The following is a 142,295-nucleotide window of genomic DNA, read 5'->3' as shown; positions in this document are numbered from 1 at the left end:
GTCGAAAATAATGAGGACAATGTAGTGGTGTGGTACTTCAGCATGATATTCATGAGAGCTAGACAAAGAAATCCTTTTAGTTCTACATGTCTTACCTCTTACCACAGGGGGTCAGGCTACTGCTTGACTTATAATCGAAAGAGTGAAACTATTTCCATGCTACCAGATATCTGTGAAACACACATAGACCAATAGATGTACAGCTAAACACAAAATATAATTAGCCCTAAAGTATTTAGCTTCCATTTGTTTTCATTGTGTAGATGACTGAGTGGTTTGCTCTCAGTATTATAATTCTTTTTGTCCTGTATCAAAAGTGATCAGTTAGAATTAGGGTATGGCAGTAAAACACATGGTTGAAGTTACCTGGTTTAACAGGTGTTATCCACTGATCTATAATATAATCAAATCATGGATTAGTGTTGTTATCCATAAAGTGAACGTTATATAATATATCATCAGTGAAGGTGGTTACGTATATTACCAAAAACATTTCCATCACCTGACTAGCAGTCAGCTGCTTGACCAGTGGTCACATGGCCTGTAGGTTTCATTGCGTGTGAGTGGGTGTGTGACGGAGGTGGTGTGAGCGAATAAGGAAGTAAAGGATTGCTACCCTGTGCTCTTGACCCTATAAACTATGAGTTTACTTTAAACTTTCAGGCAACTTTTCAGGTAATGTACCCTCAACTGTGCTGTTTCATGCACTGTATTTGTGCTGTTTCCAGCATCTTTAAGTACACAGTGCACTTCTGTTTTGTTCTGCAGACATACTGCATTACTGAGCAAGAGGCATTGGGTTTCTCTAGGTTTAGACAGTGAGGCACACTTGGTGCTGGCTGGGGCCCTGGCTTCAGCTGACTGGTGTCAGGTTCTTATGCTCCTTCTCAGCCCGGGTACATCATAGGTGGAGAAAGGGAGAGGGACAGGGAGAAGAGGAGGGAGAGGAGGAAGAATGGGATGAATTTGGAGAAGGTGAAGGTACTGAGAGTGGTGAGTATGTCAACAGAATTAGTCTTGATGTTTTGCTGCCATTTTACCTGGCATATTTCACAGCACAGCTGATCCTTGCCCACATATGTTTACTGTCCCAGCATCCAGAAGCACCCCCAGACCCCAAGGTCATAGTGGTACGATCCACAATTGAGGAACACCTGTTGTGTGAGAAGGATTAATATTCTTTTTTTGTGGAGTTGGGGTGAGTTGGGGGTGGTAGAGGGCATTGACCCCTTTGGTATGTGTTCTAAAATAGCAATGAGTTTATGAGCAATGAAAAAAGGACAATGGCAACCAGATTGGCCCAGTTAAGTTTTATCAGGCTGAAGTCATAATCAGGGTGGGGAGCAATTTTATCTATCTATCTATCTATCTATCTATCTATCTATCTATCTAGATAGATAGATAGATAGATAGATAGATAGATAGATAGATAGATAGATAGATAGATAGATAGATAGATAGATAGATAGATAGATAGATATAAACATATTTTCTATAATACCTTACTATAACTATTTACTTTCACTATTTACTTTTTAATTACAAACAGGCATTAATGATGCTCGTTGTTTCCACAAGTTTTTAAATGTGACCCAGATCAAATGTCAGTATTTTCAACATTTGTTTCACTCAAACGTTCTTCACCGACTGGTACTACAAGCGCAGACTGCACACACCTCGCTCCTTCAGCCAATGGCGGTTAAGGTCATTGCGAATTCGTGTTTTAGTCTCTGCAAGAATCGACCTCGAACAGGACCTAAGCGTAACGGTGCTACATGCGCTCTTTGGTGTAGAACTGCATACCCTCACTTGTTGCGGAGCCCCTCAACGCCGCTGCCGTTCCAGCCAGACTAGGGTTATGTGTTCATAGAGGACACAACCGACCCATTTGCGGTCGATTTTGAAGAGCACTCAGATTACCTGGAACTTACTTTATTGTGAAGTTGTTCAATCTCCAGATAGTTTCGTCGGGAATAACTTTATCCTACGTGGACTGTGTGGGAAAGCAAGCCCAGAAAGTAACAAAATTTGAACTGAGACTCTTGACATTAAACCATGCCGGCTGGGTTTCAGCAGCTTGGAGGAGAGGTAACGTAAATATAACATTGTTAAATTAGAAAGTGGACGCTGTCTGTCAGCGTTTACGTTAACGACCATGAAGCGTGTTATTCCATCCATGAATCACTACAGAAAGTATTGAATATACTGAATATTGAATATTGAATATTGATAGAATATTGGTGTAGCGCATTATTGGCCTCTTCTAAATGGCTAATTGTAATTTGTCATATTGTTTGCAAGTTATTATTAATATTATTATTATTATTAACGGTTGTTCTTGTAGTGCATGAAACATACGAGTGTGTACTAACATACAACAAAAGCTCCGCAGACATCGGCTATATTGACTACATTTTAGAATTTGCTCATGTAGCCTCCCAAAAATGTTATTTGTTAAGTATACCGACACTGGAATCACAAATGTAGCTGTGCCTTTTATTGTACTTTAATTGTGTTTTCAAAAATAATGTAATTGATATTTAATGCCTTTTGTTCATATCACCATTTGGTTTGATACACGTCAGGCTCTTAGTTACACTAAGAACTGGCCTTCACAAGAGGAGAAGGACTGCCCTGAATTGAATCACATGATAACCATTAGACAATGTACGAAAGGCTGCAATATGCAAATAAAATGTTTCTGTTTTACTATTTTACTGTGAACATCATGACTAATTACAAAATGACCAATCATAGCTAAGCAGTGTGTAGGTGTTTTGTGGAATTATGGAATGGTCAAAATAATGAAGGCTGATCTTTAACCATGTTTCATCAAGGACTAACCGGTATAATATAATATATTGCAAGCCTTATTGCAATCACAGTGTTTATCAATGTTGTGCAGCTCTAGTTTGGATTACTGACCTGCATATTTCTCTCACATCTGCTACTTTGTGACACATTAGAGTGTAGCCAATTTACATGTGATTTTATATTATGATATTTAGATATTTTAGGACCGGATCTTTCAGTGGGCTTTGGCCTCAATAAACAATGGTGGTAAGCACTCGGATAAAAATCCTCCTAAATTTGGCATCACACTACAATTCACTACAAATATGCTGAGATCATTGTGAAACTTGAGATATCCTGGAATTCTTTTGAAATGATATGGCAGCCACTGGACATTAGAGGTAAATGAGTATTAATGATATCTGCTTGATAGACACATTAATGCAGTTAGTCACGGTGACTAAAGTGAAATGACTGAGGTATGTTTTATTATGTGTGACAGAAACCCAAACCCTTAAATCTATCAAATGTTTCTTCAATACTAGATCAAACTAATAATAATAATAATAATCCCACTAAACCTTTTAAATCTAAATGAAAAAAAAAAACCTGAGAAAGTAATTATTATTGATGGACAATTATGTATGATAACTGGTCAAGTAAGAGGACTTTTATTTTTGCTGCTATTTGATGTAAGGAAAAAATAAAACTAAAGAAATAATGGCTTGCAGACATGAACAATGCAGTTCAAACCCATATGCAGACTGAACCTTTGTTACTCATTGATTGAGTCAGTTTATCTTTAAATTGTCTCTCTAATACAATGTGTAAAAAATAATTAATAAACTTTTATTAATTAGACTTTATGACTTTTGTTTGCAAACAATGGTTAAGACATTGGCTGCAGATAAAGCATGTCATGCAAAGCACATTTAATACAACTGTGATTGACCAAAGTGCTGTACATAAATAATACTTAAACACAGCAAACAAGGCAATACAAATCAAAAGGAATAACAGCCTGAAACTGTGTCATGTAACAGGGAGCCAGTCAAGAGAAGCTAAACCTCAATTATTTAGCCTAGGAGCCACATTCTGGAGTAAGTAAAGGTCAGCTAATAATGACTTATTTAGCCCTGAATAAAAAGTTACAATAATCTAGAAGTACTGAAACAAATGCATGAATGACTGGTCATGAAATTGAGCAGAATGGTTCTTTCTGAGGTGGTAAAAGCTAGTCATGACAGCAGAGTTTATATCCAGGTCAAATCTGAGGTCAGGATCAGAAATGTCAGAGATTTTTCATAATCAGCTTTACATACTGTGCACCTTAGTGATTTAATAAGGTGGCAGAGGGATTGGGACATCAAAAAAAGGATATATAAATATTTTTAGGTGCTGCTAGATATCCTCCAGACACTTGTTAAAACACTTCAAACAGCAGATATTGTTGGGCTTCAGGGGGAGATATTGTTGCGTGTTGTCATAACAATTAAATTAGATTTTACATGAGTGTTAAAACAAAGAAAGTAATCCCACGTCATGCATTTACAGAACTTTTATGCGAGATAACTTTGAATATATTCATTCAGCTCCTTTCTTTCTGGTGCCATCAGGTAAAGTTTCTAACATGACAATGTTTTAAATACTATTTAAAAATACTATTAAATAACTAAAATGGCAAAACGAGTAGATATTTTTATTTGTTTGTTTTTTTCCCACAGTACTAACAATTTGGTCTGGCATGCAGGTCTCTGCCTTTTAAACTGAAACAGCTGGCAGTGCTTAGCGCGATAGTGAATCAAATGATCTCTGGTGGTTTTTATCATGTAGAAAGCACCAGTTAAGAAACAGGGACATATCAGAGGAAGAGCACTGAGTGACAACATTTTTTGCTTTGTGTGTGCTTGTGTGGGTTCTACAGAGATTTACTGGAACTCTTGTACTGTCAGTGTTCACAGCAGTTCTGGGCTCGCTTCAATTTGGATACAATATTGGAGTCATCAATGCCCCCCAAAAGGTAAATTTGTACTGGCACCACTGGTTTGCAGAAGTGTATAATAATTATGTTATGAACTGTTATCAGTCTTTTGTATTATCAGTGTTTTCTTAGAAATTATTTCAAGACAGAAGCATAGCGTATTCATAAAGAATATCAGTAAGTACTGTTCAGTACCTGTGGTTTCTTATCACATTTCATGAAAATTTTACGAATTTTATGAAAAATTCATAAAATTTTATGAAAGCTGTGATACAGATTTTCGAGAAAATAAACATTTTTTTACAAAAACAAAAATCAAGGGGATGAGAGCAGTCCAAAGCAAAGAAACAAAAAAGGAAATTGTTGGTAATGTCAGCTTTACAGATAGTGCTTGTGAGGGTGTCCATAATGATCGTGATGTGGACACGGGCACCAGAAATATCCCTCCAACAGCCTTAACTATCTACACCCACAGACACTAAGATACAGACACAGACACCCACAGGGACAGAACACCACACGCCTCAAGCTCAGGTGTCTGACATGCAGCCATAGTGTGTCATAGGAAAGAATTTCAAACTGAGCATAGGGGAGTTCACATAAGGTTGACATAGTAACAGAAAAGAAAAGCACGTGGAGTTTGTCACCACATTTGTATTGGAAAATGTAATTATATAAAGATATATAAATAGAGCGAGCTTCAATTTTAAGTACACTGATTTTATGCTTAATCCCAGTTAACATGTTTAATCCGTCAATTTACTGTAACTAGGGAGAAGAATTATATATTAGTTGATATCTCCATTACATAGATCATAAAGCACTTACATTGACCTTTTCTACTGCAGCAGGCAACTAGCAAATGCATGCCAATCTTCATGCAAATCCTGTATGCAAATTGTACAATGCAAACCCATTTTGCAGACTCAGAAACACTCTGAAAAAGACGCAAGCTGCTTTTGCCTTTTGTTCAATATCCTGTTCCTCTGCTCCTTTTCTTTTTTTGCTCTTTGTGCATACCCTCCAATTGGTCCATGCCAGATTATCGAGGCAGAGTATAACTCAACATGGACACACCGTTATTCGGAGCCCATTCCTGAGGCCACCCTCACCTCGCTCTGGTCTCTCTCAGTGGCCATCTTCTCTATCGGAGGCATGCTCTCATCCTTCTGTGTGGGCATCGTCTCAGAATGGCTCGGCAGGTGAGAGTATTCCATCATGCAGTCCCTACATCAGAATAAGGTTGTCTGCAACTTTAAGAAACTATTCTCCATGGAAATGCAGTGTGTATTTGATTTGGTCATTTGGCTAATATCATAATATCATGTATGGATCTAGGGCGATCTAGTAAAAAAATCAAAGGTACTACACAGGTACAGTGTGTCTGTATGTTTTTCATATATATGCCCTTCTTTACATGACATCTTCTCAAGACTATTAACTATTATCTTTTTAAATCTAAGTTAATCCTTAATCCTTTTGGGTTAATCCTTTTAGTCTGTGTGCGTCGGTACAACACAGGACAGCATTTTATGGACTTTTGTAGACTTTTTTTACATCACAAGAATTATGGCCAAAGAAGCAGGTGTTTGTAAAGAATAACAGTGAAAATCACATCCGAACACACAGATGCAGTTTTTCAATATTAATTTAGACCTCATTCATGTAAGCACATTGTTGTATCAGCAAACGTATTTAAAAAATCGAATTTTATCTGCTAACTTAATAAAAAAATAATTTAGTAATGACATCCAGGGGCATCAGACTTGAGCACTTCAACATGTCATCTGTATGTTGATAGGAGGAAAGCAATGCTCATCAATAATCTTCTGGCATTCATTGGTGGAGGCCTGATGGGAATGTCTAAAATCTGCCAATCATTTGAAATGTTGATTTTAGGACGCTTTACAGTCGGAGCATACTGTGGTAAGTGTTGCTTTTGAAAATGAAATTTTTATAATACCATAAACACTCAAATAAATTAACTAAAACATATTTATGATCATTTTGAATTGGCAACCTTCGGATCACTGGTTGAGTCCTTTAACCCCTGAGCTACCACTGCCCAGCTGGTATCATAGAGCCAAATGCCTGCCACTTAGAACAATGCAGTGGAATGGTTCAAAATGTTTGAGTGTTTGAGTTTTTGAGTGTTTGATACCATCATTTTCCTCCATTACTGCTGCTAGTGAGTCCTATGATGCAGCTGGTGTTCCTAACCATCTTATTAAGTGTTTGAACTCCCCTGCTGTGGAGTTAATTCCTGAGCACACTGCAGGATAAATGCTGAAACACTGACCACCACTGACTAATGGAATAATCCCAGCAGACCTAAGATTCTGCAGGAAAGCCCTTTTCTCTAACAGGGAATCAGTGTTGTCAATTCAGTTCAGTCTGTATGTTTTAGAAGACCTACAGGAATATATAGGACTAAACTGCTCACATCCTCCTCCTGGATGGTGCAGACCACCAAAAGCTCTGTGTGGTGGTGGAATGAGGTAGTGTGTTGATGGAAGTTGTACTAAGAGTAAATGTAACAAAGGCTGATGGCAACAACCATACATGGGTCTCAAACCCAGGTCCAATTAGTGCCAAGCATGTGCCCTAACCACGGAATATTAATACGGAAGTTTCTCAAACATAGTTAAGGTACAGCGACTGGGAGCATTGTTAGTAGATCATAGTGTGGTGTGAGGAGTGTTTTTTGTATATGTAACTCTCATTTCAGTGACACTTATGCTCTTAGAATCTGCAATGTTATATATTTAGAACTTAATATTTAATTAAATATTTCATGATAATATTGATTTTATGATAATATTCAATTTGCCACAGAGTTTAGACAAATTTATTGTCCCTCTCTTTACAATAATGCCTTTGCTTTAGTAATTAGTGCATATTTTCTTGGAGGACTACAATTTTCTTGGAGGGCTACAATTATTTGAGATTTATTTTCTTATCTTTGAACAAGATGGCACTACAGAATAGGATTACATTTCCGCTTGGTCTAATAATAATGGACGCAAAGCAGATATCAAGAGTGAAGCAGACAAAAGGATGCAGTAGGTTTGACCCCCCACAGTCAAAGGTTGTTGGTTCAAGTCCCAGCATTGCCAAGTTGCCGCGGTTGGGCCCCTGAGCAAGACCCTTAACCCTCCATTGCTCGCTATACTCAGTCATAATTGTAAGTCACTTTGGATAAAAGCGTCAGCTAAAATGCCGTTTATCCCAGGTGCAGTTTTTTAAAAGATCCGGTGCTAGTTTTTCTAAAACTTTATTTAAGTGCAGACTACAGTTATCCACAGTCATATGATGGATTTGTGTACGATTTCCAATTTCACTCCTTTCAAAATGATTCAACCATTGTCTTATATTAAGAAAGAATTAATTTAGTCTTCATTTTAAGCTTTAGATATTAGTCTTTAGATGTTCATTTTAGAAAATTAAAGGCTGTAGTCTTCAAGAGCTAAGATTTGAATTACATGTTTCATATAAACAAATCTCTTATCAGGGCTGGCATCAGGGTTGGTGCCCATGTATGTAGGAGAGATATCACCCACCAACCTGAGAGGAGCCCTCGGGACACTGCACCAACTAGCTATTGTCACTGGCATCCTCATTGCGCAGGTAAAATGCTATAACCTCCTTCCGACAATATTGATTTCATACTTTAATAGTAAACTTATTATCAGTGACAAACAGTCCCGCATCTCATAGACCTACAAGGGCTTTCATAGCTTATTATTCACGCACAAATGTGTTGATGATTTCTTTCTCTATAGATTTTAGGTCTTGAGTCTTTACTGGGCAGTGAAGAGCTGTGGCCTGTGCTATTGGGTGTTACAGTAATCCCTACAGTCCTACAGATGGCGCTGTTACCCTTCTGTCCAGAAAGCCCACGCTTCCTTTATATCATCCGCTGCCAAGAGCATCACGCCAAGAGTGGTGAGGTGACACACCAAATAAATCACACTGTGCTAAAAGGGACCCTGGAAGAAGGTGTGCCAAATAAAGCCTTCATGTTAAAAGTGTTCAAGCACACATCCATTTGCCAAAAATAAAGATTAAATTGGAAGAAAACATGAAAACGGTGCTGAACAACATTCAGCTGAAAACAAAATGAGTGCAAATAATCTTACGATTTCAGAACAATCACCAGGCTTGTTTTATAATCTTCACTCAAAACCCAAATACAAATAAAATTGTTCTTCCTCATGAGATTGAGATAAAAATAACAGACTCACATCATTTCAAAATTAAATTGTCAAACATAGTATCAACATATGTAATATATGAACATACTGACATTTTGCATGCACCAGTGGTATTTTAAACCTGCATCAGTACACCGTGAGCGCATGCTTACAGTACACCACCGTTCTTTATCCAGGCCTAAGGCGACTCACAGGCCGCATGGAGGTTAGCGAGGACTTGGCCGAAATGAAGGACGAGAAGAGGAGAATGGACATGGAGAAGAAGGTGTCCATCGTCGAGCTCTTCCGCTCTCCACTTTATAGGCAGCCGATCATGATAGCCATCCTACTGCAGCTCTCCCAACAGCTGTCAGGAATCAACGCTGTGAGTAATGAGAACAACTGCTATTGCTCGGTGACCGACAGGATCGACTAGAACAGTAAGACGAGATGATAAGTGGGGTAGAATGCTGATAAGTGCCATGAATAGGGTGGTCTGATGGACATCACGCTCAGACATCAGAGCCTGTCTCCACCCCCTGTGCAGCTCAGACAGCTTCCTACTGTCTTCATGTGCTATTTCTAAGATCATTTATGTGTAAGACAGAAGGGCTTGAAGAATATTATCGGAATATTATCTTCTGCAGAACTCGATCAACTCCAATAAGTATTACTTTGGTTCTTTTTTTATGAACTTGAGTGCTAAAAGGACTTCTGAAATGTTATTTTCCCCAGATTTTCTACTATTCTACCAGCATATTCCAGAAGGCTGGAGTGGAGAGTCCAGTGTACGCCACCATAGGTGCTGGAGTTGTCAACTGTGCTTTCACTGTGGTCTCGGTATGGCCAGGAAACCCATATCCCATTACTCTTTAACATTTTATCGAAGAACAAACAAGATAAGGAGGAAAAATAGCCACTGCTTTACTAGGTCATGGTATTTTAATGCCATTGGGTGTGGGATAAAACCTCTTCAGAACTAAGTTTGCAGAAGTATTCAGGTGATATAATGTCCAAGTATGTGAAATTACAAAATGAGGCATACAGGCTTTTTTTTTTTTACTTTTGATTTCCAAGAAAAGTATGAACTGAGGCAAACCAATTAATCAATTAATTAAAATAAATCAGTGAATAAGTAAGTATTTAGGCCACTGAACTCCATTATTTGATGAAAACATGTTTAGTAATAACTACAGCTTCTGTAACTTTTTCTGTTCCTCTAAACACATTTATTCCAACTCATAAGTTCCTTAGTGAACAGCAGGCACGTTGCCACCACCATGCATTACAGTAGGAAATCAAATAACTACAATTTTAAAGCATAGTTTTCCAAGTTAATTTAATGTGTTTTTCTAAATTTGGATGAAAAAAACGTGGCATGGCTTGAGAACTGAGAGACGCTCTGCATTGGATTTGCACCAACTATACCATTTGGCATGTAAACCAAAAAGCTCTAATTTTACCTCATCTGCTACATTATTTTGGATCACTTATGTGCAAGTAAGCTTTGGAATGCCAAAGTTTAAGTAAAGGCTTTCATCTTAGCACCCCACCACAGTTCTGGAATTACTGTTTAATGCATGTTTCTCTAGTCTCAGCCACTGTCTTGCAAAGCTATTGCTGGCCTCACACTGGCAAAGCTTACCAGTTTTCCCCTAGCTCTGCAGTTCAGAATTAGGGGGACAGACTGATGAAGGCACTGTTTGGACTGAATGATGGTTCTTCCATCCCCTGTTTATGGAGTAGACTGTACACATTCAGACACCTTTCTCCTGAGATGCCCGTTTGATTTTTAGTGAGTTTCTCTCAGACTAGCTTTAAATGCATGATATTCATAGTTGACTTTATTCACTGTGTAGAGGAGAATCTTCACAGGAAATACTAGTTTCTTATACTAAACCCTTGTGCAAATTCAGAGACCAATTAGATAATTTAGAAATACTTTAAACCTGAATTAATTAAAATTTGCCAAAGTAAAGGGCTTTTATGAAATCACATTTGAATTAAGTATTACTTAAAGAACGTTTGCCTCATTTAGTAATTTCATAAAATTTATGATATAATGCTGGTAGTAACTACCATATGTGTGATTTATTTAACACAAAGACAATGATTTCCCTTTAAAATAAATATGTTAATGGAGCTAGCTGTCTAGCTGATTAGTAGAAAAACTGCAAACGAAAGGTGGCTAAGTGTCTTCCAATGAAATTCAAACTCACGTCGTCAAACACCCTGTGTAACCCAACAGCTCTTTCTGGTGGAGAGGATGGGTCGTCGGACACTACACATGCTAGGACTGGCTGGAATGTGTGCATGTGCCATTGTCATGACAATTGCTCTCAATTTACTGGTTAGTCTCTCACAGTCAATACCATTTTTCTGTTTCCTCATCATGAAAAAAAAGACCCGTTTCTGTTTCCCCTGCATTTCTTCTCCATTTTCATTTGCTGTCTGTGGCTCTTCTCTGATACTCGTTTATTTCTGCTGTCTGTTAACCAGGAAACTGTGCCATGGATGAGCTACATAAGCATGCTGTCCATCTTTGGCTTCGTAGCGTTCTTTGAGGTGGGGCCGGGACCCATCCCCTGGTTCTTCGTGGCCGAGCTCTTTTCTCAGGGGCCAAGACCTGCAGCCATGGCAGTAGCTGGGTGCTCCAACTGGACTGCAAACTTCATCATCGGCATGGGATTCCAGTATGTTGCTGTAAGTAGGAGAAAAAAAAGTGACATTTTTACTTGATGGGTTACTAGACAAAAGAGTGGAGGTAATGAAGACGAATTGAAGGCACTTATTAGGTTGCTGTCCCAGCCGCTCTGCTAAATAAATTCTTCTCTCTCTCTCTCTACTTCAGAGCCTCTGTGGACCATATGTATTCCTCATCTTTGCTGTACTCCTCTTGTTCTTCTTGCTGTTCACGTTCTTCCGGGTACCTGAGACTCGAGGAAAGACCTTCGACCAGATTTCTGCTTCCTTCCACCACCATTCACAGTCCATGATGGGAATGGATCTGGATCTGGATCTAGGAAAGCCCGGTACAGAGCTGGAGTACCTAGGGGCAGATGGCACAGAACACTGAAGGCCCAGGAGGTGATGAACATGAGGACCTAGAGGGGTAGTGGGGTTACAGATTAGGTGGCCTTGAAAAGAGTTGCCCTTTAATGAGGCATAGGGTATTTCAAAGGGAACTGAAAGCATATCAGAAGGAAATAAAACTGTAAACATTTGAAGGTGTTACTTGAGGTGGAGCTGGATACAAATTTCTGTAAGAGAGTGTATAGGTGTTTCAGGGAAAGAACTTTGGAGACTTGGATTCCTGCACTTTATCTGCACAACTTTTGACAGTGTTGAGATGAAAAGCCAGTTATATTTGTATATTTATACTTATACTGACATGCTTATTGCTAGGGCAAATCCAAATTGCACATTTAGTGATACTTCAATCAGTTCAGAGATTTGCCAAGGAACACTTTTCAGAACATGGGGAATTCTTTATTTTAGCAGAATTGGTTGCTTTTCAAATAAAAGGTTTTGTTTAAATGTACTAACTACAGCTATTATTCAGGCAGATAGATTGTGATGGATGAATCCTGACAGGTTAAGCTGGAAACATTTACAGAGTTAGGTCATTGTCAGTGGAAATTCCCCCTCAAGGTTTCATTGGCAGGAAAATCCAGTTCTTCTGCCCCTTAGCTGTTAAAATACATATTGATTGTACAAACATCTTGTCTAGGCAGAGGAAAAACTGCTGATTCAGTGTGGAATTCTTTTGACTCACTTGTCCAATAAACATGTGTGTTCCTGACAAAACAGACAATAGACACCAGCCTTCCTATAATTGCACAGTAAATGTATTTGGTAATTTTGCATTACTGAAAGCCAAACCATTCTGTTGAGTGCCTAATGTGTATAGAGTGATTTCAATTTTAAAAAGTGATCATTTATTCAGTAGCATATAGTGCTTGCTGTCAATGTATTTTGTTAAGTCAGTCAACAAGATGATACAGCAAGAGACAGTGGACCTTTAATTGTGCCATTTAATGCCATGTTCTGTAATATATATGTAATGCTTGTCTTTAAAATGGATGGTAATATTAAGATGATGCCATTTGATATCACTTATAATGTATACAGTAGACAACCTGACAATAAAAGAACCATGTGCACAGGGGCTCCATGTTCTAGAATACTTATGACTTTTCCCTCCTTACAAAACCAAACTTGATGTTCCATTTCACCTTGGTGACTGGCCATGATTGCCCTGGGAACAAACAAGTGCATTTTTGCTTGTGCATCTGACTTCAATGTGTTTGACATCCAAAGGCTCCTTTGTACTTTTGGAAAACATAAAAGGCACCACGGTTCGTTTTGGTTGGTACAACAGTTTAGGTTTAGCGCCAACTTTCGAGACCAAGAAAGCACATCACTTTCACTAAACTGGGTTTAGTGCAAAGATAACAGCAACTTAACCTTGCATGAGGCAAACCTTTTTAAAACAGACCGTCGCTGTACTTGACAATGGGCATTACATCTATAGATTACAGATAGCGAGGCAGCAATTAAACAAAGGAACAAAAGGATTTCACACAAGAGAATCAATTTCATTGTTTTGCAAATACTTTATAGATATTTGACTTTACCTTCATTGCACATAGTCCCCTCCAAAAGAAAAAAAAAAAAAAGAAAAAAAACCCCAACAAAACAAGAATAGAAAAACAAAACCAACTTCAAACCAGTTCACAAACGGGCCTGTAGTAATTTCTCATTTACTCAATGGTAAGGGAAGTGGTGACCCTATACACACACCCACACACCACTCCCTCACAGTTTTTCCTCAAACTTAAAAGGGCCAGACTGGTTCTCATTTCCAACTACTCGCACCCAAACCAGAGAATTAAGGGGAAGACCATGCAAATATACTGGGCTTTTGGAGCAAGTTCCTTTTTTCTTCTTCACCTCTTACAAGATTTTAAAGTCCAAAATATAATCTTCACACCTTGTCCCTCCTACCGTCTCACTACTGTTCACTCTCGAGCAAATGAAGGGCGCAGGGAAGAAGTGAGGCAGGAGGGAAGAGTTGTGTGCACATCAGTTTTGTGTTTGAGACAGACGAGGTCCAACCACCCCAGCTAACCCACCTGGGGACCTACAGGGCAACACAAAAGCAAGCGCGACAGACTGGGGGGGGGGGGGGGGGAGAAAAAACTCCAAACACTCCAACACAGGGGTAGGATGACATCACAGGAACCAACAAAATTGACAGGCAAATTTAACATCAACTGAGAATGAAGGGTGTGACAAGCAAGACCCCTGGAAAGGTCGTCCAACATATCTGGATGAATGGATATTGGCCTTGAAAAATAAGATTACCTGCAACTAATTAAATCAGATTAAATTTCGCAGTTACTTAAAAAATAATCTAAAACAATTTCTTTCAGTCAGAAAAGTTAATACCTGATGCCCACTTTGGCAAAAATAATAGCTTTCCTTCTAACTGTCCTTTGCACTTAAGCAACCGTCCTCAGTTTAAAAGACATGCTGGAAATGTACAAATGTCATTTTCTGTCTGAATACATATTTTCTATAATTTTAGATTTGTACATATTGATGGGTTACCTTACTGCAATGTATGGGCTGAGGCTCAAATTTATAACTTCTCAGGGGTGCATTTACTTTGTCACACCACAATAAGGGTAGGAAAGCTTTAATAATTCAGCCACAAATTTCAGTGTGAGACATACTCATCACTTTTACAAATTTAGTGGCTTCAGAGTTTTAAATTTGGGTCGATTTTCTAATGTCAAATTCTTATATTTAAAAAGGAACGACTAATTAACTTCTGAAATCAGGCTCATCTGTTAAACAAATAGCTTTATTATATTAGTGAAGAAATTTGGAATTAATTTTAATGTTTGAGATCACACTTAAGGGGGGGGGTGGAATTAAAAAGAAAGAAAAAAAAAAAAAAAGATGATCAAGAGAACTGGACATGTACTCTTAAACCATCCAGTGCATTTTAGCTACAGCTGTACTGCCCTCCCTTGAAATAACATCCGTTTATCTCAAGGAGTCCCCACCTCTTGCCGGGGTAATTTGATTCCTTCCAGATCATGGCAGTCACTCCACAGATGTAGCAACAGTTGCTTCAGGGTCCTGTGGGGGGAGGGAGTGGGTTTGAGCACTGAAATGGTTACAGTTATGACAGCTACAAATCCCCAGGATGTTGTAAACACACACACACAAAAAAAAAAAAACCAAAAAAAAACCTTGTTAAAATGTGTAGGTACAAAAATGTTACACGAGACGGGTGTAAAAATGAAACAGCTCACATCAGGTGAAATCGTGGACGGGACTATTCTGAGCTCACGAAAACCCAAGTGACTCAAAGACATGACACGTGAAGAGGTTCTCAGGTCTACATTGTGTTAAATAAATAAATTTTCAAAATAAATCAAACAAATGAATAAAGTGATTGAACTCATATGTCCAGCTCAAATCTCAGTCATTTAAGCCTCACCTCCACTGTTTTGGGGGAGGCTTTCTGGGACTGTTGTTTCGGGGAGGACTTTGGGGAGGATTTGACATCAGTGGGCTTCGAAGACTGAGACGGGGAGGTAGCTTCTGCTTTGTCAGACTTTTCTGCATCATCCTGTGAAGAGAGAGCTGGTCATAGAGCTACACATCTCTAGACCGGCAAGAAGTGACAAACGATCTAGCTCATTTTAGTGCTCAAGACTGACCCAACAACCACTACTTAGCATAATCCATATGGGTAAGCTAACCTGCATGAGAAACTACAATTTCATTTCATAGGTCCTGAAACAAGTGCTTAACAATGCACAAAAAAAAAAGTCTGTCCTCTGTGAACATACTGTTCATCTCTGTAGCAAAAATCCTGTGTGTCAATGTGGTCATTACTGGCACTGGTACTCTACTTTAGAGGCAGTGGAGTCAGAGTTCCTTTGTCTGCGTCGGCTGAACTGTCGGCGGGGCTTCTGGGCCTGTGAATCACCCCGCTCTCCACCGTCCTGGACCTCTTTGAGAGCCTCCTTCTGGCCCTCTGCAGATGTTGCCACTGGCTGAACCTCTCCAGCTGGAGGACGAGGACGGAATGGCCTAAGGATCACCAGACACAATTAGATTCTGAATATGACACAGATCTAGTCATAGGCCTAATCCTGTTTCAACCCTTGCCCTACCCCCAAACATACTCTATCCCTAGCTGTGAACAAGCAAAGTGTCTCAAGTTTTATTGAGATAAACAGGTAGGACCACATGGCTCTCCAAATAGAGGATTTTCAGGGGTACATTCCAGATGGAGTGCTATGTGAAATTTCCCAGAATACCCTGTGAACCACCAGTGAGATGGCTCTGCAAGTGACCAAAGAAACCCACATACATACATGCCCTAAACATTTTCTCTGTTAATAAAGGTGCAAATGTTACAAGCATTGCACCATCTTAGTTTAAGTGTCATTTCTGCATAGCAAGTACACAAAAACCACTAGTAGTATGTCAATTCCTTGGTAGCAGACAACGTCGTGTGCCTCTCTCTTCCCCCCCGGAGCTATACAACACCTCTTTTACTGCTCCTCAAATATCAGTGCAGACTAGAGTTGCCTACAGAGCACTACTAGCCTGGTAATGAAGCAGTGGAGACCATTTGGAGACCGACGCATGAAATTAAAGTTGTGAATGACAACTGTAGACAGTCGCAAAAGGATACCAGTACCCCACACAAGAGAAATCACAAGACATTAAGCCATCAATGACGACATTTTCTTGAAGGGTTGTTGACAGGTTCTTGAAGGGTTGTCCTATTGTGCAGGGGATTTTAACCATTACCCTTTGTTACTCAGCTCAAAGAAGCAAGGGGACATGCAATTTTACCCCCATCCCTTGTTTTTAAGAAACAGGATTGGGCAACAGTCTGCACCATAGAGTATCGCAGGGAAGACCAAGACTCACCTTCGGTATCGCGGTCTGAACCTACGTGGTGGTGGTGGCCTCTGTTGAACACCATCCACCATTTCACTCTTCTGCTCACCCACTTGTCCCTAAACGACAGCAAACAGTAAACTGACTGTTTTTATCCCATATTAAACTGAGGAATAAAATTTGAGCACCTAGGCACTACAACTACATCACAGCATCTTTAGAAGCAGGTCGATTAAGTTTCTTAACGAAGAGATAAACGCAATATAAACCAACCATCGTGAAAAAGCTAGACTCTTCCTTACATAGCAAATAACAAAGCAACAAGCTAGCAAAGCACCATTAACCCAGATTGTACACAGCCACACCATCCCTGCACCTATCCCAGAGGAAGTGCACAGACCAGCGCACCACCGAGCACTCACCTCGCCTGGCTGCGCATCCATTGGCCTGCGCTGCCGACGGCGACGTGACCCTGGCTTGGGCACCCCATCTTCTCCAACCCCCTCCCCCTCAGAGGCAGGGCCAGTGGAAGCCTCCTCAGGCCTCCCTTCGGACGACAAGGGTCGGGCGCCGCGCGGGAAGAAACGCCTGCGGAACCTGCGCTTGTTGGGGGCATAGCGGCTCCCTTTGACTGGCACTCCACCTGGGCCCGTCACGTTGGCAGCTTCTGAGCCCTGGGTTTAAAAGGTGCCGTTTAGTAGCTTCACGCACCTATGTACTTGACACAGGAACGACGCAAGGTACGGTAGTTAGCAGACAAAGGCAACATGTGTAATGTCAGGTCGCTCACCTTGGCAGCCTCAACCACGTCAAACTCAACAATCTCCCCATCCCCCACACTCCTAAGGAATTTTCTAGGGTTATTCTTCTTAATAGCAGTCTAAAAATGGACAAAAATATGAAGAATGTTCTTCACCTCTAGAAAAAGACTATTCAGGATTGGTGACAATAAAACACCCAAGCCACTTCGATCATGTGTCAAGTGACAGTCTAGGTCTATTGACAGCACTTCTTACCTGGTGGACAAAAACATCCTCTTTGGTATCATTTCTGTGAGGCAAAGCAAACGATTCAGAAAGAACACTTAAATTCACTTTTATTTGTGTGTAGACCACATGCTTTTAAGAAAGAGCAGCAAAGGCCATCCAATTTCGTTTGTTTAAACAGGTTTTACAATTCTTCAAATTAACAGCAAACGAAATCAACATTTTCAAATCAAACTATAAACATATATTAAAAAAAAAATTTTGATTATATACACACACACAGAGAGAGAGAGAGAGAGAGAGAGAGAGAGAGAGAGAGAGAGAGAGAGAGATACACATACACTACCCACATACCTGTTGATAAAGCCATATCCATTTCGCACATTAAACCATTTCACGGTTCCTTGCACCAAAGTAGCTGCAATGTCAAATGTGAAGCTTTGCATAAATTAATTTTGAACTTTCTAGCGTACACCTCTATACATACACACACACTAAGGCGTGGTGAAAGAGCCAACGACGCTTTCAAACGTTTGAAGGCAAGTTATCAACCAAAGTGTAACCCATGGCCTCTCCAAAGAAAGAAGGCCTTGTATGTAAATAATTAACCATTAACTTTGAAACCGCTCTGTACGAAAGTCAAGTGGAATACGTTGCACATCGTAAATGCTAATTTGTAAGTTAACCTAATGCAGGAAAGCTTTTCCTCGACAATGGCCTACTCCAGGTCATTACAAACATTTCCTAAATCAGTAAAAACAAAGTGTGAACCTTTTTCTTACAGTACATTCAGATTTACACAAGAAAGTGCTTCCTAAACAATATTACATTGTACTTTGGGCTCTTAAAGTACGGATTCCAGGCAACCAAACACGGGCTTGACAAAGTTTTTTTTTAATCTTTTTTTTTTTTTTAATAGTCACGCAAGTGAAGTTAAACTACGGGTCTAAAGAAAATTCGGGTCACGTCAAAAACTAATACTTAGAAACAACTGCGAAAGGCATAAGATGCAGTCACCAAACTTGTCTGCGTTTACCTTAACACCTGCTCGAGTCATATTTTACCTGATTCACTGCGGTAATGGATCAGGTTTGAGAAACGCAGCTACAATAAGTCATTCCCGAACGAACACTAAAACTTCAGCGACACTGACAAATCAAACAAGAAAAAGAACAATATTTAAAAAAAAAAAAAAAAACACATTGTTTTATAGGTGCATGTGTGATAAACGAACTCAATTATTCACGGGTATGAGTAAAACGAGAAACACGTGGAAGTATTTGTGAAATGCGTGTCGCCGAGGTGGCACCCACTTCAAAATGAAACTTAGGCGACAACGCACGCAAGAACATACATTTACCAAGGCCGTTTAATTTCAGTATCAAGAAACTCCGTTTGTTGCCATTAATAAGGCGTCTAGCATTTCACTTCGCGTTATTGACGCTACATTTGGACAACTCCTACCAATCACTCTTCTCTCCGGCTGTGATTGCTCGGTCACCGGCGCTGACAGCGGAGCTCCTTGTACTTCTGCGTCGGTCATTTTCCCCCCCTTTACGGTAATCGTTATTATTTACACCCTCCCTCCGAGGCGCAAAACTTTGCTCAAACAACCCCCTCAAACTTTTTATCCCGATTCCGCGACGGGAATGCGCGTCGGAGCCTCGAGTTTATTGGTTGCCAGGCGACCAATCCGCGATTCCCGACTACTTTTCCACTTTGTCAATTGGGAGTCTGCGGAGAGTGGGATTGCCTCGCGCGAAACACGGTCTTTGGATGAAATTATGAACACTATGATAATGTTAAAAAAAAAAAGAAATCTGCTGACTTGAAACGCATTTAACTCTGCGGTATCCCCAAGCCGGTTCAAACTTCCACGCCGATCTATGCAAAGTATTGCAGAAGCCCACCAGGGTTTATTAAAAAACATCTTGAACGATGTTGCCCAATACTTCTTCTATTTGTGTTTGAAGACGTGGTTACACAGATTTCGTAGTGACATGGTCATTGCTATGCTCTCTACACATGGAGATTACACCTGTCTTCTGTTACGGATATCTAAACTCCTGCATTGATGATGATGATACTCAAAGATCGCTGGCCAAATCAGTGACGCATAGCTGGTCGACCATACTGGACTGGAGAAAGAAAGAAACTGGTTTCGTGCCGCTGTGTTGTTTGGCCTTACTGCCTCGCCCTAGTCTCCCTGCTCATAGGTCACCAGATTCAAGTTTCACCCGGCTATATTTATCCGAACAACTACACACTGGCTAGTTGGGACCGTCCGTGAATGCGTACTAAAACCATGCTTAATAGTCTACATTTATTCAACAATTGAGTATCTGAATCTGTCACTGAACCAGAAAAGTAGAAATTGTGTTGTCCTTCACAGAAATTAAAATAGTGCAAGGATTTTCTAAATGCAACACAACGTTTAATGTAAGAAGTGTAACATCCTGCTTTGACATGTCCAGTGTTTTACCCGTCGTATTATATCATGCAAACTAACTCTAAAGCCAAGTTGAGGCGTAATGCGAAGGTTTCCAGAGGAGGAAACGCAGCCTACGCCAACCTTTGATGAATTCCGTTTAGCCCCCAAAATAGTGGGACCACTGTGCAGAATTAATGGAAGAAATGAAAACGCCCTTTCTCAGACATAAGAAACCCGACACGTGTACCCTAAAAGTAACGTAAGGTGATTGTCAAATGCCCTACTGATGTATCAATGTATTATTTTGCACACAAAATAAACCCAAAACGGAGATGTCTGCCATCTAATACTATGGGTACTAGCTAACACGAGGCTCTGCGCGCTCCCGCGATCCCCCACCCGTCGTAGGACGTGAAGACCGAAGGTCGAGGGCGCATGCGCAGTGCGAAGGAAACCACTGAGGTTCATTTCATGGGTACGTGTGGCTGACTCGGCGCGGATGAGCGAGAGAGAGAGAGAGCGAGAGAGAGCGAGAGAGAGAGAGAGAGAGAGAGAGAGAGAGAGAGAGAGCGAGCGAGCGATCGGGGTTCCCACTTTTGCCGACCCGCGCGTGTGCCCTCGTGAAACGGGAAAAAAAACCGAGACGCCTGGAATGACGGTATCGTCCGGAGAGCTGATTTAAGCTGAATAGGCTACAGCAGGGGCGCCGCGCAGCCACCCCGCACGGAGAGGGAACGGACGCACCGAGACACCCAGTGGGACTCGCCCCGTCGTCGGATCGCCCCGAAGCGTCTAGCGTGGAGAAGGATCGCAAACCAGGCAAGTAGCCTGGCTAACGAAACCTTTCAAATAGCGGGCGTGATCGCGCGTTAAGAGTTGCCTCCTCCCTCCAAATGCACCTTCATCTTGCACATTTCTCTTTCATACCGAAAGGCAAATTTGCGTCGTTTATTTTTGCAACGGCGAAACGCTTAGCTAAACTTTGGACGAGGCACCTCTTTTTAAGTAATCCGCTAACTAGCGGCGTTTTGCGTTTATTCGTGGCACTGGAAATTTGGGATGACGACAACAAAATGTCCTTAGGCCTTGGATTTAACTTTACGCAACTGGTCAATAGAAGCGATGTCTCCGTCGATCTAGCCGAATTAAAACGTGATTTGTCTGGAAAGAGACCAAATGACTTGGATCATGACTCAAACCCCCGTAGCGTCCACGCAACATCTCCGGATTAGCGCAGTTCACCAACGTTAAACCCAAACCTCGTGGCGGCTGTAACACTTCCAGACTGAAGTTGCGTGTTCACACTTGTGGCGATGTCTGGTTCCCGTTATCGGTTTTTAACCGTGCCGGCGACGCGGTTGCACCTGCTTGGCGATGGTCGGCTCCCCCGCTCGCTGGGCCTCGGCGCGGCGCCGCTGTCACATCGAGCAGGCCGCACCATGTCAAACACGGGCGTCGTTGTGAAATACGGCCCAAGCGAGTTCAAAACGACGTTATTCATGATCCGTGACTAAATCAAATATGCGCCCATTCTAATGCCTTCTGACAGCCAACGCTCAAGTCTTACAGAAATGCTAATCTTAACATGCCAATGCCGGGTGCCTTATTGCCACAGTGTGCATATGGGAGATTGTAAAGTTGGCTGGATCTAGAGACGCAAAATGTCAAAGTTTGGGCTTTATCATGACAATCTGGAGTCTGAGAGAATTTAAATTAGCTAACGGGTTGTACAGACTTGCTACCACAAGGTGTGTGCTGGTTCAGATCGATTCTTTTGAGCCTGGCATTTCTTGCATGGAGACAGCGTGAGTTGACGTTAAGGCCTTTCCACGTGAACGCGTGCGCCCCAACCACGCACAGCAATACAACCGATATTGTTTATATTGCGTTAATTTACTTGCGATTCACGAATAACATTCCAAAGTGAGCCACTGTTAATACGTTTAAAGGTTTTTTTTATTTATTTATTTGTTTGTCAGAAGTATAAAGCAGCGTGGCAAACGGGTGCCATGTTCTCGTTACCAAATTTAGCCCACCCTTGCAAAATAGCAAGCGTGCATTTTTTTATTTCTAAAGAAAGAACAGTTTTATTTGAACAACAATACATTTAAAAGGTACTATTTATTTTTAAACGATAAATATCATGGATCCCTACCTCATCATACACAGCACTTTTCTGTATTTCGCAAACACCCCAATCAATAGTAATACATTAGTCAGCCACTGAAAACCTTGCAGTGCATTAGGTCTTATGCTCGTCACCTTTCAGGACAAATATGGCAGATGCAGATTTGGACTTCACGACAGGTGATGCCGGGGCGTCCGCCACTTACCCCATGCAATGTTCTGCTCTGCGCAAAAACGGCTTTGTGGTGCTGAAGAGCCGCCCATGCAAGATCGTGGAGATGTCCACCTCCAAGACCGGCAAGCATGGACACGCAAAGGTGAGCGTAGTTGAAGGTGATTAAGAGCACAAATAGGGCTGTCAATTCAGTATTGTTGTTCCACTAGTATGCACCCAAGTCTAAAATATTATGCTATACGAACAACGGTACTAGATACTACTGGTATTCAAAACAGAAAAAAAGAATTGGTTTCCAGAATATAAAACTAAATGAAGAGCGTCCGTTAATTGTACCATATGGGTCTCTGATTATTTAGCAGTTGATGTGGACACTATTCTGATGAATGTAACTCTTAAAAAAGAAAAAGAAAAAAACTGTAGGGTGAGTTCTAGACACACTCTAAGATGACTGTGAGGTTCATGATCTTTTAAATATACAGGAGCTTATAAACACTTTTACTTTTTTGGCTGAAAGGTCCACATGGTTGGAATTGACATCTTCACTGGCAAAAAGTATGAGGATATCTGTCCCTCTACTCATAATATGGATGTCCCTAACATCAAGAGAATGGATTATCAGGTACAAAAGTCTCCCAGTTCAACTAAAGTATGACCCCATTAGGAACCTGGTCACATGTTTACAGTATAATGTTCTACATTATATCTGATAATCCATTGACTCTGCAAGTTTCAAGATAGTGAGTGAAATTAATTATTCTTCATGTTGATGTAGTCTTATGAGCATCAAGTCCAGATCCAGAAACTCACATTTATTATTTAAATGTAAATGTGTGTAGAACCTTTTGACTTCTGAGAGAGAGGTTTTTCCAATTCAAATCTCCCTTCTCTGTTACACCTTGTTACTCTCTCAACCTACCCTCATCCACAGTTGATTGGCATCCAAGATGGCTACCTGTCTCTGCTTCAGGACAGTGGTGAAGTTAGAGAAGACTTGAAAATGCCTGAAGGAGAATTGGGAAAAGAGATTGAGGGCAAGTTTGATGCTGGAGAGGAGATCCTGGTAAATGCTCTTTACTGCCTTTTACTCTGCTCCGCAAAAGCCATACTGTGTCGGTGAGGTCCCTCGCCCGACTTGTGGTTCTAATTATTTCACTTTTGTTGTGTGGATTTCAGATCACTGTTCTGTCTGCGATGAATGAGGAGGCTGCAGTGGCCATCAAAGCCATGGCTAAATAAAACACAGCAGGTATACAGAGCTCTCACGTGTGTGTGCATGCTCACCTGCTAGCTGAGAGTGACCGTGCTACGCTAGTGTGCCAACAGCAAAGCACTATTTAAAGTGTTTACATTATATTCAGACATTAAAAAAAAAAAAAGAATGGGGTTTTCAATAAAATACTATGTTTAGATCTAAACTATTATAAAACCACTTTTTGACTCTCTCAAATCTAAGTGCAAAGCACATGTGTAATGTGTTAGTTATTTTAGCTTGCCCATGCTTATAACCCCTGATCAGATGCTGCTATGCTCTGTTATTAAAATGGAACTTTGTGAACTTGTGCTAGACTGTCATGGATCAAAGACAGAACTGAATCTCAAGGAACAGAAAACCTTATGTGATTTATACAAATAAAGTCACTTCAGACTGTCCAAATGTGTTTTTCATATTAATTCCATGCTATTTTCTGTTTATTAACTAATGTATTGATGATTGAAGGCAAGACTGGGACAGTTTGCTGTTTGCACACTGGCAACTGCACTACCACAGAAGTAATGGAGATAAAGCCTTTGTATTCATCTTGTTTTGTACATGACAAATGACTTCGTATATGAAGTGTACGTAGGGTTTCATGGTAAACTTTATACTGTATTTTGTACTACCTGTGTTGCATTTTGTCTTGTTAATAACTTTGGGCTAAATTGTAAAACAATAAAAGCACTTAAGTTAATACCTATTCCTAGAAGCTAATAATCCCCTAAATTGACATTGTGATTTTGCATTTAGCGTGCTAAAATTATATTCATGTAGGCACAAGATGTAGGAGTGTGTTTACTTACTTTTTTTGTTTTTTGATATAACCACTTGATGAATAAAAGCTTGCAGATGTGGGCCTTTTACAAAAACTATATTCCCAGGTAACTGCCCATTCAGCCATCCTAGGCTGTCGATTCTGTAGTGTATATATTTTATCGGCAGTTACTTCTCTATGTTTGCAAAAGGCCAAATATAAACCAGATGTTTTTTATTGGTATTGTTGAGACGATGTGACGGTTTCTGGCTGTTCTTTTCTAGCTACTTACTCTGTCCATCTCCTTTCTCCTATCTTTTTTTAAACACGCATTTGTCCCTTGCATCGAACTATACGTTTTCCCGCTTGTCTTTTGATCTTCAGTTGCATTCTGCCACTTTCCTTTCGCTCGTTCTCACTCCTGCGTATTCTTCCTCTTGCTTCTCCTTTCTCCCTTTCTATCAGGTATTGGCAAGATGCACTGGACCTGGAAAGAAGGAGAGAATTACACCTCAGCAATGCTATTCTCCCCTTTTTTTGTCTTTATTTTTCATTCTTTATTTCTTAACTCTCCCCCGCTCTCTTAATGTACTTTATAGCCCGTCTTTGGGTTGGAAAAATTAGAAAGGAAAAAAAAGAATAAATAATTGGAAATTGTCGCAAATGATCAAAATCTCTGTAAATACATTGAGTATACATTAATCAACACTATTTTGAATGTATATAATAGAGAAGAAAAACTGAATGACAAATGGGCTGATAGCCATAGGCACTGTAATGGTGGAGGGTTGTTTGCCCCCTCATACATAATTACACTAACATGAGTGTGTCACTTTTTGTCTAGTTTTTCCCTTTCCTTTTTTATTTAAAAATGACACATTTTCATCTGTTCCAATGACCACCCTTCATGCATTCTTTGCCAATTTAAATTGGGTTCGCATGTAAATAGCTACACATCTGTTGTGTGGCTACTTGTATTGCAGACAGACAGCAAGAGAGAGAAACGGGCCACGTATAACAGGATGTGAAGTCTTTCCCTTAGATGATCAGGCCATCAGTTTACCTACTTCCTTACCTCACAATTGCCAGAATAGGCTAGAGTGCTGTCCCCACAAAGCAGACATATGTATTCAGTCACATGTAAAGACTCATAAAATGTTCTGTTTTAAACATTTTCCAGTTTTCTTAAAGATTTTGATAGAATCATGGTTTTACAAAGTCTTCAGAACTGTACTTATTTAAATATTTCTTTCTTTCCCTAAAAGCTAGACAGGTGGGGACCTGGAGATTACTATGAAATGTCAGTAAGAAATATTCTACTATAAGAGCATATTAAGCCCTGATCCATTCTTAATATGTTCTCGCTATTTGATGCACATTATAAACTCATTGGCCATTTTATTATGCACACTTGCAGGTAAAATTTTTAAAGTGTTCAAATACCATCGGTTGATATGCATAATTTGTTAGCCAGCTTCTCCTTGTTCATCACTAGTCAGTTTCCGGACCACTGCTAACCAGAAATTATTTAAGCAGTGGACCATTAACAACGATGCAGTGGAATGGTTGCGAGTGTTCTACCGGTACAAATTTAATAAGCACAGTAGTGCAGCTGGAATTTTTTATTTTATTTTATTTTATTTTTTTACAAGTCACTGATGGGATGACAGAGGCTTGTCATAAAAAATATATCCAGCCAAAAGCGGTGCTGTGGTCAGAAAACGACCGTGAAGGAAAGGCCGGGACAGTGTGTCAACTCATTCTTCAGCAGGCAACCTATCTTTGCTCTATCCCATCTCTTAACACAACTGAACAGAGCCACTAATGGCACCAAATACCTGATAGTAGCATACTGGGAATCTTGATGAACCCCATTGACTAGATTGAGGAACACAGGACTCGAGGATGGCTAACAAAAACATGACAACAAACTGGTAATACACTCTTAACTGTATACCTAGAAGGTGTAGATAATAAAGTGGCTGGTAAGTGTACCATCATCTCGTCACATCATCATCAAACTTAGTAAGTAGGCTGTTCTCCAGATATGATTATATGGACAAAAAAAAACTTTAATTTGTTGAACCAGCCCTTAGGTGAACAGTTTACATAAAGTCACATCTGTACTTTGTGTCAAAACTCTTTCTCTTCCCTTTCATATTAAATGAGCAGAGCCTCTTTTTGTTCTATGACTGTGATAAACAATATGCATTAAAGCAAGAGGAGCCCTCATCCTCATGTTTAAAAAAGAAACCATAAACCTTGCTTTATTTTGCTCAGTGTCTGAAGGGCATTTTTCGCTAACAGATTGTCGTGTCTAGAATTATTGGTTGAAGAATATAAGCAGAAATGCCTACTGCTTATGCCCCTCCATTTTTCCTTCAAAAACATAGGTGTCAAATTTAAAGCAACACCAAAGAGATAAATAAAACCTTAGTTGAATCCTTTATGTGTAAGGAAATTTAAATATACTGTAGCCTTCTTCCAGTTTCTTTTGATGTAGGATTCACTACTGTGGCGAAAGACGTACATGTCAAGACACAGATGGACGCGAACATAGTAAAGACATGTAGAGAATACAAAATAATACAAACTGCTGTTATGATAGTCATGAACCCTTAATTTGGACAAATTCCAAATTTATCAGAAGAGGATGTTAAATGCTTTCCACACAGACCTACTAAAATGGCAAGGGCTGCGAAGAACGCTCACAATTCAAGAACTACAGCATTTAGTTACATCTTAGGCTGACAATGTCTAAAAATGAACCACTGATTACCACTTTCACAATAACTGGCTCTTTGGAGAGGTTGTTTAAAAAAGCCTCTCAAAACAACCAAGGACAACAAAGTTAGTGCTAGCGCAAGAGAACTCAAAATCAGACAGTTTCATCCATGTCTGTTATCTGAATGTTATAAAATATGTGTAAGATAAGAAACTCACATCATAACCCAACATCAAATATGTAATATGTGAATATATAGGTCAGTCATTGATGTTTTGGGGCAGCTTTGTTGGCAAAGGTCAAGATACAGATGTTTAGTGCAGTGGAATATTCTAGTCAATGTACTGGGACATTTTACATGGTCTCATTGCTTCTTCTAGTCTTAATCACAGGTTCACCTGTTAGAAGTACCATGAACCTAAAGGAAAGGTCTATGGGAGTGGGTATGGGGAAGTGTTGGCCTAGCCCTTAGTCTTACAACAGTTAGGCCTTCTGAGATGAGATTAGGGCAGGCAATAAGTGCAAGCCTAATTGATTTTGGTTCTGCATAGAGGAATGGACACCTCACAACTGGTAATCCAGTATTTCGTGCAGCTTTGCCTGCCAAGGGTAAAAGAATGGAACCTGTTTTTATAAGTATAAAACCCCAGCAAGACATTTATAAACTCAATAAATGTTACTGTAATTGGTTGAATCAAGTTGTTTAGTACCGGTTAGGCTGGGGACAAAACAAAAACAAAACACTTTACTTCTTTCCATCAAAGTTAATCTGGACCTGATTAAAGATCAAGCAAAGATGGGCAATTTACACTGAAAATGTCATTATGAAAATTAAAAAAAAAAACACACACACCACACCTTACCAATGTAACGCAAATCCAGCAACTGCCATCAAGCAATTCTGACTGTAAAATGTTTGTTTTTTTGTAACAAGTGTAAACAAAAATGAGGCCATGAACTTCCTTAAAAGGGCAATAAAGGTATATGTAAATGTAAAATTTTCTCTGGGTCCAGTCATGTCACCACTGCCTGCTTATAATACATGACGTAAAATGTAAACTGGTAAGAACTTTCCTTTAAAAGTCTTTTCTCTGAAGTTGTAACATTGTTCATAGGTTACACATCTTTTAAATGCCACAGGATGAAATTCTAATTTATAGCATGTTAGAGTATATCCAAATCCAAATGATGTTTTCCAGTACACTGCCCACTGGTTGAACGATGCATCACTGAAGTCGTAACCGTTCTTTGCTACAACACAGCCAAGTTGTTTGGGACTTTTGCAACATCCACAGCATCTTGATGGTGTCTTGGTTTTCAGGACCTTGATTACTTGCTATGGTGGTAGAATCTCTGTCCAGCTTGAGGGTGGGAAAGGTAGGTATGACGGGAAGCTGGCTGAGCAGAGCTCGGAAAGGGGGCCTGTCAAACACACATGAATACTGAACCTTAGCACCAACAGCAGTCCAACCCATTTGTCTGCGCAAGTAACCAAAAACCCATTTAAACTGCACACATACTAAAAATACAGAGAAACAATTTTTACATATTTAGATGAACAAGGAGAGTGAAGTGGAGTAAAACATGGAGAAACCCAAGAGAGGTAAATGTAGAAAAGGACCGATCACTTCAGATTGGTTGCATATGAAAGGACTTGGGTCAATAGTTTGAGAGCATAATGAGTGGTTTAAACAGTGGATTAATAATGCATTACAAGTGGTTATTACTCTTGTGTGTACAAGCAATAGTAAATGACCTCACCTTTGCTGTGGAAATCTGAACAGCCATTGAAGGTGTAGGCAGCAGTCCTGTGGCACTTACATGTAGAGCCTGAGCATGAATGGGCCTAAGAGCACCCTGTTGTGCACAAGAAGGGGTACCATTTCCAATAAATCCATATTCATTGTGTTTACAGTGGTTTTAAACAGGTTAAATGTAAAACAGGAACCAAATTAATTTCACACTGTAAGGTCATACAGACAGAAGGCAAATGTCTCTTGATATGATGGCATCAATGCAAAAGCACATAGCTGCCACAGAGCTCCCAAACACAAACTTTTCAGAGATTGTTCAGAATGATGCAGCACACAAGCTACCATATGCCTGTGCTCAGTGTTTGTAAGAGATGACCAAAAACAGCACAGCCAATTTGGGCAGCAAGTGTTAGAAATATAACCTATGCATATAAAAGCATTTTACATATTTAAAAGTATTTTCTCTGAAAAGTAGTTTCTCTCCAACTCTGGAGAGGTAACCCAAAGCCAGTCCTGAGTATGAAGGCCCTGCATGGAAACTAATTTCGAAACATTACAGACAGAAAATCTTTTAAGAAAGGATCACCAACAAATTAATTTGGTGTGTGGATTCTAGTCATTCAGATTAATTTGCTCAAGAAAGATTCTCTTTCCCTTTACAGTTTCTCTCCCAACAGCAGACACCACCTTAGATGAGAGCTGGAATATAGCAATCAAGACCCTCTATCAAATGCATTTACCGAGTCGGTGAAGCCAGACTGCTGATTGGCATGTTCTAGCTGCTTCTGAAGAGGGATACTGGCACTGGGGATGAAACCTGTGGTGATGAGCAGAACAGCAGTGAGAAGAACAGCGACAAAACGTACATCACTGCCAAATATGTGCTCGTAGCCAGAGAGAGACGAGATTTGAACAGACAAGTCAAGTGATACGCAGTATATCCAGAACACAGGGTAATATGGCCATCAGCAATAAAGGTCAGGAATGGCGTTGATTGCATGTGCACCCACCTGTCGGGGACGCGAAGTGGCCGTGGACAGCATAGCTTTGTGGTTGATGGGGCAGGTATGGCATTGTCTGGAAAGCTGAGGCACCTATGCAGAGGATGGTACAGTCAGATGTGTCTGTGGGAATTTCTCAATTTTCACAATGCTTTACAGGACTTAGGCTAATGCATGAATCTATGAGTTGAAATACCAGGGGGGGGGGGGGTTAGGATCACAACCTGAATTTTAAAATCAATATTCAACATTCTAGTGTACAGAAAATTAAACTGTAGGGAAGCAAACATGTGGTTCAGGCAAGCAAAAACATTTTATTAACAAGAATTAAAGAATGGGAATTTGCCCAATCTTTATAGGTACTGCCCAGTTAAACAGTACAGCTACCAAACACACTGAAAAGCCTTCCATTAAGAAACAAAAATTTAAATAATATATTTAAATTTAATGGTTTTAATTAGCTGTTTATGTTCAGGAATACTTTCAAACATCCAACAGCTCTTTAGCTATCAATTCTGAACAAAGTAAGAGGCTATAATTTGCTCCTTACTCAAACTTGTGTTGAACCTTAAAGGGTGCAGCAGCTGTCTTCTTATTTCCATTTTCCATTCCACCTTAGTCAAATTATTCAGTCCACCACATAAGGTGGCCCATAAAAATAAGAAGACAGCTTTTTCACGATTTAAGCTGCTCCTCATTAGGAGAAATGTACCTTTTTTTAGACAATTATCTAAATTGTAGAATTGTATACCACAATAAATTAAATTCAAGCATAACGTCAAAGCTGCTGAAATATTTGACTTGAAACACAGCGTTAGCTAAATACCAAATGACTTCAAATATCTTCTGAAAAACATAGATGCTCTCTTACTTCTGATTTGTCCATACAATTAAAATAACTCAAAAATGACAGTGTATAGCTGCTGTGTTGTGTTTGAATAAGGCGAGGGAGCAAGGATTCTTCTTGCTGGCAGCAGAATCTCCACACACAACTACCCAAAAGACAACCCCCCCCCCCCCAACCCCTTAAATAAAAAACACCACACTCTACATGATTCACATGAATGGACTATACATTCAAAACAGCACTGTTTTCATGCATGACAAATGACATCACAACAGTTTACCATTTATTGTCAACAGACCTCCAGCCATAGCATGACTCACCGGACTGCCCAAAAGGTTGGTACACAGCTGTTACCTCAATGTTCACAAAAGTACTGAAGATGAGGGAACGCATAATGCAAGTACCCAGGAAAAACCAGCAAAAGCTTTGCTTAGCAGGGCTGGCTTTTAAAAATGAAAATACGGGAAACACACCGGCTCTGGAAGCAACAAAGACAGATGGCCGATACAGCAAACAAGAAGGTACCTCTGATCTGGGAAGTGCCCGAGAAGCTGATGGGTACTGTTGCGGCCGGGCCGTAGCCGGAGGGATGCTGGGCATACGGCTCGTGCACCGCAGGGCTTCCCGAGAACTGCCCGTGTTCGGAGGAGCCTGGAGTGAAACCAGGCTGCCCAGAGAAGTGACGGCCCTAACGGACACAACCACTGGTCAGGTAGGGACACTGATTAATGCAGGCTGAGAGAGCTTGCGGAGCGGCAGGTTTTTACATAGTTCATCTTAAGCTTGAAACTCAATCACATGAATTTGTTTATTTTTAGAGTACGGCTTAAATGTTACATTTCAGAACCTCGTCAGTTAAAGTACTGAAAAGAAAGTTAAGTGTACATATGCTTTTACCATAAGCATATCAAATGCAAAAGGAAAAGCTTTAACTCACAGGGATGCCAGGTGTCTGAAACAACTGTTTACCACGCTCTGCCAACAGACCTCCAGGTCTGCCATGACTCACTGGACTGCCTAAAAGGTACACACACACACACACACACACACTACCTTAATGCTCACACTATTCTAGATGTGAAGATGAGGAAACTCAATGTCGGAACTCAGGTACAACATCCAGCAAAGCCGTTGCTTTATGAGGTTCACCTCAAAGTGGAATATTCCTTTACAGCAACTCTGTTTAAACAGACTTCTCATCACATGGTCTCCTTCTTATTTAAAGAGAGACAAGCTCACCTTGCAGACTGAGTAGGTGCTGCCCTGAGTGCAGGGGTATACTGGGCTGGTAACTGGCTGAGGTCAGTGTTGTAATGTCACTGCAGATAAAAGTGAATTAAGGAGCAGGGGGTCATCAAGCAGGAGGCAAAAACAGCTTGGGATCAGCAGTACGCAGGAAATCTACTACTGAAATACACCACCACAAGACCAAAACTGGGGTGCCATTAATCTACCAATTTAATGTGCACATCTTTGATTGCAAGACCTAACGCAAGAAGAGGCTTTTCCCGCTACCTCTGTTCTTTTCTTCGCCTCTTCTCCTCTTCATGGAGAACTTTTTTAAGTTGCAGGAAGAGTTGGTGTTTTTCCTCCTGCAAACCCTGCAATTTCTCCTCCATCTTCAGAACCTGTAAGGCAGTGCTAAAATGTCACAAAGTATATAGGCTTTATTCTACTACACAGAAATCTGTTCTCTACTCTAGTAATACCGTTTTGGACGCGTTTTCCCCCACTGATTTAGCTTAGACCCATTAGTGAAACATTTTCCTTTGAAATATCATTTTAAATGTAAACTCACTATTCCAAGTAATCAGGGTCATGGGTTCAAATCCCAGCAAGCTTCCATAAATATATGTCAACACACCAGGTGGTGAATGTCAAATTTGAATGAAATGCAAGCATGATGGTTGCAATTCATTGTAAACTAACCATGTATCTTGTTTTATCTGTTTAATCCAAACTATTGAAAATGTGATAAATTACAAGTCTATTAGTTACATAATAAAACTTTTAATAAATCTGATTAACACTTACGCGATGAAAACATTTATGGTTTAAATGTTTTTACAGACTACAAAGAATCATGCAGATATAAAAGGAGAGGTACATAAAACATCCAAACCCCCCCCCCTCCCCTCACCTGCTCTTTAGTTTCCTCCAGGGACATTCTTTCCTCCATCTCTTTGGTTCTTTTCCTCTCTTCTTCCTCCTTCATTTTCTGCTCCATCATTTTGTCCACTTCTTCCTCCTCTAAACACAAAACGACAAGGCTTTTAAAATCTGAGCAGTGGTTTGGTGTTTGATGACGGCGCAACCGGCCGACCGTTAGCGGGACGACTTCTTGCCTTGTCTTTTTCGCTCCCTCTCTCTCATGATGTGCTTGTGGAGAGCTCTGGCCATGGCGTTGGACAGCTTCGGTCTCTCCAGAAGAGCAGGCATGGTGACGGGTAGCGGGGGTGCCAGCTAGGGCCGAAATAACGTTTGTTATTTTTTTTTGCAGCAATCTTCAAGGCAAGAACAACACATTTATATATTTAGCTAGGGAAAATATCTAGCTTAGCTAGCTAAACATTACACAGCTAGCAAACGTTAGCTAGCTAGTTTAGCTAAATCAGGTTAGATTTTTCTCTTCGTACGTTAGACTCCTATTTCCTCCTATATAAAGTGAGTTAACACATAAACTCACTTTCAGCTTCTTATAAAATCCAGAAAGTAGACTACTTGCAAATGTCTTTTATCCCCTCGTCAAAAGCATACGACTGAATTACGTAGCTAGCTAGCGCTGCTTTAGCTTTGTCGATGCAATTTATGGTTCGTTTAAGTGTGCTCAATTGCTTCCCCTGTCGAATGAAAGCGCTTGTTCCGGTTCCGGTTTAATCTCGGCAAAATTAAAAAAAAAAAAATCTATACGAATGTCTTCCGTTTGAGCAAAATAAAAGTATCACGAGTACATTAATACGATGTTTGTACTCAGAAAAAAAAGGTGTATTAAGTATTATCTGTTCATAATGTGAAGAAGAACCAATGAATCACATCAATCAAGTTTTGAGAGACTTCAGTTTTGTAATGTAATTGAGGAAATAATTAGTTGTTAAAAGCTCATTAAAGTAAGCAACATTAAATTCAGAATTAGAAGAAACTATGTGGAAAACAGGTGCTCACATCCACTGTGACCTTCAAAACATGCAGACAACCTACATGCAGTAGAAATGCCTAATCTAAAAAGTAACCATAATGTAAATATAACAGCTTTTATCCAGGCTCAATGACTGCCCTACTAACACACTTTGTTTTCACTGTCAAAAGCAATTTGAAAAAAAGAACCAGACCTTATTGGCCAAATATGTTTGCACAATAAACAATACACTGTAACTGACAGTACAGCTTTCTCACTGTGCAGTAGCAGAAACCCACCTGATTAGCGCGAAATACACACACACACACACACACACACACACACACATACACACACACACACACATACACACACACCCATCTATTCCTGTACATATTCACACACATGCACAATCGGCAAATCAGCAAATCATTTAAAAGTATTTAAAGTGCAGGGTACAGCAGCTGTGTAGGAAGTAGCAATGCTGAATAGAATAGAATAGAATAGAATAGAATAGAATAGAATAGAATAGAATAGAATAGAATAGAATAGAATAGAGTATATTTGCTCTGTATAAGACAGTATGTGAGGCAGAACAGAGTGCTTATGTGCAGTAGTTGTTTGTGAGTGTGATGGCATGAGGAAGCTTTTCTGCAGTGTGGCTGTTTCAACCCTATATTATATTTAGAGGCAGAGTGACGATGACAGACTGCAGCTGATCTTCTTAAGCTGATGCAGGAAATACATCCTATGCTGGTCTTTCTTTGTGAAGAAGTTGATATTAATGTATGACTTCAACTCTCTCGTGTTTGTACTTCCCAGAAACCTGATGGACACCATATCCATCACATTCTTGACACAGATGACAGGAGCTGTCAGTGGTGGGGGGTTTTTTCTCCTTAAATTCACTATCATCTCCACTGTTTTGAGCATGTTCAGTTCCAAGTTGATGGACACCATATCCATCACATTCTTGACATAGATGACAGGAGCTGTCAGTGGTGGGGGGGTTTTTCTCCTTAAATTCACTATCATCTCCACTGTTTTGAGCATGTTCAGTTCCAAGTTGTTGTGACTGTTCCAGAAGACCAACTGTTCAACCACCCTTCTGTAGTTCAGTAAGCTTTAAAGTAAAGTATTGCCAAAATAAAATAAAATAAAATTAAATTAAAAAACAGATCCATCACTATCTTGAATGAGAACAATGTCAGTTGTGTCACTTGCAAACTTCAGACTTCAGGATTTTAACAGAGGGGTCCATTGAGGGGCAGTAATTAGTGTACTGTGAATAGAGCACTAGTGAAAGCACCCATCCTTGTGTGGGCAGCAATACTAATTGTTTGAGTATCTGAAGAGAATTTTCCCAGCCTCGCCTGCTGCTCTCTTCTTGTGAGGAAGCTGGTGGTCTATTGACACATGGAAGCAGGTGCGCTGAGTTGGGTGAGTTTATTGTGGAGCAGTTCTGGGATGATGGTATGAATGCAGAGCTGAAGCCCATAGGTCCCTGTTCACTGTATCGTCCACAGACCTGGTGGCCCAATGTGCAAGCTGCATATCTAGAGTACAGTATATTTGGGTTTGTCCGTGGATAAACTCATATTTACTGCAGCAGTTTATAAAAATTAGCTGAAATGATTGCATGCTACCAGCATTCACTTGAAATAGACATTTTACCAGAAAATGTAATGTGAAGGTAAATGACCTTTTTTTCTGAAACAAATTACCTGTATGACAATATATTTAAAATATAAGTATGACAATATATTTACATATGAAAACATTGACAAAAAACATCTCTTGCTTTCATAGATTTTTAAAAATTCCTTATACCACCTGTTGGAAAAAAGTTCCAATTCCAATTGTCAATGTGTACCAGAATGTACAGCACATTTCTGGTGTTTCTAAGTTCTGATCTGCACCAAAAGGAAAATGAAGATAAACATTTCTGGACATACGCATGGACACATATTTATCTGGAGATTGCCCTTGCAGGTGATGCAGATAAAGCTGACATTCTGGGTCTCAGGTTGCCTTGCTGACTGCTGCTCTCCTCAGGAGTGCGCTGCAGATAGACTCTGCACTGAGCCATATCCAGAAAGCCAAGATGCAGGTAACCTTTAGTCGAGGCCAAACCGCACCTCAGGAATGGAAAAGGTGTCACTGGTGTGAACAGCGGATGCACATAATTCTCTCTGCAGTGTCTCCCGGTTTGCCTCCAGGGTCTGTAGCCTATCTTTATAGTAAAGATAATGCACTGTATTAATGAACTGGCTATAACAAAAAAAAAAAATCATCTGTGATCACATGCATTTAAATCTATAGAGTTGTATTTATGGTAAAATGACAGCAAAGCACTATGAACTTTATCTTTCCCAAGTCTATCAGTACCTTACCATCTGTGCAGTAATTCACGGCTCCCGTCAGACCATTCCCACATCTGAGACACAGTGTCAAAGCCGGTGCTGACAATTATCTTTTACCAATACCTTAATCTCATTTTTGTCCCTGTTACATATCACATGGTCAAGTGTACATTTTTGCCAAGCTGCAGTTCAGTCATATTCTTGTAGCTGAAAGGTGATAAAAGAAGAAGAAGGAAAAAAGATGCATCTGATAGTAATAGAATGTTCTCTAACCTCAGCAAAATGTAATATGAACACATGCAGTATAATCAGTTATAATAGCCATTTAAACTTAATGACAGATAAGGAGCCAAAGAGACAAAGATCTGCGAATCTAGCTTGTACCTGAACACCTTATGAAATGGCATTCTCCAAACTTTCTGTGTGTTGTATGTTCCACATAGAGGTCTCTGCAGTAACTCTCTCTCACACAGTAAATTGATGAGATACTTGCAGTAAAATGTTCAATGAAAACACACTTCCAAAACAACTAAAGACTTCATTAAACAAAAAGTCACAAGGGTTTGAGCCAAACATGCATTTTACTGGTTGATGAGTATGAATTCACAATGTCCTTAACATACCAAAGGTGTGGAGAAAATCCAACTGAAATACTTGCCAAATATGAAGTATCTCATAGCACCTGTTGCTATTCTGTATTTAAACAAAGAACTTTCAGACTGTGCTACTTCAGGTTTGTTAGTTCTTCAAATATATTTAAATAAATAATGACCGCCAGCCATTACTCACACTTAGTGATGCCAAGACTCTAGTTCACGCCTTCATATTTTCTTGCACTGATTATTGTAAACCCTTTTTATTGGTCTGCTAAAACCAATAACAAACTTTAGTTCAAACAAACTCTGCACATAGAGTGATTACAACAACAAAATATGCTCACTTCATCCCTGTTCTTAGTGAGTTGTACTGTGTACCGGTTGCATAATGTATCTAACATAAAATACCCCTCACTATCTTCAGAGCTGGCCCCTGCTTACCATTTATGGACTTCTTCTAACAAGCTTCCTTGTCCCGGAATTCTCTACCCCTTTCTGTACAGAAAAGGGTATTTGTCCTTCCTTTTTCAACAGTATTTTTTTCTTAAATTGTTATTGCATTGTGAAGCAACCTTGGCTTTGTGAAAGGCACTGCTTTTAAACATTATTAAAAATATTTCACCCCAAATCGGAATTTATATTATTCCAAAACATTCAGAAACAGTCACATGCAATTTTTTTCTTTATATTTTCCAATCTTCTTAATCCTTGATCAATAGTGTAAATGTATTTTTAGTGTAAAACCATTTATCATGGTCAAGTGTGTTCTCTTGATTCACAAAGGTCAGCAACCTTTAAGTCTTACTTCACTTGTGTATTTTTTAAATACCCCATATTTTTATGTGGATCTTCATGGATGCCTTAGTGGTAGGGCTGTGACTCACCTCAGATTTATAATCCAGTGAAACAGAAAATCACAAGCATTTGTGTTTATAAAGACTCAAAACAGGAACATTGAATTATTTTTTTTTCACATGCATTTCCAAGGGTGAATAGTTTAGAGAAAAAGGTGTATAGAACGCATTCTATATTCATCAACTCTTGATTTATGTAATTTGCTGCAGCAATACCACAGGTCAAACTTAACATACACAAAATTATAGGTTGAGCTGTAACTAGATCTATAACTGAAGTACATTATAAATTCAAGACTACAAAACTATTTCTAATAATGCAGTCCTTATACACAATATTTGAAATAACCCCCCCCCCCCCCCCCCCCTTCTACAGCCTTCCTTAAGGCCGATGCAGTCTGCTAAATGACCAGACATCTTAAATGACTAACGTGATCACAAATGAAACAAAACAGTGTAGTTAAATTACAACAGGAAAGGATGATGGGGAAAATTCTATGGCTTTACATTAAATTGACTCGAGAAAAAGTATTTGCAATTGTATTTGAGCACATGAGCCAGATTAGTGTTGGATACAAGTGATATGCAAAAAGAAAGAGAAAGAAAAAAAGACGACAACAATCACTTAGGAACAGGAAATGCAGTGCACCAAGCTTTATTTGAATAAAACCCTTAAACTTCACAGGTTCAAAAACAAAATCTTGCAGATTAAAAATCACAAAGTACACTACAGTTCAAACCCAACCAAATAAAAATTGGCTTCTCTGAAGCCATGTTTTAAAAAAAATACCCCAGAAATGAGTAAATGCAAAGCCAAAAAACACAAGGTCATGAAACTACACCAATCTACACAAAAAACACATCCGAATCTTTCCAGAGTGTCCTGAGATGACCCACATATGTAATTCATGTAACGGGTCACACAGTTTTCTGTTGTCCCTTCTTCCCAATCAGAGATTTGTGAATGTGTGGAATGACACCTTGAAAAGGGGAAGTAAAAAAATGTAAGTACACAGCCACAGTAACACAGTTCATCTGGTTAACATTACTCTCACTTGAAGAGGGAGATCACAGTACAAGTTTTAGAGCGACACTATTTTTGGACTTCCTCTGCTCTAACAAAGTTCTCTAGATGGTAATCAATCCCTTCATGATGAGAATTGAACATGCCAGACAAGAGTAAACAGTAGCCATGTTATCACTTTCCAGGACATGAGCTAGAACCCATTATCAAAAAGATCCAAATTTCTTTCATGGGCAATGTTAAAGCATCACCAGTGACACACAAGCCTTTGAAATTCCATACAGCATCATTCCAGTTGATGCACGCTGCAAGTATAATGGATGACTTCCAATAAATGCAACAACAAACTGAAAAAGGTATTCATTAATACTTACGGAACAACAAATATATTGGAATTGATCATTAAGCCAAATATAAAATTACAATAGAAACCCTGAAAACTGTACGACTTACCACCACCAGCAATGGTTGCTTTAATGAGAGAGTCCAACTCCTCATCACCTCTGATGGCAAGCTGCAAATGGCGCGGAGTAATACGCTTCACCTTCAGATCTTTGGAAGCATTTCCTGCCAGCTCAAGGACCTTGTCACAAGGCAAGAATAAAACAGAAATAAAATAAAATAAAATTGAATTAAATTGAGGAAGCACAAAACTTGTAGTCATGACCCCCACACTACTGTTACACTTACTTGACTAACTCAACTGTACATTAAGTGCACATACACCCCCAAAACAACAAATGAAAGTCATTTTTGCGTCATTGTCGGTCTGCATACTCTAGAGGGAATCGACGATAGAATTCAAACAGCAGGAACCTGCTGAGAATACATGGTATAATTTTCATAGCATCTCTGGTTAACTTTTTTTTTTTTTTAATCCGACGTGTTCTTATCCACGTTTACGCCTCGAATCGTCAGCATCGACAGATTAAGTTCTAAATTTTCATAAACACAGCATCCGTATGAATTTAAATCCTAGCTAACCCACCTCAGCGGTCAAATACTCCAGAATTGCCGCGCTATAAACAGCTGCAGTGGCTCCTACGCGCCCATGACTTGTTGTTCTGGACTTCAAATGTCTGTGGATACGTCCAACGGGGAACTGCAATCCGAGGCAAACAGGAGAAAAATCAAACTTTAACCTTTAATCAAGCAATATGCGAATTATCTAGCTAGACAGCTAATTTCCGAGTTATTTCTTACTGAAGAGGGAAAATAATTTTAGCCAACTAGGTTAATCTAGCTAGGATATCTAACCATCCATCTTGCCTAAGAAAATAATTTCACTCTTACAGACCACTCAGGAGCTAAACCAAATGGATGGCATAGTTAGCCAACAATAAGGTTAACACTTCCAACAAAGCATTGGGCTGCCGCCGTAACACAAACCTGCAGTCCTGCCCTTTGTGAGCGCGAAACTGCCTTTGCTTTCGCCTTTCCCGAGTCCTTACCAGCTTTCCCTCCAGCCTAAGAAGAACAACGGGTTAAGTAAATGTAATATGCGACAGTCGTAATTCCAGTTTGAGAAAGCGCAATTGTGGGGAAACGGCATGACGAAGTCTCAGCAACCCGACATAGCTGGGTAGGTTTAGCTGCGTCCTTGGCTTGCCTCGCAGTTTACGAGAAAAAAAATGAGCTAACGTTAGCCAGCTAGCTAGCCTAGCAACCAAGGGGCTGAACATAGAGCACACGAGCTAGCTGGCTGCACGGCTAAAACAAGCCAGTGACACAATACTGGATAAAACTGAACGCAGATAATATAAAAATAAACGACGGCTTTTAAGACTAGGTTTAAAAATTCAACAAAGCAAAAAATAAACAAACAAACAAACAAACAAATAAATAAATATTTTTTTTTAACCTCGTACCATAGTTTAGGTACCAGTCCAATACAAAACCAAGTAAATTCCTGAAGGTCTTATTTGAAACTGAGTTACCCGCCTTCAGTTTAGAATATATATGGCAAGGCTTTACATCCGGGACCTTTCTTTCATAAACTAGCCAATTAGATTCATTTTGGTGGTGTAGAGCGCATAATACACCAATAACGTTAATCCTGAAGGAAAGTAGGTGTAATTTCTATGTAAACTGATGTTGGTAAACTGTACAATTAGGTCCAAATATATTGCAAGATGTTTTTCATTTAATAAATAACATACTTAAAATATGTACAGACAAATATTTTAATGGTTATTACAAGTGGAAAAAAAGACATACACTAAAGCTAAATATAGTTAGTGTGTAATTCCACTGAATACAGGGTGCATACAGTTGTACTACAATGTGTCAGACACCAAAAGGACCCAATTTATTGACATACAGTGATACCAAGGTCATTTCACACCCAACTGTATGCCCTTAAGATGCCTAATTGGCATATTCATGTTAAGCGATCCTGCTGCATAATAGAGGCATCAATCAACATTAATATAGTGTCTTTTTACAATCTTATACATAAACAGCCAGGAACTGTTAAATAATGCCTTCTAATAATTGAACTGCACATGATTTTGTCAGTTAGCAGTATATTTTACATTTGAATTTGCTTACTATGGCAGCTAAACTATCTCAACAAAACACATTAAATCCATGACATTTCAGACATGTTCTCTGTGTGTGTGTGTGTGTGTGTGAGAGAGAGAGAGAGAGAGAGAGAGAGAGAGAGTTAACTAAATGAATAATTAAAGCAAAAGAAAAAGTATGACAACTTTACAAAAGTCATACATGCAGAATCATTTTTACCTAACAGATGGGTCTGGGAGAATATTAGAGAACCCAAATAGAATGTGATGTTTAGTGGATATATATTAACTATAATTGACTGAACTGGCAATTATCTGTTAGAAAATGAGCGATTCAGTTTTGTTAATCGCTGCACTCTTATGTCCACAAGATGGCTGTATATACCCTTGCATGGAGGCTTCTGTTGGTGCAACTGTAAAGTTTTATTGGTTGAAACATCAGTTTGTAATAACTGATGAGTTTGGCTTGAGTGCGTAGTCTTTAGGAAGTAAGAGAATTATCATTTGGAATTTTATTATCATTTGGAATGATGTAAAGAGAAAGGTCATGTAGGGTTTAATTTATTAAATGCCCCAGTGCCTATTGTCTGGTGCATTGTGAAAGGTTGGGAAAGTGCAGCAGACCTCACCTTGGATGTGTATTGCTTAGGTTATAGTGTGATGTTATCACACATTATGGTTTGTAATGTATGATGACATCACACTGAGTGTTGAATTTTCCATGTAAAATATATTTCCATTGGAAAATTTTACAAGGCTATCTAGTCTCACTAGCTTCCATCCACTGTATGCTACATTGGACCAGACAATGGACAATTCCTACAGTAATACACAAGGTGAAATGGGTAATAATCTTGCAATGAAAAACCATAAATGTCCATTTAGTGTTTTTCACCATTTTACATAAAAAAATTATTTAAATGAATGAATGAAGTAAGTCTAAATGTAATGTAATGTAAATGTAATGGAAGGTTTGTACAAAATTAAAAAACTAAAATAACTGATTACTCAAAAACGAGAAACGGCTGATTGTCACGGTTGGCCGGTCCCCTAAAGGGGGGGGACACACCCCTGCCAGACCAGGACCGTGTCACTCACTTGCCCTGCTCACAATCACCTGTCTTCTGACAGGAGACACCTGCGTCTCATTTACCTGTATGTGTATTTGTACACCCACAGGGTCGGAGGGACGGTGCTGCACATTAGTAGTCAAACCACACGAGCCTACTGGCTCCTGAAAAGCCACTAGACTTGGTACCGCTGCTTTGAAAGCATGAATAATAAAGAACCTGTCAATGGAACTTCGTCTCTCGCTTCCTCTCTGCTGCCGACGTCACACTGATATGTTTTTTTTTTTTCAATTAATTCTATTTTGCTACTTATTTTAGTGGCTGGGTTAAATGTACATGCAGCACATCTAGAGGGCAGTAATACCAGAGTTATCATCCAAATGTTCATTTATCTCATTCTTGACAGCCTTGTCAAGAATGAGATGTTTTTGTCCCATATATTGTCACCCATTCCTCCTCATGTATTACTGCAGGAGTTCTCTTGCATGAAATACGATAGATGTAAATAGCTTTACTACAGTGGAGAAACCAAGAAAGGCCTTGCTGATTGTTTTGTGGTGCACCTTTGGACCATTTGAATTAAGGATTTGTTCCCAGTGGCAAGACATTTTAATGCTAATGGACATTGCATTAATGACATTTGTTAACATTGCCAGTTGTTGCTATAGTAGCAGTGACAGGAAACTGGCAGAAAATGAACTCATCTACACTCTTGCAACTTTCGATCCCCATGGAATGAAAGTTATGATTTAGACACCTTCTAACAAACTGTTTCCACCTCCTAAAACTTAAGCACTTTTCTTGCACAGCTCATCTAGGATCTCTGGCCAAAACATCCTGTTTCTTTGGAAGTCTTGTATACACTTCACAGCAATTTTGACTATACTGAATTTTTTTTAGACTGACTATATTGACACTATATTGAAATGTAATGTAAGTGGGAACGAAGCATTGATCACAGCAGGGACAAACATGTACAGTCTCTACCCAGTGCAATGACAGACTATAGACCAGTAGCGCACACCTCCATAGTGCTGAAATATTTTTGAGCATTTGATTAAAGGATATTTACATACATTAATTCTTAAGGATACTGACCCCTGCAAATTTGCATATAGAAGCATTCTGCCATGGATTCAGTAGCCTTAAACTATAATGCAGTAGCCTTAAACTATAACGACAACTCCAGAGTAACTGGTTTCGGCTTTACATTAGATGAAAACGAGTACAGACAGACAAGAAATAGAGAACTTGGCTGAATCGAGCAAAACAAATAATCTAGTTTTGAATGTTAACAAAACAAAGTAGATGGTTTTTGATTTGTAGTTCACATCTGAATCCTGTTAGAATAAACATTTGTTTTAGGTTTTTAGGAATTTAGATTTCATCTCACTGATTACAAAAAAAAATGTGTTGGTGTATTACAGAAAGTATCTTATCATATTCTATATTAGTCTGGTATAGGGATTTGAATGGTTCTGGTTGGAAAGCTCTAGGCAGAGTCGTGTGTGCAGCAGGGAGGATTATGAGTGTTGCCCTTCCCCATTTAGAATATTGTCCAATGACACAGTCACAGAACATCCTAGCAGATAGATACCATCCAGTTAACTTCGTTCTTCTACATTCTGGAAAACATATAGATTAAATCAAGAATAACAACTATAAAATAGCTCATTTTTATCCTAATGCTAGGCCTATATAAATTTTAAATCCCTTGAGATGATCAACACCTGTTGTGTGTGTGCATGTATTGTTATTTAATGCTTTTAAAAATTTGTTTTATTTTTCATTTCTGGGAGTTCTCCACATATTAATTCCAATGTATGTATTTTTAATACTTGGAAGTTATTTACAAAGCTGAATCTGAGCCAGAAATATCCAGAGGTTAAATCTGTTACTGGAAATTCACTGACATAAAATAACAAATATGACTGAAATATTGTGGCCCACACAGTGCTGCAATGCTACTGAAAGATATTTGGCTCTCTACTACTGATCCTGCTGAACAAAAAATGTGTCTCACTGACACATCCATCCATCCATCCATCCATCCATCCATCCATCCATCCATCCATCCATCCATCCATCCATCCATCCATCCATCCATCCATCCATCCATCCATCCATCCATCCATCCATCCATCCATCCATCCATCCATCCATCCATCCATCCATCCATCCATCCATCCATCCATCCATCCATCTATCTATCTATCTATCTATCTATCACCCCAGGTAGGGGGTCAGAGGAACCTCCATCTTACATTTCACACACATCTGCTTCTAATTCATGATGCCTCTCAAAATGTTTTGACCCAGTTCTAGTCTCAAATCAAAAACTAAATACATAGACTGATTAAATTATTAGACATAAATTCTTGAGCTGTAACACTAAACTGAAACCTCCACTTTTTAAAATTCAGAAGTTAGTGGGAAAGGCAAAGTCATACATGTCTGGTGAGTAGAGAAATGCCATAGAAAGCATTTTACTCAATTCTAGTGTTCGTAAAAAACATTTTTCTCAAATTTGTATTATTGTACAGTGGAGTGTATTGGCTCAATATTATCTAGGAATGTAGAAACCTTGTGAGGAGAAATTATTTGCGAATACTTTGGGAATGTAAATTGATTTTAGGCAAAAGCATTTTATGTTAAAATAATTTTTTAAAATACAGTGGAAGGAACATAGACTAATATAATGAATAAAAGTACATGTATTCGAGTATGAGTATAAAATCACAGGTTGTTTTTTTACAACGTTTAAAAATACAGTTTTTTCAAAAAGTTAGTTAAGTAAATGTAATGGAATTACTATCCATCTCTGATGGACTATGGGATTATGGATTGTCTGAGTGTAATGATTTTTAATTATTTGGCACACTTGTTTCAAATCTTCAATTAAGATTTTATATAAGGCATAAGATAAAGACAACTCAAGTAAAAATAAAATACAGATTTTAAAATGATCATTACAGTTTTCTATCATTGTTCTATCACAACTTCACTCCCACACACTGGCACACTGGATCTGTATGTTGCTTGTATATTGTGTATAATTCCCTATGACAACGTCACTCCCATACATAGTCACTATGTTAGGACTATCACACACTGCCACTTTATGTATATTGTATATTGTTAAATTGTACATAATCTGTATATTGTGTATTGTATGTATATTGTCTGTATTGCTTGAGAGTTAACAACAACCGAAACCAAGTTCCTTGTGTGTGTCAGCATACTTGACCAATAAACTGGATTCTGATACATTAAAATAAAAAAAAAGTTATATAACTCTAACTGGAAAAAGTGATTGCCCCCTTAGTTACTAAAGCAGCCAGTTCATAATTGGGATCATGTGACACACCTAAGCTTAATTACATCCAGCCTAGTTCAACCTAAATATCACTTAAATAAAAGCCAGCGTAAAGCAGGCTGAAAGGTCTCAACAAGCAGAACACTATTTCACAATGGAAATCATTTCTGAAACAGTATTGAAATATCTCAGCCTGAAAATAATTATAAAGCTAGTTATAAAGGTATTTCTAAGGCTCTGGGACTCCAGCAAACCACAGTGAACATTATTATCTCCAAACAGAAGACATTTGGTACAGAGGTGGACCTCCTTACAAGTGGTCAGCCTACATAGATTTCTCCAATACTGCAGTGTCATGGAACGCTTGCCTCCTGCGAGGCGCGTGGTTTGGCCAGCCGCGTGTAGTGGGAGGACTTTCATCTGTGGCCACGCCTGCACACACCTGCACTTTGTTTCGTCTCTGTGTATTTAAACTCACGTCAGGGTGTGCAGCGTTGTTGGTCATTGTTGATGTAACTTGTTAATGTTCTTTTCGTCAATTGCTAATTGTATTTGTGTGATAAACACGACTGTGTTTATTGTTAACTGTGTCCCGTCCGTGTTTATCGTGTGTAATGCGTGTGAGTGCCGAAGTCGTTACATGTAAATAAATGTTGGTCCACGTCACGGGAATCTGTGTGTCCTGCCCCTCGCCTTGTGGCACTCGGGCCACCATGTGTTACATGCACCCATTGGCCCATCTGGAAAGTGACAAACAAACAAACAAAGCAAATCAAATGAACACCTAAGGAGCAGATAAAGTCTGCAATCACGATAATAGCAGAGACTGGGCAAAAATAGTGTCCAGGGGAGTGTAGGAAGAGAAAAATCAAGATGAGTCAAAAGAAAAACTTTTTAGAAGGCTTTAACCCTATTAAGAGGCACCTGTTTCATCTGGTGTAAAGTTAATATAGCAGTCCACAGTAGGATCATAGCAACAGTCAAACATGATGGTGTTACTGTGATGGTGTGGGGATGCTTTGTTTCTTGATGGAACCATGAATTCTGCTCTCTACCAGAAGGTTCCTCAGGAGGAGATGTCCTGTCATCTGTCTGTGAGCTGAAGCAGAAGCATAATTGTGTTATGCAACATGACAATAAATCAAAACACAAAAACAAGTCTATGTATGAATAGCTGGCAAGAAAAAACAGTATGGCTTTGGAGTGACCTTGTCAAACTACGGAATTTAATCACATTAAGATGCTGTAGCAGATTCTTAAATGGGTAATTCACACTTGATTGCTCTCCCATTGGATTGAATTAAAGCAATTCTGCAAATAAGAGACAGTCAATTCTTCCACATCAGTGTGAAGTAACGGTCCTCAGTTATTGGAAGCATTTGGTTGCAGCTGCTTAATGTGGCACAGCCAGGTTTTTTTTTTTTTTCGGGGTGGGGGGTAGGGTGTGGGGGGATGGTATTACTTTGCAACACTGGTGATATATGTTAAAAAACTTTTTCCTTGAATAAATGGTAAAAAACTGTTGTGTTTCCTTGTGTTCTTGTCTTATATTTTCTATGAGTATTTGAAACAATATAGTGTGACAAATATTCAAAAATAGACAACAGATGGGGATGACTTTTTGATATGCACTAATACAAACAGTGCATGTGGTAAAACCTGGTTTGGTGTCCTTTGATTCTAAACCCCATTTTTAATTTTTATTTATTTATTTTTAAAGTAAACTTTATATTCTAGAACTGTCCATTATTTAGTCAGATTTATAAAAGGAGTCCTAGTTACCAATTATGCTATGACCTAAATGAATTATCTGGGCCCATAAATTAGCAATAGCTTGCCCTACTGCACAAAACGTTAACCTTCACTGGTTTAGTGTTCTATTTTCATTCTAGAAATATCTCCAAAATCCAAACATAGAGCTACTAAAGATGAAATGAAAATGAAATAAAAATGTATTTTTGTCCTCTTAAATTCAGAATATGCTGACAGTGAGTGACCTAATTGTTACCTGGAACAGGTTTTGCTTCCAAACAAAACATCATTCCAAACAGGAGGTCATAGGCAACTCTAGGAGAGATAAGGTTTTTATGGCTGTTGGGAGTTATGCAAAACATTAGCCAAAGTAATCCACAAATTAATATTCTAATGTCTACCTTGAGTCATAGTAACAGAAAACCTCAGAATACTCCTTGTATCAAGTTTGGGCTTCAAAAAATGCAGTTACAAAAGTGGTGCAAGAGATGTCAGGACAGAGAATAAAACCGGCAAAGTATATTAGAAGCGACTGTTTGATGAAAACCTGCAAAGAGATCATCACCCACTTAGGAAAAATGGACTTATATGGCAAACACTGCTTTCGACACCATAATACCCCATGACAGTGGGATTGGGATCTCGCTAAAGCCAACCTTAAACAGAACCCATAAGAAGTGGCATGACCTCAAGGCGCTGCTTCTGCACTGTAAATTAAAACATGGTTATTTAAGAGTGTTTTAATATTTTTAGGTGATTTTTTTTCACTGCATACCAAATGGCCTGGATTGTGGCCAGTTGAATTTGGGAACTGGTCCAATCGAGCCTGTTGGAAAAGATCAACAGAAGGCAGCAGAGTCCAGAAAGTGTGGTGCAGTGCCAAGAGCTCAGTACCTCACAGTGAAGGAAGATGAATAGGCCCATTCTGAGCATGACAGCATACAGAACACTATCCACTGAAAAGGTCAGGTGGCGTTTCCACACATCAAGAACTGCATGTACACACTGCATACAACACTAAATTGGTTGTTCTTGCTGTCTTGGAGATATTGCATAACATCACCTATTACTTATCTTGCATGCTAACTTGCAGATTCACCTAATTTGCATGTTAATGCAATGGTCACTTTATTAGATACTCCTGTGTATTTTACAGGTGTATAATACAGCCTTCAGTCCATGCTGTACCTCGTTCATTGTTGGTCAGATTCAGACCAGAGCTGACTGAATATTATTTGGGTGTTTGATCAATCTCAACACAGCACTAACACTGTCCTGTGCAGGCGTGCAAGAATTATTGGGGCTGAGGGTGCTGAAGCACCCCCCTATCTTCAGGTTTGTGTAACTTCAACTACTACAAATTATAATGAAGTATTTTGTGTATATGAAATTGTGTCTGTATTGGTTGAGGACTGGAGTTTGTATTTTTATTTTATGCCATTATAGGTGTAGGAGTCTCAGCTACCCCTGGCATCATGGACTACATATTATCACACTCCGGTTGGCACCCAGCCGAGATACCAATCACACTTCCACCAATCACCCTCCACAACCACTTCCCCGGTCCACAGGTACCATCCACCAGCAATTTGCAGTAGTCTCTATAGAGACTAAAGCCTTGCTGTCTTCTTGAACTCTGAACCTCTCAGCTTTATTTTGGTTAATAAACCTGCCTTCAAACCTGCACTCGCACCTCAGACCATTGTTGCAAAATGTCAATAAATATTTATTACATATAGATAATGTAATAAAACATGGACTGTTTATTATCTGGGCCATCCAAGTTAAATGGGTTCTTTCTTGAGTTTTGGTTCTCCCAAGCCTTTTTTCCTTAATTCCACCCAGGGGGTTTTCTATGGCATTTTCACATCTGGTTTGCCCATTAGGGATCTGGTCCCAAACATTTGTAAAGCTGCTTTGTGACAATGCTACATAAATAAATTTGACTTGACTTGAATTGATACAATTTCCAATATCTGTATTAGCCAATCAGGTTTTTAGAAATTCAACATTTTAGCAATTGCATCATCAATATTTTATGACATGATGTATAGTATCCCGTTCAGTTAAATGCAAAATCAACAATAAGACGTCACTGCATATGTCACGTGCACTGATGAAACATAAAATGCCTTTCCGTGTACCTGGTACTGTGGTCAGAAACTGTCCTCTGATGGAGGATTGGGAGACAGATGGCACAAACTGTGCATGGCTACAGATGGGTCATCATCTACAAATGTCCAACTAAAGGAGTTTTGTTTCTAATGAATAAATCTTTCTAACAAAATGCATATGTACAGTTGTCTAATATTGTTTAGCCAAAATTCAAAATTTGGTTAACTGAATTAAATTAAAATTTAATAAATATCTTTGCAAAGATCTCAGAGAATGGGAAAGTGTGATCAAAACAAACAAAAATAAGCAATTCTATATTGTCTTCAGTATTAAAGAGTAGATTCTGATTACGTTTGCCACAGAGTTTACATCAAAGCTCAGCCACAAAGCTTACGTTCATCACAAAGAACAGAGGTGTGGTTCATCAGCATAGACCTGTTCTCTATGTCTGAGCCTGTTTAGCGTAGCTTGTGCTTGTTCGTCATTTGTGTATAGGCAATTTCTGTATTCATTTTGAAGTTTAAATATTGTCTATAAGACAGGATGAAAATAAAGTTCTTACAGTGTCCACCAAGACCAAGCTCAAGATAGCAGATGAATTACTGAAATCCACTGGATGAAACAAAGTTGTAACAGGACTTTTACTTCATTAACATGAAATTTTCACCTGCCCAACTCAGGTGACATTGGATAGATAATCTGTGGATAAGATGAAAATGAAAGAACTGTCATTTCATGAAGGACTTCCACTGGGCACTAATAAAGCAGAATAAACAATGGCTTCCCAGACACATGGAGCATGTTGGAGTCAGAAGAGTTGATGAACATGCAAGAACAAAGCAGCCTGCTTGCATGGGGGAATATTGTGTTGAAGGTCATTTTTTCGGTTAGTTTAAATCAGCAGCATGGGGCAACGAGAAGAGTGGGAGCCTGTTTTGTACCGCTTCTGACGATGTTATATTCAGCGAGCAGTGGGTGGTACTCTAAATAAATGATGATCTTTTAGATTACCCTCTGTTATACACCTACAGAATGGAATTCATGCAGCTTTCAGCTCTACACGTAGCTTTTAGTGGGTGAGTGGAAGAGCAACAGTTGTGTAGGTCTGCCAGACACCATGCTAAAACAGCACGTCTTACAACAGCTGCAGAACACACACACCTTCACACAAATGCATTCGTGGTAAGGCCTAGGTACGTGTTCTGCAGTGTGCGTCTTAGCACATTCTGAATTTAAAGAATAGATTCTGAATAAGAATGAATTAATTACAGAATGCACAGGAAAGCTTAGTCACAAACTTTACTTTGATCACAAAGAACAGGGGTGGGAAGAATCAGCTTAGAACTGGCACCAATGGTAACAACTTAGAAAATTTGTCATGCCATTGTTAAATATTGGAACAAGGTGAAAACCATTCATGGCTTTTCATCTCGGCCAGTTGAGGGCTATGGAAGCCCAAAGACAACCCACAAATCCATCTGTAGGTGCTGTAGACCCGGGTTAGGCTATGTTCACATTACCAACCTGAAGTGACTCGCATCTGATTTCTTTTTGCCTTTATGTGACTCAAATCTGATTTTTTGAGGCTAGTGTGGACACACAAGTCGTAGTTCGAATTGGAATCCGATTTGTGGCCATGCGTTTTGAAAGAGATCAGATTTCGTGTGGCCATTTGTCTATATACATGCGCTTGGAGCTTTTGTCATCGATACAACAATGGAGGTCAGAGCAGCAGCAGTGGTGACAGTAGCTGAGAAAACACCTAAAGCTGCCTTTTTGACCTTCTTGACTTGATCCTGCGCAGCTGATGAACTGTCGGTCATCCTCCAGAGAAAACTACAGTGCAATACATAAGCTACCAACCTGTCCATACTGATGCAGGAGACGTGTGCAAAAAGGCATCAATGTGTGCACGCATTCAAATTCCAGACTTATACAGGTCACAATTATTAATGTAAAACGTCAAGATAGGCAAATCTGATCTGAGTAAAAAATGTGAATTGAACAATGCGGTTTTTAATGTGAGACCTTAGAGACCTCAAAATACATTTGAACACTTTTATATGCACTTAAGCACATCCATTCTCAGGGTAGACAATGGAGAGTTAACCATTCAACAATATTTTACTTCACCTGGCTGGTTTTCAACCCAGGCTGGAGTTCAAAAGGAATCAGAAGTTATGAAATCTCATGCACACACACACACAAACACACACCCTTGGGCTATATACTATATGATTACAAGACCAGTGTTAACTACATATTATTGGTGTGGCAGACCCCAATGGTAGGTGCACTGGGTATGGTGTTGAGCTGGTACAAATGTATTAGTCACAGTAGTGTTAGCGCTTTTGGTTTTATGTGCCATGGCTGGGTTGAGAGTGGTCTCTCACCCCAAAATAACTACTCATCATTGGACACTGATGAGGCATGACAACAGATGTAACCAGAAAGATGTTACTAATTGCTACAGAGTACATCCGTCTATAGAAACGAATGAGAAAATGTTCAAAGCATACTTATCTTACACAGTTCTACATTCAACAGACAAATCAAACAACTAATAATTAGCCACGTGTCACTCTCACATATCACGATCCACAGCTGAGTCAAAGGTCAGCTGAAGCCATCTAACTTCACTGCAACACATTTCTCAGTGACTGCCTAAAAGCGAGCAGGTCACACAGTGGTCATGAGGCAAGATGCCTCCGACAGCCTGGGGTTTTAAAGGCACCAAAGCAGAACGGCCAGCTCTTTCATGCTCTGGGGAAACGATTCAAGGGGATTGTGATGGAGACCGTCACTCAGGAAAGTAAAATGGGTACTCTGGCAGCTGTGCCAGAGAGCTGGCTCTTTGGGGTGGTGGTTGGGGACCATCTTTATTACCGGTAGGACCCAGAATTGCAACCCAGGTGTGGTTACTGCCTTCAGCCTTTGTCACACGTATGTGACAAATACCTGTCACTGCTATGGTCACTGCTGATACCATGGCAACATTGATTACTTTTTTTGCATGGGTAACACCAGAATTTAGTGACCATTATATATTTATAGCATGATAAATACTTCATAACATTCCAGTTAGGTTTGGGTCAGCAAGACAACTTTTTGCTTAGAATTTCCCTAGCGTGTTGCCAATTTATGCAGGAAAGCAGTACAATAGAGCTTTCAATAACATGATCCAAGACTGACATTCATCTTGTTTAATGATACTAAATGATATTAAATCTTTTCCCATTTTCTCAGCTGCCTAGGGCTTGAATACAGCTTCAGTAAGCATAAATTAATACATCTATGAAAGTAGGTTACAAAGGTTGTTACTTTTATTACTGCAAAAATGCTGACCTTTTTTGCCTATATATGGTCAGCGATAGCATAGCATCCTTCCTGACAGCAACAGAAATGTTTAAGATGGGCCTGTACATCACTCACTATCGTTTTAGCAATGAATAAAATAGCAATATTGCTATTGGTGGCATACATAACAGTAAACCTATGGAACATGGACCCATGCATCTATGTCCCAATTCATTGCAGCAATGTTTTGAAAGCTTGTTTTCACAACTTCATTAGCCATGCTCAGTCAAATCAAAACAAGGGATATATTTTGAAAATAGTTTATTGTCAAATAGACAACAGTTTCCACTTCCTGTAATAGGAAATTCGTAAAAAAATACATCCAGTTACTGGAACAGCACTGCAGCTAAAAGTGATCAAATAGAGAGAACGTGTTGGGAGTGGGAGGAGACTAGCCAAGCACTGAACAAGCACTTGACAAGGTAAGCTTACTAGAGAGACAAAACAATTTTTTGAACATTGAAAATTAGAAATCTTTTAACGTTTTTAAAGATTGGGTATCTTCAGCAGCATGTCAAGCACAGACATTATGACAAAAGGACAGTACATTCAGAAACATGTGCCTCACAACTGGTGGTGAAATGATTACTGCTACCCCTTAAAAAATACAAATAAATCTAAGGTGAAAAATGTTGGGCTGAATTGTGTGATGGGAAAGACACTGGGCAACCACAGTGTAAACAATGTAAGTGCTCCAAAAATTCTAGAAATATCCAATACACATTATCACTAAGATGGCACACAATTATGGGCACAGTCTCCTGAAAATCAGCCACACTAATCCTCTACAAACACAGTAAACCCCTTCACCAAATCAAATCTTATTGGTGCACCAATCTATGCACCTCAAGCTTAACATACAATGACGCAACTTAACTCATTTACAGTATAAAAAGAAAGTGCAAAAAAAACCACTGGAGCTGCTCCAAAGGGCAATCCCTTACATTCACATCTTGGTGTTGAAGTGCTTTTTAACCTTAACCAATCCCACCCCACAGCTCAGCACTCCTCGATCACGGTACCGGCCGCCGAAGAGTAGAGTTTCTTCTTAACCAGGCGGAACCCGGGGCGGAGCTTGAGCGCACGTCGGGAACCGGGTGGGAAGCAGGTGCCGATGCGCAGGAAGTCTCGTAGGCCCAGCCAGCCACCGCCGTCCTGCTTGAAGACCAGTGTGAGCTCGAAGGTGGGCACCACGCTGGCATCACATGCCAGGCGCTCAAGACGCTCGCAGCAGCAACCATGCACCTGCTGCCGCTCGTCCAGCTCCAAGCGTACGTCCAGCACGCAGCCACGCAGGCCACACGGCTCGCCCGCAGCAAGTCGCAGAACATCGCGTGCTACCCGCCGAGTCAGCATCTCTGGTACCAGCACCTGTGCGCACTGCAGCGTGCTGGCCTTGGCCCGTGCCAGGCAGCCCTCCAGCAGCCGTGCCAGCTCCTGGCAGGCTCTTTCCTCGCACGCCTCCGTGCCCAGGTAAGGCTCGGCCAGGCACCGCTCCCAGAAGTCCAGCTCTGAATAGAACGGTGAGGAAAACGAGATGAGATCCAGTCACCAGTAGAACCAATTGATTGTAAGGGTTCAACTAAAACTGTTTTTTGTCCAATCTGAAAACCTTGCCATAGAGTATATTTTAATGACGCAGACATTAAGATGGCCATACTACTACAAGCAGACTTGATATTACAGCCCCATTTTCCTTCAGGACACAACTGCTTCAGAATACTTGCACATAATCCACAATAAAAGTGTGGTGCATTTGAGGAGTGCACCACATCACATTTGCAATAAACAGCAAGAAGTTAAAATCGTTCTATGCATCTCAATTTAAGCACGTAGTAATGCTGATGCTGATGCCAGTCGATCTTCAAAATTATAGCGCTGACATTCTCTCTTTTTACCAAGCACGTATTCAGGTTGACAAAGGGAGCTTTGCTGGCTAACAGAATGACTTCATCTTTTTGCTGACATCACTGCCTCCATCCCTCCCCTTTCTGTCCTGCAGCTCTGCATCAACAACGCTGCAAAACAACCGTCAACGGCCCTGCACTGGCGAAAATACAGATCCACCGACATGACACCTAATTCATAACGACACTGCAAAAGATGCAAAGTTTATAATCTTACCGTTATCTATGCAAGACCGCTCGAACCCTCGGTCAATAAATTCTGAGATGCAATCCGAGTTCTTATTCTTCAGTGTGCTTGTTGCAACCATAGTGAATACTCCAAGTAAGCTTCGTTCTTGTTCTTAAAGTGCTGAAAACGAAAATGAAACATTTAAACGCTAGGTTAGCTAATCTTACTGACAAAGCTGTTGTCTGCATTCAATTAAAAAACAATTACGTTACATTTTCAACTAGGTACAAAATTAGAAGCCAAAATTAGCTCATTCTAAACACAAATAAACTATCTTAGCTACTATATTAGAATTACAGCAAGCAGGTCTCCAGATATCTCTTGAACAGATTTCTGATTTAACAGCAAACGGAGCAAAGTCTGTGGAAAAGTTTTACGTAGCTAGCTAATGATAACCTACCTAGCATTGACCGGCTAGAATGACGTTAGCATTGCTACTACCTTATTAAACATTGAGAGACCAAAATATAAACACAGATAAAAGTGCTTACCGTTATAAAATCTGATATTCTTTAAAATAAATTAGTTACAAAATGTTTCATATAAATATTACAAGCACGCATCCACACTACAAACTAGCACACTCACTCATACAATATGAAACGCTGAGCACTGATTCTGCTATTATTTATAGCCTTCTGCTGCCAGCTGCTCACACACCGACCAATCAACGCACGTCTACCGTTCTGGAAAGTGCTGGATTTTACCAGGCAACAGAGTTAGAGTCGAATGACTCGATTTGCTAATATGACCCCACAGCGCTGGCCAATTACCATGCAATATTTCTTTGTTGCTACCTTACTTCCCATCCACTTTAGAATAAATGCAGAACTAAAATGTTGTCATAACCACAATTAAGAAATTAATTGAAAAACTACAAAAATAATTGTACATCCAAAAAACAAAAACAAAAAAACAACCCTTTTAGTTATAGAGTCTATCAAATAATTTTACAGACATTAAAATGTTTTAAGGGACAAACTGTCCATCAATATGTATAACAAGATAATAATAAAAGGAATAAAAACATTTATTTCTCCTTATATCCACTAACCTTAGAGCTAAAATCAGGGAGGCATTGTTCAGGTGCAACTGCTAACCGAAACTTGGAGGTCATTTGGAGGGTTACCCAGGATCATTATTAATAGCTTAGAGACCACATGTGGGCTACAGTACAACTAGCACAAGGCTGCAAAACAAAGCCATTTGGCTACATTTAAGAATTTTAATAAACATTTTACCAACAATGAATTGTTGATTAATATCCAATTTATTTTCGAGTTTCAGCTATAAATTTGAAGAGATGACTTTTGCATTCATTTGGCAATTACATACCAAACAAATTTTGAACTGCATTGTACACTAGCAGTCAATGATACTATATAATCATACCTGTTTGTCTATTGAAAATTGATAGCCATAATGGATGGAGGCTACTGTGAATAGTATCTGTTTCAATCATATAAAATGTATTAAGCAGTCATCCACTACCTTTGAAAACAGAAAGGTCATCAAGCTTTAAATGTTAACCTGTCATTTTGTCATGTACAGCTTATTTAAGATAAATAACAAACTAAGGCAAAACTATCAACAGTGTATCCAAAGCTAATTGCATATCCTAAAGACTAGGATATAAAACATTTGAGATTTTGTTTTTTATTCTGACAAATACATTTCATCTGGATAAATACTTTAGTGTTTTAAATCTAACAAGTATATACAATGCAGAGGCATTTAATGGAGGTTCAAGTAAATTCATATCACCATGTGCGTGGACAAATTTGTGTGTGTGTGTGTGTGTTGGGGGGTGTTTTTTTCCTGATGTTTCACCGCTGCAGCATCCAGTAATGATGAGACTGAGTGCAGTGATGAAGAGAGGTACTGTGAGCATGGCTGGACTGAAGTGAGTGTGTTCGTTCTCTGGTCTATTTGGCCTCTCATCACTGTCTGTATAGAAGGAGGTGTTTGTTCTCTGTTTTTCATCCCCTAGTGAGTTATGACTCATATTCTCTCACCTCCCCCATGTTAACAGCCAAACAAGCACTTAGGTATCTTTAGCAAACAAGGATTCTCACAAAGAAATAGATTCAGATACATCCTACCTTGATAGTGCTAGTGACTTCTTTAAACCCTGTGTCAGACAGAAAGATTCAGTTAAAATGAACATAAGGTGAATGGTACAAATAGAAATGCTTTTATTGCCAAGGACCAATTCTCAGCCATGATCAAAGCAACATCATTTCCTAAGTACATACGAGATGCCATGTGGTATATCAGTGGTACATTATTTACAGTTTTTCTGACTTAAATATTTTTGTGTCATATACTAATGGAATAAGGTTTTAGCTGGGAATAAAAACTTTTTCTTCACAAACAGTGTATATTATGTTTTGTCAATCATTTGGCTTTTGACTAGATAAAACAAAATAACTATGCAAAAACTAATACACTTATTCCTCTTGACCCTGAGCTAGTACGATAATACACACTACACATTTGTACCTGCCTTCCTAGGAGGGGAGATATGAGTCTTTTTGGTAAGGTTAGACCACCACAGCTGTTGATAATATCAGTATCCTACAGAGCAGAACCTATTCCTAAATATACAGTTAACCTGATCTGTAGCTTTCAGTTCCGTAATAAAGCAGATATTGCCAAAACTGTTCTACCTTATGGGTTTTGCATCTCAGAGTGGGGTATCTCAGAGTATGGCAATGTGCATCATAGTAGATGTTTCAGATGGACAGTAGAGGGGAGCCCAGTTAGTTTGCCTGGAATTGAAGCAGTCTAGCTAAATGGATCCAAGGCTGAATTAATTACATTTTCCTTCATGTGTGGCATGTGCATGTGTGATCCAGATGGCTACATGAGACTACCTTGTGCAGAACCTTGTGATGGCTGCTGCAGAGTTTGAACATGTATATATGACAAAGTATATATTAAAGGCCTACCAGAGCTTGGCTGGAAAACTTAAATACATGTAAGGTAGGTAACACATCTTCAGGAATTTGTTCTCTAGTTCTCCATGTATACATTTGTCCAGGATGTGTGCTCTCTGGAAATTAAACTCATGACCACGGTGTGCTCTTTCAGGTGAGCTACAAGAGTGCTATACCATAAGCTATTTCCCACATCAGGCATTTCAAACTTCAGACCTACACTGTGTAAGAGTCAAATGCTTTTATGTGACAGTTGGAACATAATCCTTTGTTGACACTGTGCCCGTTGCACCGTCTCTTACCTGGCACAGTGCCTGTAACCAGAGCAGACTCAGCAGCAGCTGCATGCATGCACATCTGCCCACCATGTTCATTTCAGCTACCTGTCACGTAATACTCTTGTTTAGCCACAAGCATGTTGGAAAAACTGGTGTGAGCCTGCGGCTTCTGATTCGCTCATATTTTACTTTGAAACAAAGAAGCATAAGAAATTTCAGTGCTACTAATGTTGTTGTTGTTGTTGTCTTATTTATTTCATTTTGTATAGCTTTAGATAAAATGCAACAAAACGTCAGAATCTGTCAAAACATTTGTCAGAAGAACATGGTAATGGTAATGACTGGTAATAGGAGGGGAGCATGGAACCAAGTCTGTTGAAGCATGTTTGACTATGTGTGAAATAGTTCTATCCACTTCTGGCTACAACAAATTTTCTTTAACTATTTAAATTATATTAATTGTGGGGAAATGGTAAATATTAATAAATATTGTAGTTGTTGTCTGCTACATTTTCCAGTAGGATGTGATTAAGAATTAATCAAAAACGGAATATATACAAGGCAGTGGTAGCTCAGTGATTAAGGTACTGACTGCTGCCAAATTACCACTGTAGACCTCTTGAACAAGGAAGGCCCTTATCCCTGAATTGCTCAAACTGCACTCAGTCATGCGTTGGATAAAAGCATCATCTAAATAATGTAAATATATATTCAAGAATGTGTTTATATATATAGACTATCACAGGTAGAAAAAATGAACACCTGTGAAATGAGTGGACTGGATGATGCATTTCCATTAAGCAAAAACCCTATTAGTTATATACAGTAGCAGTCAAACATTTAGATGACCGTACTCTTTATTTTTACTATTTTCTTCACTTAGGAAAGCAGGGACTATTTTTTACACTTAAAAAAAACAAATACGTGATTATGCTGTGATGAACAAATACTCACTATCTTATGTTTTAGAGTCTTTGAAGTAACTTTACTTTGATGACAGCTTTGCATGCTCTTGGTGTTCTCTTCATGATGCAACCACCTTTGATGCTGTTCCATCAGTCTTTAAGACAGTCTTTAACATTTGTGGGGTAAGGAACTAAAGTTCTGAAAGAAAACTATTTGCTAAGAGTGCATGTTTTGAAAATTAATTCATAGATAGACTAACACATTTTCCTTAGAGAAAAACTTAATCAATTAGAACATAAATACATAATCCATTGATTAAAATGCCTTTATTAGTATTAAAACATACATGTCCAAACATTTTACCGATATGTGTGTGTGTGTGTGTGTGTGTGTGTGTGTGTATAAGCTAATAAGGCATTTTCACATTTTCACGTCATGGAAATGTATCACCTAGGCTGCTCTAACATTTCACTGTTACCCATTTGATCTGTTATGCTTTGGACAGATTTATTTAGATCTTCTCTAGATCTGTTTATGATTTATGTCAATATTGATATCCTGATGAATTGTAATAAAGTTTTTAAGTTAAAGCAAACACATAGCTAGCGATCAGTTATTTGTTATATTTGTTATGATCAAAAAGTCACTAACTCTATCTCTAATGCATATCTATGGCTGTAAAATATGTCTAGCTATGCTTTATGTTAAATCTACAACCATGCAGATTTTTCTGACAGTCTGAAATCTACAAAAGCTACAGACTATCTCTGCTTTCCATGAAGTAATGAAAATACATCGTTGCTGTGTATCAGACAATCTTAACACTTTCCAAAAAAGGGCAAACATTTAACGAACAGTTCAATGTTCAGAGGAGAATATCAAAAAATCTCTGTACATTCTCATGTATCAAACTATAATACAAAATATATTTCCAGCAAAAGACTGAATTATTTTTATAGTGTTGAGTTGAGCATACAAAATATAGACAGGTAGAAGGGCCAAGAATGAGAAAAACAAAATTTTAGTCAGGGCTTTTATAACGATACAGGAATCTTCTCCAGCATTTTTGCTCATAATAATTGCAAGTGCCAAGTCACTACTGCTTCATGTCTTTCCAGAAAGACGACACTGAAGCTTGTGATCTTCATCTTCCACTGTTCCTGTTTCAGCGCTTCTTTTCAGACTCTCGGTTCATCCTCCCTCTCATTTAGCTGCAGACAGATCAAGGCGTTAAAAGAACCACGCTGACTTTCACAAGCTGTTAGAAGATCATTTTTCTTCGCACACATGTTCTGTGTCTAGCCAGAAAGATTCACAGGAGCCAGAACAAAAAAAAAGAAGAAATGAATACTGAAATGAGTGCTGCCTCCACTAGGTGTCTCTATGGAACTTTTAAAGGGACAGAAAATTAGTCAGTCCACAGCAACCATCCAATAAAAGCCACATTACAGCACACACTGCTCATATAAGTACACCAGACAATGCTTATGTCTAGAAATAGCTTCTGAAACAAGATCAGAATAAAGGTTTGTCGTTTAGTAACATAACCACCATGTCATATTTAAGCGTTTCTAGTTACTAGTTAAATCAGATGAGTACAATAACTCATGAGCGTTATTGTGTAGCCGCGACTACATTTGAGATCTTTTGTGGTCCTGCTGAACGTCCTGACAGTGTTTGGATTGTTACAGTCAAGCAAATTGAAAAGCTGAGCATCCCATGTCATATACTGAAACAGGGACAGTGAAAGAACAGTAAAAAAGTCAATAGGAACGTAGATACAATGCTGTATTGACACTGTAACAACAATAGCTTTTTTAAAGTCACAGTACTGGCTCAAGGCTCTAAGCCCGAGGGGGCACATTCTCAAATGTTGACATCATTTCCTGTTCCAAAAACACCAATTAACAAATACAGCATCTTTTTTTTTTTCTTCTAATTGTAAATTAAATATGAAAAAAAGAAAGCTTTTTGTGTAGTAAGTATGATATGGAAATGCTGTAATGTCCCTCTCTGTTACTCCATTATAGGTTTTCAAAAGTGCAAAACACAAGTCTACACAATGGCATTTGATGGTGTTCACTGGCACACAATGTTGCTGCTCCAAAATAGGTAGTGTTAGGTTATGGAAGGGGCTATCTTTCATCCGTTAGTGGACTTTACAGGGTGGGAGAGGGAAGAGATGTAAGAGAATAAACAGCAGGAAACACCTTCTCTTGGTCAGCCAAGCCCAAATATTCCCTTCCCTGCCAGCAACAATGAGTTATTAAAAGCCTCCTGCTTCCTCTGAGCAAGTGCATGCAGAGATCAGATGCATTTGAGGGTGGGTTGTTGGCTGATGAGCAGGAGGGAAGGAATGGATTAGATGGGAACATGTGGACTCGCACTTTCTCCTCAGATAACTAATTGATTTCAGAGAAGGCCCTTGAAGGAAACAAGGAGATTAAGTTTGCAAAAGGTTGTCTTAGCTAAATTGTTTCAGTGTATAAACTGGCAGTGTCTGGATGAAGGTGGTCGTTATTTTAATGTTAGTTCCTGGCTTGAACAGCAGTAAAGCCCTAGGAATCCTGAGGAGGCCATGACACTGTTTAAAGGCCCTGCACAGTATTTTTCCTCTTTACTCAAAAATGGATGTATGTGATTATCCTCAAACTCTGGCTTCAGTCCAACATTACCAGGTACTGCAACCTCTACATTTTATACATTTTTGTATACTGCCCCATAACTACCATTTAGGAATTACACTTTATTTCGCGTTATCTTTGACATAATAGATAACAGTTGACTAGAGTGAATCATACCTTATATAAGATACCTTATATTGGGTATTCATGAGCTGGGAAATCAGCTGACCCTACTATACTCCACTCACTCTTATAAGACATGGCACGTGTATAATGCTCAGTTTCTGGATTCAAGTAGGAGAAATGTTAACCATTACTCATTACACCCCCCCCCCCCCCCTCCAGAAAACAAGACCAAATCAAAATGGCTCAGATTTCTTTCTGGGGTTGAAGTGACACCAAAAGCAAGAGTTTGTAGCAGGCAATTTCCTGCAAATAAATTTGAAATTTAGTCGCAATACAGCTCTGGATTTGCCACTTGACTAAAGCTTAAACCAACAGCTTTCCTGACACTGGATGCAACGTGTGTTAGTTGGTAAGTCTTTTATTTTTAATTACATTTTATTCAATCTAGCAAGCAATGACATTGCTAATGTTTCTTAATTTTATGCAATTTAGCTCAGCTACAAAGGTATTTTTATAACATTAAATGATTTGACATTGCCACTTTTGAAATTGCCAATATAGTTAAAGCCTGTTAGCTAGACCTATCTGACCAGGTGAATATAAGATAGCTAGCTAATGTTCCTTTTAATGTAAATGTGATCAAAATATCAGAAATGCAGATGATATCGCTTTAAATACTTTTTTAAAATATGAACCGTCCTCTAATTTAACCAGAGAATCTGATTAGCACAGTTCTGCTAATAATAATAGACTAATCAAATACATCAATAAACTGCATCCCATACCATTCTCCTCAGCACCTGATGTCTTCACTCCCAGGAGCATGACTCCATCTTTGTTACTCTCTGTTCTTTGGAACGACGCACTGGATTTTCATTAGCAACATGGAAACAATTAAAACAAGTCTTAATGACCATTTCTTAGTAATGTCATCAGTATGAAAGTACTGTATTTGTCTAGTAGATATTCTTCCCAGCAAGAAACCCCTACAACACTTCATAAGATCTTAGCCTCAATTTCTAGGTAATGAGAGTACAGAAACAGATATATAGTTATTTGTGTAGTTATATAGTTATTTTCTTTAAATGAACTAACCACAGAGGAGATGAATCAGAACTGATTTAATCGGTCATACACAACCAGTTAAACTAACTCCACAAAGTTTCACACTGACACATTGTATATTCCCAACATAATTGCATAGCTAATGGAATAAAACATTGAAACTAAGGGGCTCAAATACTTACTTCTCAGTTCCATTGTCTGTCATTTCTAGAAATGCCAACCAAAAGGGAAAAAAAGCTTAAATTGGTTTACTTTAAGAAGTATAAATATGTGCCCATATAGATCATTTTATTTTTAATAGTCAATTTACACAAGTTTTAATAAATACCTGGATGATGATGTATTTTCACCCCTTTAAACTTGCAGTATATTATTACAGCCACAATCACCACCAAAATCAACAACAGCCAAAGGTAGTTATAATCTGTAACATAACCATAACAATGTATCTGCTATTTGACACAAGATAATGAGTGTCTCTGATATTACAAAGAATATGATGTAATATCATGATCAATAAACAACATATAAAAACATACATAAAATACTCCATTAAAAACTCCTTAAAAGTAATGCTATCATATCAGATTTAGTACAATGATATATTAAGTGATCAGTATGGTTTAGTGTATGAATTTAGTGTATGAATATCAAAGCTGTTTCTGAGTTTGTAATGCATAATTAGCACTTGGCAAGGTATTCACATGAAAATCCCCAGCAGGGAACTGACATAAAGGCACAAATTTTTCCATGAATTTCTAGTGAGCTGAAATACAAAGAAACTTTGACTGATCAGATGATTTGAGCATTGAAGACACATGTCCTATAACAAAAAGTTAATGAAAGTTAAAAAAACTTCATATGACATATTTGTCATAATTTCGATAATTTCACCTTATTGTTTCTTCCTTTCTTCATACTGGGCTGACATTCACTTAATATATGCTCTTGTTCATTCCTATTGACCCTAAAGACAAATCTACGTACCAGAGTGCTGTCCTTTTCCTGAGCTGTTGTCCTTCTTTGGGTCATGGTTGGGTTCCTTTCCTTTGGGTTTACTTTCCTTATCTGAGTAAAAGTATAATTAATAATGAGTAATGTATTACTGTTTTCAAAGATGTACACAGTTAAACAAATATGTCAACATTTACACACATAAACTTATCTATTTACGTTAGTTAAATGTCACAATACAAGATATATCGCTGACAAAACCTTTCAAATTCCTGCATAGTGATACCGAGTAAATCGATGTGTATAGTCCTTTACTGTTGTAAGATATCAAAATACATTGTTTATAACACATTCAACACTTAAATTAGTATATCAGGATAATATTCTGGAAGGTTTAAGAAACTGCATGACATTAGCTTCCCATAAACATATGGGCCAGAGTCATGTGCAACACAAATGTGCAACACAGTATTTAATTCCTACTCATAAAACAATCCTGGCAATAATTAGCGCACCAAAATCAATTTACCGCTGCTCTAAACCCATCTGCGCCCATGTGAAAGCCAATTAAAACCGATATGTAAATTCGTCTGTACATACTAAAGGCCCACGGCATCCATATTTATGAATGAGGGAATGTGTTGCTGCAATGCTGGTGACTGATAACGTCACTTTAACTACAGTACACTACAGTTACTCAACAGGAATCAATCCTTTTTGGAGATATATATATATATATATATATAAAGAGCCATCATGCTTTCAAAATGCTACAAAGCACACCATGGGTGCAAAATAGTTGGACAATTTTAAGTCATCACAGTACTGATTTTCAACGCAGTCTGATGGAATGCTTGAGCATGCAGCAACTGCTCTGAGTTGCTTAAGCCTACTCTTTCTGAGTTCTGCCCAGAGACTAGAAGAAAATCAGGACCGAATACTTTATATATAGTATGCCTTAAATAACTTCACTGTTAACTCTCTTCAGTAGTTGGCAGTGTAGTTCTTTGACCTTCCCTGAAGTAGCAGAGGAAAACCTGAAAAAGCTTTGGCCAACTCACAGATATTGGCAACTACTAATTTGCTTGGTCGCTTCATTAAGCTTGAATAGATATTACACAATCCCGTACAATCTGAATGACCTTTGCAGGCATACACAGATACGCACCGTCAGCCTCACTACTGGTTGGGGGATTTCTGGTTGTTTCTATGTCATTTCTATTCTCAGGATCTGAAAAAATATACAGTTGTTTCCTTAAATATGTTGCCTTAGGCAACAGAATCTCAGTCACATAGTTACGTATACACAAGCACATATATACTCACATGTGTTATTTGCTTGTGTCAAGTTGCTTGTGTTATTCACTTGTGTCAAACTGTTTCCCACTTCCTTTTCATTAGGCTGCACTAAAAGAGTATACAGTTGTTCCTTTAGACATTTTGCATATTTGATGTACGACTTGTCCTGGTCCCGCAGGTGAAATTGTTGTTATAGTCACACCAAATGAACACTCAAAGAAGTAAGCTTTATTCTTCTTAAAATTGCTTTTATGGTGATGATCAAAGCAGTGTCTAAGCATCAGCACTGAGCAACGGTTAGAGTGAGACTAACCTGAGGATAACAGATTTGTTGTGGGACTGTGAAGAATCGTGGAAGTAGATTGTGTGCTCACTGCAGATGTGAAGTCTTGAAAGCCATAACAGATAAAAAATAAAAAATAATATTAACAAAGGAAACTGTTTGCTGTGAATACATCAGACTGAATCCTAGCAAAACCAAGAGAAACATTTCAATATGTCATTACAAGGCTAAGGCCTTAGCCTGGTGTGTGCTTAGACTAACCATTTTGGCATCTTGGATGGTAAAAGTACTCTCAATTAACATTATTAGTAACAACTGTTCACTGCATTTCACACTTCATTACACACGCTTTCCACATCTACAAAAGTTTGAAGAAACATTTGAGAGAAAAAGCCTGAGAAAGAGAAAGTAGTGCCTGCAGCAGTGAAACCCGTGCAGTTCAGAAAACAGGTCAGTTAGAGTGAGACTCATCTGGTGATAACTGTGTTTTTGTGGAATAGGAAGAAGATCTTTTTCATAAAGTAATGCCTGCTAAAGAGTAAGAACACTAACATTCCCTCACTTGAAAATTCTTTAGCATTGAGTCAGAGTAAACCAACTGGTACTAAAATGCAGAGAATCAAGTGCTTGCTAAACCGATACTTAAGTTATCAAATGTAGCACAAAGCAAAGGTGAAAGACAGTTAAAGACAAATGCAGACTCACTTCTAAAAAGTTAGAAAAGCATATTAGGAATATCCCTTTTCCTTTTGGCCACATTTTGTAAACGGGTGCCCCTTATACAAGCAAAGCATAGAACTGAACTAACTGCATGTAACACTTTGGATCTAGCTTTATATATTGAATCTAGCTTTATAGCTCTAATGCTTCCAACAGAGTCATGCTGACTCAGATTGATGGCTGAACATCATTCAACTAATGAAAAGGTGGTCATAACATGATAACAGTGTAGTCATGAGCTACCTAGATGAAGAGTTGGGGACTCACCCTGCATTTCATCACGCAGGGTGGCCCACCCAAGACTGATGTTCCCACATAAGCAAAACAAATGCAGAAGGCATGTAGACTGCACTTTCCAAGTTCAGTTATATGCTGTGGTACAATTTATGCCATTCTTAAGTTCTTATAATATTCCTTGGCCCCTCTATCTTAAAATCTTCTGTACCGCAGGTACAGCATAGACGATATCTACCTTTCCTAAACCCTGGTGTGTATGTATGTGTGTGTGTGTATGCATGTATGTGTGTGTATGTATGTATGGGGGCATGTTTGCTTAGAGGAACCTGTAAAAAAGTCTCCTTTTGGTTAATATTGTGCATATAGAGATGTTGAAACATTTTAGAAGATGAAAACATAAATCTTATACACCTTCCATTCAACAAATGAAAAGATGGTAATAACATGATAACACTGTAGTCCTGAACTACTGAGATGAAGAGCTGGGACTCACCCTGTGCTTTAGTATTTGTAGGTGCCACTGTTGTTGAAAGCACGGTATCTAAACAGAGAGGAGTCTGAAATTACCAACTGAGAGTTTGGATATACATTCACCAATTACTCGCAACTTTGTTATGTATGTCTATCATATCTAGGTGCATTGTTGTTTGATATGTTGTTGATTTACAATTCCCATATTTAGTATATTTGAGGTTTGATGCATAGGACAACTTTTAAAGCAGTTAGAAGATGAAAACTTCTTAAACCTTCCATTCAACTAATGAATGGTCATAACATGATAACATGATAACACTGTAGTCCTGAACTACTGAGATAAAGAGTTGGGACTTACCATTTTTGCTAACACTTGCTGGTGTCACTATTGTTGAAGATATGATACCTAAACAGACAGCAGTTTGAAATGGCTGATTCAGATGATGAACCACTACAAGCAGAGCATGGCATTGGACCAGTCACCCTGGATGTCTTGGAGCATATTTGGCCCAAAAGTATTAACAAACCGTCAGACAATACAGCCCAACATCTTTGCCTTGAACTGTTATCATACTGAACTTTGACTTTAGGAACTGAGGGTGAATAAATTATTATACTTTTTTTTTTTTGTTGCTGACGCATGTGGCCTGCTGGAAGCTCTCTTATCACATTGTGTCATACTGCATTTCAATGACCAAAAAGAACAGCATTCATTCCCTCTTCCATCAGTACAGACATCCATTCCACATATGAGCACAGCTGTGAAAATCTGCATCCTTTTGTCTTTCTCAGCTTCCTGTTATTTATGTCATGAATGTCATGACCTGAAACTGTCTGTCTTAACAGTATAAATTGGACTATTGGAACTGGCGATAAACTAACTGACTTGCCTGGTGACACAACTGCAGTTGAACCAGTTTACCCAACCATTCTGTTTTACACAACCATTCTGTTCAAGTACTGTTTATCAATAGGCTATAGACTAATCAATTGAATTATCAACAGGCTAATTCTGTTTATAATAGACCGCTTTCACAACAAACTAAAGCTAATTTACAGCTAAACTGACCACACCTTAGAGTTTGGATATACATTCACCAATTACTCGCAACTTTGTTATGTATGTCTATCATATCTAGGTGCATTGTTGTTTGATATGTTGTTGATTTACAATTCCCATATTTAGTATATTTGAGGTTTGATGCATAGGACAACTTTTAAAGCAGTTAGAAGATGAAAACTTCTTAAACCTTCCATTCAACTAATGAATGGTCATAACATGATAACATGATAACACTGTAGTCCTGAACTACTGAGATGAAGAGTTGGGACTTACCATTTTTGCTAACACTTGCTGGTGTCACTATTGTTGAAGATATGATACCTAAACAGACAGCAGTTTGAAATGGCTGATTCAGATGATGAACCACTACAAGCAGAGCATGGCACTGGTCTAGTCACACTGCATGCCTTGGTGCATATTTGGCCCAAGTGTATTAACAAACTTTCAGACAATACAGTTGAACATCTGTGCCTTGGAATGCAGTTATTATACTGAGCTTTGCCTTTAGGAACTGAGGGTGACTATTTGTGCTTTATCCATTTTTTGGTGCTGACCAGTGTGGCTCGCTGAAGCTCTCAAATTGTGCTGTATTGCATTCGAATAACAAAAATAACAGCATTTGTCTGCTCTTCTCCCAATACAGAGATCCATTCCACATAGAAACTCAACTGTGAAAAGGGGTTTTTCTGTCTGTCTCTCTAGACTAACTGCCAGGTGGCACAACTGTAGAAGAGTTAGTTTACCCGACTATTCTTTAAGCCAACCATTCTGTTTAACTACTATTTATCAATAGATTATAAGGAGTACAACCAACGGTCACTGCTTTCACAACTAAAGCAAAATTACATGGCCTAAACTGATCACACCTTTGACTGTTTATATACATTCACCACTTGCAACTTTGTTGTTACGTAGACCTATCATATCTAGGTGCATTTTCTACATGTACAATTATGGACTGCAGCTAATGCACAAATTGTCAGCCACCCTCTTCACCTTTCATCACAAGCCCACTGTTGACCGGATATCATTTGGGTGTTAGACCATTAAAAATGACATAGTTGTGAATGCTGAGCTGCTGTAAGTTCATTAGGAACAGCAGTGTTGCTGGGGACTTCCCAATGTATCTGTGTCCCTGCGGGACTGAGACTGGTCCATCACAGTCAGCACGAGATACTGATAAAGGGTTGGAAATGGCTGCCTGTTTCTAATGACATGGCTGGTGGAGTGTAAACAGTAAGACAGAATAAATAATTTGTTTATAAAAAATGGTTACGGAGACAGAGGAACAATAAAAAACCCAACTTCATAGTGCTTCCAGTCTCATAAATCTTTGAGTATTGTTCAACTTGCTCGATATGTTGTTGATTTACAATTTACACTGAGCACTTTTGAGGTCTGACATGTAGGACTTCACTGTTCCCTGCTGTGAGGAGCAGTTAACCTAAACTAGTGCAACGACATGAGCATAACAGACATCCTCAGGTCTTGTGCAGACTTCACTTTCCTTGACCATATCCACAGAAAACATTTTCACATAGGAGAAAAGTGTCTGTGAATGGGGAGATGCCTCTATAGTAGTGAAAGCCTGTGGCAATGCACAGCTCAGTAAGAGTGAGAGTCACCATCTAATGATGTTGATGCTTGTGGATCAGTCTTTTTTAGTAACTGGGAAGCATGCTTGTTTGCTAAACCATGTAAAGTCTAACATTATTACTATAAAATAATACTATACAATACTATACGTGAAATAATTTGCATATAGTACCAACTGAGTGAAACAACTGCAAGTGGGAAGAATCGTCACAACACAGCCTCCTCCTCCTAGACACCTGCTTGTGTGTGTGTGTGTGTGTGTGTGTGTGAGTGTGTGTGTGTGTGTGTGTGTGTGTGTGTGTGTGTTCGTATGCATGGCCACATCCATCTCGTGTATCACACCTGTTCCTTGTTTTACGATGTTACCCTGTGCATATATAAAGTCCTGTTTAGTCGTTGGTCTTTGTCGGTGTTTGACTCCAAGTAAGCTGGGTACTTCGTGGGCTATTGCATACGAAGTAGTGTTCGTGTTTGGTTTAATTTTTGTTACGTGCGCTAATAAACGTCTGTGTGTGCGACACGGCCTGTCTGTGCATCCTGCCTCGCCTCCCACATCCCAGAAACACCGACCGCTAAGGGATGCATGAGCCAAGGGCAAGGGGAAGATGAAGAAGCAGCAGTATAGTCGCCCCAAACCAACTGTGTAGGGGAATCCTCCATACTGGTGGGAACACTCCCTGCCATCAAAGCAGGGGAAAGTGTCCCTGGAGGATTTTGGGGGGGCCCTGATCGTGGTCCAGGGTCAGACTCTTTAGAGTCCTATCTAGCTTCACTGGACTACTGGGACCAGGATGACTACGACGACCAGTATCCATGGTCGGGCTCTGCAGGGTCTTACGTGCCCTCTATGGACTACCGGAAAGGCTATGGTGATTACGGCAAAGGTGAGGAGTATGACGACGTCAGCCTCAAGTCGTACACGGAACCTGACCGCTCTGGGAATCCGTCAGTGGAGGTGGAGGAGGACTCTGAGAACCACGAGCCTCTGGAGCCTAAGGCACCGCTCAAAGCACGCTTCTCTAGAGCCTGCAAGCCACTCAGTGTCACCTTTAAAGAGGCATTGTCATCAGAGGACACTCCCTCACCCATGGCACACAGCCTTAGAGCTTGCGTGCCTACTTGTGCGCCTCGACGAGGCTAAAAAGAAGCATCACTAGTGCCCGCTCTAGAGACAGGCAAATCATCTCGTGCACTTCCTGGCTCGTCCACCCCAAAACCGGAGACGTCGTCACCACGCAAGTCGGCGGCCCATCTGACGACAGGGGGACTGGTTGGGGTTCCTGCCAGCATTCCCAGACTCTTTCCCAATCCTTTGTGTGGTTTCGTTCATATACCAGTTCCGGTTACCCTACCCATCCCCATCAAGATTACTGTGCCAGTCCCTTTGTCTTCCTTAGTGCCTGTTCCTGTTCCTGTTCCTGTTTTTGTGTTTGTCATCGTCATGGTCCCTGTCTTCCTCCCCTTTTCTTGTTCGTACTGGCCTGTGTCGGTTCGCTCAGTCCTACAGCCTCAGCATTTGGCATTGGTCTGGGGGCCATGGAACGATAGGCTGGCGCACCGGGAGTCGCACCATTGGTGGAGGAGGGGGGGGTTCTGTCCCGGCCCGGCCCCCTCCTCCTAGATGCCTCTGTGTGTGTTCATATGCATAGCCACACCCCTCCCGTGTATCACACCTGTTCATCGTTTTACGTTGTTTCTGTGTGTATATATAAAATATATATTGTTTCTGTTTAGCCATTGGTCTTTGTCAGTGTTGGATCCCAAGTAAGCAGTGTGCTTCGTTGTGCTATTGTGCTTCTTCTATTGTTAATTTATAACATGCAAATTGAGGTCTGACTCAATATTTTTTGTTCCCTGTGAGAAAGAGGGGTGGCTATTGCTTATCTCCACAGCCAATGGCCCACCCTAGAATGATGTTCCCACAAAGCAAAACAAACACAGAAGGCATGTAGGCTGTACTTTCCAAGGGCACTTATATGCTGTGGTACATTTCATCACATCCTTAAGTTATAATTTTCCTTGCATTCTGCAACTTCAAATCTTCCTAACTTACCTCAGACACAGTATAAAATAAATCTATTTATTAAGCACTGGTGTGTGTGTGTGTGTGGGGGGCATGTTTCCTTATAGGAACCTGTAAAAAAAACTCCCATTATGGTTAATAAGGGGAGGTAGAGATAGGTAGAGATGTCAAGACATTTTAGAAGGAGACAACACAAACCATTTACACCTTCCATTCAACAAATGAGATGATAATAATATGATAACACTGTAGTCCTGAACTACTGAGATGAAGAGCTGGGACTCACCCTGTGCTTTAGTATTTGTAGGTGCCACTGTTGTTGAAAGCACGGTATCTAAACAGAGAGGAGTCTGAAATTACCAACTGAGATGACTTAGAGCCACTACAAGCAGAGCATGGCATTGGACCAGTCACCCTGGATGTCTTGGAGCATATTTGGCCTAAAAGTATTAACAAACTGTCAGACAATACAACCCAACATCTTTGCCTTGAACTGTTATCATACTGAACTTTGACTTTAGGAACTGAGGGTGAAGGGTTTTTCTTTTTTGCTGCTGACCCATGTGGCTTGTTGGAAGCTCTTATCACATTGTGTCATATATAATTTCAATGACCAAAAGAACAGCATTCATTCCTTCTTCCATCAGTACAGACATCCACTCCACACATGAGCACAGCTGTGAAAAGCTCCCTCCTTCTCCTCCTCTCACACTCACACACACACACACACACACCTACACACACAAAAGTGGAGCTACCTATCCAAGTTTCCTGTCCAAGGTGGGAAATGTCTCCTCGCTGTCTGGCACAATGTGAATTATAGTTACATTTGATTTATGTCATTAAGCAGGAAAAGGCCTGAACCTGATTGTCTTGGCCAGTATAAACCGGACTAAACTGGCACTAAACTAATCAAGCTCCCAGATGACACGACTGCTGTTGAGCCAGTTTATCCAACCATTCTATTTTACCCAACCATCATGTTCAACTCCTGTTCATCAATAGACTATAAGAAACAACAATCAGTTATCATACTTTTCACAACCAACTAAAGCCAAACTGACCACACATTTCACCAGTCACTTTTAACACACATACACATTCCAAAGATGAAAGGCATTAACCCCCACTGACATCAGTATTAATGCACTGAATATTAATACACGTTTTACAAAGCAACCGGTATAGCCACACTGATACCAGGCCTTTCATTCTTCACTTCACAAAATGTCATTGTACGCCACCATATAAAGATTGTGTCTGCCATATTATTTGCTTAAACATACATTTTCACCAGATAAAAAAAAAAAAAACCATCCCACAAACGGACTCCTAACAGAGTAATAAAGGAACAGTTTTACTTACTTAGAAACAGAACACAAAAGAGGACGAGGACATTGATGCCAGCGGCCATGACGGTCCTCTTTTGCATACGATGTCACGCTGCGTCTTCGGAGAGGTGCGCTAGGGCCAGCGGTCAAAAGGAGACGTGCTCACATACAGCTCACGTTGCTTATTCTGCCACTTCCTGTAGTTAAGTGGAGGAAATACACCAGCCTTGATTTGGGTGGAGGGTTTAGTGGCCTGCACAGGGGGTGGAGTTATTGGGGAGTGGTTCAGCCAGGGAGAGAATTCCCAGCTCTGCTGACAGGAATGGTGTCAAAGTCGGTGTGCGTACTCCTTTGCGAGCCTTATTCTGTCATTCTGATCCTGGCAAACAGGTGCTCGTGGCACACCTGACAGACTTGGATCGCCGCAGCTATACGGCCCCCCATGGGGCAGCTCTGGAGAAGTGTGTAGCCATGTTTTCTCTACACATGGGTTATGGGTTATTCTTAGCCTCGAACGGCCATCTCATACCTTTCAGTGGCGTTACACCTACACGCGACGTTGCTTTGCTGTGAGGAGCTATGCTGTTACGACACTGGAAAGAGAAGCGTTAAAGTTTGTCTCCGAGAGTCTACCGGAGAGTTTCCATCATATTTAGCGCTGTGCCAAGGGACAACTGTTGCTTTGTAAAGTGGCCGTTGTAGAGAGTGTCTTATTGCAGCCGCGCAGAGCGCACACGGAGCAGTGCTTTATGTAAGGGTGCTAAACCCACCTCACCTAACGTCACGTCACCTGCTGTAAGACTGAGTTGTGTTGTGACATTTAAGGCCCATTCTGGTGGTGAAGGTGTTGTACAAGATCAAGAACTAAATTTAATTTGTATAAATCCTTTTCTGTGTTCTCAAGTGTGCGCGCATGTCATGTATAAATACTTTTCTCTGTGTCTTTGCATGTGTGTTTGGTTAATACTAAGCCCTACGCAGCCCAAAACAGGATGCAAGAAATCGGTTTCCTTCCTACATCTATTGTGTCTCCCATTATGTACTTAAAAAAAAGGGCCAAAGGAAATGGGGCCACACAATCTATATTAGAATAGACTGCTTTCGCAAAGACGCCTAACTCATGGGAGGATGCTGGATGTGCCAAAAGATGATAATCTTCCAAACATGTCCGTACACAGACAAATAAACTATATAACAATATTGTTTTCCAAGTCATATAACTAAGATTTCCTCTCCCCAAATGTATTTTTTGCCAAATTAATTTGGAAACTTTAATTAATCAAGGATCTAGTCAAAGAGATGCCACTGGAATGTAAGTGTAATCTTCTCAAGCTTTTATGTGTAATCATAGACCAGCCCATAAATCCAAAACCTGCAGATTACATTCCCCAGGTTTTACTCATAGCACTAATCTGCTTCCTGTAGACATTGTAATGGAAGATACGAGTGGACAATATGTTCCACATCTGCTTGGAAGCTTAGATACCAGTGGAAGGTTAAAGTCGAGAAAAAAGAATCTACCAGTAGTAAGGATTATGTCCATGGATATGTGCCTCTTCCTGGCAGAGGACCTTCTCCACTGGAAAGACCGATTTTTGTCCATATTGAAATGCAATGGAAATGCACTTCTCATGCCATTTTGGAATTCAGTCTGGACCTCTGAATGAAAACCAAGCAGTAACTGCATTTCACAAATATGAGTAACAAATGAGGGATATAATGTACACAGTTCTACAGTTAACAACTACCCCAGGCAGTGGTAGCTCAGTGGTTAAGGTACCTAATTAGTAAGCAGAAGGTTAGCAGTTCAAGCCCCACCACTACCAAGTTTCTGCTGTTGGGACACTAAGCAAAGTCCTGAATACTCGATTTGGGTTCAGTCAACCATATTAAGATGCTTTTGTTAAAGGTGTTAGCCAGATGCCATAAATGTAATGTACTTTGAAAAAGCATATAATCAATGATATATTACATAGTAGCAAGGTTCTTCATTATGGTTCAGACTATGTAACATTTATACCTTATTTGACAGTAGGTAAGGCCATACATATAGCCTCTCCCTCCTCTCTCACACATTACACTTAATAGCCCACCAATTTAGACCAAGATTAGGCTTAATCTATTTCTGGGAAACCAGTCCTTAAAGTCAAGGAAGCTTAAACAGCTTCCAAGACTAAACAACCTAGATCACGCCAACTAGCAGGCAAAGCTATCTATCTATCTCTAGCCATCTATCTAAACCGAGCACAGACTCCAGTGCTGATTTTCATCTTCGGTTCGTTTGTACATTTGGGGTCTTATAATTCTGATTCTCCCCACTTATGCCATTGTGTTTAGCTCTATTTGAGTGGCATAACTGTTTGGGAGTCTTGGATAGAGAGATGTCAAGTGACAGCCCTCTAATAGGTCTCATCAGTGAATTAAATTATTTTTTTTTTGGTGTTAAATTTTTTACATAGGTTTTTTTGTTTTTGTTCAAACTTTTTTGGGGATGTTATTTTAAACACTCAAGTTTGGTATCAGGCAAACTTTATCTATGGGATGTTCTTTCAGATACAAGGAAATGAGGAAGACAACTAGTCTGTACTGTGTGACCAATATAGATGTTTAGGATCAGTTAAAACAACTGATTTTTACACCACACTGGGATACCACGGTTCATTTTCCATGATCTGTACTTGCAGAGTTGAAGCAGACACTGGGACGACCAGGGCTTGGTCTGAGTAATTCTCGGCCCTCTAGGATAAAGGATCACCAGAGAAATAAGCACTGCATGCAACATTTCCTCCTAGTGACCGAATTCCTGCTTCAGTGCCTTTAAGCCCCCCTCTCTCTGTGCTTGACAGGACCCATTCCCGCACACATGGACAGAAGAGGGCCGTTTTCATGCACATCTTTATTGAACAGTAATATAAAATACTCTGTGATAATTGTGAGTGCATGCTTCATCTGCCAACAGTTTGGAAGTTAAATTACAAAAGCAAGGCTTAACATTGTGTAGTGAAATACTAGGGCACTTAAGCAGTTGTTTAAAAAAATTGATGGAGAATTTTGTTTCCTTAAAGTATTGAGCAGTAACAAACTGGTAACTGATATACAAAGCAATATTCCTAATAATAATAATAATAATAATAATAATAATCATCATCAAATTACACTTTTTCTGTGGCACGTTTACAAAACAGAACAAAAAAGTCTAAATGTCTTGTATGACATTAACAACTATCATGCATTTTAAGTTCCACATGTAACCACAGACTTGTGTCACGAGAACAGCTAAACATGCTAAATTGGACTACATGTGTACTTACAAGCATAAAAACCATGATTCCTCATCCAATATTAAATAGTTCGATGCTTTCATTACAAAATAAGTTGAAGGCCTGAAGCTTTGTCCTGGCGTATACATTTCCAGTATATATCGACTAAGCACACTACAGATCAAAACTGGCCTCAATGGCCAAGGTAATTCATTCATATTTCCTTTGATAAATCTTATAAAACATGCATAGGCAGATGCTTTTAGTTTTTTTGTCTTTTTGTACAGAATATAGGTGCTTATATATATATATATATATATATATATATATATATATATATATATATATATATAGTTTGTTCGCAATACTTAAAAAGAAAAACGAACACTTACAAAAATTCCAGCAAGCCACAATAAATCTACCCCCCCCCCCATCTTTAATAAAACAAAACGTATTTCGCAAATGACAGGTGTAATTTCCAGTTTTAAACTCCAAGAAAATGGGTAGTTGCCATAAAGCAAATTAGCCATTATACAGAAAATAGAATCAAAGCACACACACCAAAGAAACCTGAGGTAAGCATAATCTGTACAAAAAACCATAAAATATTTCATTTTTGGCATTTCAACAATGTTGCAACATTCTTTTAAGACTGCCTAATTTACTTTAGAGCTAGTTTATAAGAGTAGCAAAAAAGGTATCAATAAATAGTCCTTATTTAGTTTGTACACCCTTTTTATGTTAAAAACATTTTATGTTCCGTCCATTTTTAGTGCTGTATTTTTGTAAACGTACAATAATTAGTAAGAAGACACACACACACACACACACACACACACACACACACACACACACACACACACACACACACACACACACAAATCTTTTCTCCAGTAATGAGTAAAGGCGTTTTCACATAAGATCTCTCAGGCCACACCCACAAGCACCCTCCCACACTTACTCATTCAGAAAAAGAGTGAATCAGCAAGCACTTTTCATGGTTTCTACAAGCAAAATAATTTTTTTTTTTTCCTTTTTTTTTTTAAAGGCATATCCAAAGACAAGAGTGTCGCTCTGAATCGTATTTGAAAACTCTGCTCTCCCCTTCACACCCCCTTCTCTCCTCACCCTCTTCCCTTCTGTCGCGCAGGGCCCCGATTGCTGCACTCCTTTGTCTGGCATTCGGAGCGTGGAGAAAGAGAGGGGGAGGAGTCTCGTTGCCGCGGTGGCACGGGCGGGGCGGGTGGCGCCGCTGCGTCACTGGATGTTGCCGCTGCCGGCCTTTCCCTCGGTGCCGTTGGCCTCGGAGCACAGTGCCTTGTTGAGCGAGTTGAGGCTGGCGTCGCACTGCAGGGTGTCGCGACGGGGCGGCATCCGTTCGTTGATGCGGTCCAGGCCCTTCGCCTCCTCAAAGCTAGTGATCTTATGCTGGGGCGAGAAGCCTTTGATGGCTGGGGTGGGGATCAGGGAGGAGGTGCAATGTTAAAATTGGAACATTCTTACATTTGTTTGTGGCAGCCCCTCTCCCCATGTTTATTGTTTTTATCTTGTTGGTCAATTGCTAGCATCTGTGCTAATCTAGAGTAAAAAAACAAACCAAAACAAAACAAAAACAAAACTTTAGCAGCTAGTTTAGCATTCAAAACATACATTTGTTTCTTTATAAAAAACTTGGTAAGAAACTTTTGTGTTTCATTTTCCTGAAATACCTCACGAAACTCCAAATGGAAAACAAAACCTTTAAGAGAATACAGTCTTCCTGGGCACAAACTCCACACTAGTCATCATTTTTTTGGGTTGTGAAATGTCACTGTGGTGCTGCTGGGCAGGCCCGGTTCTGGAGGGCCGTGATGTGGTTTCCACAGGATTCCCCTCCCTTTTGCCCAATCAGAGGCTTGCCGTATTTCTCGATGCCCCGTGGAAACCAGCAAACCAAGCCACCAAGAACGGAGCCGCCCACCACACTCGAAAACAAACATTACAGAGGCTTGGGGTGGGGGGGCGGGCGTGGGAATTAGGAGGTATAAGAACAAGGGAAAGCAGAAAGGTAGCCTAAATACTTCCACCAACAGAAGGAATGAAGTGGAGCTGAAAAAGAAACGTATGCATAAAAGAAAGGTAGTCTCACACAGGGAACTTTGGCCAATAAAAACAAACAACCAACAACAACAACAACAACAAAAAGAAAAAAAAAACACGGAATAAGTTGCTTGCTAACCACGTTATGCCTGATTGAAGCATGCAGCAAACTGGGGCGAAATGGAAGAGACTGCTCAGACTACGTGACCACAGTGTCCCTGGCTCGCTAGGCCTGTTTTGTTCTTAGGTGGGGTTGGGGGTTGTTGGGCCGTGTTTTAAGATGGACACGTTTTGCGTTGCTGCATAGCACAGGGCAGACACAGGTTATTAGCAGCGGAGGAGGAAACCACGGCGACATGGCACAGTCACAGACTATCCACATGGAAGAAGAAGCAAAATGATCAAAGTAAACTGGAGGGGGGCGAAAAAATGGAATAGTAATAATAATACATTTTTAAAAAAAGGGGAAAAAAAATCACTACTGACACAGCGCGCGGCTCTTTGTCTGAGAAAAACACTTTACAGGAACTTGGTAAATAGCAGCCAAAGCTGCTATTTAAAGTGCAGTTGAGGTCGTTATTGCGATGGCAACTTTGAGATGGCTAACACGGAACATTTAGCCAAAACCAAAGCCCAACTGCATCGGCGCCTTTGTTTTAAAGGGGATGGTCCTGCAGAACCGCTGCCTGCTAATAACGGTACAATCGAGGAGATCACACTCCAGAATGGGAATTCTCTGGCAGCCACAAACGGTTTCAATTTGCTTGTACATAACATGCTTCTTTTGGATGGTGTACAGAATTTGTAGTGAGTACAAGCCGAGTTACATTGCAGTTACACACGTGAAGATCTCCAAGCCTAAGCAGCAAAATAATGCCTTCATGTTCAGAAATAAGCTTTAAAGTTCCCCTTTAAAGCAAGCGTGGCTCGTTTGAGTACTTGTTTGTCTTAATTCTGCTTTTGCTGAACACTGCAGCACAGCTGGTTTGCCCCGAACACCCGGCACACTCTACACAAGCTACAGTGAAATGGATGGACCCATTGGAAGCCCTTTGCCTGTTGCGAGGAGGCAGCAGAAAGGGGAAGGCGTGGTGGTGGGAGAAGGGGGCGGGGCATTGGCCTATTTACCTTCATCGGCCTCTATAGCCTCAATAGTAGCTGAAGAGAGAAGGGGGAGGGGGTTGCAAAATGAGTGACAGAGGTGAGCAGAGCAGGTTACATTTGTCCAGGAACAAGTCAACGAGCAGCAATATGAGCCCAAATTGGACACATGACCGCACCTGACCCCGGCGGCGCCCCCCCCCCCCCCCCGCTGGGGGCTTGGTGGACCTGGGGCGCAGCCGGAGAACGGGGGCAGCTGACACACGCACGCACGCACGCACGCACGCACGCACGCACGCGCACAGTGATGGGAGTTTAGGGTGGGGAGGCCAAGTAGGGTGGGGTGATCAGGTGTGACTCACAAAGATGTAGGGCTAATTCAGAACATCACACAGAAAGAAAGAAAGAACGGGATTAGCTGCTGTTGCTCCGATTTTTAGGCTTTCTAGGTCACCAAGAGACGTTCAGAGCAACAATAAATTTGACGGATTAGCATGAACTGGTGCTGGAAATAGACGAGTTACTCAGATAATTACTGAATAATATTTCAAATAAATAGATATTAATAAATATATTAACAGATGGAATTTGTTATGCCTTGCCACATACTTTTACAATCTCCAGCGAGAGGCCTGTCAGCAAGGGCCTTCAAAGGACACATCCATCCTTGGTGTCAGACGCTGTTATTGCCACTTACCGTGCAGTGTTTTAGTTCACTTAATTTCTCTTTGATGAGAAGGAATCACCAATAAACAAAGACGGAACAACACTACGCACCACAGAGAAGACACACACAGGAACATGTGTGGCAGAAACGTGTGCGACATCCTGAGGAAAGCTAGCAGGCACCTAGAGGAGGGGTGGGAGGGGTGCCGCACCGCACACTCGTAAAAGAGGGGAGCACGCGCAGGGTGCTGCTGGAGGAGGCGGAGCAGCCCGGGGCATGGGTGTGTCACACGGCGGTCATGTTGGTGTCAAGGCAGGGACACACCCTGACTTCACTCTCTCTCTCCGACATGGCTCGACTACGGCCCATCAATTGTGTGTGTGTGTGCGCGTGTGCACGCGTGATTTAAATCCCTGCTACTGACCACTAAGCACCGTCTTGGACATATAACAGCCTCTGTTGTGAGTAAGAATGTTGAGCCATGCCAGTAAGAGAGTGAAGCTATTTTAATTTTTGCCTTTGGTTTGTGAATGATGAGGCAGATATTAGTAATCCTGTTTAAGTGTGACAGATCCAGTTCCTATTAAAGTTAAATCAATGATTCTCACAGCAAGAGGCATTGTGGATGGATATGTTAATAACACCACTGGCCTCCTGGGAAATTCTACTCATGTATCTTGTTTCAATAATTCAAAGTACTTTCAGGGCATTAAACAACAACAACAACAACAACAACAGCAACAGCAGCAACAACAACAGCAACAGCAACTCTCGATAGGTGTGATGCATTCAGCATCATGACCTCTGGAAACAGCAAACGTGTGGAAACTTTAGTTTGCAAAGGGGGCAGACTGAAGTTCAAAAGTCTCGTTCCACTGCGCTGGATCTTCGCCAGGGTTTCTGTGCCTTGACGGCATCGAGCACGCCTCTTACCACCCGCTTGCACCGACTGCAGACTCCCGAGCAAATGCAGCACCCTGTAAACCCCAGTGTTGACTCTTTAACACAGCTTCTAGCACGGGCTGTACTAGGGATGGTGGCGCTCGCTTGTGTAGGGTTCGATAAGGCAGGGGGAAATTCTTTTTTTCTCACATATAAACACATTTGACAGATACACCTGCGCAAGAGATTATACCTGCAGTTTCTAGGAAGAGAAAGAGAAAAGACAAGACAATGTTTGAGGTACTACGAGATTAAAGAAAGACAGAGAGAGAGAGGGGGAGAGAGAGAGAGAGAGAGAGGAAACTCAAAGAAAAGGAAAAACAGGAGATAAACCTGTTTATTCTACACAGCACCAGTAGAGGGTGCATATTGCATGTCCAAATATTAAAACCAAAACAGTAAAAGGTGACGCAGGAACTTTTTTACTTACTGGTCCCCTCCCTGACATAGATCTGTATGTCACTTTGTGTCTCTTGCATGGATTTTTAAAAAACATTTTTTATATTCTTATACACTTTTTTTATTTATCTATTTATTTTTAAATCAGCTAAAAAGCAAAATGCTACCTGCACAGAAGCACCCAGCGCTTTCCCTCTCTTACAACAAACCTCTTTCCTGCTCTCTGGGCACTTCCTTTCACACTCAAAAACCCTCTCAACTCTCCACGGACCAGCGTGCGTTCTAAGTGTTATTACGACGGCCAAGCGTGATGCAGACGCCCCTAATACAGAGGTGTGTGTGAGGGGGCGCGTGAGTCATACCATTCTGGAGTTTCTCTCTGCCGCCTGAGAGCACGCCGCTTGGCAGCATACCGGTGGGGGTGAGCCCCTTCAGAGTAAGCACACTCTCACTCTCCTCTCTGGAACACACAAACACCAAGTTAAACTCATGCACAGAGACGTGCACACACTGCGAGGAACGCACGCACACGCATGCACACACACTGCAGAACATATTCATGTACATCATGTACACACACACACACACACACACACACACACACACACACACACAATATGGAGCGCGCTCACACACAATCAACACACTCATGTACACACAATATGGGGAACTCTTGCGCACTCTCAAACCACCCAACACAGCATACTCTCACAGGCACGGTACTGCAAAGTGTTGTTTTACCGTAGGACTGAGAACACTCTGGCCATCTTCCCGATGGCGCGGATCTTATTCCGAATCACCTCTTTGCGGGCGGAAGCCGTGGCACCTAGACCGCCCCCCACAACACAAACACATTAGTTCAGCATGAGTCAAAACCCTCGTCCACCCCCTTCTGCTTCTCCTGAGTACAAAGCATGGAATGGTTTCAAATATTTCATATGCTCAGTCCTAGCCTATTGCCAAAAAATGAGACAAACAGCTGCATTAACCTAACAGTGCCCTGACAAATAATTACCCAAGCCATCAGAACTGATGAACCTTAGTTCGGGGGAGGGGGACGGGTGTTGGTTGGGGTGGGGGGGGGGTGTTTATTTGCAGCCTCAGCAAAGTAAAGTCAGATCAATAAAGTAGTTCCTTACGGCAGATTACACCTCCAGCCTTCAGAAGTGAAATGCATGCTAAGCATTCAGTTAGCCTGCTATCGATTCCTGCAGCCAGCGAGAGTCCACACAGCACGGCGCTCCACCCACCCGCAAAATGAATAACACTGTTGGCTCTAATTAAGATGCCTGCTCTGGGGAGACTCCCAAGGGGGCGGGTAGAGGGATTGCCCTGCAAAACCGGAGCGCTTTGGACTGTTTCATCGAGGTGGGAGGACTCAAGTAATGCACCTGTTGGGTGATTTGGCTGTTGCATAGTCAGGCCTACGCTCAGAAGACTCTTACGTAAACAGAAGCAGCTTTGGAGAAGGTCTGACCTTTAACAGACCGTTCCTAAAAAAAATTAAAACATTTTTTAAAAAAAGGCTCAAGGCTGGAAAGGACAGGCAGGAGCACTCGGTATGGTTGCAGTGCAGTTCAGCAGAGATGGGGAGAAATGATACGGTATGAAGATTCATATTGAGTTCGGGAGAGACACACTTCATGACATACCTCGTAACACGGATAACTTGATTCCAATGAAGCAAAGATGATACCAGCTTTCACCACACACGGATGTGGATTTATTTATTTGAGTGACTACTGATGAAAACACCGATAGCAAAATCGACCACGCTAGGTCGTGTTTCCGCCTGAAATTATGCTGTCTCATACGTTTCAGTCCATGCTACAAAGATGATCATTCCAGTCATACAGTTGCTGATTTTGTTGGCAATGCAGGCAGTCCACACACACTCCTTAAACACCTTTACCGTGAGATTACTGTAAAGTGCTAGCTAACTACTTTAGGTGGACAAAACGTGAGGAGCGTTAGTACCGACCCTTATATATGAAGGCACGGGCCGGATGGTGGTGTTAATCGACCCGTTAGGAGGAGGCAGCAGGAGGAAGCAGAGGGCAGTGCACACAGGCTATTGGTATGTGGGAGGATGTACCTTTCTTGGGGGCATAAATTAGCTGTCCTTCTCAAGTACACCCCCAGAAGAGAACAGAAAAGAACAGTAGAGTGGTCAGTGGATGGCTGAGGAATGGGAGAGAGAGAGAGAGAGAGAGAGAGAGAGAGAGAGAGAACCACCCATGGAGCAAAAAGAAAGGAAATGCCTGACACAACAACTGTGTGGGGGGGGGGGGAAGGAAAGAAAAGAGATTGATTAGATAAAGCAACATAGAAAGAGAAGTGACAGAATGACGAGAAGCAGAACTGGAAAGAACGAGAAAACAAAATAAATAATAAAAAGAGCTTGACACAGAAATGTTAAAATCAGAACAATGGCTATGAAACCAAATCGGTCAGAGAAGGGAAGTTATAACATGGGAATCCAATGAAATGCTAGCGTTAGGAGCAGGAATTAGCCTTCTGTTTAGCTTGCCAGCCTGGAAGCTAAGCAGGTGGTGTCTGACATTAAAATCCAAGGCAAGTCATCTTAAAGCTGTGCGCTACTGTCCCGCTTCTGAGTTCCTATATACTGGGGTTGCACTGGATTTTACAGTTTTCATATGAAATGTGACAAACGGAGTGAAACGCTGTTCCTGAGATACAGAGGAAATAACAGGGAGGGGGAAATCATCCCACAAAGCCCAGGAAACATGCCTGTATGTCATTTCCTGTTGACGCATGAACAGGGGGCAGTTTGCCCCATGGGTGGCTAGCGGGGCTCCTCCAACCATGTAAAATGCACACGTAAAACAATGTGGAAAAAGACAAGCAAACAGCTATAGCAGCCTGGCATCTGCTATAGGCTCACGCTTCTTCAGAGGAACTCCACGGAAAATACGCTGGTGGAGAAAGTGCTACTTTTCACAGGTTCCTTCTGGTTCTAATGCCTGAACTCTAAAGGGAGACACGTGTGCAGCTACAAACCTTGGCTTCAAAGAGCTGGCTGAGCTTAAGGTTTTATGCACACATTCAGGCTCCAAGTCCACGTTCAGATTGGTTCGGAGGGTACGCTTCCTCAGCTTAGTAGATGTACAGTAACTTTGTGAAGTCTAAAACTACTAAAAGTCTAAAACTTTGTTGCGTAATCAAGGTGAATTTTCATAGGTCCTGTCACCATAGAGAGCCTCTCGCCTCTTTAGAGGTGTGGTCCAGCATAGAGACTGTGGCTCAGACGTGCTGCGACACAGATTAACTGCCGGTAAGACGAACACTCTTGCCTGAAGTGCCACGTGGTGCGTGTGTGGTAGTGATGTCACAGGATTGGGGCTTAATGCCATCTGAGAACAGGGTTAATTCAAAATTATTTTATGACACAGCTGCATTAAGATGGAGAGAGTCTGCCTGTGTGTGTGAGCACGCATGTGCGCACTTCCACCTTCTTACCATCAATCTCCTCGTCGGTGGTCAATTCATCATTGGAGCAGATGCTCAATACATTTACCAGCATCTCAGTGACTGTGGACGACAGGATAGAGACAGGGGACATACCATAGCAGTTTTCCAGAAATTTCTACTATACTGTGGACTGTACTACACTACCAAATGCAAAGCCCTACACTAGCGTTTGTGTGTACCGGGACTGACCTTTCTCTCCAACAAATGGCAGTGACCAGGTAAAAACATCCATGAAGTTAGGAAGCCAGTAAGGATGGGGGGAGCAGTTGAACTGCCGAATGTTCATGACGTTATTCTCGTATTTCAGCACAGCAGCTGCAAGCACGGAGAGGAAGAAAAGTGAAGAGAAGAAAATCACTGCTCGCTGTGCGTCTGTGTTCGAAAGGCCCCCGCTTTAGCAGCCACGCACGCGCACGCACACACACACACACACACACACACACACACACACACACACACACACACACACACACACACACCCCTCAAATCAAAAACAGTGTGCTACGGACTACTGGAGGGTGGGAGGTTTGGTAAAATCATGCCCATTTACTCCCTGCATCCTTCTGCTTACTCGGAGAACGCCGAGAGCTTCAGTAATCCCCACAGCTGGCCCCTGACCAAATGCCTCTGTCTACTTTGGGAAGTAACTTTTCTGCAGACCGTTCAGCTCACAAATCACAGGCATGCTCGCAAAAGCCTGTCTGAAGGAGTTAAGGTCACCGCAGTCCTGTGCATATGCGCAGCCTGCCCTGGGCAGATGCCTCCTGCGGGCTCGATGCACTGAAAGCGGACGCCGCGCTCTCAAGATCATCTGGAGGGACTTTCCCTACCGTTGAGGCTCGCTCTTGATTCAGAATAGCAGCTCGTCATGTGGTGCGGAGCCGGGCCAGCTGTCAAACGCCAGCCAGACGGAAAGGCCTGAGGGCATGCGCCCGCGAAACCTCAAACTTCAGTCGGGTAACGCTGCCAAATGTGACGCTATAAATGGTAGAGCATCTAAAAAGTGGGATATTGATTATTAACGGTGAGGATTAGATCATCTATGACGCTATGCCCCAGGTTAGAGAAAATCTGTTAAAAAAAAAAAGAAAAAAAAAAGTTTGTAGTTGCAAGGATGCAGTTCTGAATACAACCACATGGTGGCTCCTGTGCTCACTCAAACAGCTGAAGTGGGGGGAAAAAATAAAAAATTAAAAAACGAGCTTAATCTCACAGACAATACATTAGATATTAGTTGAATTTGCATAATTATTATTACCCTTATTTACACATGGTCAGAGAATATCACACTTATCTCCAACAATTAAATTAATGACATTTTATTCTACATTAATTAAACATTATAAAGTCATGTTAAAAAAAGCTCACAAGCACCACGATTAGAAAATTAAAGTGTTATCTAACTTGTTCCAGGAGACCCAGAGTAAAATCTAACATATGCATTTACATATGCAAGATTCATAATTTATAATGTATATCTAACTAAATTCTAAAGTCACAGCGAGAGCATAGGTACCCATCAGTGAAGACTTAGGTGACATGAGTCTGTGTCTGAAGAGGTTATCTGCTCTACCATTCTGAGCAGGGAGTCAACCAGTGTGTGGAGGTAATGCAGATTGACCCTGTGACCCCAGCCTGTAGAGCACCCTCCCCCCACCCCGCTTCACTCTGGGTCGCCACGGGAACACGCCTTGTGCCGAGGCAAGGAATCACACGCGTCACCAACGAGACGTCGACAGCTTTGCTGGCGAACGCCGCCGCGCCCGCTCGGGCTGACTGTTCAGGAATCATCGACTCCTATCGCGGGCACTGGCGCAGCGTCGGAGGCGGGAGCTGATCCTGAGTCAGCATGCGAGGCGCCTCTTCTCTGGAATCTCCCACTGCTGCGTCGCTGACAGATGGAGGAGCCCTCCGTGCTTTAATCAGTGCCTGGCAGGGCCTCGGCGTGCTGGCAGAGACGTCGGCCATTCCCCCTGCTGATTCCTGCTACGCTGCTCTGCTCCGAGACCGAAACATGGGCGTTCATTAGCTCCGGGCGGGCCAGCTACTGCCACGCCTCTTTCTGCCTGCTCTGTTGCAGGATCCGTCCCCTGCTGTTTGTTGTTGGTGGTGGTGGTGGTGCGGGTGGGGGAGGGGCAGCGTCTCCAGGAGGCGGCTGATGGAGAGGGACGGGTGGAAGCCCCGGAGGGTGATGGATGGTGCGGCTGACTGTTGGATTAACCGCAGCGGTCGATGGGCCATCAATCTGGACGCGTGCCGCTGACTTCACTGGGAGGAGAGGGGACCAAGTCCCCCACGCCCGAGCGGCTGGCCTGGCCTTAAATGTGTGCGTGGGCGCGGTGCGGCGCTGTTGGGCTGAGGTGGGGGTGTCGGGGGTGGTGTTTTTGTTGCGGAGGCGGTTCCAGTGGGGCCGCTGGCGCAGTGCCGGAACGCCGCAGGTGCCGCTCGGAGCTGGCAAGCGGCGAATAGTGAGAGAGCGGGGAGGTCTGCCGTCGGCCGCATACCAACCCCGCAGCACGAATGCGAGCGAGTTGCTGCACGCGAGCGCTGCAGCAGAACGCAGGGGCGACAAACCCCAAACCCCAACAAAAACAGCGTCGCCACAGTGCACTCAAGCTCACAGTGACACGAATGTATTCCCACACCATCCACTAACGCTGTGGCCAGTAATTGCAAGGCAAAGCTCTCTTAATCTCATTACCTTCGCCTTAGCAAAGATCAGAATTTGCAGCTGGAGAAAGATTACACAACAGCAAAGGAAAACGTCTATTAAATAAGTGAAGAATAAGCAGCCATGTTGAAACAAGAACCGTTTCCTTGCGACACGGCCTTTCCTTGGCCGAAAGACTCGCTGCTACCGTGTGCTTTTCTCTCCGATAGCTTAGCTTTTACACTTTTTAGTATGACATTTCTTAAAGTATTTAGACATTTCGAAGGAGTTAGTGCCGCAGTGTGTCATGACGAGGCCTGGAATTTTAAAATCCGTCCGTCTTTTTCTGTCTCTTTGTCTGAAAGTGCTGACCAACTAAGCATGGGTCTGTCCATCTTGCAGCTCTGCGGGACCACCACATGCCAACTCTGGACTACCGCCCACCCCCCCCCCCCCCCCCCCCACACACACACACACACACGGACAATCTAGCCCATGCTGACACCTGTACACATACATATGTGTCTGTGTGCGCGCAGCAGACACGTGCGCTCCTTACCTTTATTATTGTAGACATCTAAGTAGTTAGGGGCTGAGAAGATAGTGATGAGGGAGGGGAAGCCTGTAGTCTGGCTCTTCCTGTACATCCGATACCTGGCCAAAACAACAGCTCCATGGTCACTCCCGCCAGCCAGTCACACCCCTGCAACCCGCCCCCTCTCCCTCCTGCGTTACGGACTGTCCCGCACGTCTCTGCTCGTTTGCCTGCTGTGGCGTCTCCACTTAGGGCTCGGCCCCCCGCGGCTGTAATCCATCAGACCAGGAGACCCAGGGGGAGGCCAGGCGGTTCAAACAATGACTTGGCAATAATCAATGGAGCTCTGGCTAGGCAAAGCGCTCCAATGAAGGGAGCAGGAGCAGGGCAATTCCGTTTAGGCCCGGGGGGAGAAAGCCAAAGCTTCAAACCCGAGATGACCTCTGCCTACAAAAGCTCGGTGGAACGAGACAGTAGTTATTCATGCTTGTTCAGGTGGGAGCTTAGCACAGGAGTCACAGCAAACCCCCTCTTTCGGCATGGAAAAGGTGTTTCAAATGTGAGTATTTTTGAAATATTTGAGTTGAGACATTTGTGTTTTAGATGAAAAAAAGACTTGCAGCCAAATTGAATATCCATTTTTCCTAGATCACACTGCAATAACAATATGCAAACAAGCACAAAAACTTCAGTGAAGATGAAGAATATTTTAGCGTGAAAGCAGATGTTTAGCTTTAGATAAAACACAATTACCCAGCGTCCTGTGCTTCGTGGGCCCGGATGACAGATAATAAGTTGTTGTGTTGTAGGAAGTCGCACACGGCAGGATAACTAGGGAAGAAAAAACAAAACAAAACAAAAAAAACACGACACTTGGTTGGCTGGGACTGGAGCAGTCATATTTGATTTAGCTTGAATGATGCAAAACGTTCCAACAGTGCCATATACTACATATTGACCTTCAGGGAAGGAACTTTTGCTTGAAAAATATTTTGTGTTTATGCTGACAGTGTGTGTGCTCACTGTGTGTGTGCTTGCAGTGTGAGTGTGTGTGTGATTTTGAGGGGAATGTCAGTGAGAGAAGGCAGAAGCCAAAGCAAGCAATGTCAGCCATCCTGAAAGGCTAGAAGTAAGTTTCCGGAGTTTTCCGTGCCACGGCCCTCTCCCCTAGCTGGCACGGTGTGCAATGGAACTTTCCCGTGTTTATGGCCGGCTCGAGTCTCTTCCGCGCCTCCCTCTGACAGCCGAATAAGCCGACGAGACCAAAACAACATCTTAAACAAGCAGCCAGTGGAGGCCGGGGCCTAGACAAACACTCGGTGAAGGCCAGCCTCCAGAGGAAGGACTTCCCCAGCCTGGATAGCTGAAGGAGGTTAGGTGAACCAAGAACTCAACACAGTATGGTGGCTGTGAGACTCAAATTCAAACATCAAAAAGGCAGCACTGCATAAATGTTCTGTGCTGCAGTTAATCACCCAAAAAAAAAAAAAAAAAAAAAAAAAAAAAAAAAAGACCTTTTGTACATTCTGTGAATAAATGCTTTTGGGTACATGTGTGATTAAGTGTGATTTGCTGTAAAACACTCAGTTCTGTACAAAAAGACTAAACTCAAATACCTTCTGGGGAACAGTGATGATTAAACCATGTTCATGTAGCAATAGAACTTAGAAAAATCTAAAATAATTCAAGGCAAAGATAATTTTTCAGCAGGCACTAAACTGAAGTGCCTCGGCGTCTGTACACCAAAGGGTTCAGCGAGGAGAAAAGGGTCCGAAATCGGCCAAAGATGAAAAGCATCTTCCCGAACTGCTGCTCCCACCCCTCCCGTCTCTGTGGTCGGAAAAGTTTGTCCTGTCCGTTTCTCGCTACAAGCGTAAAGTCTCTCCCAGCGCGCAACAACAAAGGGGCAGCCCCGAAAACATGTTGTGTGCAAATCTGAATCGTGTGCAATTACACGGCTGGCTATGTTTGTAAAAGTGTTACGAGGGATCTCGGGGAGATGAGACGAGACGTTTGTTGCCGGGTATTTGGGGGAAAGAGGCATGGACTGGTCTGCTGTGTGGTGCCTGCCATCACCCAGACAGACTCATAAAACCAGCTAGACAGTAGGTTTCCAATTATACCCTACTGACTGGGTAGAAACGGAGAGACAGACAGAGAGAGACTGGCTACTGCCTAGAACTATAGCCGTTATAGTTATAACACCACTGCCTAGAAATATAGACATTAAATGCAGCGACTCCGCCTCTTCCACTTCTGCCCCTGGCGTTCCCCGTTCTGTTTGGGATAGAGCTGCATTGTTTAGGATGGCGCTATATCGATGAGACCTCTATGCACATCGGATAGGGTTCTGAAGCAACTTCAAAGTCTTGCCTCATTTCAGCATGGGCTCGGTGTTATGGAGCAATTATTATAGTAAGGTCGTATTAGGGGTGTGCTCCTGCTAGCATGCTAGATCAATTAGGATGGATCAGCTAGCAAACTTAGTCCGTATTGATTCCCCAGTGTCGGATATGGGTCGGTACTTCGGCAGACAAGTACACCTGTACCCGTCGCTGTCGTTGAACCGTGGCTACCTGTAACCAGACCACACCACACTGGGACGAAAGGAAAGCCACTTCATTTTTATTCGTTTCAATTTCAGAAGGAATGCCGGAACATTCTCATTTATTGATGCTAAGAAAGCGCCAACATAAAGCAACCAGCAAACACGACTGTCGGGGTGAAGACTGTGCTAATCGATTCACTCTGGGAGCAGTGTGTTCTGTGCTATCCCACATCAACAAATATTTTAGATAAATGAGAGATCAGAGCGTGCCTTTTGATTCTGTGCTTACAGTTTCAGCTCTGGACTGGGATTACTGTGGGGATCCGACGCTAGCGGCACAGGACATGTGGTGTGTAAAACCTCCCACTCTTCACAATTTCATTGCTGTTATAAGCTCCCAGATTTTCTAAAGAAATCTGGAGGCAGTTTGGGGGTATTAAACTAGAACTTTGCGGCACGGAGCGGAGTGCGAAGCTTCTGGCAGCGCAGGGATTTGCGGACGGAAGAAGGTGGGGCACAGGGACGAGAAAGGCATGTGTGTTTGCCGGGCGTTTCCGCGTGCGGCGGAGTACCTGTAGAAGTAGGAGCAGCCCCGCACCGTGTTGTGCGTGAAGTGTTCCTGGCTCTTCTCGTTGCCAAAGTCCTCCAACGGGTCTGACCACAGCAGATCGCACATCGGTCCGTAGGCTGGGGGCTCCTTGAATCTGTCTAACTGAAGGCGGGCGACACACATGCTCAGCTTGTGGTGCCATCATGTCACAGGGCATTATGACATTCTCAGACCCTTAATGCCCAGCCATTACCGACCCCGAATGCTGTGGTCAGGCAAGCTGTTTCCCATTAGCAGTGCCTGAGACGAGGGGGCCTGGATGAAGCCCAGATATCACAAGACCTGAAATGAGCTCTGGATTCTGCTCAATTTCACAGAGCTACAGGACAAAGTAAAGCTAAATGATGGCACACGGCAGAAGAGTCTCTGTGCTTATTGGATTCACTAGCCGAAAATGACGGCCTTGTACCTTTTTAGAATTCCATTTCTATTAACTGCTTTTAATCAAAAGCATGATTATTCTGTAGAATATCGATATACAAACGGAGTGGGTAAAAGAACTCGGTCTTATTCCACAATCACCTTGATTGTGGTCATGGCTATGTTTGGTCCAAACCTCCTCATCTTTTCAGAATTCTCCCTGTTAATGAGTTTGTACATTCTGTAGTAGGGGGGCGTGCGTGTGTGTGGCAATGTTAGAAGGGAGATGAAAAACAGTTCAACCCTGGCATGAGCCTTCTAAAGTAAAACATAAGACAGTGGTGTTTGACAAAAGTTGTATCCTGGCACAGGGAGAAGACTGAAATTGTAGAACATGGGCACCTTTTATTAAAAGGGTTTATTATTGCAGAAGGTGATTTGTACATCTTAAATTGGGTCACTGGCTCCGTGTTCACACTGGGTCCTGTCCCCAGACTGGAGGAGAAGAACAGGCCATCCAGACTTAATGACGGTGGTTGTTTGCAAAGTCCCTGCGTGTCAATGCGCTGAGGCATAAATAAAAATGGACTAATGTGGGAAGCACCCTGAATACACTCAGACCCTCGTGTGTGTACGAGTTCACGGTTTCAACAGAGAGCATCTTTTGCAATGGGACTGAGCATGGGTGCGGTGACCCTTCTGAGCGCTGTTGTGCTTGGACTGTCCATAAATGCTAAAGCTCATTTTCAAATGAGAGCGCTGGAGCTCACACAAGTGAAGCAGTACAAGTGATTCATTCTTGTTTTTCCTAGAAGTACCACACGGTTTAGGTTTTAATAGCTATATCCGAATGGGCGTACGCAAAGGCTTCATAACATATTCATTAATTATATTAAACACAGCAATCTAAATTAACATAAATTAATATTCATGTCTTGCAAACAAACAAACAAAAAAACAATAGACTACATTTTGTATTTATTATAATACTGCTATGTAGGACGTTTGAACCAGATGTTTCTTCATTATTGCATTTACTGAGGCTCACATGAAGCCCTAACTACTAAACTGAATTGCATTGATAAGCTTGAAAGCATCTAGATGGGACTGAGGGCATTCACACATACTTTCCTAATGTCGTCGAGGTTTGTGATTTCCGGGGAGAGTCCTCCGTGCACGCACAGGAACTGCTGGTTCATGAGCGCGGCCAGGGGCAGGCAGTCGAAGGCATCCATGCACGCGTCGTACACCCGCTCTGAGTACTTAATCCGACCTGGAGGAGGCAGAAGCGAACGCCGAGTCACAGCTGCAGGGAGTAGAGGGGGTGTGGCCAGCCAGAACAAATGTCAGCACACTGACACACTGCCCAGTGTCAGACGGAGAGGGTGGGGCTTTAATGGCCCAATGCTTCCGTCAGACACGGAATAGAACCGGCTTCAGTCTGGCAGGTCCCTCATTGGACCATCGGGTCTGGCCGAGCGCAAACATCAAAGTTAGCTACTAAAGAATGTGACCTCATAAGCCTAACAGGAAACATTTAAGGGCCTCTCTGGAGACTTTAAGGAAGGAGGTGGTGATGTGAAAAGGGAACTGTGACCAGTATAAACATTGTGTGTTTTAGTTTTCCAAATGACAGTTTATGTTGTGTGGTACACATGGTAAAGCAGAATACTGGATCTGCTGTACTTACATTCCTGTTTAAAGGTGAAATATTCTGTTAAATGTCTACATTCGTGGTTCCCACGCAGCAAGAACAGTGTTTTGGGGTAAAGGATTTTTAAGGCCCATAAGTACAGCACACACTGAAAGAAGAGAGAGAGAATACAGAGAAATAAAATGACACTGCTAAGAGATCCTTTAATGGAATAGTTTTTTTTTTTTTTTTTTTTTTTTTTTTAGCATGGGAAAAAAAAAATCTCATGAGCAAAGATGACTTTGAAAATTAAAAACAAACAAAATGTTGAGCTCGCCAAAACATTTTTGAAGCAAGTAATTAAAACTGATCTGAAAACAGCCATTCTCTAATGTTTGAGAGAGAGCAATTTGTTGGCAACAATGTGAACCTGCAGTGTTTGCAAATGCATATATTGAATTACAATTGATTTATTCATTCTTTTCTATCTAACCTGTAACAGAAATTCAGAACAACACTTCATACGTCAGACCCTGTTGCTACATAACCGTGAGTTAAATGCAGCCTGAAACGTACCTCAATACTGAAATATCCTCTGTCCACATAATCGCCCAGGAAAAGGTAGCGCGTGTTGGCTGGCGACCCTCCCACCTCAAACAGCTTCATCAAATCGAAGAACTGCCCATGGATGTCCCCACAAACTGCAAAAGAGCAAACACGTGTGACAAGGTGCACTTGCCTCTGAAATCACTGTTTCATCGAAGACATCCCTTTTTGGCATTTAGCTGATGCTTTTATCCACTGCCACTTACAATTCTGTCTGAGTACAACTCAGCAATAGAGAGTTAAGGGCCTTGCTCAGGGGCCCAACAGTGGCAACTTGAACCAGCAACCTTCCGATTACAAGGTAAGTACCCAACACTGCCGCCTCCATCCACACGGTCGTCACCCTCCCCCACTATCTCGTCGACAGGGCTCGGCTGAGGTTCCGTTTACGCATCGCTCGACGCCCGTCTCTGCACAGGGCCCGGGCCGGGCTTTTGAAGCGGCACGGTCATGGGACGCTTTCCTTCCACCCTGTCGCCAGGTGACGGCGCTTGAGGCCCTTTCGTATAAAGCGTGTCACCTGGCCTCTTGTTTAATGAATAATAAATGCATCGCCAATGCAGGATTAAAATGCGCCTTTGTGCCATAAACAATGCTCGCCAGACAAAGGCTCGTTTTCATGGAGTGTGGCAGGGAGGCACAGAGTTATGGGGGATGGCTGCTGCCTTGGTGGGTTTGCGGTTCTAATAAACAGCGCACACACTGCCTGAAGGGGGCCGGGGTCTGGCTCGACTTCTGTTTCTGCCCGCCACCCTTATATCCGCGGTCGTTAAAACCAAACCGTGTGATGACCCACCGGCATTAATAAATAAATAAGTAAATCAATTCAGTGGCGTTTTTGGCCCATTTTCACGATTTGGCGGTATTGTGTAACGGTGCAGGTCTGTGTTTGAGACCAAGCAGACTTCTGAAGCTTGCGTGCTTGTATCAGTCGCTACCTCCCCGGAGAGCAGAACTGAGTGGACCGGATGTGGTGGGAAAAAAAATCTGAAGGACAGGCCTGCAGAAGATTGAAATCACTTCACTGAAAGTGCTTGCACATTTGGGGAGTGCTGTGACCCTCCAACCCACAAGCACTAAATTTTCTTGAGGGAAGGTGGGGGGGGGGGGGGGATTTGGTCATCCGGTCTCCGTGGCTACAGTGCTGTAATGCATTGGTGACTGGGCCATTCTAAATTGTTTCTGGCCATAATTCTAAACACCTGAGCAATGGCAGATGATGGTCAGAGGACTCGGCTATGTCATTACTGAAACATTTAGTGCCGAAGGTTTCAAATGTGTGCACTTGTAATGCTAAGCGGTGGGAGGGACTTTGAAACCGTCGCATGTTCACAATGGCAGGGCTCAGAAGGCTAACGACCCTGCTCCGAAATACTCATAAGCACGGTTGTTCCCGTCTCAAACTTACAGATTATACTTTAAATGTCTCTAATGGAAAAAGCAGTTAGGCTAGAGAAACTGCAATGCAATGACATTTAACACAGGCACAGTCAGCTCCTGGGCAATCATCTTTCTTTTACACCTTTTAAAAGGTTACAATTTCGAGGCCGTTTGGATGGCTCGTTGACCTTATTCCGTCACATGGCGCCTGTCCCGAGACGAAGGCCACATCCCTCTCTGGAAATGACATTAATGAACCACCAGGATAATAACGTGGGATGCAAACAATGCGTGCAAAAGCCACGAGACCTACCCCGGGGGGGGGAATAAACTGCACGCAGGTCGAAAATGCCTCTAAAGTGCTTTCGTCAGATCGACGATTTAGAAATGGCAAGCTGAAGCCTGTGTTTGGATACCTGTGGCCAAAGAGGACGTTCATCTGTAACTGCCAATCTTGCACAAGAGAGCACCTCGTAATTTCAGACTGTGCTCTAGATCTCGGCGCCAGCTGCACATGTCTGGCAGTAAGAGGGACAGAGGAGTGATCGTGGAACAAACAAACAAATAAATAAATAACAACAAATACATTTCAGAAACAGCCAAAATATTAGGCTACAGTCCCTGGTTATAAAAAACAAAAACAAAACAAAAAAAACAAACAAAAAAAAAACAAAAAAACCCCACAATTGTGAAGGAAGGCTCTGGTTAGCTAAATAGTTCTCTTATATCCTGAAAGCTCAGATGCTGAGTAAAGAACAATTTATTTCGAAATGACAGTCAAACTCAATAACGTAGTTAATAACGTCAATAACGTTTCAGTGAGACGACAGAATCTCACCTGGGACGGAACACGAGTGAAACCTTACAGGTTTTGTATCGCATCATTGCGACTTACTTGACCTGTGGCATAGTTGCGGCTCCCTTTGCATGTGCTTGTGAGAACAGACTTGTGTTTTTAACTAGATAAGCCATTCGGAGGCCACTGTGTTTATATTCACTGCAAGCAGGTGACCTTCATAACCTGGGCTTAATATGGTTTCAACACACGCCGACATGTCGGAGTCATCGGTAAGCATGGACTTATCGACGCTGACCGCCTTCTGACCAAGTGAGCGTGTCTTACACTGAAAGCAAGGGCCACACAATAAGACGACTGTCATAGCGCTCTCGTTGGTGCGTGAGGAGACTTGCATTTCCATGGTTACGGTGAATTGCGGGCTGAGTTACAGTGTCAATTTGAAATGCAAATGGTAGCTGGAGAAGGGCCCTGCCCATCTCTGCAGCCCATCAATATTTTCAGCCTTCCTGTCATGAGCGTCTGCAATAAATCACCCAGTCTCCACTCGGTAGCACAGGGCTCCATAACACGCGCAGCCAGTCTCTCCTCCTTTCGCCGGTGTCCGTGGTTACGGCCTTTGTTTATCTGTCAATCTCTCAGCCGCATTAGTCATTTCCCCTTTATTTCTTATTCATGGAATCAGAATGAATTTTATAAAGAGAACTTCCTCTATTATGGTTAGAGTGCTGTTCGCTCAGACTTATTAAGTCATAATTCATCCTCGGGGCTTCTCGCATTTAAACCGTGTGACACCAGTCCGCTGCTGCTGAACGCTGCAGTCTTGGCTGTTCATAATAATTAGAAGACCATTTCACATGCCAGAATCATTATGGATGAGCAATGTCCTTTATTGTGATTTTCTTTGTGCTTTTTTGTGTTTTTCTTAAGCACCAGGCAGCGTGAGGCATCGATCTCCAGGTCATTCATCCTGGTTCTGAATTCAGTGCTTCCTGTGGTAGTTCCTGCCCCCCCCACCCCCCACTGTGGTACAGCTTCTCTTGGGTGCAAGGCTGAGCTGTTTAGGACCTGAACAGTCAAGAGTCCTGCCTAGCTCAACACCACCCCGTGCCCAAGCAATCCATTAGCTAAATTATCAGGTACGTGAATGGGTAAGATTAGATGTGTTAGAACAGGACAAAGAACTTATCTCACCTGGATGGAGACACTAAATACTGTAGCACACTAGCAATTAGAGAGCCATCATACCGTGAAGTATCATATTATTCTTTTTCTTTTCAAAGTGATGTTTTTGATAAGAAAGGATTGCTAGAAGCAGTGAAATCCATATACTCTTAAAAATCATTGAAAGCACTGAACAGTTAGAAGATTTCCAGACTAATTAGAAGCAAATATCTTGAAAATACTGTTTTTTTCTCTCCAATTTTCCAGAAAAAAATGACTCCATATGCCATCTTCTGTACATTTATGCACAAAGAAGGAGAAAGAGAGGAGGGTAGCGAGAGAAGAAGGGAAAGAATGAGAGACTAAAAGAGAGGAGGGGGGCGTCTGGGTGACTTCTGCCTCTCAGGATGACGTAAGCTGTCATTTGGACAAAAATCTGCATTCTGGCCATGATTTACAAATGCCGATCTGCAGCTGCGTTTATCTGCAGGTGTGCTTGTGTGCGCGCGCGCGCCACAGAACTACGCCATCACAATGTCTTTTGGAATCGTCCGATTAGCATCGGAGGGACTCTAACGGGAAGCAATTAGGCTGAGACTCCGAGGACGAAGAGAAAGAGACAGAAAGCTAGAGAGAAAGAGCAGTGAAACCGATTCCTGCTGATGAGCTTTGCGGTGGTTTCACTTCAGGAAAAGGCTCTTTGGAGAGTATGAGCTTTTGTGAACAGCAGAACTGCACACACTCCTGGACCTGTGCATCGCCCGGGTACGGGAGTACAGCTCAGCGCAGTGGTGCGCTGCTGTGGCTGCCTCACTCTTTCCGATCGAGCATAAAGCTTCTGGGGACATGTGAAAAAAGCAAAAGACTTCTTCCACCTCCCCTCTGGTTAACACTGCAGCCTGCTCCGAAAATGTCTAATGTCTTGCGTGTTGACAGAACCTGCGATGTCTGCCCAAATAAAGGCCTGACTATCCACCGACACTAGCTGCCCTTAGACGATAAATTTGAATTCTTCGGTCCAATTGGCCTGATGGTATAAATACGGCCCCGGAATGCTCCTACGACCAAACACCTTTCAAACTAAAGAGGTCAGAATGTGTTTAACGTGTTTTAATGCGTCGAACGCTTTACATCATCGTGGTCACCTGCCTCATCGCTTAGCCCGCAGTGGTACCAGTGTCTACCATCACTATGGAAACCTCACTGATCGGCATGGAAACAACACGGCGACGGCGAGTTCCCCACTCGCAGTAGAGTAACTCCACCAAGTTCACCGAGTTGGATTTGTAAGGGGCCTGAATGCTTTGTGGTAGCACATTTAATTCGTACTGGACAGAGCGTAATAAAATGCAGAAGCTTGCTTTTGCACACAAACCTACACACCCACATGCAAACTGAGCACAGACAGACCGAGAGGGTCTGGGGGTGCATGTGTTTGCATGTCCTATAGACTGCAATCTGCCTGCCTTCAACACTGTGGCCCGTGCGGGGCGGACGGGTCCGAAAGGGCGGGCGAGCGGCAGGACCGCCGGGAGGGCAGGTGACGGGGCGGAAGAGCGAGAGGGTGAGCGATGGGGCAAGCGGGAGGATGGGTGGCACGGCGGAACAGTGAGAGGGACCGTGCCAACTCTGTGTGTGAGCGTTGAAGAGCTCCATGCAGGCAAAGAACGTGATGGCAACACTGTAGTCAACACTGTGGTCAAATGAGGATCACATGAGCTTTGTTTTGCCTGCAGTAGATTTACAAAGTTCTGGGAAGCACAATTAAAAATAAACTGAAATGAGACATAGAGACTTAATATGGCATTCTGAAATAAGCCTAAATTTCACCTAGTGTCAATAATTATGTGCGGTAAGTGCAGTAGTACATAAATTCACTCTGATTACTGCAAGCATACAACCCCCCCCCCCCCCCCCCCAAAAAAAAAAAAAAAACCATCTTGGAAACCATTATGTTTGAGGCAGTGGAAAGGCACATTACCTATATAAGCCACATTCAAGTACATACAAATCAGAAAAGCAAGTGTCAAGTACAATGCATTCAGTGTCATTCTCTCGCTCGGTCTTTCACACACACACACACACACGCATGCACGCAGGCACTGAGGGAGTCACGATGAGTGAAGGGTGTGGGAGGACGCTGTGTGGAGTGTAAGGGGGGCGCAGACCGGCCGCTGTGCGGTGCAGTGGAGTGGTCTTTGCTGCCACGCACCCATCAGCAGCTGCAGCGTGGGAGAAGCATGTTACACAACTCCCCTCGTGGGCCCACGCGGCGAAGCGGGAGGGGCCGAGCTCGCAAGCACGCACAGGGGCAAAATATGCATGAAACACATGGAAACGTTATGCCTTGATCCACTGCACATACATGCCAAATCCCTCTTGTTCCCTCTCCTTTCCTCTCACACACACACACACACACACACACACACACACACACACACACACACACACACACCTAGCACACCTAGCTCTCGGGCCCATGCCAGGCTTGTGTGTTCCCCAGCGAGGCCTGCCGCCCTTCTGCAGCTGAGAAGCATCTGAGCCGCTCCCCTCGGCCAGAGAGAAGAAACGCAGCGACCGGGCGGAGAAGAGGAGAGGCTCCCAGATGCTCCCAGTCTGAGCAGGGACTGCAGAGCTATGTGACCGAGGCTCAGCCTTTCAGGGACGATACGTGTGGGCAGCCAGAAACTGCCATAAATGACCGGTGTGGTTGAATATTTGCACGCACAGAAGTCATGAGGTCTGGGCTCAGGGGCCGGGCCATGTGTGGCGCTGTGAAGGGAGTTGATCGTGGATGGGTGTTACTAAAGTATCTCACACACACACACACACACACACACACACACACACACACACACACACACACACACAGCGTGCGGTGTTGGAGAAGGATGTAAGTCCAGATTTCTCCTCCCTGCCGCTGACCACGCCACAGACCACGAGGACTTTCTGCATAACAGGATCATGGGCCGGACCAGGCCGTTTCCCTATAAAATGGTTAGGGCAGTCGAGACTTCTGGGCAGAGCTCTCCCAGAGACGGGAGAGACGGGAAGAGGAGCGGGCTGCTGCCGAGGGAGTTGGACCTGGGTGGGTGGTCAGTCGGGTGGTCCGGGCTGCCGGCCCACCGTGCGGGGATGTGCTGGGGCTGGCATGGGCTAGGCCGGGCACTGCTGTGAGTGTTAGCACGGCGGGAAGTGGGGGTGTTGGGTGGAGGTGCCATTTGTTGCTTACAGTGTTGACTGTATGGCAGTCAGAAAATAGGGAGACTACAAACAGATGTGCACACACAAACTACCCATAATGTACTGTTAGTCAGTTTCATAATGACTAAAGTTATTTACTGCTGATGGAGGCATGTAATTGTGATTCCGACTGTGTTTTTTGGGTGTGTGTGTGTGTGTGTGTGTGTGTGTGTGTGCTTGTGTCTGTCTGTCTGTCCATTCAACACTGCTTTCTGTTATGGCTTGATTACACAGACAGAGAGGAAGAGAGAAACTAAGACAGAGATGAAAGTGTGTGTGTGTGTGTGTGTGTGTGGGAGTGATGAATGGCTGTGTTCCAACAAATGTGTGTGCCTCCCAACCTCTTGATGTGAGAGAGAGAGAGAGAGAGAGAGAGAGAGAGAGAGAGAGTGTGTGTGTGTGTGTGTGTGTGTGTGTGTGTGTGTGGGAGTGATGAATGGCTGTGTTCCAACAAATGTGTGTGCCTCCCAACCTCTTGATGTGAGAGAGAGAGAGAGAGAGAGAGAGAGAGAGAGAGAGAGTGTGTGTGTGTGTGTGTGTGTGTGTGTGTGTGTGTGTGTGTGTGAGAGTGTGTGTGTGTGTGTGTGTGTGTGTGTGTGTGTGTGTGTGAGAGAGACTGAGAGTGTGTGTGTGTGAGAGAGAGAGAGAGAGAGAGAGAGACTGAGATAGAGTGTGTGTGTGTGTGTGTGTGTGTGTGTGTGTGTGTGTGAGAGAGAGAGAGAGTGTGTGAGTGAATGAGCTGCAGTCCCCCCCCCTTCCTCTGCAGACCCCTAGGCCAGCATGCTGGTGAACAAATAAACCAGGCCAGACTCATACAGACGCAGAGCACCCGGTGTAAACACTCGCCGGCGCGGAGTACACCTAGCCCGTGGGCCCATGCCAGGCTCGTGTGTTCGCCAGCGAGGCCTGCTGCCCTTCTGCAGCTGAGAAGCATCTGAGCCGCTCCCCTCGGCCAGAGAGAAGAAACGCAGCGACCGGGCGGAGAAGAGGAGAGGCTCCCAGATGCTCCCAGTCTGAGCAGGGACTGCAGAGCTATGTGACCGAGGCTCAGCCTTTCAGAGACGATACGTCTGGGCAGCCAGAAACTGCCGCAAATGACCGGTGTGGTTGAATATTTGCATGCACAGAAGTCATGAGGTCTGGGATCAGGGGCCGGGCCATGTGTGGTGCTGTGAAGGGAGTCGATCGTGGATGGGTGTTATTAAAGTATCTCACACACAGGAAAGTGGTGTTGCTTTGGATCTGTCTTTATTATCACGTGGATATGTCTCATGAGACATACAATGACAAAACCAAATTATTTCCTACACACATGAGCAAATAAGCAAACAAGCCATGCAAAACAGCTTTCCACTCCCACACGCTGCTTGTTTTGAGTGCAGAACCCTTAAAACGCATGGTGCATTTACGGACGAAATCCCAAGAAGTACAGCCTTGAAAGGACAAAGCTTTTAATGCATGAAATGCCTGAATGCTTGAAACAACTTGAAGCGGGGTTTAATTGGCTCATGAATGGTGAGTGGGCGGGACTATGGGAGAGCAGCACTCGCCAGAGGAGAGGGTGGGGGGGAAGAAACGAAAGGCACGATAGGACGGCAATAACCAAAGCCAAGCTCGTGCTTTTAACGACAGCTGTGCAAAAAAGAAACCCCCAAGGCCATAGAGGATGTGACATAATGAGAGGCAGACGAGGCGTTTGTGTTACCCAACCACATCCCCCTCCCTGTCTCAAATAATAACAAACGAATCTTCTTAATATTCCTGGAAGTTGCTTTTGTGGCCAGACGCTCAGGTTTATGAATATGATTGTTGCATAGGGGTCGTCAACCTGCTCTGTGTTAATGGAGTCATCAAAGAGCCTCAGAAAGCCTAATGAAGCAGCGTAATAGCAGCCTCGGAGGCCGTGCGGTGGGGGGAGTCGGCGTGTGGGCTCATGGTGTTTTACCACTGAAAAGCCTTGGTGAAGATGAATAGTAAAAAAACAAAAACAACCCAAAAAAAAAAAACCCCAAACAAAACAAACAAAACAAAAAAAAACAAAAAAACCCACGTGTGATGAGCTTGAGTCTCAGTTTACTAGGTAATCAGTAGAGGGCCAGGATGCAGGCAGTTATGTGGAGACTACAGGCAGCGGCGTGTGCGACTCAGTAACGTGCCTGGGGCCACGCTTGCCCTTTTTTATTTCCCAGGAGGGATTTTCTGTCCGTTCCAAGCACCCACAAGCTCTTCTCCGCCAAATGGGCAGTGTGGGGAAGGGGAGAAAGCAGCAGTAAAAGAGAACAACGGTGACACGACCTGACATTTCCTCCCATCAACGCCTCGCCCCTCCGCTGTTGCTCCGTGCTGGAGGAGCTCCAGACGGGTCGGGTAGAGACGGAGATGGTCATCTCCTGCTGCGGGGGTGGGGCTAGGCCGGTGAGCCATCGGGGCCTGGGAGGGAAAGACCATCTGGGTTGGGAGGTGGGTGGTTGGGGGGTGTTCGGGGCTGACCTGTGACGGGAGCCTCGATGTCCAGGAGGTTCTTCTCAGAGCGGAGGATGGCGGCGCCTTCGCTGATGAGCCGCAAGGCGACGCTCTCCTCCACGCGGCCCTCCTTGGTCAGGTGGCCCTTCAGCACGTCCACCTTGGGCTTGCCATCGCTGTCAAACACCTCCTTTACGGTCAGCCTGTGGCTGGGGGGGAACGGGACAGCTGGGGGAGAGAGAGAGAGAGAGAGAGAGAATTAGACATTTACACATTAGACAGACATTATACACATGTACACATTATAGACAGAATGCACAAACTGTCAACTAAAGAGGTGAAGCATCTTCTGGTTCTCCAAAACATCATTTGGGCTTTAAATCGGACAAATTAACAAAGCCAAAAAGTAAATTGCCTCTGTCTGTCTCCTTCACATGGTTTCATCGCTTTAGCTAATGGCTCCGTGGATATAGGACTTGAAGCTGCCCAACCTCCAGTAAAGGGTCATAGTGGTCAAAATGGTTAAAATTCTAATACTTGCAGGCACTTTAAACATAATGTTGATGAGAGGATGTGATGGCGCTGTGATGGCTCTCTCGCCATGTTTGATTACTAAATGTGTAAGGAGATGAGTCCAAGTTTCGGTGTGAAGCATGACAGCCAGGGAAACCTACAAAGCCAGGCGAGGCGGGGAACTCTGCCTTTATGCCTTACTCACACGCTGGCACAGTGCCCACTGCCAACGGACACGGCTATGGTGACTTGTGCCTGTGTGACTAGAGCGAACGTGTCTGCAGAGACCCGGTGTCGAGACTTCACTGGCGCACACGGCTAATGCCGTTCCAGCTCGACGATGTGTGTAGTGCAGGGTGGTAAAGAGGCCGGCCCCGCTCCCTAAACCTCCGCTAGACTTCAATCCGCAGCCAAGCTGTGATTTATACCTGCTTCCGCAGCGCGAGAACACGCCGGCGCTGGGTTTAACTCGAAGCCAGACTCATTACCTACAGACCTTAGACAAAATCTCAACCTTTGGCAAGTTGGTACGCACACCTAACCCTTTACTATTGAAGCAAAGATATACTGTTCTAAATAATGCTTAAAGTATTTTTCATCTGTGAAATTAACCACATTCTGCTGTCTCTTTCCTAAAAAGTCAGTGCTGTTATTCTGAGAGGGATCACACATGTCTCCAGCAACACTAACATAACCACACTTTCCCTAATACCAACACGACTAACCACTTTTCCCTCAAAACGCCACCACCGCTAACATCACCTTCTTCTGACACAATTCCCACCAGCAACACTTTTCTCTAGCATCACTACCGCACGCTGCACCTTTCTCTGGTGGTACTATCGCTAGCCAAATCGCGACCCATCACAGCAGCCACGGAAATCCCTCCCTCAGCCCGCAAACGCAATCAGCAAACCTCCCCCTCGGTCTCCATGACACCGAGAGGGGACGTCCTGAAGCAGCGGCGTCCATTACGCCAATGTGCGGCTGATGGGTGGTCTCGTTAGGAGGGTTGAGCATGAGCAAATTCCCCAAGTAACCAGATGGGGGACCCTGACATGATCACTGGCCGTATGGGGGACGAAGGTGCGTGAAACGGAGTTGGATGGTATGTGGAAGAGCCGTGGTGACTAAGATTTTATGCTTGGCGACCAAGGGGAAAAAAATGAAACCAAAACAAAAACAAAAAAAGGTTTTTTTTTAAAATCTGAACAAGCAAACCTCAATGCAAACACACATGCATGGCCTTTAGCGCCGTCCCGGACAAACTCTTCCACCCCGCTGACGGGTTGAGCCCAGCCCTACCTTCCTGTGCTTCCACGCGGCCAGAAGAGGATGTGGAAAAAGCAACTGCGCTTTCCTGAGAATTTAAAGAATAATGTAGGAGGGGAAAGATTTTTTTGGTACAATAACGCACACTTTGCGAAAATTTCAGAGGCCATTTCACACTGTAGTCTATAGAAATCCGAGAAACCATTTTTTTCAAGAATGGCATTTGTGCCGATTTCCTACAAATGCACTACAGAGCAGAAACTAAACGCTACAGAATGCCATTAACAAAGCGCTTCGGTAATCTCCATCATATCCAGCCCACGGTTGACCTTGGGCTTCCTGTGCCTCAGTAGGTGTGGAGCGTTTTGCCAAGACGACAAAATCTAGGTAGCCCCAGGCTACAACGGAAGCCAGCGGTAGCAATTATCCACGTTTGAAATACATGTACTCAAATTTCCATTTCACAGCCATCGTACGTGCCTTGAAATGGTGCACTTCTGAAATAATGGTTTACTGAGGTTGTTGCACAACAAAATCACACTCCAACTGAGCTGGTCTTGAGCAGCACTGAAAGAAGTGTTTCTCTTTAGCACTTCCCTGCAACACTCGGTTCCCACACATGGGTGCCATCTTAAACCATTATAAAAACATACATTAACACTGCGTTGCTGAACAGAGCTTCGGATGTCTTGGATAAACCGCTTTGTCAAATAAAACGTGAAAATGTAGGGTGGAAAAAAAAATATCGCTTGGAATCACCAGCACCAAAGGATGAAAGAGATCTTTTAAAGCCGCTCGTAAATGTTGACGTTTGTAGCCATGTCAAATAACTGCCATGGAACAGAACACCAGTTATGTCAAATAAACGCCACAGGCCAGTTTGAGTGCACTGCAGTGTACATTGCAGTGTGCAAAGCAAGACTTTGACATGATTAATGATTAGAGTCAACTTTCCATGTCAGTTTAGGATACAACGTTGTGAAGAAAGTGATCAAAACAAGAGAGATGGATTCACGTCCTCGAGAGTCAATAAAGCCACGGTGAGACGGCGCAGTAAGTGTGCTCAGAAGCGATATGAATCTGCAATGAGAACAGTGAGATTTTAGTGCATCAGTAAGCCTCTTGGTCTCTGTGGGTTCAGGAAGAATGGCTTTGGACTCTGCTGCAGTATTGCTGTGGCATCACTGGTCTCTTAGTCTGCTTCCATCACTGCTGGGTCTACTGGGCATACGTGTGCCTTCAGATGGAGCTGACCCTTGTCAGAAACTGGGTTTCGTTATTTCTTGGGCTTTGCGGTCTTAATGCATTACACATTTTGATATTAGCTGGCCTGGGTGGCACTGTGATTTAAACTGAACTATTGTCATGATTATTCTTGCTAAATTATTGCTTATAAATGATTTATAAATCATTCTAAAATGACAAGCAAACTTCAGACTTGGAGAATTAGAGGACACAAACACATGATGGGATGGACTTCCCTCCCAATGGTCTCTCCATGCTGTTGTCTTAGAATACAATTTAAGGAATATAAGCTGGCAATAAAAGCTCTGATATCTTAGTAATAATGGTGGAAAGCTCAAAGGTCTGACCGTCCTGCAGCGCAGACCTTGCTCGACAAACTGACACAAACCATCTGACGAAGGGTCAAAAAAGTTTCTCTTTCAAGGATCATGGTTGCGAACGTATTCCACGGCGGTGAGAGAAAAGCGTTTGATGCGGGTTCATCGTCAAGACGCGGGAAGGCAGTGCGTTTCGACATTCAGCGAAACGTTTCCAGATGCGTTTGGATAATGAAGTGAGCTGAACTTTTTAAAGAAAGGAGAAAAATGTACATACGTAGAATTCAACAACCACTCATATAGTCTTAGCCTGCTAAATGGGTACCTCATCACTTTAACATCTGCATACAAATGAGGAACTGTGTGACATTACTAATGAAAAGGAAAAAATTAACTATGAAGTCAGTTTCCACATAAAGGACAAAGAAAGAAAAGAAGAACAGACCCAGAATGGCAGGAGTAAGAACATCTGCAATAACAGAGAGCGATCTGAATAGAGCAAACCCTGCCCTGCCTTTCCTCCAGATCAGCCCATTTTCATGCATAATGCAAACGGATCATCTTGCTCTTAGCATGGCAGCGCAATCAGAGCCTCATGCATAATTCCATAATTCCATAATTCCCCTGGGACCGGGACTAATTTCTGCAACAGATAAGGAATCTGACACAATGACCTGAATACGACCAACAACACAGACCATGGCTCGGGTCAGCACTTCCAGTAGAGATGTTTTATAATCGTTCTGGCACTTTCCGTCAGGCACACACACACACACACACACACAGACACACACACACAAAAAAAAAAAGAAGTGTGTTGCCACGATGCCTGTTGCTGAGGCACTTTACCAAAGCTGAACAGTGTCCAGCACCATTTTTAAGTAAATAAAGCTACAAACTTTGCTGATTTCTAAACATTTATGTGCGCTGAAACTCCCTAAAACATTCAAAATGACTCGTGATGATGAGATGATTATGAGCTCTCTAAAATAAATCTTTCTTTGAGTCTCATACTTCCTCACCAAACAGACCATCAGAATGAACTCTTGGCAGGAGCAGCACCACCACAACAGTCAAATGCATTATGATGAACGGCCACGTCATTAAACATTTCCTCTGCTTCCTTTAAATTGGAGAGGGGGATGGGCAAAATGTCACCAAGGCAATGGGGCTCGGACCTGGAGTGACCATGCTCGCGTTTGCAGGCGCTGGTTTACAGGCGCTTCTCGAAGCTCGACGGCTGAATTGCTGCAGACATACAGACATCCCTTTTTTAATGTCTGTGGAGAGGCAGCAGGCCTCTCGAGACCTTTAGTTCGTCTGGAGGGTCCATTAGCTGCAGCGCGAGTGTGCCGAGCGTGCCCGCTCCCCTTCAGAGAACCCGCAGAGCTCACGTGGGCGAAGCACAAAGCGCTGAACCTCGGCACGTGAACGAAACGAGGTGGGCGAGGATCACTGATTTTCATAATGAAATGGATGTCAACTTTGTGAGGTTTCCAGATTTGATCTCAAAATCATCCATTAATGAAGTCAAAAAAGGTGACAGCTTAATTTTTTTTGTTAACAAAACACAAGCTAAGGAGTACCAGTCCTTTCAATACAGCATTTCTAGAATGCTTGATAATGATAGTAAGAATAAGAACTGAAAGCCTTTAGGTCAGTGTCATTAGTGCAACATCCCTTCATCCTGTTCCGACCACAAGGGAGCCACAGACCTCAGATCAGCTCAAGACCGGCCGGGATGAGAGGCCCTCTCACCGCGAGCCAGCCGTCAGGCGGCCAGACGGCCAGGCGTACACCCCCTGCCGGCACCACTGTGTTTTAGTCAGCATCTGTCTTACAAACCTGCACACCTGCTCTCCGGAGGCTTGACAGACGCTCGCTTGAATTGGAACCCAAGAGAAGCTCGCTCTTTCTCTCTCTCTCTCCCTCTCTATCTCTCTCCCCTCCTAAACCCCCTAACCCCCTACCTGAGTCACCTCATTCGTCAAAAGCACTGGAGAGAGAGGTTTCTGCGCTCTGCCTTAAGCCAACATTTGTTTTGGGAAGACAGTATTGTATGCGCAGTGTCTTTACTGTATTTGCTTTACTTTTAAATAGCATGTCACCACAGCTGTGACATGCTTCCGATGCTGACTGATCATTCCGAAGCTTACAGCGGTTTGCCATCAGCCTCTGTAATTAATCTAAGATAGTCAACACTGACGGGCTGAATGTGCTGTTGTGAGACAGTGATTATATTAAACGTCAAGGTATGGCTTAACAATGTTTTAAACTGCCATCGTTTAGGACTTAAAGGTACCGGCAAAGGGAGTTTTATCCACCGCTAACAAGGGAATAAAAACTGTCATGTAAAATCAGCCGTTTGAAGCGCGCCAAGCTGTCAATTTAGAAAGGCTTTTTTTTTTTTTTCCCTTTTTTGAGGAGAGACTGTGAAGCAGTGGTTTAACCTTTGGGATTTTTCTCTGGCAGTCCGTCTGCCAGCCCTGCGCTCCAGAGTTAGTATCCCCCTGGGTCATTAGACGTGCTGCTCACAGTCGTTTTAATGGCACCGAACGTGACCGCTCAGCACTGTCAGGGTCGGTCTTCACAGAGGCAAACGCAGCGAGCAGGCATGCAGTAGAGCAGTAAAAAGAGCACCGCGTCTGTGGTGTGTGTGTGTGTGTGTGTGTGTGTGTGTGTGTGTGTGAGAGACTGCCTGTGGCCTAATATGTATGAGCATGGCTGTGCACAGCAGCTTCTGGCACTGCTGAAAGTGCGGAGGTGGCACGAGCCGTCCGGAGTCTGCCTGGGGGCGGGGCCTGAGCGGGCGAGGGCGCCGGCCTGGCCGCATGCCGCCTCCCGCCGGAGCCTTCACCCTGCTGCCCCCTCACTCACAGGAGGGCAGACAGCCGGGCAAGCGTGAAACGGCATCAGAGAGAGAGAGAGAGAGAACAAACAAACAAAAAAAAGAGTGAGAGAGTGAGGGAGAGAGAAAGAGAGCGAAACAGGGATAAAGAGGGAGAGGGAAGAAGGAGACGGGGGGGGGGGGGAGAGATTGGGGTGAGTTGGCGAAAAACGTGCTTAGGCAAGAGGGGAAGACCGATCCCTGATCCAGCCAAGATTAGAACGAGTGGTGCAGCCACTTGTCAACAGCTGCCCACAAAACTCCTGCAATTTGGTTCCAGGCAAACTTTAGTGAGCCTGGAGGGGGGAGAGAGTGAATGCCACAGAGAGAGAGAGAGAGAGAGAGAGGCAGAGCCACTAACCCACTCAGCGTAAAGCACTGTGCAGCTGTAAATGACTAACCAGTCAACAGTTATCTTGGGAAAGGCCCGCTTCTTTAAAGAGCACACCCTGCTTAAAAGAAATCACTACCCTGCAGCTCAAATGCGACAGCAGACTAAACTGGGGAGGCCCCTGTACCTGAGTTTCAAATATAAATGACGTTGGCGAATAGGTTCCTTCTTCATAAATGTTTAACAGCTATCTAGAGAAGCTGAAATATCAGCACCACCCTCCGGTTAGTGCAACCCCATTACCAGGGCAGTGGTCTCTTCAAAGCATGACCCTGTTGGAGTGGTGTTGCTCATAGACACTGCACTCGTTATCTAGATTTGACAGGGGTTCGATGCTTTCAGCTTTGCTTCACACGCTGTCGCCGGCAGTCTGGTAATCACCAGGAGTGGCAGGGGAAGGTAATTTTGTGAATTTGGGGCCCGGGTTTTGAAGTGTTGCTACTGTTGATGACTAGCATCTGCCTGAGAGGAGTCCATTATTAGTTTGTGTTAGTGGCAGAGGCAAATGAGAAGCTTACTGGGCAGAAACTTCCCATAATCTGAGCCCTCACTCAGGCTAGACACATGCACTTTGGTAAAACAAGTGTTTTGAAAGGGAAACATTGAATGATGTGCACAATGTGAGCTCTCAGCAAAACGTTATTACATTCTCAACTGGAACCAACTGGCTTTCATTGAAAAAGGTGCCAGTATTTAACTGAATTGGTTGGAGTTGAAGAGAATGGGACACCAAGTACCAACTTGGGGCCATTTCCATCATGTAAAACAAACAAACAAACAAACAAAAAACAAAAGCCGTTAAAGTACTTTAAACAGGCATGGGTCTCACTGTGACAAACTAGATTTAAGCATTCTAACTCAGCATAAACCAAATACTACAGCACTAAACAATGAAATCCTGGGTAAAAAGAGAATCATGGCTGCAGATTATAACATCGGTTACAGGTGTCTCAACTGGGATAAAAAAATTTTTTTTAAAAAGACTGTTGACTGTTTATTTTGGTGGAACTGCTCTCATCTTGAAACTAAGCAGCCAATGCGTTTCGACTGGTCGGTTATCTAACACTGTTCCGCCACCTTTCAGATAGATGTCCAATCAAATTCAACCAGGGACAGGCCTCGTTTCCTTAAGACTCGCCCCTCATTCCTCCTAAGAGGTCTTTGAAACTGCATGTGGCATGAATAATATGTAGCGGGGATTAACGGAACACTTAAGGCCATGATTGCGGCTGCCAGTTTTCATTTAACCGCAGTTCAAAAGAAAGAAAAGCCAAAAGAACAAATGAGCTGTAATCCCTTCAAATCCCAGTCTAGCAATAAACACCAGCTAGCTCCTCTTAATTTACCAGTTAAATTACTTCTCAGTTAAATATCTGGTTTTACTTTGCTTCTGCCCCCCACCCCCACCCATTGCTCTGCAGGGCAGAAAACTAAAAATCCTGGCAGAATACTGGATCTTGGACTAGCATAGTCTCTTTTGAACTCTTTTTATGACTCCAGAAGATGTCGGTTATCGACAACATGCCTTCAAATACCTGTAGATTGTGTTATTAAGTTTAATCCCTTCCAAATGGAAAACAGAGGGGAAAAAACACAGTGGTTAAGTAAGCTGGAATCAGGAGACTGTGTGAGTAATGAAAGAAAAGCTCGAAAAGATATGGCCATCGCATGACCCTCCTGCATGTCTGGAAATGCTTAACGTTAATCTGCATAAGTACAGATGAAAAATGCTCCCCGCACATGGCGTACCATGCGCCCACGCTAGTGCGCGCGCACGCACAAATTTTCAGGCCGACTCGCAAGCGGACGCACACTCAAAACGAATCAAAAAGACGATCAGCGCCGTGACATGGAAAACCGCTTTGTGCAAACCCCAAAGATACAGGAGGTCACATCATTCTTTGCCTGTAGCACCATTTGGTTTTTGAAAGCACCAGCCAGCAACACGCGGCCAGGCTAGCTTTGAGGACCTCAGGGAGGATTTCCGAGGGACGAGGGTATGGCACTGCGACAAGCGAAATGAAAACCATAACATGTCTAGCTAGCTAATGAAGATGACCAATTTGATTTAGAAATCTGTAATGTAAATGAATGTTTTACTGACCAAACTCTGCATCTACTTACAGTATTTAAACGTGTATTCATCTTTACCCTGCGAAAGGAAAGGACATGCTGACTACTGAGAATTAAAGTCCCGTTTTTATTTTCGGTATTTTCACACCGTTGCAGTTTAGAGTACAGACTTCCTGCGGTTAGCTGCTAGGTGAGACACGAGGCGATCTGTTAAACCAATAATATACAAGGTATCTGCTTTGATACGTATATAATCCAGTGACATGCAAAGATATTATTATCAGTGGGTAGAACAGCAGTTCACTCCCGGATGGTGACAAACGGCTGTCAGTCCACACATTCAGCAGGACGGTGGACTAGTAGCTGAAAACCCAAATTGTCCAGCCCAAAACTGGACGTCTGGCCACCCTATTCGAGAGGGTCACTGTAGGGTCATTAGCTAGCACTGATGGGGCGGTAGGGACATTGGAAAAGGGGCCGAACTGTATAGTGGATGAGAAGCTTTCGCGCCAGGCTAATGTTCAAACTGATCACGCTGCAATGGAGGGATGGAAACAAGCTGGGGGGAGGGAGGGGGATAAGAGTGCGAGAGAGAGAGAGAGAGAGAGAGAGCGAGAGAGAGAGAGAGCGCAAGCGCGAGGACGCGGGACTGTGTGCAAGCTGGCAAGCTTGGAGGCACTGGGACGGAAGCTGAGACAGAGCCAGGCGACGCCCACACGCATGGCGGTAGGTGCCCCTGGCACACTCGGGTTAGAAGGAAGCAGAGAATTCCAACGGAAGGAGGGAGAAAGCAAGAGAATGGGAAGTGTCCAGCTGGACTGCAGCTCAAAACCCTGCTATATGAGTATATGCTATATGAGATATATATATATAAAAATTCAATTACTGCCAATCAGGTTTTCTGCATAAAGACTAATTTTGGGGTTCTTTTCAGGGCAGATCAAATAAAAAGGCTTAGTATTTTGGCCACTTTGTGATTTCAAACTACATTCTGTCATGCCTTGAGAACGCGAATCACTTTTCTTTGCAGTCATACCTTTTTGCATTCGCTGTGCGCATATGCCTTTAGAGTTGTAGGCCATGGTAACAGGAAAATTAAATGCCTGCAAACGAGTGTCGCGTTTCACAGGAGGCGCTCTCGGCCCGGTGAGGAGCTCGGTAACCTTGCGCAGTGCTCTCGTCTGCGCGTGCGTTCAGTTGTCCTCGCCCGGAACCCGAGGATGAGCAGCCGTCTCGCTCCGCGCGCCCTACGTAGCGTTTTGCGGCCCGCTCCAGAAAAGGCCAGGGTCAAACATCACGCACGAGTGATGAATTAAGAAGGCCAACGCGTGCCGAACACACTGCCGAGATCCAGCTGGTGTCTGCAGGGCTCTGCGCGACGTCAAACGATCGGCGAGGAGCTTGCAAGCTTAAGCAGAGTAAAGGCTTGGTTGCGCCGGCTGCTCCCGGGGCGGTCAGAGAGCTCCAGCTCACGAGCTGAGTGTGCCTCTTGTCCGTCTCCTCTGTACGACTACACTGCGTTATTACTGGTCTTTCATTTTCTGTGACTAGGTTTTCCCCCTCTGCCCACTCATTTCACAAACTGGATAATGGCTCGATTGGCTTTTATTAATTGCAAGTCACACCATTAACAATATATGATTGGAATCTAATCACACACAGCACTGGCATATATGAGGAAACAAACAAACAAACAAACAAAACCCCCCAACAAATTGCCTCACTGGCCCCTGTGACATCTTACAATAAATGGGTAAACAAACAGAACGGTAGAAATATTTGCCCCACTGCTGTACTGTGGCGTAGGGAGAATGCAACCGAAATGGTTGCCAGGGAAACTGAATGGTGCCAAACCACAGTGATACAATCTGATCAAACAATTGTTATAGTAATAAATAAATAAAATAACATGGAGCAAAGGTTTCGGCAACATTGTAGCACAGTGAGACGGCATATTCTTCGGAGGATCGTGAGTGTTTTTCTACTGTATGGCTACCAGCTGCAAAGGGAATGAATGACAGAAGCTGAGATGTCACGACATCTTTTGCCAACACTGAAGGCATGACTCTTGTCTGCCATGTATCTGCCAGATTGAATGAATGAATGAATGAATGAACGTGAAGGAGTGAAAAGTAATATCTGAGTAAACGGATTAATGGATAAATGAACCTTTTGGTTTCAGCAATTCTTCTCGTGACATTGGCTTGACACTTGGTTTTGCCAATGGTTATATTTGATTGACTCTCTCTGTTAGAATTGCAACGTTCTATAGCCAGTTGTAAAGTGTGATTCACAGAGCTGAGACACACTTGTGCGCGCACACACACACACACACACACACACACACACACACACACACACACACACACACACACACACACACAGAAGAGTAGAACATCCTCTGTAACGAGTACTGAAACAACCTGACAACCCACTCCCCGTGTCTCCCAGACACCATGTGCTCCGGGTCATACAAGACACTAATAAGCACTGCCATGTCTCCTGCTGGGTGTCTGGGTGTCTGTGTGTCTCATCTGTAGTAAAAACCACATGTTTGCCCAGCAAGCAATGTTTGAGAAAAGAAAGTGAGGGTGCTTTTGAACTTGCAACCCAGAAAATATGAATGCTAAAAAAGCCCATATATGTTTGTGTGTGTGTCTGCGTGTTGCACTGTGCTGATGGGTCAGTGACGAGCGTGACTTCATGATAAGTACAAAGAATTTCCAGTCTTCCCCTTTTGACGGGCTCCCTGCGGCAGTATGACAAGACTGGGAGTCATTAGGAGAGAAAGCTTTAATCTTTACTGTAGATCCAGCTTCAATAATGTGCATCCGGGGACAGTTTGATTTTCAGGAGGGCAAACGCAACCTGAAATCTGAATAGAAGTGAAATGAGACAAAGTGACCAGTTAACCAATGGAGTACCAATGGACTGAAACAGTGCATAATAACCAAATTACAGTGACATGTTATCAGGACACAGCTCGCTAGCTGGGAGCTTGCATTTAGTCATGACCTACAGCCTGTCATTATGCATTTAACTACATTTGCCTTTGTGTGCAATAGCTGCAGGACATGCTGTGAACAGCAGAAACGTTCTGGCTTCATATCCAGGTAACAGGTAAACCGAAATGCCCTTGTGATGGAGATGGGTCTCTGGCTGCTGTGCTAGAGAGACGGCTCGTTGGTCTGGTGGTCGGGGTCAGGGCATGCATTTACCAGCTTTTGGGTATGATGTGTGGTTGCTGTCTTCAACCTTTGTCACAAATGGTATCAGAAGTGGGACAGTACGGTGAACGGGCATACCCTTAGTTAATGAACCCCCCCCCGAAGGTGACGGCAGTGGATCTTTGGCCTGGTGGTTGGGGCATGCATTAACCACGTGCAGGACTGGTTATAGTTACTGCCCTCAGCCTTCATCGCAGCCCTTGATAGCTGTCGTCAGATCAAGGTACAGTGGCAATGTAACGGGGCCCAAGCACTTTAGGCTGTCCTGGGTCACAGTGGCACAAGACACTGAATGAAGCAAGATGAATAACAGCAGTGACAGGCCTGTGCTAAAGTTTTCATGTGGTTTGACTCTGGAAGGCGAAGTCTCTGGAAGCTTCTATATCAGTGCTTCCTAAAAAAGTGTTCTGATCCTCAGTCTGGTCACAATCAGTAGAACTGTATTTAACAAGCAACATTTTACAGAGCTTTATTTGTTGTTTTGACATTAAAAATGCTGAGAAATACTGATAGTCCCAAAATTAATGCAGCTATACATTTTTATCGAATTAAATCTAAACTGTGTAAAGAATATACACAAACTGCACATGTACAGTGCCAATAGAAGAAGTGTGTGTGTGTGTGTGTGTACACATGGCACTTTCTCTTTCCTTACAATCCAGACAGTCCTCTTGACTTTCAACAAGGTCGTCTGTGAAAGAACCTTGGTGAGAATTTTTGGCTGTCTGACGGAGAGTTGCATCTGGCCCGTGTGCTCAAACACGCATAGATACACGTTCATTATATATGCGCACATATGCTCACTTTCTCACACACATGTGCCAGATCCAGCTCACTGTCAGTCATTAACGCAGGAAAGTCAGGCATCCGCCTCCCCACGGGCACACAGAGGCAAGGCAGTCAGGCAAGGCCTCCTCCGAGGGTGCACGGTTGAGGTGGGCAGGTGGCTGACACAAGAGGCCCCCGCTACTCTGCCTTCCGGACCTGCTGGTGGGCGTGGCTTCATCAAGCGTGCTCTCGGGGACGCCCGTTAAGTGTGCGCACCAGTACCGGGGGGCCGCACGACGGAGCCGACGATGCCTGCAGCGGCCACTACCGCCACACGGCGCAGGCTACTGCCAGCACCTGCTGGGTGTCAGCAGGTCGGCTCGACTGTATACCTCAGCTCGGAGACAGAACAGCTGCTGTTTTACAGGCTGTAGCGCTCGCGGCGTGCTAAGAAGACACAATGTTAAACAGTCGAGGGACTTGACAGACAAGGAGCATATACTAAACAAGAATGAACAAAAAAACCCTGCCAAAAAGCAGAGCCTAGTCAGAGTCTAGTGACATAAATACCACATGTGTAGCATTCTCACACTAGTTTTCCCTGTCAGTGACAGCTTGGTGCTGAGCAGATCCTACTGAGGGCGTTCAGAGAAAGAAAGGGAGACAGAGAGAGACAAGGAGAGACCGAGACAGAGACAGGGAGGGGGGGAGAGAGAGAGAGAGAGAGCATGCACGAGAAAGCTCCTAAGGAGTGGGGGAAGGGGGGAGGCCTATCTCCTGCCTGCTGCCTCCTGTGGCATGTGTGAAATGCAGTGACTCGGCGGATAGCACGGGGATGAAGCCACTCTTTTAGCCCCGCCCACTTAGCGCCTGCCGCGGAGCCCCGCTGAGCACATGACCCACATTAGGCGGAGGCTGGAGTAATTACAGCTCACGCTCCCCCCACCATGGCAAGCTCCCGGAGGGGCAAGCGTGCAGAGCGTGGCCGCTAGCTGCTGCAAAATCGCTCCATTGCCTGGGTCACCCAGGTGCGAGTGTGTGTAAGCTTTTGTGTGTGCAAGACAGGATGTTTGTTTTCGAAAGGTTGCGCTCTGGTGCAAAGCATTACAAGGACACTATTAAACTGAGAGGAGTCTTGGAGTCTTTTTTTTTTTTTTTTGCTGAACAAATCTCAGGGACACACTCGGTCCATGCTGCAAGGCCAACGTTTCTGCCATGAATCCATAGAGAGGAGATCAACAGACATGCGGCTATTACCAAGTAAGGAGAAGAGTGAACACAGAAGACAGTGAGAGAGAGCGAGAGGGTGACGGGAGACAGTAGGCTATAAGGAGGGGATGTTCCATGGCCGGGAACGTGTTGGGATATGGCAGACGGATTTAGTTGTGGGTTCCTGACAAGCCTCAGGAGGTAGGGGCCATCATTGTGTAGCCTTTCACCTAAAACCCAGCACTACAAATGTGTTTACAATGTCTGACAGCCTTCACCCATATTAATAGACATTACTCAAGCACCCATGAATGTTCTCGAGATCAACAGGCATAGGACACACACACACGCACACACACACGCACACACACACGCACACACACACGCACACACACACACGCACACACACACGCACACACACACACGCACACACACACACGCACACACACACACACGCACACACACACACACGCACACACACACACACACACACAGAGAGAGAGAGCTTATTCCTCCAAGGCAATTCCTTTGGGTCACATGCATTTCACTCACTTGATGACTCTATGACTGCTGGCACATATTACTTCAGGATGGTTACCAAGGATTTATGGCAACATTTATGGAGTTACCGTTTAAGGACCAGGCAGGCTGTGACTGGCTCATATAAAGAACAATTGCAACGTAGGAAGGCTGGGAAAATTTGATTGGTTGAAACTAAGGGCTGGTTTCCCAGACCAAGATTAGTTCTTGACCTGGACTAATAAGAATTTTCAAGGTTAAATCACAACTGACAATAAAATGTAGTCCACAAATTTAGGCTTATTCCGTCTCCGTTGAAATTGATTCCTAAGAGTTACTGTAGTTTCTGCTTTGTAAAGACAAGATGGCTGACCAGGGACAGAAGCAGAGACTGGTGAAGATGTGGCAGAGAGTTTCCAAGGAGCAGGTCTCAGTCAACACTCTGGCCTGCATGACTGTAGTTCACCTTTGTGCTCACTCCCCCCCCCACCCCGCCCCAAGTCGCTTGGGCAGGGTTTCTTCGGTGTGACTCTAGCGTGACTTGCGGAGGCAGACGCAAGTACCCAAGAACTACACCGCTGACGCAGCACTCCAGCCGGACCTTCCCTGCAACCTTCCCACCCACAGCACTGTGCCCTATAAATATGCAGTTGCAGGGGGGTGTCCTCTGATCAGCACTGCGTGTGTCTGCGCGCGAGTTTATGTGTGTGTGTGTGTGTGTGTGTGTTGTCCAAGTGCAGTCTTACACGTACTTGAGCAGAGTGCAGAGTGGGGACATTCAATCGGCCGTTGCGGAGGCCAGCGTGGAGCTGGATTTGGCTGTCCCGTCAGCCCTACACATTCCAGCTCGGGTTTCCAGATATACCGGGCAATAACAGAACAGACAGCTGTAGCGGGCAGCGGGGTTACCAGAGGACCAGAGCTTTAAGAAGGTTACCAGCTGCTATGAGGTCTGGCAAGGGTGCCGTTTATACCTGGCAGCAGGGTTACCGCACAAATCGGACCCTGCAGGGGTCCGCGAGGTGTTGTGAAGCAGCCGAGAGATTACCTAAGCTACAGTCGACCCCAAACCTGTCAGAACTCCCATGCCTCCAAGAGAAGTTATCAACAGAAATGGGAAACAGCAGTGTTGACTCCAAAGGCTGGGTCCCTAGCTTCATCAGAAAAGCCGCAAACTGCCTGAATGACTACGGCCAAATTTAAGAAAAGTGAAAATACCTCTGATAGTGCTAGCAAACTGGTCATAGGCAATTACAGGCTTTCTTTCAGCGAAGGAAAGCAATGGCACTGCTTTACATTATGCATAATCCAAGTAAAGGAGCAAGAAATTCACAGTGGCACTCTCAGCTGTCGTACATGAAGGCAACAGGAATGACATGTTTCGGAATGACATGGATTATAGCCTGTGGCTATAAAGGTGTGCACAGGCCCATGGGTGGGGAGCAGGGTGGGCATCACCCCGTTCCACCTTCCCACAAACCCTGCCGACGAGCAGTGCACAGCAGCTGCAGCGGGCCAAAGGCGTCCAGAGAGGAATCTTGGAAGGACAGTAGGACTTAGCTGGAGTCACTAATGTATGCTGAAGCAAAGCTGCTCACTAATACACAGCGGATAGGACAGAAATTAATTTAAGTAATTTAAATCTCAGTAGCAGACTAATAGATGCCCAGTGACAGATATTTGAACTACAGGGGGAAATTTACTAATGCAAAGTATTGGCTTCAACTTTTAAAACACACTTTGTAATTCTGTCGCTAGCATTTCTCTTCTTGTGCAAGTCCTCTAGAGGGTAGTGCCATTGCCAATACTAAATACTTTAACACCCCAATCCTTTTTTCTTAATGATTCCTTATAGAGAGCCTTATACCTTACAGCCCATGCTGATTGCTTGCTCATTATGTAAGACTCTTAATTGGAACAGAGGCTGGGGGGGGGGGGGGGGGATTCAATCATGGCGATTGAACAAAACGCCTCTCTTTTGCAACTTGGGATAGGAACTGGTTTGTACCGAAACTGCACTAACTAGTCCCAAGGCTCCAACTCCTAGCTTCTTTCTGGTCACTTTGAGATGGGGTTCTGGCTGGTTGGTTCCCCACCACCGAGCAGACTCGGTCCGGGCTCCTCAGACCGTCACATGCGGTTGTGATAAAGCACCCGACCCCCACTCATGTGTGCCCTCCCATCCACGGGGAAAGATTGCACACGTTTGTTTTTGCCTCACCCAGGCCGTGTTCAAATATGTCCCTCCCATCCGTTTAACCCCCTTCTTGCTTTATCCTCTCTCTCACAATCTATTCCAAAGATCAACAAGCATTTTCACTGTAGGAACTCAAACACAGCACAGATGAACTTTATGGAAATGGTTTGTATCCTTTGGATGATTTATTTGGAGCATTCTGGGGAAACCATGCTTTCGGGGAAAACACTTCTTTTTGTTCTTGTGTTTTTGGAAAATAAGTACTTCGCACATCTTTGTAACACTAAACAGTAAGATAAGTTGCTCCTGAGGTGTGCCACCATGTTACCAAATATTTCTCAGAAGGCTCCCACCACACTCATCTGCTGCATCTCTAAAGCCCCGGCGATTCTAAAAGAGCTTCGGAAAGGTATAGTGAAGCATGTCTTACACAGGAGGCTTTTCGCCCTGGAGCTACATAGAAGCTGAAAACCTCTACTAGTAGCAATGCAAATTCCCTAGAAGAAAATCTGAGAGAGGCGTGTACTGTTAGGTGAAATCGTTCCAACAGGAAGCCACTGGCCTTGGATTTCACATACTTGTATATGTCTGAAAGGAGACACTACCACAGTAAACCTACACAGCAAACTCCTTCCTAATAGAACTGTCCCGCCAGTGCAAAGTTCCCGCCCACACAATGGGCCTAGTCTGACAAGTTTTACTATTGGACTGTGCTGGTTGCAGCGCCATGGGTGGGGGGTGGGGTGGGTGGGGTGGGGGGTTTCTTCTGTGTCCCTGGCAATAAACTGCAATATATTCTGGACTGGATTACCATGCATGTGGCCTGTGCGGTTCTTTGCTCTTCTGAGTTTAGGCATAACAAACCTAAATGCAGGGCAATCGCTTAGGGGTTGGCCCAGGTCATAGGCAGGTCATTGCGTGTCTAAGCTACTGAGTCATAGGCATCCCTGCATTGTGACCACTGCCATGCTAGACGTTTGAGTTTTATAGGCCCCAGCGGACCCGTCTTTGCACTACTAAACTTTTGTGGTAACCAAAACAAACAAACAAAAAAACCATCACCGAAACTTACTGTTCAGCAGTAATTTCATTGAACATGACCTTAACAATCTAATTGGGTTTGCCCTGCTTTCACCTCTATGCCATCTTAGAACTGAGCATGCACACAAGCTGAAGTTATTAGCATTGCCAAATAAAACTGCTGTTCGAGTAACCAAAGCGTTCCATTAAAAATGAAAGGCATAAAATAGTATAGAGTCACAATTAAATATGGAAGCTTTGGCGGAAGAGCAAAGTCTGTTCGGGACGTCTGAAGCGATCTGCACAAGACTGGTTAATTCGCCGCACCATGCCCGTTCCTGTCAGCTGAATCCCTTTTTTCATTATTCACTGTCGGCTCAACTCAGACATCTCAAAAGGCCCTTTTGGGACTGGTTTAAAGCAGATTGAAAACACAAATGAGGGTTTATCACAGAGGTTTGAAGCACCGGAACCCAATACAAGTCAAGAAAAGTAGCCGTTTAGTTACAGTTCTGTGTGGTCAGGTCAGGTTTTCCCCCTTGAGCGCTGCTTGTTAGGGTCATTGGTGATTGTGAGATTCATAAAGTGGAGGTGAGGCAGGGGATAAGTGATACTCAGAGTAGGTTGAAAGAAAGAACTTGAACTAAAGCGTATTAAAGGAAATAGGACATATCTTCCTCCATTTAAGAGGAGGCTGGGAAACTGGCATCCCATGGTACCCACATAACTAATTAATTAAGAGAAAGATAAACGAATAGCTAGACAGAAAGGAAAAAACTCAGAGACATTTGCAGCTTGTGAGTCACGCAACATGTGCAATGACCAAGCTAAATCCTCTCCGTAATGGGCGGCTGGGCAGGGTGAGAACGTTTTCGTGGCGCTGTGATAGTCACATTTGAATAGCTCACTGTTAATAAGGGGCGTCTCGGAGGAATTAGGAGGCGGCACCGTGATACTCAAACAAAGCACAGAGGAAGAACACAAGCCATCAGTGTCTACATTGGTACTACACATACAGAAGTATACTCCCAGGCCCAAACATATAGGTATTGTGTATAAGCATAGGAGACGCTTCACAAAACCTTCCTAAGTGAGTCGGAGAGTGTTAAGATCCCGTACTCAGCAATAAGATCTGGGTAAAGCACCTATTTCAAGAGGGTAAAGAAAATCTTGCGCAATCCAGCCGGGCCCATTATTAACTCAGGATGAACCCCCAATATATTCAGTGTGCAGTAACCATACCGTAGACATTCCACCACCCCCTCCCCTCCTTTCTCTTTCTTTCTCCCTCTCCCTTGCTCCCACTGCATTCCAAAGACATACTGTCATGGCTGTGCACCATAACAAGCAACCCCCTCATCCTCTACACCCACCGCCACTGACATATTATCTATACCCCTCCCTTCAGGGCTTTCCCTCTGCCCACTAATCCAGAGTTTACTGAGCACAACTCAGCTTTTCATATCTTGCTCTCTACTGAACAGAGCTGTTGGTCATGCCCAAGTTTGGGTTCCAAGGGGAACAGAGGACAGGTCTGTGCTCGCTCGCACCCTGCCCCGTTCAGCCCTCGCGGTGAACTCCAGCCAGCCACCTAAAAGCACTCGTGACTCACTCATACAGAGAGAAATAAGCTCAGTGCAAGCCCTTGTAGGTGGAAAAATTTGCAATCCTGCAAGCCTGGAACGGAACCCTGCCATTAGGGATCACCCACAATGCCACCGACGCTGACATCAAAGAGGCAGGCTGCGTTTGGAGATCTCGGCGCGAGAAAAGAAACGATTTCCAGGGAAGTCCTGGAGAGCATGAGAAGGCATGACGGCACCCCAGGTATTCGTTTATGCGCTCGGTATGAGGCAGAGGGGAGGGCTGTTGCATCAGCCCCCCTTTAGAGGGGGCTTTTGCACGGACTGCTGGCCAAGCTTGCCCGAGAGCGGGCACATGTTCATGTTCCTGTACAACCTTAAGAGCGCAAAATGCGAGCACGGCGGCCAAACGCGCCGAAGGGCGAGACTCCACTGGCGTACCTCAGAACGCCAGTGAGCGAGAGCCCAAGGCATAGCATGCTGTTTTCTTTTGCTTTTGAGCCACTGATATTTTTTTTTTTTTTTTTTTTGAGGTTATTGACTCTGGCCAGAGCCTGTGTGCTCATTTGGCAGACAAAAGACTTCCATTTTCAAGCGTCAAACACCCGCCTCACTTTAGGCGTTAAAAGCCCGCATGATCGTGATTCACTACACAGGCTTCCTGTCACACCTCAAGGATGTCCAGGAGCATTTATGCTAAGCTGGGTGCTGATTGATAGTGCAGTGTTGATGCTACCAGTTCCTAGAGGATGGTCGAATGCCACAATCTCGCCCACGCTGCAATAGGCTCAAGCTATCCACTAAGGACATGGGCGCTGAACACCAATCCATAAAATAGGGGGAATACATACAAAAACCTTAGTGATGTCCTCATAGCTAAAATTCAAAAGGCTGCAAAACTGTATTTAAGTCACTTCTGAGAAGTCTTTTCCCATAACATGGCCTTTCATAACTTCCTGCTGCCCATATAATTCATACACATATATTGATTTATGAAGACATGATTCCATGAACAGCAATCTGTCCGAGCCCATTTTCTGTACGTCTCTATGAAACTCTCCCCTTTGCAGACCAACTTGCATGGTTACATTCATGCTGGTGCCTGCCCCGATCAGCCGTGATTTGTCGAAAAACAACATCCTGGGCTTATACTAAAACTTCAAGAAAGGATATTGGCCGAATACACGTACTTGTCACGCATGCCGGCACAGTTGCATGCATAACTTCTAGATTCGTAAAGGCAAAGCGAGGAAGGAGGGGAAAAAAAAAAAAAAAAAAGCCAAACTGAGCAACTTGTTGAGTTGAGTTCCTTTAAGATGCACCTGGTCACTTGCGGAGTAAGCAACGTTGCTCACAAACAGGGAAACGCCATGGAGTCAGGGCAGGCGGGAGGGCACCAGCAGCGGACGGCTGGTGGCGAGCCGAGCTCGAGCGTGTAGGGGAATACGGGTGCAGGCTGGCTGAGCCAAGGACGGGAATTCCCTGTGCTCCTCCTGACTAATAGCAATGCCGTAGAGGGGCATGGGTCTATTAAACACCACCAGCCAGTGGCGCACGGGTCAACGGATAGTCATTTCATTTCCTTCCCTCCCAAGTTGCTTCGACAGGGAGCACGCCAGCACAGACAGGGACGGGAGGGGAAGGGCGTCCAGCATTTCGCTCCTGCTTTTAAACCCCCCCCCCCCCCCCAACACACGCGTGCGCCTATTTGCAGCGGTGAATACGCGAGGGGGGCGTGTCTGACATCGTCTCAGGCAGCCTGAGGGATACATGAAACCTGTGAATACGTGTGCATTAGGCCTTTGAGACTGAATACGGCACGGTCGCTGAAGCCACGAACGCGTAATAAAAGTGTCTCACCTCTCTGGTACCGTTTGTTACACATTTCATTAAAAAAGGGACCACGTGAAGTGGCAGTCTTGACTGTAAGACAGACAGTAACCTGTCAACAAATCTCTGAGAAAGAGTGGCTTGTCGAACATGGTCTTACAGCACTGAAGCTCTTCTCGGTATATACAAGAGAATTACCACTCACGTTTCTAAGTTGAATGTAATATTTAACTAAAAAAAAAAAAAAAAAAGCAATAGACCTCTGCCTCTAAAAGTACTAAATACCCACATAAATACAGCAGTGGGAAACAGGCCGTTTCTAAAAGTAGCACAAACAGCTTTTATCTACAAATCATGCTGCTGGCTTATATCTGTAGCCCTTTTCCTTTCCAACAAAGTCTGAATAAGGACCGGCACTGAATGCAATTTGTGTGCAGCCTAAGCAAAGCAGACGTGATGAGCTCATGTGCGTTCCTCTTCCTTGGCGTCTTGCAAAAGCCAAGGTGCAAGGTGCAACTGCAATTTGCAACCAGCAATAATGGCTCGGTAAATCTGGATACAAGAGTAACTTGAACAAACAGTGGTAATGCAGCACGCTGGTGGCATGGCAACGAAAAAAAAAAAGGGTTGGGGGGGGGGCTGGGGGGCTCTGATAGGGGCCTGAACCGGCACAAAGGCAAGAGTCCATTTACCCGCCGATGGGGGCGTATGTCACCCAGTTTGTATTGAGCCTGGCTTCCTTCACAATCATTTGCATGAGACTGATCTTGTGCGCGTCGTTAAAAGCGGCCAGTCTCGGGCCGGCCAGCCACGCAGGGGCCGACTTCCTCTCGAGGCATTTGCATGCAGCGCTGTTCCACCCGAGATTGGCATCTTGCGCTGTAGGCTAGCGTGCTGGCGCAGGGCTGAGAGGCAGATTCATTACACTCCCTTAAGCCAAGCTCCTCTGATCCGTTTATACGGGGCACAAGCTGAGCAGGGTAGCCACTTTTCTTTGGCCGGGATCTGCAACCTGCGCTAAGTTAATGCTGCGGTAATCTAGTAAGCGCTCACGGAGTGTGCGGCATCACCGGCTAATGCAGCGATATAGTATTAGCAAGTGTGAGAGGTGTGTAAGGTGTACATTTGTTAGCAATGGGGGGGGGGGGGGGCTCGTGTGGGTCATGAGCTTTGCAATACAACAGCAACTGATCCCAACGCAGAGGTGGGATCACATGCACTATAGTTCGTTCCTGCGGAGCCCAAACTGCAACACGTACACTGGTGCTCGCTGTACACACACCCACAGTGCTCTTCTCCTGCACACATCCTTGCCCTTACATGGCTAACCACACTAATGTTATGACGCCAGCTTAAGGTATGCATGCGAGTAAATCTGCAGTAAATCTACTGTCGGCCCACGCCTATGAAATAAGTTAGCAAAAGCGTTTTAAAAAAGCAATGTACCCTGTGAACTGGATTATAGGCCTGTTGACATACACTGGTCCTGAGCATTGCATGACTGTTTGTTTTGAGAGCAGCTGTTGGACCGTTTATGCCTCACTAACTGACTCACGCACGCACGCACTCACTCGCAGAAAAGGTTGTGCCTGAAATGTTAACCCTTCTCATGTAACTCAAAGCCGGGCCTTCTTTAGCGGTCTCTGGCTGTCATCAATTAGTTGGCCCTTTAGGGCCCTCAGGGGTCTGCTGAGCCCTTTCATATTCTGGTAACTGCCTGCAAACGAATGACGGACAAGCGAATGTGAAGGACGGCTAATGTGGGCTACATCTAATGCTGCAGACTAGCAGGTCAGGTGACGCGTAGACAGGGGAAAAGCCCAGCAAGGGCATTTCTCGGTGTAGTTATGCCCAGAGTGACCAGGCAATTAGAGGGATCCACGAGTATTCACAAGCACATCAGTAATAACCTGCAGCAACGTACATAGCCCAATGTCAGGCTGCAGATGTTCTAAAAGCCCTGAAAAGCTTGCAGCTCCCTGTTAAGTGGCTCATGGTCTCTTACATGAGATCCAACTGAAGTCACATTCAGTGATTAGGCAAGTGTTGCCCTCCACATTCTCCCATCAGTGCTGAAGTGATAGATTTTGTTCATAAGTTCAACATACGTATGCACACACAAAAGCTCTTACAATGGCTGTAACACTAACAAAATAACCCTAAAACTACATTTCAATAATAATAATAATAAGGTTAATTTATATAAATCTTTTTTGGTATACACATTTCAAGAAAATATATGCATGGCAAATTATCTGAGCCAGCAAAAAGATCTTTTTTTCTGAATTTGACATTTGATATTTGACATTTCACACACACACACACACACACACACACACACACACACACACACACACACACACACACACACACACTCACAGACACACCCAGCACCCATTTACACTTGAATGACTCTCTTAGCAACAGCCATGAAACCAGAGGTTTAGGGGCAGAAAAAGTGCCGTTATGAAACCCGCAACACTGGGAAGATTTACACCCCTTTTTGGCGGCCTGCTTTCTCTTTGACTGTGCACTCCTTGAATGTGTACACACCCTACCCCTACCCAGCGTCGGGCTGAACAGATGGACTCTACCTCCCCACCCTCGAGCCCCCCTGAACAGGTCAGGCAGAGCCTCCGGGAAAGTCCTCCCAAATTCCATTTGAGGTCAGGAACGGGATGATGGCTGGTCCAGTGGAGTGGGAGAAAACAAAGAACACTGCGTGTACACTGGTGGGTGGTGTGTGTGTGTGTGTGTGTGTGTGTGTGTGTGTGTGTGTGTGTGTGTGTTCAATAAGCGATGAAGCAGTGTTGTGGCTGAGGCACTGCCTTCTTCCTATCCAGTCCACCGTTCGTCCCAGCCTTCATTTCATTCTGCTCCTCTCCTCCGAGCTTCTGGCGGGGAGGCCGCCTTGCTCATCTCGTTTTCGCCCTCAGCTCCTGACAGACGTGTCGGTGTTACAAACCTGCGTCGGCTCCGCTCTTGCCACTCTCCACGCCCGAATTCACCGTGGCATGCTATGTTGCGAGCCTGCCGACGACGAGCGCGACGCAGCCGGTGGCGTCAGCCCAGACGCCTGGCCGCTGGGTGCACGAGTCGACTGCGCCACACGCCCGCTGTATAGAAAAATCCATTCTTGCGAGGCCTGCCATCAGGGTTATGAAAAATCTGCTGTGTCACTTTTGAGAATGAAGCCACTTTTGCTCATTCATATCCAGCGTACAGCTGCACTAATAGCACACTGCAAAAAAAAAAAAAGAGTTTTAAACTGCCTTAACGAAAACCCTGGAAAACTAAAATTTGTTTAGAACAAGGGAATGAAAGATTTCTGCCAAAAAAGTATTTCTGCAAAAAACATTTTTAAATATTCTAATGATCATTTTTCATACATTTTAATGACTGCAGCATCAGAGAACATTGCAGATATGGTAATGGAGCTGTCATTTGTGTGCATGTGGGTGCGATATGCACACAAACCACAGAAAAATATCAAACAGGAAGGTTCTCAATCCACAGGTGCTTGAGGGATGGTCAGGTCAATGTATATGTGGCATTACTCGAATGTTTCTAAAAAAAATAGCTCCACAGGGATCGGGCGCCGACATGGCCGCCGAGCCCTGACGCCGCACAGTGCCGGGTGCCCTCGTTAAAAAGTCAAATATCGCATGCAATCAGTCTAAGGCTGCAGGATGAAATACACAGACAACAGCTCGCCTGTCTCTTCCAGCCCAGCTCGGGCTGAGGGCAAGAAAAGTAGGGCATCTGGTTCATTTGGGTTTAGCTACAAAATAACTGGGCAGTATAATCATGTATTTGGGCTGTGGTACAGGGATGAGAGGCTCACCCAATCCCACGGAGGGCTTGGCCCAGGAGGGACATGATTAAGACGCTTGTGTCTTTTGCTAAGTAATTTGATTTTTTTCACTTATCCAATTTACATCTTTAATTTAATCACTTCCCAAGAGCTGGGCGTTTCCCTATTGAACGGCAGCATCACCAGTATGGGAGGGCAAAGGTTGTGCAAATACCTGCTGGTATGCTCTGACCACAAGCAGCATACAGCACAGCTGGGATTTGGATCTCTGGAGGTCAGACAGTGCTCATGAGCTCACATATGCGTGCAGGGAGTGGCGCATCAGTGTGATGTGGTAGTTCTTGGTAAAATGACTTCAATAAGTCAAAACATCTCAAGTCACACTGAGCACAAACTGTGCTTGTATCAGTGATACCACTTACATCATAAGCACAAAATCTACATGTTTATTGTCTAGTTTTTGTATGTTTGCACTGAGATATTGGTTTTGCAGTGTGCAGGAAACTCGAGATTACCCCGATCACACTGTGTTTATTGACTTTGATCATGTTGAACAGACCAAAGTTGCATTAAGCAGAAATGAAACCACATTAATACACCAAAAAAAAATTGCCTCTTTCCTTTGCCACATGATCTAAAGTAGACATCTCAGTCCTTCTGTGGCCCTGTCCATCTGAAACTGAATCCTAATCCATTTGCACTGCCACTCAATGATAAACTAAATCTCCCGTATCCAGTGGGACTGGGCTGGCCCGCGGTAATATCAATCCTTCCACAGAGTGCAAACATGTTACATTTGAGTGAGCGGCAGGCTTGATGAATGCAACTCAGATGTTAGTTGATCGCACCTGATTTCTGAGCTGAAGCGGTCATTCGCAGCCTGTGTTTGGTCGGTTTCTGTTTTTGCGCACCTCCCATGCCCCCTGCAACCGCCCCCTCCCCTCCGCCCCCACCCTGGCTGTTTGCCCCGCCCCATCAACCACATAAAGGCATGATGAGCATCCGTTGCGTTTGTTTTTTTCTCTAAAGGAAGACTGGAAAAACTCACCAAGCGCGCCGTTATGCAACAGCATTGCCCTGCTAGCATCACCATAAAACAAAGAACGGCGTGCCGACGACTCCTGCCCTTCGCCGCGCGCCCAGATGCACAGATAAGGGGGAGGGGGAGTCAACCGTTCGCCGGGAGAGGCTACCAAAAGAAAGTGCGGCACAAACCCTGCCTCCCCGCACAGCTGAGCAAAGCTGTCTCGACAGCCCCGCTGTAATGGAACAGCTTGATGCATATGCAATGAAAAACGGGGTGAAAAGGAATGGCTTTGTCCATTTACGCCTGCATATACCGGGCGGCAGTGGCGTGTGAACGGCATGCGCGTGGAGAAGCCAGACGGCCATCCCGAGAGAGAGAGCGAGAGAGAGAGAGAGAGAGAGAGAGAGAGAGAGAGTGAGTGAGTGAGAGTGTGTTGTAGGTACAGGGGACGAGGTGGGTAAACAAGTGAGGGGCTTCTCTGGCAGCTGAATAAACTATGCATTACAAGATGATGCAGCATTTTGCAAAAATGAATCTACATTTTCCCCCTCTTAATCCCACATTCTGGGGCCAGATCAGTAAAATAATGCTATTTTTGCATGAGAATACCAGGCAAGGTGTGTTACGTTAAGCATGCACTATGCAACATGTAGGTTTGCTACGCACCTCCCCTCAACAGGAATAACCAGAGGGTGGCATGCACATACGCTCACCACTGATACACGCAAGCGCTTTTTTCACCAAGAAGTACTTTTTCTCTAAAAGCAAAATGGCTTCCATTCCCCCATATGATTCATGGCAGCAGATCATTACACCAACGCTGGCTAATGAGGTGAGAAAGAAAAACACAGCATCTCTCATCCTTCTCCCCTTCTGTGAACCCGCCGGCACAGCCAAGCACCCGGGGCCAGCGGAGCCCCGCTCCCATTATGGCGATATCCCCCATCAAGATGATGCATCGTGCCACGAGCTCGTAAAATATTTAAGCTTGGACTCCTTCCGCAGGCCCTCGTCCGTTGATTAGCTGGAGGAAATTGCTCTTCATGGCGCTTTGCTAAGAGAGGCGGCTGATGGAATGAGTGATGACGAGTAACTCGCCAAAGCTCGGAGAGCATCTATACGCAAGCGATCGACTCATTGCAGGAGGGCCGGAGGCTGCAGTGCTACTCGATGAGCTTGTCTGCGAGAGACTGCGATTTAGTTTGTCCTGGGAGCGGAATGGAAATAGGTCTTAAGAAAAACGCTTTCACTGCTGTGAAGACCGCAAGTTCATCGGAACTGGCGCTGAGCCTGCAAGGGACAACCACAAAAAAAGGGAAAAAAAATCAAACTATTTTTGTCAAAAGGTCCAAGTGGACGGGTAGCCCGTCAACAGAAGGACTGGAAGTGAAATCATCGAGTGCAGCTTTGTGGCAGCCCTGGTACGGCCGGCCTTTAGCCTGGCAACAGCCCGGTCGGCCAGCACCAAGATGCGTTTGTCAAGAAGAGCTTTACACGAACTACATACCCATTCATCTTACTACTTTAAATTCCTGAGCGCTTGGCAATCCCGAAAAGGTTATTGCTCAATTGGACAGTAAAGAACAAAGAATTCTGGCATGACTAGGCCATTTAGGACTAACGTGACCTCGCCTAAAAGTCTGTGCAGGCAGAGGGAGTGTCTGCACAGAAAGGGACTCTCTCTCTCCAAACAATAATGGGCTCGACCTGTCACAAGCTGTCCAAAGTGACTACATCCACAGCGAAATGCTGCTTAAAACGAACCTAATTACTTTATATCAATCTCCGGTCCTTCGAGCCAGGAGATGTGCAGCAACATTGTGCAAGAACCGCGCACATTTACTTAACAGTTTTCGGCTTGGGTTTAAATGAACGACGAATGGCGCAAAACCAAACGGACACACGGCAACCGGAGCATTAAAAACTCCCAATAGCAGATTCGTAGTACGGGCGATAAATTCTCCACCGAGAACACGGAGATATGTGGAGAATTAGATGTCGTAATTTTGGACGAATTTTGGCAATGCAGTTTAACTCGGTAACAAGTCCGTTCGCTTCCTCCTTGTGCCACTACACCCGGCTAACACCCTTTTACCTCAGCAGACACACACACTCGTAGTAGCAGAGAATTATAACGATGGAACCAGCGACTTTCCACACGCTATTATATTAATATTAAAGGCTTTTCACTTTAAAACATGCGCAACCCCGTCCTGTTTGGACCAGCGTGTGTTTTAATACTTACATTTAATAACTCTGTCCGTCGTAGACAACTTCGGCTCGTCGCTCGGCTTGTTTTCAGACATTTCCAGTCCGATATGTTCGGGGCTCTTTTTAGGTTTGAGGTGTAAAGTCCTCGCTTGACAACTTCGACTCTTTCCCCAAAACGGGAGGGCTGCGGACGATGTCGCTTGCTCCTATATCGCTGGCCAGAAATACTCGCAACAGGGTAGCAAATTTCAACGCTGTTAGTGTAGGTCCGTCTGATTTACAGCTACACTGTATCAAGTCTCGCATACCCCCCCCCCCTCTTTCCCTCTCACCAACCAACCCTCAACCCCCCCCCGGAGAGCACAACCCAACCCGCAGTTCAAAGAGACACGCCTCCTGTCAGAACAACGCTCCAGATTGGAGGAGCCTCGGGGGGTTCTATATTCGGAGCTCTGCAGTGGTCCTCCGACGCGTCAATCTCGCACTGGTCTTTAACGAGGAGGGTGAAGGAGTCTAGTCTAGTCTAGTGCTGTGCTGTGCGTTTTAGCAGGTCTCCGCTGATACGCAGCGTGAAGACGAGCTGCAGCGCATCATTTTTGATGAAGACACTGATAAGTGTTTGCATATAGGCGTTACTTCACTCTGTCCTTACCTTTAATTTTAACAAAGAAACCAGATAGACCTAGAAAAAACAAACAAACAAATTAACACTACCGTGATTTCTTCCCATGACGCACTAAGACTGGGTAAAACCCTTTGAATCTCCCAGCTGTGAAGGTGAATGTGTATGATGGGTCAATATTCATTCCACTGAAAAAAAGCGTTTAAATAACAGTTGCTTCATTCAAAGGATGATCCACAAAGCCATCATTATTCAGCAGATAATGTTTTGGAATACGTTGTTTGCCCACTCTCAAGAGTAACTCACTTCTGCTATTTGTTTGCATTTCATCATTCACTGTTCTTAAAGGTCCTAGACAGCACATCTATTTGTCCTGCTCCTGCTCGATTGTCTGAAGTTGTCACAGTGTTGTACCAGTGAGGAGGAAATGGCATGCTTCATAACAGAAAGAAATGCAGAGTCAGTACTACCCCCCCACCCCCCCCACCCCGCTTTGGAGTGCGTTGTCGGAGAACAGGCTTGATTGGCAACACTGATGGAATTTTCTCCTTTTTATTGCAGAAGGGTTTGCACTTTTTGTTGGAGCAGAATAAGTGAAACAGTAATGGTAGTCAAAGAGACATGCCATATTCTATGTGTAGTGTTCATATGATGTTTAAGGTCTTTGCAGTTGTCCATATAGAAGGATGGCAGGCAAAAAGTGGAGGTCATCTCTGTTCATGTCACCAATGTAACATCATAACATCGTCATACTCATAGCCTGACTGTACTCCCTGAATTTGGATTTAATTTCAAGAGAGCTCGTGGCCTTTTAAGCGCGGCAAGATAAAGCACATTCAAAGCAAACCCCTTACGATCATGTGCCGTTTTTATTTTCTCTTGCTTAATACCTAGATCAGGAATCTTAAGTACCTTTCATTAAGCCTATAGAATTTCCCCGACTCACGAGGACAAAGAGATGGCCTCTGAGTTATTGCGGCCTTCGAGCTGAGCTCTCATCAAACAATACTTTGAAGTCGCGGCGGACCAATTACTCACCCGACATTTGAGCAGGGATAAATATTTGCAAGCGAACAGCGGGGATGCGTTATCGGCGCTGCTTTTAGCATGGCAGGAGACTTGTCGGCAGCAGTCGTACACGACGCGAGCCCTGCTCGTTGTCAGATATGCAGACGTTTCTCAGGCGGCGGTGAGAGGTCCGGCCGTTACCGTGGTGCCGCCCTGCAGACACAGAACTGTGAAAACACCGATAAGGGCAGCGCTATCGACAAAGCAGGACCTCTTGTCGTTAGGGGTCGTAATGTAACCGTAAGAGGGGTTTCCGTTTTGCTCTTGGTAAACAAAGATGTTCAAAAGAAGTATCTAGGCTAGCTTTACGCTTGCAGTGAGAACGAGTTTCTAGTGTTTCATGAAACGTTTAGCTGTAGCCTTTAAAAGCTGTTTTTCTACGTTAGCTTTTTGGATATCGTAAATTACTCGGTATACGGTTATTTAATGTAAATAGGCTGAAGGGCTGGCACAAGCTTTGTAACCTCTGTTTCAAATGCTGATTGATTGACTAATTGATTTATTTCATTATTTATTTATTTTATTGTGCTACCATTCTTTTGTGACTCTACATCTCCTTCCCCACAGTGGCATAAAGCCCTTGGCTATGTTCGAGTGACCCTAAGATTGATCTCCTGTTCTGAGTCAGAGCTCCACAGCAACAGTAAATATTTCAGCTGAGTATATTGAGCGGACCTCTTGATGGAGGAGCTGATGAGATTGGGGGGTGGGGGGTGTGTTGCAGGTTCTAATACACATTCACTAACAGGCATGGAGAGACAGGCACTGTATTTAATGTGCAGAAAATCTGCTGCATATCACAGTAAAGATATTCAAACACACACACACACACACACATACACACACACACACACACACACACACACACAATCTTATTGTATTAGCTTGCATTCCAACTTTGGGGACCTTGCCCTGATTAAACCCATTGTAAAAGCCACATAGTAAACTCAATTTTCTCTCTTACTCCCATGTTCTTGCTCTTCAGACGTGACTAAAGGATTTTAGATTGCCTTGCATATGGAACTCCCGTCACGTAAGAGAGTGATTTAAAAGCAACATGTCCTATTACTCAGCACATTTGGACTGTGTGACGGAGATCCTTACCTGCAGGCAGGGTAGTAAACCATACCAAGTGCTTCCCTGTCTGCTATATATGACTTTGGCAGACCAGGCCGGCAAAGTGGAAGATGTCAGAATCTATGGATTATGTATTCTAAATCTTTTCTCTCAGATCCCTATAGAGACTATAATGAGAACATAAATTGCTGCCATGCTGAAGAAGCAAAAAATGAAAATCAGATATAGATTTGCTTGTGTGCATAGTATTCTTTATGCCACTGGTAAAATGGAGATTTTAGTGGTCAATGGAAATAGGAAGGGAAGACAATGCTAACCAAAATTCTTTTCATCTTGGCCCAGGAGGTTTTAAATTCCTATTGTTCCTTTATTGTTTCATCTGTGCTGAGGAAGACCTCCATACATATTTCATAAACCTGTTTCTATTCCAGAATATAGAACTTATTCACACACAGCAGAAACTGAATTGAGTTATACACAGACTATATGCTTTCTTTCTCTGAAAGAATCAATTGAGTTCTATTGCTTTGCTGCTACCACTGCTACATAGCTTGGGGCACAGCTTTGAGGTCTCAGCAACAGTATCTTTCTAGTGGTAAACACTCCAGGGAATTCTGGGTAAAGCTTTTTTAAGGCCAATCTTTTAGGGTCTCCAGAACCTATTTGGAAACAAAGTCCACAAACCTGAGCACTGCAACACCTTGAGAGGTACCAATTAGAAACATACACACAAATAGTTTCTTGAGCTGAATTAGGCTTTTCTATATTAGGTGCCACCAACCTACACTTCAAACAAGGAAATGGAATGATGTTTTCAGCAGCCACACAAGAATGGCCTTAAGCCAGAATGTGAGAATAAAAGGAGTGCAGTTTTTTTTAATGCTAACTCTTCTGCTAGTGTCAAGAAGCACTTTGGCTGCTGTCAAGGTCCCTCAGATAATCACGACTTCGACGTTAATTTAGTCAGTGGTTCTTTGTGAAAAGAGGGTGAGCGTAAAGCATTTTTCAGTATTGTCAGACTGCAGTTTGTCACCTCATGATGTTTTATTTCAACTAAGAGGATATACCCTTATCTGAGACTGTGCAGCAAACCACAACAAAAGAGTTTTACAACTTCTCAGGCTATAGTACATACTAGGCTACACCCGGGCCCCCTAAGCATTTATTTATATTGTTTAGTATATTGATTATGAGCAGCAAGACTACAGCTGAATTTGCCTCGGTTTACCTGTCATTAGTGAAAATAATATTTATTTATCTATATCAGCCAACTACATATTTATTTAAAAAGCTGGCCTGAACATCTTTTCCTTCTTTTTGATTGCTATCTTATAGCCTATTACACAGTATTATTACTACTATAATGGTAATGGGAGTGTGAGGAAGTAAGTACACTCCCTCGAGTATTTCAGGCTTTAGTAAATCAAATTGTCACAGAACGCTCGCCTCCCGCGAGGCGCGTGGTTTGGCCAGCCACGTGCAGTGGGAGGACCTTCGTTTGTGGCCACGCCTGCACACACCTGCGCCTCGTTTGTGTATTTAAACTCACGTCAGGGTGCGCGGCGTGGTTGGTCATTGTTGACGTAACGTGTCAATGTGGTGCGTAAATGTTCAATGGCGATGTTAAACATTATGTTCGTTATTGTTAAATGTATACGTGTTAACCGTTTCTTGTTTGTATTAATCGTGTGTGGTTCTTTGAGTGCCGTTAGTGTTCTGTGTTAAATGTTAATAAATGTACGTCCCAGACGTTGGAGTCTGTGCGTCCTGGCCCTCGCCCTGCGGCACTCGGGCCACCCCGCGTTACACACATATATGTTCCCTATCAACCTACTTCGTACATGAAACATTATTTTCCAACATTAACCATTATGAATTAAATTTACAGTGGCAGAAGAAAGTTATCCATGACCTCAACACCTTGTTTTGGCCTTTTAGTGGACTAATGTTATGTGAGCATTTCTAGTAAGCATCTATTACTCCCTGGGAAGAGTTCTGGCCTACTTTACCCTACAAAACTTCTTCAACTGGGTGAGGGTTGAAAGCCTCCTCGTGTATACCGCCTGCTTCATGCCCACTGCCCCCACATTGTGCTCAGACCTTCCGGCATATTGCAGAGTTCAGGTCAGAATGAGTGTCAGACTGACCAGCTGAGATCAAGGGTAATGGATCCTCTTGGACCACCAGTAATGTGGAATCTCTTAGATCATTATAGAGCATTCATAGTATCCTTTGTTCATGGTATTATTTTCAAATCCCATGGAAATACCTCAGAAATTCTTTGTCACAGACAGAAAGAAAGTAACACACTCTGACTAATATTTCCCATGATGGACTTGGCCCCTGAAAGCTCTAAAGTTGATATAACAGTCTATGATCAATCCAATACACTGGAACAAGTTCAGAATTAAAACAGGCTGATCAATGAACTCCAATGACTCATTATTCACTTTTTATTAATCTTTATTCAGTTTTGTTGCGGCTGACGAGAACTATGCAATTTAGAAAATGATTCTAGCGTCCTACGCTACGGGCCCAGGAAACAATGTTGTCATACATCACAGTGCATAGCTTGGTGTTTGCACTAGCACTAAGGCTGAACTGAGATCAGTAAAAGAATGTGTACTAAACTCTGGAAAACTCTTTTCACAATGGACTATTCGTGTCACGTCAGTTCCAGTAAATGTTTCCATAAGGATTTACACAATAATGAATGAAATTATCCCTCACAGAAGTTTCACACATTCCACAGTGTTACTGTACTCTTGTACATAAAAGCTGTCATAAATTTCATGCTATAAGTAGTATGCAAAAAATGAGGCTATTCGCCCCTTACAGTCAACAGAACTCTTTTTCATAACATGCCTATCACAGTCACTCCAGACAGAATAATTAAATAGCCTTGACAAAGGCAATTTAGTTTATTTAATCTTTCTCCTTCTTCCTATACAAACCCATTGATTAAACTACTTTTTGAATTTTCAAGCTACAACCACTTGATGGTCTTGATGCTAAGCACATGACTGCATTTCAAACTGATGGCACTCATCCATTTATCTCTTTTCCTTTTCCTTCTATTGTTTTATCCTTTTCTTCATCCCTCTATCCTCCCACAGAAGCCCACTGAAGTCCCTGTTCCGTCAATTTTCAAGTTACATCTAGACCTTATAGAACAACACAACTCATGATCCAAAGTGTACAACTGCAGTTCAGATAGTAGTTAGACAGTACTCATCTCTAATTCTGCTCATAGATGCACTCTGATTTTTGAGTAAATTATCAAGATGCAGCCGAACAGAATGATTCATCTTTTAATGCAAGACACATGCCTGCATTCCAAACCGACAGCACAATAGACAGACTCCTGGAATTGTCAAACCAGACAGCTCCTATGCTCTCATATCCCAAGCCCATGCGAATTAAATTTTTGGCAAGCTACCTTAAAGATTGTTCAAAAGACTATTTTTTGGCTTAATACTGCACTTGAAGTTGTATCGTACATACATATGGATGAATGGAAGCCACAGTGTTCATCCAGGCTCATTTATAATCGGAAATACCCAGTCTTCAACCCTGCGTAATGAAGACATATATTTTCGTACTGCGAGTGTTAAATAGTTTTGCTCTGTATGATCTATATACAGTACTCCATTAACCGCAGACTTTAACTTTTTTGTTTTGTTTTATTTGCTTGTCTGCTTGCTTGGTCTGTTTCATTTTTCTGGTTGTGTACTTCTGATGGCATTCAGGGCTTAATGGTTTTGCAAAGGATTTAGATGGTAGGACTTTTTTAGCCATTTGTTCACTACTGGCAACTTTTTTTCTGCTTGCAGATTCAGCTTCCTACACATTCTCTGAGGGACATTAAATTTTTAGATTGAATAATGACTGCATCAGCATACCACGTGACCCTGTACAGAACATCTCTACCTTTAGAGCTCTCCAAACAGATTGTAATCTTTTCATTTGTAAAATAATGTAATTTTTACCAGCATGACTTACTATTTTATGCACTGGGGGATTTGCACATAGGCTTTGTATAACCTTGCATTGTAGTATTGTCTGGCTGTAGATTATAGAAATACATATATATAAATTTGTTCAAAGTTTATTTGTCACGTACGTAGTCATACATGGTAGAGCTGGCACTGAAATTCCTTTTTGTAACTCCTCTGTCTGTGGCCGAGGAGAGATACAGTGAAATAGATGCGGATTAATGAATAAATAAATATGTTATGATGAATGAGGAGGGGATGTATAATATGTATATATACAATGTACAATTTCCACTTTTTACAATTTACAGTTTTTACAGTTTTTTATGTTATTTGGACATCATACACAGAGTAGTCCCATCAGTTCCATCAGATGCCCTGATTCAGAGCCTGAATGGCCTGTGGGAAGAAGCTCCTATTCAGTCTCTGTGTTGGTCTTCAGGGAGCGAAAACACTTCCCTGACCTCAACAGAGAGAAGAGCCTATTGTTGGTATGGGTGGGGTCCTTCACAATCCTCCTGGCCTTGGTCTGGCACCGCTTGTAGTAGGTAGTCTGCAGGTCAGGAAGTTCCGTATGAGTGATACGCTCTGCTGAATGCACCACCCTCTGGAAAGCTTGTCTGTCCTGCTTGGTGCAGTTCCCAAACCAGACTGTGATGTTTCCCGTGAGGATGCTCTCAATAGTGCAGGTGTAGAAGTTGCACAGCACCTTGGAGGGCAGTCTGAAGTCTCTTAGGCGTCTGAGGTGGTAAAGATGCCGATGAGCCTTCTTCGCTAGGGAGTTGCCGTGGCGGGACCAGGACAGGTCCTGTGAAATGTGAACTCCAATCCCCACTGTGGTTCCATTGATCCTAACATTCCTGCTTCTTGCTGCAGTCCACAATCAGCTCCTTTGTCTTGCTGATGTTTAGGAGGAGATTATTTTCTGGGCACCAGTTCTCCAGGTGTTTAATCTCCTCCAGGTAGGCCCTCTCATCGCTGTCTGAGATCAGGCCCATGACGACGGTATCATCAGCAAACTTGATGATGGTGGTAGAGCTGTGAGTGGCCACGCAGTCATAGGTGTACAGTGAGTAGAGCAGGGGGCTTAGAACACAACTCTGGGGATCTCCAGTGCTGAGGGTGAGGGTGGATGAGACACAGTTGCCCACCCGTACTGATTGTGGTCTGTCTGTTAGGAAGTTGGAGATCCAGTCACACAGGGATGGATGCAGTCCTAGATCCTCCAACTTGGTAGTGAGTCTGGAGGGGATGATAGTGTTAGATGCTGAACAGTAGTCGACAAACAACAAAAGTTTCTAACCACTTCATCACACCTGATTGTGTGTGTGTGTGTGTATATATATATATATATATATATGTGTGTGTGTGTGTGTGTGTGTGTGTGTATGTATTTTTTTTCAAAGATGTCATGTATATTATTATATGTTAATAATATACATGATATATGTATATCATGTATATTATCAATTTGTATATTTTGCAATTACCCTGCTTCAACTATTCACCTGAATGTAGTAAATGCTAATACTGCCATCTGTAGTTATGCTGATATCAACATTATCTTGTTTACACCATTTTACATAACCTCAGTTAAACCATCCACACACCAGCTATTTAAGTCCCTAAAAGCTTGCCAAAGTGCTTCCTAAGACAGGCCAAGCCAAGCACTGATAGGCCAAGCCAAGCCTCCTCTCCTTCCGATTGGCCGAGGCTGTGAGCGGGGACTGCAGTGACACTGCGACTGGGCCCATGATGGTCCATCCTCATTGGTAGAACATGACTGACAACTTGACATGATGAGCCTGCCCCTAGGCTGCCATCTGATTCATTCACATGACATCACTGACAGGTCAGCCTTGTTACCACGGCAATCTCCTCTTGTCTGCTAACACTTGTCCTGCCTTTACTGTTCTCCCAGCATTTGCCCTGTGACCCAGGAAGCACCTGATAGAGCTTTTATTCTAGTGCAGTGAGCAGAAGAACATGCTTTTTTTGTTTGTTTGTTTTGCTTGTTTATATGCACTGACAGGAAACCATGTTGCTTGTTACTAAAAGAACACAGCAACTGTCAGAAATCAAATCAAAGGGCTAAAAAAGTGGGGTTTTTTATGTAATAATAAAGAACATCATTGGATAATGTTGCTTGTCTTACACTCCCTGGGAGCAGGGTCGATGCAAACAGATTATATGACTGAAAACAGTTTGAAAAGATGAGGTGAAGGGAGACATAGCTTGTGCTCACAAATACCTCTCGATTCTGAGAGATAACACCACAGCTACCATAGAAAGGTAACTATCCTGAGAGCAGTACTCTGTCACACTTGCTCCTACTGGCAATACTATATAATAATAACTACAGAAAATTAGGTACTTTAGCAAAAGTTTAAAATACTACAATTAAAATAAGTGAAATTAGCAAAGCATTGGATAAAATGTGACCATACTTTCTGGGTGTCACACGTTAGTGGGGGAAACATGTAATAAGTAAACGGTACATCGCTCCTGCCTGCTACCTGACATTCTCCAGCGTTGATAAACCAAACAGTGTCAGAATAATATTTGTCAAATAATTAATTAAACACATCCAAACTACTAAAAAAATATATATTTTTTTACAAGGTTGCAACCAACTTAACAAGCAGAGTACTGTTAGAAAGCTAATTAGCCTCCTGCAGTAGTTTTAATACTGACAGAACACAAGACAAATTTATTCTTGAATATTATTCGGCGGCGTTCAAAATTGATATACCCCATTACAGTAATTAGTCAAACAAGCTGAATCTGACGTATGTGACACGTTCATCAAATTAAAAATAATTAATCAGTATGCAAATAATAATGAAATACTACTTTCAAGATGTTTCACATCTGCAGCTCAGAGAATGTCATCTCTTACTTCAACCCCTAATTTGTGCCGCTCTGAAAGCTAGAGGCCTGAGTGCTGTAATGCTTTCAAGTGAAAAATTAATGCTCAGGTCTGACATCAAAGCCTGACTTCATCAATGCAGATGATTCTTTGTTGTTCTTTTACATCGCACATCACAGACTTTGCTCCTGCACTGCATTCAACTTTTACGAGGCCCTGATTTTGTAGGACGTGAGTTCCCACGGTCACGATGATCTAAAGGAAGAGGCATTTCTCAGACAGTGAAGGCACCCACTGAAGCTCTGCTGCTGCCAACTGAATATAAAATGAGTGACATCATTCAGTTTGGGGGTAAGCAACATCAGGGCTGAGAGAAGAACTGGAAAAGATGTGGAAGGTGAAGGCAACAGGGATTCCCATGGTAATTGGAGCACTGGGTTCTGTAACCCCCAAACTGGGAGAATGGCTCCAACATATACCAGGAACAACATCTGAGATCTCCCTCCAGAAGAGTGCAGTCCTGGGAACAGCTAAGATACTATGCAAAAATCTCAGGCTCCCAGGCTTCTGGTAGAGGACCAGAGCTTGAATGGAAAAGAGACCACCCGTAGGAGTGTGAATCAGACAAAACAGAACAGAACATTTGAGACAGAGGTCCTTCATCAGCTGTGCAAGCAAAGTGCTTCTGAATATATATATATATATATATATATATATATATATATATATATATATATATATATATATATATATATATATATATATATATATATATATGCATATGCTAATGAGGTCACTGTCATCAGTCATATTTAAATTTAAATACCGTGAATGGCATTAGCATTGATATGAGCACAGTTATTGATGTATTGCACACAGGACTGGAAATACCAGTGGAGCAGAGCTTTTTTTCCTCGTGCCCCACTAGAGAATGGCCTTCTGATAAAAGCTTCCTCTACCCGGAGTTTATTTCCCACCCATTTCTCCTTGTTAAAGAGTGAGAGTGAACACAAAAAAAGGCTCTGTTTGGTCTAATGAGGGTAGCGGGTCAGCAGGTGTGTATCTGAGACAAAGGGGGGTAAGAGCGTCTCAGAAAGCTCAGTAATTACAGTCCCTGCAGAGCCCTGGGAACAGAGCGTGTTTACATATCTGGTAGGTCAGTTGTTGGGTAAATTTGTACATGTAAAGGACATTCCCAGTTTTTGCATCGCATCTTTTTAAAACCTTGTCTCAGAAGCCTACGTTTTTGTAGAGACCTTCATATTATTCCCTACTACAGAACAATATGGTATAGATTACATTAATAAGCATGTACAATGTATGTACTGCAATGGTAAAAATGTTACATGCACTTTCTGGCTAAATATATTAACATTACAGTTGATGTTACAGTTCAGATATCAAACTCCAACTGCACATCAGGATATCTTGCATGATAAGATTGTAATATCACATATCAGTTATCACAGTCAGAACATTTCCAGTAAAAGAACTTTGTAATAAGATTAATATGAATGCATGACCTATAGTGACAA

General features: G+C 42.8%; 8 protein-coding genes and 1 long non-coding RNA gene across 23 annotated transcripts; 2 read left to right on the top strand and 7 right to left on the bottom strand.

Moving 5' to 3' along the window:
- Nucleotides 1–1,543: 1,543 nt before the first annotated feature.
- On the top strand, nucleotides 1,544–13,135 carry LOC113577323 (solute carrier family 2, facilitated glucose transporter member 4). Its single transcript, XM_027009907.3, has 11 exons — nucleotides 1,544–2,088; nucleotides 4,718–4,813; nucleotides 5,816–5,976; nucleotides 6,576–6,700; nucleotides 8,286–8,401; nucleotides 8,557–8,719; nucleotides 9,165–9,352; nucleotides 9,703–9,807; nucleotides 11,216–11,317; nucleotides 11,467–11,670; nucleotides 11,819–13,135. The coding sequence occupies exons 1-11, from the start codon at nucleotides 2,056–2,058 to the stop codon at nucleotides 12,041–12,043; spliced, it is 1,518 nt and encodes a 505-aa protein (XP_026865708.2). The 5' UTR covers nucleotides 1,544–2,055; the 3' UTR covers nucleotides 12,044–13,135.
- A 428-nt stretch (nucleotides 13,136–13,563) lies between these two features.
- Nucleotides 13,564–19,988, bottom strand: LOC113577324 (Y-box-binding protein 2-like). Of its 2 annotated transcripts, none has more exons than XR_003410616.3 (10): nucleotides 19,353–19,988; nucleotides 18,243–18,306; nucleotides 17,919–17,952; nucleotides 17,693–17,782; nucleotides 17,325–17,576; nucleotides 16,933–17,021; nucleotides 15,900–16,080; nucleotides 15,482–15,613; nucleotides 15,294–15,379; nucleotides 13,564–15,117 (listed from the first exon to the last, which is right to left on the bottom strand). XR_003410616.3 is itself a non-coding variant. In XM_081694514.1 (10 exons), exons 1-9 carry the CDS (start codon nucleotides 19,429–19,431, stop codon nucleotides 15,082–15,084), a joined length of 957 nt encoding a protein of 318 aa, XP_081550640.1. In that variant the 5' UTR covers nucleotides 19,432–19,985; the 3' UTR covers nucleotides 13,564–14,178; nucleotides 15,042–15,081. The 2 variants fall into 2 exon arrangements, 1 of the variants encoding a protein (XP_081550640.1); XM_081694514.1 differs by lacking the exon at nucleotides 15,294–15,379 and having other exon boundaries at nucleotides 13,564–14,178; nucleotides 15,042–15,117; nucleotides 19,353–19,985.
- An 813-nt stretch (nucleotides 19,989–20,801) lies between these two features.
- LOC113577321 (eukaryotic translation initiation factor 5A-1) lies at nucleotides 20,802–26,886 on the top strand. 2 transcript variants are annotated; one of them, XM_027009904.3, is made up of 6 exons: nucleotides 20,802–21,138; nucleotides 22,589–22,763; nucleotides 23,139–23,243; nucleotides 23,553–23,684; nucleotides 23,798–23,870; nucleotides 25,018–26,886. In XM_027009904.3, exons 2-5 carry the CDS (start codon nucleotides 22,596–22,598, stop codon nucleotides 23,858–23,860), a joined length of 468 nt encoding a protein of 155 aa, XP_026865705.1. In that variant the 5' UTR covers nucleotides 20,802–21,138; nucleotides 22,589–22,595; the 3' UTR covers nucleotides 23,861–23,870; nucleotides 25,018–26,886. The 2 variants fall into 2 exon arrangements, with proteins under 2 accessions (XP_026865705.1, XP_026865704.1); XM_027009903.3 differs by having other exon boundaries at nucleotides 20,804–21,138; nucleotides 25,099–26,886.
- Nucleotides 26,869–33,818, bottom strand: LOC113577320 (G protein pathway suppressor 2). Of its 3 annotated transcripts, none has more exons than XM_027009902.3 (11): nucleotides 33,682–33,818; nucleotides 33,306–33,423; nucleotides 33,101–33,210; nucleotides 32,476–32,588; nucleotides 32,200–32,279; nucleotides 31,898–31,977; nucleotides 31,486–31,648; nucleotides 30,123–30,206; nucleotides 29,853–29,929; nucleotides 29,120–29,215; nucleotides 26,869–28,780 (listed from the first exon to the last, which is right to left on the bottom strand). In XM_027009902.3, exons 2-11 carry the CDS (start codon nucleotides 33,397–33,399, stop codon nucleotides 28,688–28,690), a joined length of 990 nt encoding a protein of 329 aa, XP_026865703.2. In that variant the 5' UTR covers nucleotides 33,400–33,423; nucleotides 33,682–33,818; the 3' UTR covers nucleotides 26,869–28,687. The 3 variants fall into 3 exon arrangements, with proteins under 3 accessions (XP_026865703.2, XP_026865702.2, XP_081550828.1); XM_027009901.3 differs by having other exon boundaries at nucleotides 33,647–33,810; XM_081694702.1 differs by having other exon boundaries at nucleotides 33,686–33,808.
- Nucleotides 33,819–35,928: 2,110 nt separating this feature from the next.
- Nucleotides 35,929–37,365, bottom strand: LOC145660416 (uncharacterized). The gene is made up of 3 exons (XR_014126773.1): nucleotides 36,823–37,365; nucleotides 36,469–36,645; nucleotides 35,929–36,308 (listed from the first exon to the last, which is right to left on the bottom strand). It is a non-coding gene; the product is annotated as an uncharacterized LOC145660416 (long non-coding RNA).
- Nucleotides 37,366–38,513: 1,148 nt separating this feature from the next.
- LOC113577353 (histone H2A.Z) lies at nucleotides 38,514–40,869 on the bottom strand. Its single transcript, XM_027009961.3, has 5 exons — nucleotides 40,781–40,869; nucleotides 40,302–40,379; nucleotides 39,901–40,014; nucleotides 39,366–39,495; nucleotides 38,514–38,868 (listed from the first exon to the last, which is right to left on the bottom strand). The coding sequence occupies exons 1-5, from the start codon at nucleotides 40,781–40,783 to the stop codon at nucleotides 38,807–38,809; spliced, it is 387 nt and encodes a 128-aa protein (XP_026865762.1). The 5' UTR covers nucleotides 40,784–40,869; the 3' UTR covers nucleotides 38,514–38,806.
- Nucleotides 40,870–53,290: 12,421 nt separating this feature from the next.
- Nucleotides 53,291–55,818, bottom strand: LOC113577342 (DNA damage-inducible transcript 4-like protein). The gene is made up of 3 exons (XM_027009932.2): nucleotides 55,672–55,818; nucleotides 55,169–55,300; nucleotides 53,291–54,555 (listed from the first exon to the last, which is right to left on the bottom strand). Exons 2-3 carry the CDS (start codon nucleotides 55,257–55,259, stop codon nucleotides 54,044–54,046), a joined length of 603 nt encoding a protein of 200 aa, XP_026865733.1. The 5' UTR covers nucleotides 55,260–55,300; nucleotides 55,672–55,818; the 3' UTR covers nucleotides 53,291–54,043.
- A 3,792-nt stretch (nucleotides 55,819–59,610) lies between these two features.
- Nucleotides 59,611–73,393, bottom strand: LOC118240131 (uncharacterized). 6 transcript variants are annotated; one of them, XM_035519974.2, is made up of 13 exons: nucleotides 73,133–73,314; nucleotides 72,054–72,101; nucleotides 68,422–68,469; nucleotides 67,444–67,536; nucleotides 67,105–67,152; nucleotides 65,685–65,759; nucleotides 65,399–65,479; nucleotides 65,241–65,303; nucleotides 64,106–64,186; nucleotides 63,447–63,542; nucleotides 63,301–63,325; nucleotides 62,839–62,918; nucleotides 59,611–60,514 (listed from the first exon to the last, which is right to left on the bottom strand). In XM_035519974.2, the coding sequence occupies exons 1-13, from the start codon at nucleotides 73,197–73,199 to the stop codon at nucleotides 60,507–60,509; spliced, it is 813 nt and encodes a 270-aa protein (XP_035375867.1). In that variant the 5' UTR covers nucleotides 73,200–73,314; the 3' UTR covers nucleotides 59,611–60,506. The 6 variants fall into 6 exon arrangements, with proteins under 6 accessions (XP_035375867.1, XP_035375868.1, XP_081551408.1 ...); XM_035519975.2 differs by having other exon boundaries at nucleotides 67,444–67,491; nucleotides 73,133–73,309; XM_081695282.1 differs by lacking the exon at nucleotides 63,447–63,542 and having other exon boundaries at nucleotides 73,133–73,339.
- Nucleotides 73,394–75,979: 2,586 nt separating this feature from the next.
- On the bottom strand, nucleotides 75,980–131,441 carry LOC113577345 (protein phosphatase 3 catalytic subunit alpha). Of its 6 annotated transcripts, XM_035536684.2 has the most exons (15): nucleotides 131,164–131,441; nucleotides 103,054–103,254; nucleotides 93,951–94,075; nucleotides 93,432–93,543; nucleotides 92,869–93,014; nucleotides 91,344–91,483; nucleotides 88,977–89,054; nucleotides 88,248–88,342; nucleotides 85,228–85,353; nucleotides 85,027–85,098; nucleotides 83,642–83,668; nucleotides 82,288–82,372; nucleotides 81,909–82,006; nucleotides 79,566–79,595; nucleotides 75,980–77,809 (listed from the first exon to the last, which is right to left on the bottom strand). In XM_035536684.2, exons 1-15 carry the CDS (start codon nucleotides 131,222–131,224, stop codon nucleotides 77,616–77,618), a joined length of 1,590 nt encoding a protein of 529 aa, XP_035392577.1. In that variant the 5' UTR covers nucleotides 131,225–131,441; the 3' UTR covers nucleotides 75,980–77,615. The 6 variants fall into 6 exon arrangements, with proteins under 6 accessions (XP_035392577.1, XP_035392579.1, XP_035392578.1 ...); XM_035536686.2 differs by lacking the exon at nucleotides 79,566–79,595; XM_035536685.2 differs by lacking the exon at nucleotides 83,642–83,668.
- Between the last annotated feature and the right edge of the window lie 10,854 nt (nucleotides 131,442–142,295).

The sequence above is a fragment of the Electrophorus electricus genome, chromosome 13 (assembly GCF_041902795.1).
Source record: "Electrophorus electricus isolate QZ-2024a chromosome 13, ASM4190279v1, whole genome shotgun sequence".
In the NCBI taxonomy this organism is placed as follows: Eukaryota; Metazoa; Chordata; class Actinopteri; order Gymnotiformes; family Gymnotidae; genus Electrophorus; species Electrophorus electricus.
This window is presented reverse-complemented; position numbering and strand designations above follow the sequence as displayed.

Excerpts from the sequence above, each read along its gene's own strand:
- LOC113577323 (XM_027009907.3), top strand. The coding sequence starts at position 2,056 with ATGCCGGCTGGGTTTCAGCAGCTTGGAGGAGAG. Across the intron at positions 9,808-11,215 it reads GTGCTTTCACTGTGGTCTCG|CTCTTTCTGGTGGAGAGGAT; the intron begins GTATGGCCAGGA and ends GTAACCCAACAG. Across the intron at positions 11,318-11,466 it reads CAATTGCTCTCAATTTACTG|GAAACTGTGCCATGGATGAG; the intron begins GTTAGTCTCTCA and ends TCTGTTAACCAG.
- LOC113577324 (XM_081694514.1), bottom strand. The coding sequence starts at position 19,431 with ATGACCGACGCAGAAGTACAAGGAGCTCCGCTGTCAGCGCCGGTGACC. Across the intron at positions 16,081-16,932 it reads TTCAGACCGCGATACCGAAG|GCCATTCCGTCCTCGTCCTC; the intron begins GTGAGTCTTGGT and ends GGTGATCCTTAG. Across the intron at positions 15,118-15,481 it reads CCTCCCCCAAAACAGTGGAG|GACCCTGAAGCAACTGTTGC; the intron begins GTGAGGCTTAAA and ends CTCCCCCCACAG.
- LOC113577321 (XM_027009904.3), top strand. The coding sequence starts at position 22,596 with ATGGCAGATGCAGATTTGGACTTCACGACAGGTGATGCCGGGGCGTCC. Across the intron at positions 22,764-23,138 it reads GCAAGCATGGACACGCAAAG|GTCCACATGGTTGGAATTGA; the intron begins GTGAGCGTAGTT and ends TTTGGCTGAAAG. Across the intron at positions 23,685-23,797 it reads ATGCTGGAGAGGAGATCCTG|ATCACTGTTCTGTCTGCGAT; the intron begins GTAAATGCTCTT and ends TGTGGATTTCAG.
- LOC113577320 (XM_027009902.3), bottom strand. The coding sequence starts at position 33,399 with ATGCCTGCTCTTCTGGAGAGACCGAAGCTGTCCAACGCCATGGCCAGA. Across the intron at positions 32,589-33,100 it reads TGGAGGAAACTAAAGAGCAG|GTTCTGAAGATGGAGGAGAA; the intron begins GTGAGGGGAGGG and ends ACTGCCTTACAG. Across the intron at positions 31,649-31,897 it reads TTCAGACACCTGGCATCCCT|GGCCGTCACTTCTCTGGGCA; the intron begins GTGAGTTAAAGC and ends TGTGTCCGTTAG.
- LOC113577353 (XM_027009961.3), bottom strand. Across the intron at positions 40,015-40,301 it reads CACAAAGGGCAGGACTGCAG|TTCCCCGTTGGACGTATCCA; the intron begins GTTTGTGTTACG and ends CTCGGATTGCAG. Across the intron at positions 39,496-39,900 it reads TGGAGTATTTGACCGCTGAG|GTCCTTGAGCTGGCAGGAAA; the intron begins GTGGGTTAGCTA and ends CCTTGTGACAAG.
- LOC113577342 (XM_027009932.2), bottom strand. The coding sequence starts at position 55,259 with ATGGTTGCAACAAGCACACTGAAGAATAAGAACTCGGATTGCATCTCA. Across the intron at positions 54,556-55,168 it reads GCGGTCTTGCATAGATAACG|AGCTGGACTTCTGGGAGCGG; the intron begins GTAAGATTATAA and ends CGTTCTATTCAG.
- LOC118240131 (XM_035519974.2), bottom strand. The coding sequence starts at position 73,199 with ATGCAAAAGAGGACCGTCATGGCCGCTGGCATCAATGTCCTCGTCCTC. Across the intron at positions 68,470-72,053 it reads TACAAATACTAAAGCACAGG|GTATCATATCTTCAACAATA; the intron begins GTGAGTCCCAGC and ends CTGTCTGTTTAG. Across the intron at positions 64,187-65,240 it reads AACCAGTAGTGAGGCTGACG|ATAAGGAAAGTAAACCCAAA; the intron begins GTGCGTATCTGT and ends ACTTTTACTCAG.
- LOC113577345 (XM_035536684.2), bottom strand. The coding sequence starts at position 131,224 with ATGTCTGAAAACAAGCCGAGCGACGAGCCGAAGTTGTCTACGACGGAC. Across the intron at positions 103,255-131,163 it reads GACGGACAGAGTTATTAAAT|CTGTCCCGTTCCCCCCCAGC; the intron begins GTAAGTATTAAA and ends TCTCTCCCCCAG. Across the intron at positions 94,076-103,053 it reads CATCGAGGCTCCCGTCACAG|TTTGTGGGGACATCCATGGG; the intron begins GTCAGCCCCGAA and ends GCTCTTTTGCAG.